The 125,540-nt window shown below is 35.3% G+C and overlaps 2 protein-coding genes and 3 long non-coding RNA genes across 12 annotated transcripts; 4 read left to right on the top strand and 1 right to left on the bottom strand.

The window, feature by feature from the left end:
- Positions 1-15,692: 15,692 nt before the first annotated feature.
- Positions 15,693-24,662, top strand: LOC149778522 (uncharacterized). 4 transcript variants are annotated; one of them, XM_089938492.1, is made up of 11 exons: positions 15,693-15,752; positions 19,588-19,678; positions 20,116-20,226; positions 20,498-20,624; positions 21,370-21,522; positions 21,914-22,038; positions 22,681-22,794; positions 22,967-23,175; positions 23,641-23,775; positions 24,023-24,123; positions 24,552-24,662. In XM_089938492.1, the coding sequence occupies exons 3-6, from the start codon at positions 20,182-20,184 to the stop codon at positions 21,970-21,972; spliced, it is 384 nt and encodes a 127-aa protein (XP_089794618.1). In that variant the 5' UTR covers positions 15,693-15,752; positions 19,588-19,678; positions 20,116-20,181; the 3' UTR covers positions 21,973-22,038; positions 22,681-22,794; positions 22,967-23,175; positions 23,641-23,775; positions 24,023-24,123; positions 24,552-24,662. The 4 variants fall into 4 exon arrangements, with proteins under 4 accessions (XP_089794618.1, XP_089794617.1, XP_089794615.1 ...); XM_089938491.1 differs by having other exon boundaries at positions 23,649-23,775; XM_089938489.1 differs by having other exon boundaries at positions 22,967-23,775.
- A 5,709-nt stretch (positions 24,663-30,371) lies between these two features.
- Positions 30,372-34,507, top strand: LOC149778523 (uncharacterized). The gene is made up of 3 exons (XR_016415514.1): positions 30,372-30,626; positions 32,295-32,375; positions 33,912-34,507. It is a non-coding gene; the product is annotated as an uncharacterized LOC149778523 (long non-coding RNA).
- A 466-nt stretch (positions 34,508-34,973) lies between these two features.
- Positions 34,974-54,913, top strand: LOC149778524 (uncharacterized). Of its 2 annotated transcripts, none has more exons than XR_016415516.1 (4): positions 34,974-35,110; positions 37,611-37,745; positions 38,490-38,548; positions 54,304-54,913. It is a non-coding gene; the product is annotated as an uncharacterized LOC149778524 (long non-coding RNA). The 2 variants fall into 2 exon arrangements; XR_016415517.1 differs by lacking the exon at positions 54,304-54,913 and adding an exon at positions 39,529-40,265.
- Positions 45,582-106,371, bottom strand: LOC149778525 (serine/threonine-protein kinase Kist-like). 2 transcript variants are annotated; one of them, XR_016415515.1, is made up of 12 exons: positions 105,869-106,371; positions 99,290-99,479; positions 95,519-95,621; positions 91,850-91,997; positions 85,780-85,909; positions 76,073-76,282; positions 68,010-68,128; positions 59,468-59,544; positions 54,771-54,872; positions 52,808-52,896; positions 50,109-52,154; positions 45,582-48,136 (listed from the first exon to the last, which is right to left on the bottom strand). XR_016415515.1 is itself a non-coding variant. In XM_089939399.1 (11 exons), exons 2-11 carry the CDS (start codon positions 99,410-99,412, stop codon positions 52,020-52,022), a joined length of 1,236 nt encoding a protein of 411 aa, XP_089795525.1. In that variant the 5' UTR covers positions 99,413-99,479; positions 105,869-106,371; the 3' UTR covers positions 45,582-52,019. The 2 variants fall into 2 exon arrangements, 1 of the variants encoding a protein (XP_089795525.1); XM_089939399.1 differs by having other exon boundaries at positions 45,582-52,154.
- Positions 106,372-106,420: 49 nt separating this feature from the next.
- On the top strand, positions 106,421-119,336 carry LOC149778526 (uncharacterized). 3 transcript variants are annotated; one of them, XR_016415519.1, is made up of 4 exons: positions 106,421-106,491; positions 108,813-108,871; positions 113,207-113,305; positions 115,391-119,336. It is a non-coding gene; the product is annotated as an uncharacterized LOC149778526 (long non-coding RNA). The 3 variants fall into 3 exon arrangements; XR_016415518.1 differs by having other exon boundaries at positions 106,487-106,622; XR_016415520.1 differs by lacking the exon at positions 106,421-106,491 and adding an exon at positions 106,732-106,923.
- Positions 119,337-125,540: the final 6,204 nt, after the last annotated feature.

A 125,540-nucleotide genomic window follows, 5' to 3' on the forward strand; every position in this document is an offset into this window, starting at 1 on the left:
TACTTTTGTCATTTAACGCCATTTTTAACATAAGATAGGCTATACATGACGGCCAGTACAAATGGAGGAGGAAGAACCGGGGAAAACCCCAGAAAGAACTACCGGCCCACGAGAAGCTAATGGCAAGCTTTTCCACGAACCCAATACTCGAACCCATGCAGACAGAGGCGAGATGGCATTGATCCGTAACAGTAAGTATTTAGACCAGTCGGGCCCCATTATGATTGTGAATGTCATTCTTAAAACGGCATAGATATCCATAAAAATAAATACAAACCACTTCCCACGAGTAACGTGGAGAGCTGTTGATGGGTCATAACCTATTTAAAATAAAAGACTTTTGTTTGTTACACAGACTAATTACAATAAAGCCACTTTTATCCTTTAATATATATATATATATATATATATATATATATATATATATATATATATATATATATATATATATATATATATATATGTATATAATTTATGCATGTAGTATACACGTTTTTATCCATATGAAGTGTATTTTTTCTATCGTATGAAGCATACTTCCGTTAACATACTTCAGTTGACTGTATACATATATATATATATATATATATATATATATATATATATATATATATATATATATATATATATATATATATATATATATATATATATATATATGTATATACATTTGACCATGTTTCAATTTGGTCTCCTACCTTCTTAAGCACAATCTGGTAGTTCATGTGTGTAGGGTTTCTCCCGTAAATAATTCCCAACGCTTTTACATGATCTTTAATGAAGTTTGGAGGAAGGAATGGGTGAGTTCCTCGCCAGTTGCCTGTTAGTATCATTTCTGCTTTATCATGGTTAATTGTTGATCAAGGGGCTTTCCCAAATTACATAAATTCATATTGTAGATGTTTAAATGATGAACAATATATGGTACTGTTAGTGCAGTCAACAACGTGTAACAATGTTTTGAAATCGCCTTCTATGTTCGGTATCTTTATCCCAGTATATGACTATTATTATTATTATTATTATTATTATTAAGGGATTCAATTTAAATTACATACAGCAGCATTGACAGATGTCTCACAGTCCTTTGTATTGGAATGTTATCTGTCAATGTCCCGTTTATTCATATTGTTGAGGTTATTTTCTGGTTCATAGCCCTAATCCAATTTATTATATTTATGCCGAAACCACAGGCTTTTAACACCTTTTCAATGAAGCCATGCTGTCTCCAATCAAAGACTTTCTGCTGATCGAACATAAATATGGCTTCCTTTTTCCCCTGATTGTTAAAAGATATATATGATAATGCCAATGGATAAAGCGTGATTTGGTATGCTTCCTCCTTTTCCCCACAGCTATGATTAATATTTATAATAGCATCAATACAATATTTCACCCTGTTTGTGATTACTTTGCTTACAATTTTACATTTTATTGATGACCATATTCTCCAGACTGCTTTCCAATTAACATCCTTTTAATGTACCTTAAAGTGTATTCTGTTCGTAAATTCCTGACATATTCTTTCATATACTACATGGTGCTTTGAACTTGTCCATATATCCTGTTTATCTCTTTATTGTATATATTGTATTTTTCTAGGAGATTGAATTAGTTTTGTCTAATTGGTATTCCTATAAATAAAATTCTTGTGTTTAAGCACATAACCAAACTAATAAATGTATAAAACTAACCACGTATATTTGAGTTTTTCATTTAAGATCCTTATTTATTTAATATTATTCGCTATCTTTTATGTTTTAGGGATGCAATATTCGCTCCCCCTTCATTTTTACTTTTATTCAGGCATTTTCAAGTGCAAAAGTTTCCATTCCATATAAAGTAAACAATCTTCTTATTCAAAGCCTCCAGTTGATCATTGTTAAAATCTATAGTTCGTTAAAGATGGTAGATATTATTGTATGTATAGGTCTTAGCGTTCTGCACTCTTTCCATTAGATTTAATACTGTCAAATTCCATATTTGTATATGTTTCTCTACTGAACCAAGAATCTTGTTGTAGTTAGGTATATTAGCTTTTGGTCTAAAAAAAACCTCCCTAAAGCTTTGACTTTGTCCTTAATTAAATGCTGTGTGAAGCCAGGGTGATTTACCCTCCAGTTTCCTATCAGCAGGATCTCAGTCTTTCTGATTATTTGTTTTTCATCTGAACTTGCAGTTTTCGTCACATTCGTAATGTCTTTTAGTGCTCCCATTGATCAAAAAACATAAAAAGTGTTCATCATTGAAAAACTCAGTCAATATATCTTCCATCATCTTCTTATATTCTCCTTTCCTCTCTTAGTACTTGATTATTTATTTTCCAGCATCCACTTCACCTATTTCTTTCACAATTTATTTCTATATTTGCATCTGTAGCAAAATTCTCTGATCATCACCAAGGTTTTGTTTACACCTGTTATCATGTAATAAGAACACAATGCAAAACGAAAACATATACGTGAGAATCCTGTGGTGAATAGGAAATCAAAAGAATATATTGTTAAGGACCCCTGAACAGATGTTTCAGCTTTTACAGTTACGTTTTAGATACTGTTAGACCACTGGCCCTAATCAAAAGAAGTGGTTTTAATTCATAACTCTTCTCATGGACAAAGTTTTCTTTATTAAGAGATAGCTTTAATTTGCAGGCAAAAATATGAAGATATCTGGCTATACATGTTACACTATCTCGACAATGCTAATTAAATACAACTCGACTACTTTACACACCATCCAGAAAACGAATTGCTTTAACTCTGTCCCAATGACTATATATGAGAGAGATATGAATGTACGTGTTTGTGTGATAATGTGTTTGTAGATTGACACCTATAGATTGATATATTTAAGTGTTGTAATTCATTCCAAAGACGAATTGACCACGTGCCGTGGGTCAAACGTGAGTTTTTCTTTCATGCACTTGTACACTAATTGACATTATCTGTTTGGATATATAAATCCAAGGAAAGGTGCTTACTTCCTGTTTGCTATATAGGCATCGGTTTATAATCATAATTTTAGGAATATATGTTGCGTTTCGAAATAAAAATGCATTGGGATTATGCAATGTGCTAAATTAACTTTGCCTTGAGACTTCGATTCGAGCTTAGATTGAATTATATATGTATACAAAACCCGATTTGCATCCCGTTCCTAATTAGTTATAATTCCGTATCCTGTTCGATTATATGTTAGACAGTAGCATTAAACCAAATGATGATGATAATGACGACGATGATGCGATGATGTCTATATGTCCAGAACATCGATAGTTCCTGTTTGTGATTCTTTTTTGTATTCCAGGTCCACCCTGTTTCCAATCATCAGGGATGTCGTCAGTCTCCAAGGCTTTCTTAAATTCAAAAACATGGTTAGTCAGGTTTTCATCAATTTGTCCGTGATGGCACAGATCACGTCTTTCTTCCCAATTTGTAATTTCTTTGGTGCTGAAACAACTTCGATCATCATTGGTGGGCCATTCTGGCTAGATTGACAGAGTCCTCATGCTTGTGAACTGAGGTGGCTGAACGGCTGCCTTTCAGCCAGAAGTAGTGGTATCTCCATCGCTTTTTTCTTCTGTAACATACAATCAGCCGAATCTTCAACAGGGCTATATGATAATCCAGAAAATGACTGAGATTCCTACAACCAGCAAATGTGTTCCTGTTACAACCTCTGGCTAAGGCCTCCCATACCTCAGGCACTTTGGTATCAGTTAAATTTTGGTCATCGAATGCGAACTTTTTTGATGGATTGTTGAGACTGGAATAGTTGTTGTCATTCTGAAGCCTGGCAGCTCTTCTGGATTAATAAATCAAGTTCTTATTGGAGATATACGTATTCACCGGATTATTTGAAAGTAATGCGAGGTGATTTCGAATTTCGACAACAGAGACTTTCTTAAACTTGGCGCTTACAAGGATGTGATCCATTTTCACGCATATCGATCCGTTATTAGAAATCCATTAATTATGTCTGGTAGCCCGAACCAAGAGCCACAAATTTTCCGGCTGTTCCGCGCTCAAGATTCAAGTAGTCTATGTAGTTTTCCACTCCGAATTGTCGAATCATGTGTCGTAATGGCGTCCGTGTTGTTCTGGAAACTGCATCAAAGACTCCCACCCCAACCAAGCTGGTGACCATGATCAAGAACACTTACAACGGAATGTCCTGCAGTGTCATTCATGTAGGACAGCACACAGACAGCTTCCTAGTGCAAACTGGCGTGAGGCAAGGCTGCTTATTGTCGCCGTTTCTCTTCCTTCTCGCCATCGACTGGATTATGAAGACGTCCACCAATGGGCGGAGAAATGGGATCCAGTGGATATTGTGGAGTCAACTTGAGGACCTGGATTTTGCCGATGACCTAGCACTCTTGTCCCATAGTCGGCAGCAAATGCAGGACAAGACCGACATACTGGCAGCCACATCAGCAGAGATTGGCCTCAACATCCACAAAGACAAGACCAAGATCCTCAAGATCAATTATGCCAGTAACAACCCAGTCACACTGCATGGAAGTCTCCTGGAAAAGGTGGAGTCCTTCACGTACCTGGGCAGCATTATCAACCAGGAGGGTGGCACAGATGCAGATGTCAAGGCAAGGATCGGAAAGGCGAGAGCAGCTTTCATACAGCTCAAGAAAAGCTCGAGCTCCAATGAAATTTCCTTAACTACCAAGATCAGACTGTTCAACTCCAATGTGAAGTCAGTCCTACTGTATGGAGCAGAGACCTGGAGAACCACCAAGTCGACCGTAAAGTGAGTTCAGACCTTCATCAACAGCTGCCTAAGAAGAATTCTTCAGATCCGCTGGCCATACACCATCAGAAACACCAACAAGTGGCAGAGAACCTCCCAGCTTCCGGTAGAGGACGCGATCAAGAAGAGAATGTGGGGTTGGATAGGACACACCCTACGTAAGCCGCCAACCAACATTACCAGACAGGCATTGAAATGGAACCCTCAAGGCAAGCGTAGAAGGGTACGACCAAGAAACACCTGGCGACTCGACCTTGAGGCGGACATCACTAAGATGGGTTACACCTGGAGTCAGCTTGAAGGGAACGCACAGGACAGAAGCCTCTGGCGATCTTTTGTGGGCGGCCTATACCCCGGCGGGGGTGACGGGCGAAACTAACTAATGTGACTTATATAGAAATGCACGAAGAAAATACAGATTATGAAATGAGTTTTGTCCACCTATTTGGCACATAGAGAGAAAAAGGTAATTTATTGAATGTATTTCATGGTAAACAACACAGTTAAGCATGTAAAATTGACGGGTGAAAAATCTGTTGATTAAAATGTCAGCATATTGTTTGCTGGATATTTGCTTAATTTTCATGTTAGAATAAAACTATTGAAATGAGTAGATGTATCTATGCATTACCTAAATACCTTTTTCAAGTATTGCAATGGTCTACATAATTGATCTCCAATTCAGATAAAAGGAAACACCTAAATGAATTGCAACATTGACAACATTTTCTGATCAAAATAGATAACGCTTTCTGAATCGTAATTTCTAAATATCTTAATCAAGAAAAGGTCAAAAATAGACTGGAGAAACAATAATGGGTACGTTAAACGTCTGCCCGGTGATTCATCTGCTGTGTAGGCATAAGTACGACATGCAGGGCTCACAATTAGTGGTAGTCCAATAACCCGAGGCTATTAAAGTTCTTGTCAGACAGATAGTTTTCATCATTTGGATAGTCTGATTTCTAGAAAGGTTTACTTGCCGCCAGTCAGCATTTTTTTTATGTTTAGTGTGAACGACTAGTGAAGATTCAGCAGAACTAGTAATCTTTGCAATCTATTAGGCTTTTTTGCTACAATGACATTTGTATTAACTGTTAGCCCTGACCTGATAACATTTGTATTAACTGTTAGCCCTGACCTGATAACATTTGTATTAACTGTTAGCCCTGACCTGATAATATAGTATTGAACTAAACTTATTTTACAGAAGCCATTATTTCTTTAATAGACTTAACATGAAAATGGCATTTGACCTGTAGACTCTCATAATCTCTTGGTTTTCTTCTTATCCAACGCTGAAGACATCAACACTGTTTGGTCAAGAAACTTACTGCGGAACAAAAGATATTGTGCAAAACATATTCTACTTTAAATCACGATGGCCATGACATATGGTCTTTTGACCCTAAAATCAATGGACATCTTCCTCAACTAAATTGCAAACCCACCTCAAATATTAAGGAATGTTTGTAGTCTTGAACTAAAATTATAATTTAACATGAACACTTGAAGGAACTGATGTTCCACTGGGAAAGGGGAATTTCCAGGATACTAAAATAAAACAGAGCTTATCTCTTTAACTGCCAAGTATTAAAAAATCTCTTATATTCTTTGGATTTTTCATCAATTCAGGTTGGGTAATATAACTAATTAATCTTTACATATAACCTGTAAGCTCAGTACAAAACTCTATATTGGTCTTTGACCTTTAATCTGATGTCAATAATAGAAGACCACTGAACCTATCTCGTACAATGTCAAGATATAACCAAATGCCATGTAAGGATAAACCTTTAAGAACTAAAAATAGGAAGTTACTGCCATCTTGAAAATAGTTTTATTGTTACAGTATAATCCTCATGAAATATAATCATTTCGAGATAGTGTTTTAGCTGAAAAAACTGTTATATCCTCTAATTGGTTATAAATGAAATCGGTGTCCCTTAAACATTCAGTTTGGAATCCACTGTGACCAGCTTAAAAATCTTGTAGCTGCTTCTTCTCATGAATGGATGCTCATACTGACATATGGATGCTTGCTAAATGACTTCTTATGACCTTTGGTTGATTCCTAATTAAAATGATGCTGATCTGATGTCAAGTACAACTAAATGCAACTCCACCCATGTTGAAAAATGCTTAATTCTTCCTGATCACATGAAAATGTGGACATAGGGTTTTCAATAAAAGACTTTTTATGACGTCTAACGTAAACGAAGACGGTGCATTTTGGACATACCTTAATCATTGAATATGGCCAGTGTCCAGTTATAAAATCTTATTATTAAGACTCATCCTTAACAGATAGTAATATCGACATGAAGTTTTCACTGAACAACTTCATTTAGTCATAAATCGAAATGGTAAGAATTTGACATCAAAGATTGCAGCCATGACAGCCATCTTGAAAATAGTTGTATTGCTACTTTTCTGAAAGGATAATTATAATGACATGCGATTTTCTTTACTAGACTTCTTATCATATGCAGTTGTTCCAAAACAAAAAGGGGTCCTCCTGTGGCCATCTTGAAAATATTTGTATCATAACTCCTCCTGAATAGATGCTTAAATATGCATGGGGATCTCCCAGTACGAATTCCTATCATCTCAAGCTGTACTTAAAGGGAAAGGTAATGCCATCCAAATATCCAATATGGCAACCATGGTGCCCATCTTGAAAATATTGTTATTGCTACTCCTCCTGAATGGATTGTGATGGGGTTTCCACTAAAACAAGTATGATATCTCCTTGTAACCAAATGATTTTATCAACATGAGGAATGCATTGTGATGTCTAGCTTGTCTGAAATGAAAATGTTGATAAATCAATGTTCCAGTATCGCCAACATGACAGTCTTCTTAAACATCATGTTAGTGCTAGTCTGCATGAATGTATGGTCACACTGACAAATGGTTTCACTACAATATTTTGCATAATGTCCAGTTGCACATCAATGAATATGTTTCCGATCCGATCATCCAGTATCATGACTATCTGTAAAGTCTTGCTATTTTTACTCCAGATGGTCACCATCACCATGCGGCTGCAGCTAAAATATTTGTTATTCTACAGCTTGTCCGAAAATAAAACTTTGTCCTTAGACATGCGGTCACTGTGTCCAGCGTGAGAATCTTGTTATTGATACTTCTTCGGAATGGTCATAGTCACATCGAGGGTTTACTAAAAGATTCCCAATCAAAATTGTGTCAATTTAACGTCAAATATGGCTACCACGCTGTCCATTTTGAATACTAGACCTCTAGTTTGAACTGTTTGAACTCTGTTTGATTTCTAACCCTCTTGAAGTCTAATCGAAGGGGATTTTCACTAAAATACTTCGCATAAGGTCTATCTAGTTACTTCTAAATGAAAATGGTGGCTTTTGGACATTTTCTTTGACATTCAATATGGCCAACTTGAAAATCTTGTTTAATCTTGAACGGATGGTTGCATTGACATGGTATTTTCATTAAATGAGGTCACATCAGGAAACAAAATGAAAACAGAGTCAATCTGTCATATAATATGACAGGTACATTCATAACTCTTATTGCTACTCCTCCTTCCTGAAGCCATGGTCATTTTTACTTCAGATTTAAACTAAAAGACTTCTTATTGACCTAGCTGGCCCTAAATTAAAATTGTATTGGGCGTTGAATATGGTCACCATGATAGCTGTCTTAAAAATCTTGTAATTATTACCCCTGAATGGATTGTCATGATTGAAAGGGGTTTTCACAATAAGCCTTATGATCTTATGAAATCTTCTCGGTAATAAATGTGAATGATGTCATCACAGACAACCACTCCCACCTTCCCTCATCCGATTCTGACCTGTCAAAAACTTGATCATAAATATGTAACGTAGAATCTTAACACTAACTATGCTGGGCGGAAAACATGCTACTTGTATCTTGTCATGCTACTTTAATCACTACATGCTGACGCTTACTACTTGTATCTCGCTTTGCTTACACTTGCTCCTTGTATCTCGCCATGCTGACGCATGTAGATGCAAAGCCTGAATGATGAATCAGGACTTTAAAAATTCACGTCAATCTGACCCAGTTCTTCACGCGATCAGTTATAGTGCTGAATGCATTATGTAAGTTTCAAACTTTATTATCTGAAATTTTCCGACGGACTCTCATGCGATATCATTGTAAATACACGTATATTGTTGTTTGCTAAAAAAAAACAAACCTGCATGTTCATTTTCACATTTCATCATATGATCGGTTCATTAAATTAAGGCAGTACACTTGAACACAGGAAATAAAGCTGAGCTTATGAATCATTTTTAATTAATGATATCTCGCATGTTGCTGGCTGAAGTAGGTTTCCTCCGGTAGGTATCACGTGTAATTTTCTCCACACTTTCCTTGAGTGATTAGCATCTGAGAATTTGAAATACGCTTGGTTTTTAGTCCTACCATGTAAGGCAATTGCCACCAACAATATCAAATTAAAATAAAATTAGTACATTTCAAATGAAACAGGGAAAGCTCAAATAAAATAACGCGGTCCTGATTTTAAGTCTGCATTCACAGTCTAATGGAGAAACATAAAAATCAGTTCGGATTGGTAGGGCTATTTTGGGAAGCAAAGCGTTTTAATGAATCCGCTTTTTCTTTAAATATGATTCATTATAAGTAGACAAGGATTTAGCCCAAACAGGATCCATAATGTACGAGGGACGTTTAAACAAAGATACCGTTTACGTGCAGAATGAAGGTTCAAAGACACAATCGAATCAATATTCTTTCGTATCGATTCATATTATCGTTTCGTTTTCTTTTTGGTTCCAAATCTATGCACATTTATTTTTAAATAGCACATGACAGTCTTAGTGGTCGAGTTAAAGATTGATTTCGAGATCAAGTGACACTCACGATATTAACAGGGCTAGAGGAACTAAATAAGGCAGTTGCGATGCTATGCAAGCAAGCTTAAACACTAATTCTATACTGATGATAATTGATCAGGGAGGCAACCAACCAATCAATAAATCAAACAATCAGTGAAGCAAACCCACACTAAAACATCAGTCAATCTGTCAATAAATTAGGCAATTACATAATCAGGTTATTAGGTTGAAAATCTTTAATGGTAGCAGTTTCAAAACCAATAGAATTATGGATACATTTCAGAGATAATAAAGGTATGCATTTGAATTATATATCTTGCATTTTTCATTGACATTGACATTGAAATATTTGGCTGAAATTTGTTGGAAAGAATAAGCTGTTTCAATTCATACATACATACATACATACATACGTACGTACGTACGTACGTACATACATACATACATACATACACACATACATACAAAGATACATACATACATAGCATTCATGTTAATATTCATTTATCATCATTGATATACATGTACATACATACATACATACATACGTACATACATACATACATACATACATGTATACGTACATACATGCATACATACATACATACATACATTCATACATACATACGTACATACATTCATACATTCATACATACATACATACATACATACGTACGTACGTACATACATACATACATACGTACGTACATACATACATAAATTCATGCATACATACATACATACATCCATCCATCCACACATACATACATACATACATACATACATACATACATACATGCATACATACACATACATACATACATACATGGTGAGTAATGATAATTACTAATAAAAACAATATCCTTTTCCTCGGCCGAGTGGGTGAGAGCAATTTAAAATTTTATTATGAGATCCCTCTAATATATTTAGGTGAAAAATAACAAATCTTGCATCAAATTAATATAATTTTCAAAATAATGCATCAATCCAAAATTTCATCTAAAATATTTGGTGTGCAATTTTCCTTTTCAACACTGACTGCTAGCTTTGAGCTCATGGCTTTGTGATTGAATACTGTGGTAATCACATCGAACTAGATACTCACTGTATCGGTATATAAGTCAAATGTCGGTGCTCGCTTTTCCTTGAAAAATATTGTTGTTGTTTAGGGTTTAAAGACATTTTTCGGTGTATTATAGTACAAACATGGCAGCTATATGACTGTTGGATGGAGAATCCGAGAAAACCCCTGGTACGAACGAGCGACCTACGAGAAGCTACTGGCAAACTTTCTCACAAACTTGCATTGATCCCACCTGGAGAGAAGTTAGGTGGGAGTTATCAGTCATGGCTATCAATTCAATCCACACGTCCATCTGGAGCCTACAATGTGACACTGATTAAAATACAAAACTATGGAGTAGATAAATAAATGCAATGATTTGCTGAGTATTTATATTCATAGAAGGGAAAAGGCCTTGTATGACTCCAATTACAGCAGTTGATTTAAAAATTGTTGGAATAATGTGTAAATCGTAGAGTCCACATCAGTCTGCAATGGCATATAATACTATTATGTATAGCCACTTCTTTCCATTAGTGTACACCGGCATCATAAAAGAAATGCATCCATTGTAAATACTTACATGTACTACAATGTAAATTTGGTGCAAAGAAACCTCTTTTGCCTGGACAAGACCGCTTACTTCTGAAAGTGATAATTACAAGATATTTAAGAAGGATTTGCAAATGGCGAAAAATTTCTTATGTTAATAGCTTCAAAAGGACGTATTTTTGTATAGGATACATTTAACTGTAAGAACGATTATAATACTTCGGATAAAAAAAATGGGTCTAATTTTGTCATTAATCATTGTCCTGATAAATGTTGTTCTAGTGATCGTAGTAACATATTTCTTTCTCGCTGTAAATGTGTACTAGTATTAGTAACAGTGGTATTGCCATTAATGTTAGTAGACTTATGTAGAATAGTAGATTTCCCCATTAAACAACAAGATCTTGCAATAATCGGCAGAAATTCGTAGCCCTACAGCAAGATGAGTAAACAATAGAGCTTTATGTTGCGTGCTTTAAACGGTTCACCTGACACTCACGTGACTGCCATGCAGCGCTTTAGTTTGAAATGATGATTATTCAAACCTACCGCTGTTGTGAATACTCCACGCTGTTTTTAGAATGTTTGTAAGAATGCAAGAGTTTCATTAATATTTAGTTCTAGACTACATTTGTCCAATTGAATCTCGGACAATGTGGGTATTTGAGAAAGCTAGCTAGTGGTTAGGAGTTTCTTCTCGGTATCTTCCTCCACCAGATATACTGCCCACATGTGTAGCCTATCATGTGCTAATAAATGGCCGTAAATCCCCCCATAATAATAATAATAACAACAACAATTGAATCAATAATTTCATTACAATATTTGATAGAGCTGAATTGTAATTCCTACTTAAATAATATCTACCGAAATGCGTAAAAAGAAATAAAGGGAAAGATGGAAAACGAACGTGCTCACAACACCAAATGTTTATTGCATTACATCGCCACCAAACTGCTTTAAATCCTGAGTTGTTTTCTTCCATGCGATTATAGTAGTCCTACAGTGTTAGACATCGACCATGACATTTATGTTTTGGGGCTCGAGGTCTCACTGTCTAAATAACGGTGCTGTGTAGCGTATTCCGAGGTCGACTAAACGAGAAAATGTGATTCTCAAAGTGCAAACACTGATAATTTCCCTAGGTGATAATTTTGAGAAATATTGTGTACTTAATGGCTTGATGCAATTCAAATTAGTTGTCATCATGGCACTTTTTGAGATATTCTGTCTACCTTGAACCAAGGTGCCTACTGCTGCTATACGTGGCCAGCTGTGCTTCCTCACCGACTGTTGGCATTTCACTGGTTATACACAGTGCAGTGACTACATGAGGTGTACATGTCTCGATCAATTTCAAGAACAACACAAGCCGGAAAGGCCAAATTCACAAATATACCCATTTCTTAAACTATTACACAATCATAGCTCAAAAAGTCGCACCATAGCCAAAAGCTGAGAAATTTGCCCTTGACCAATTTACGAAACTGTCCCTTTCACCTTTCTAACTCGACAACATCTGACAACTCTTTTGCAGATTATGTGCGTAACGGAACACCAGTTTCAATTAACTTACGATCTCTCCTTATAATACCTCTATCCACTTGAATTCGAGCTCGCAACAAAACCACGTTGAGGATATGAGATTACTGGTCCCTGCCTAAAGTGTGGAAAGAAGTATTAATTTAACACGTCATATTTATCACATATTCACGAACGCTGAGAGACTCTTTTACTGGTGCTTTGATACAGTACCTGACAGATCTGACAATTAAACCTGAATCTTAAAGAAATGCGAACAAGCTAATTGTTGGCAAAGCGAATGATCTTTATAGAATAGGATGGTGCTCAGACTATCGATGAAGAAGTTTGGAAACTTCGAGGTACTTTGGCTCAATTGTATTTCACAATGCAAAAATCTGCCTTGAATCGTGAATTATAAACCCAAACGTTTCCTGTATCAATGGACAATGGATATAGAAAACTTCTTATATCTCCTTAATCTTCGAATTATCTCTAAACTAGATTTCAGGTAACATTAATCTATTCCAGATTCTTTGTGGATATTTCAAGATTTGGACCAATTCGGAAGATGACCTAAGAAAGTGTCATAATTAAACGAATAACCAATACATTTAGAGCTAAAATTTAATGAAAAGCATCCATTTATTTGATATTCTAATCTCTATTGGAAAAAAGGAAAATAAAATGGATATATGTGTATTTTGCAAGGAGACCTACACATAAATTGCTACTAAAATTCAGTTTTCTTCCAAGGTATACGCTTCAATATTTATGAGAGAAAATGTATTTTCATCCATATCAAACGTTTAGGGGCATATTTAAATCCAGTTCACAGCTGTTAGGTCTAATTACTAATAATGAACAAGACTTTTTAACAACATTTTCTTGCAAACTGTAGGACAGATCAGTTGAAAGTGATTGGCATAGTACAAAATCTGCAGACCTAACAGGTATAGGAAAAAAGAGAAAATAATATTGACTAGTATTGTACAAGCTTAAAATAATTTTGAAATTCCACCGATGTTGAAACAGTGCATACGTCCGGTAGTACTTACTATTTTCTTTTTAATACCTGGTACATAGAACCTGCATGGTGCTTACTACTTATGTGCACCGTCGTCTCTATTGAATTATCAGGGTAATTGTTGATAAATGATCTATGCTTATACATACCGGCTTTCGCTCCCGAATTACTCAATCTGTGACTTTAATTCAGCAAACTCTTATATATAGGTCTGGACAGTAATATTAAGAATAGTCAGCTTTTTATCAACTTCTTATAGTATCTCTACTTTGAAAAGATTGAAAATAATTGAATTTGTTTTTCTTTATTGTCTTTATGCGTTGTCACAGTAAGTATGTAGGCAGGTTGGTAGTTCATCGGACAGTGAGTATAATATCGGGTTTATAATGCAATTAAAGTCTAATAATCCCAAATCTAACAAGCAATATTCATAATCTCAGTATCAAAATATTAATGTCAGATATCACTCACCATATGCTATTGAAATTTACCATGGAATATTTTTTATAAAGATGTTTGGATCATCCTGTGATTGGTTTGATTCTAAATTTCTTCTAATTAAAGTTAAAATACCAACTGGTGCATGTATTGCCTTTTATGTGAAGACTTTTGATAAGTGTAGATCGTTATTTTTATGGTTTTTATGTACATGCATTAAAAATGTGAGTAACGGGATGCTAGTCTCAAAAGGCTCATTTCTAAACAGTTTTAAAACATCCCATGATGAAGTATCGAGTTCGGAGTAACTAGCAACATATATTATTTTAGGACAATGTGTATTTCCCATTAACTATGGAATAGTATGCCTGGCTGAGACCATTATACGTGTTCCAGCTGGCACGATTGTCACATTCTATCGTTGTAAGACGTTACACTATGTGGTATGAAACCTACTATTGCCTTCTCCCTTGTGACTTGTTCTGCGACCGTGTTGCCCGGTGAGACTTGGCACCCGATCGGACACAGCTTGGGAAACAGTCCATTGAGGTGAAGGCAATACTAAAATATAGGAACTTTGTGCTTCATCTGCCTCCTCGATTACATTATGTTGAGATTTACAGAGATAGGTAAACTCCCGTAAAGTACCAGATGTACAGTGGTCACTTTTGTGCCTTGAAGTAGACCAGTTTTTCCACACATCCCCCCCCCACTAATGTATATGAGGTAGGGTTATATTTACAGACACATGCCACTTTAGTTACAAGATCCATAGTCGTCTTCCTGGATCAAACCATTCCAGTGGATTTACACCTTTCACCATCAGAGGACCTTGAGCTGCGGCAAAATTATTAATTAATATACGTAACAGCAGAGCATCAGGAATCAAAAAAATGATTGTTCACACGGCTAACTATTCTGACATAAAGTTCTGGTAGTCATTATGGATAAATATCAACATTTAATATCAAATGCGTTCAACTGTAACCTATTACCATCACCCAGCTAACACACAACGTTTTCACAACGTTGCTATATGGTTGTGTTTTGGTTACGTGGGAAAATAACGTTTTGGCAACGTTGCTAAAACGTTACACATGAAAATGAAATTAAATAGTCCTCTGATCTAAAAGATATAGTAAATTACAAATGGTATGTATATGCATTGATCCTAATACTATGGACAAGAATTAATATAATTATTCCAAAGAAATTATATAACGTTTTTACAACGTTGTACCAATGTTGTGGTTAACTTTACATTATCATGGAGAACACTCATAGTTTCGTAGTTCATCCATTTTTATTTTCAAAACCAATAACTAAAAGGAGGTTGCAATTTTTGTAGGAAAACATTTTACTCGTCAGCTTTTTTTTATTACAAACATGAGGTACTGCCATTGCCTTAACAATATTTTACGTATTTACGAACCAAAGGCTAGCTCATCCTGTACCGACCGAATCGCAATTGAGGCAGAGACGTATCTCCTGTTTCCCGCTATTTTGAACCACCAAGGTATGAACATTAAATAGTTAAATAGTTAACGTATATTCGCATATTTAGTTGCAGAAAATAACGTTTTTTTCATTGGTCGATGTCTGTTGATGCAATCAAGCACTTGTAAACTGCTACGAGCTAGGCGCGAGGCAATGCCATGGCCTCAATCGCATTTTCAAGCAAAGAAAATGGGATATATCGGCCAAGATGTTCAACTTGTAAAAATGACCTAACTGCTTGGCATATTTCTGTGACTTTTATCCGACTCGTATTAAGTAAATTATATTGTTACACTGGTACATTTTTGGAACGAAAAATATCGAGGATAGGATAGGTTACCATGATAAAATGCCTTCCGTTAGGCTAGCATTTCGAATTACGTGCGCTTAACTCAACAGCGTAAGATTTATCGTTCTTGACCCAAAAAATTTAAAAAAATATCAAGTAATATAAATTGATTTCAATCACAAGTGAAGTTCAAATGAATGTATGTTTAGACATATGTACACATATGCTAATTTACATAAATGTGGAAAAAGACAATGCACATTAAAGATTAAATTTTGATCATTACAGACATGGTTGTAAATAACCTAATACAGGCATGTTTTCAGTGATAAATTATGTACATGATCTTTTTGTGAGTTATAAACACATCACATATGAAAGACATCTGTCATCAGCTATGCAGTATGTTTACTAATTAATAAGATGGAAGAACTTGTTTACATTTGAAGTTGATGGGTCTAGGTTAGTCCTACCTGTAAGACCTCTATGCTGATTTATGTTGTGGGCGTCAAGCACAGAAACATATGTTATGTCTTACATTGTAGGACTAGGTCTGCATGGTCAGTTAAGTGATTGGGGATCCACGTGTTCTAGAGAATCATGCAGAATATTCAACCAAAAATTTGCAAATCATTTTTCAAGCTCTATATTTATTTCTTTACTAAATTCTAAATTGATAGTTGTGTACATGGTCGTGATTATTACTGGATAAAGTTGATGCTGCAATATGATAATTGTGGAGAGCATAATCTTAACAACAGATTTTAAGTAGACTCAAAATCAACCTCCTTTTAATTTTGTTTACAAATATCAAAACATTATGAGGTATGAAAATAAAGAAAAAGAGTTTAGAGATTGAGCATAAGTCAGTTGATCCTACATAATGCATACATTACCAAATCAACAAGTACTATTACTTCGTTTGCATGTGACAGATTGTCAGGAATTGTGATTCCATATCAGGTGCTTAACTTTGATTTTTTGGGAAAATTATTTTGACTCATTTTACTTGAAATAAGAGTATAATTCATGTCACACTGGCAATAAAACAATGCATAAATGACTTTACTATTTGGAGAAAAGGATCATACATTTTAAGCATAATGTGCATGTTTTGATAAGAATTAAATATTTGCCTTGTTACAGAGCATGACTATAATATGCATGGAATCACAAGTATCGTACTTTTATAGAGTCTAGGACTCAATTGTACCTGACAAAGCTTCTTAAAGACTGATGATGAACTTTGGAGATGATTACTATTGTCATTTGAAAGACATTACAGAAGACCGTAGAAGATGAAGCATGATTTACATATTTGATATGTTATTACTTATTACAGAATGAATGATGATATTAAGAGGAAACGTTTACAGTACAGGAGAAAATGGAAATCAGCTGCAAAATCACTTGTGAACATGAGAAGTGACACTGAAAATAATCCAGATATTAATGATTCTAGTCACAGTGTGAGTTTTCAGTCTAATGATGGTGGTGAGGTTCGGACTATGAATGAAGTACCTAATTCATGTTCCACTAACATTGTTGCTGAAGGACGTGACTCTGATGGTGATGATGATAGAGATTTTTGGGACTTAACTGATCATACTGGTAATGCAACGTCTTCTTCAGATTCTGATAGTGAATTAGAAAGTGAAACTGCTTCATGCATTTCACTGACAAATGATTTGGCAGCATGGGCTAATCAGTTTCAGATAAAGCATAATGCGGTAGATCATTTACTCAAGCTGTTACAGAACCATGGACATGTTAACCTGCCAGCAACAGCCAGGACTTTACTTAGGACTGTCAGAAATGTAGCGACAGAAACCAGATCTGGTATGGAATACATTTACTTTGGATTACAAGATGAAATTCTGCAAAATTTTAGAAAATATCCATAAGAAGCTGGAGTAAATGTAAATGTTTCAGATATTTCGCTAAACATTGATGGTCTTCCCTCATTTCGTAGCATAAGTAATTCATTGTGGCCAGTATGTGTGCTATTCAACTTGAACCAAGGAAACTTTTTCCCGTTGCACTAAGATTTGGTAACACAAAACCAACAAATTTATAATTTTTACAAGACACCATTAAAGATATGAACCAACACTTATAGAATGGATTGCAGCGTGATGACAAGGTCATACAGGTCAGGTTAAGGTGTATTGTTTGTGATGCACCGGCAAAAGCCATGGTGAAGAATATAAAACAGTACTCTGGTTATTATGGTTGTGACCGATGCACCCAGAAAGGAGTGTGGTTGGGAAGAATTAACTATCAAGATGTTGAAAGTGTAGTTTTTAGAACAGATCAGTTATTCAGAACCCAAGCTCAGGAAGAGCACCACCATGGAATGTCACCTTTCTGCAATCTTCCAATTGATATGATCAAGCAGTTTCCAATTGACTACATGTACAAGTCATGCCTGGGGGTTATGAAGAGGTTGTTGTTAGTCTGGCTGCGAGGAAAGAAGGAAGTTAAAATGTCCGCAGGCCAGGTTCAAGAGGTTAGCCGGAGATTAGTTGAACTTCGGATATGCATCCCATCTAGCTTTGCCCGAAAACCCAGAAGTCTAGATGAGATTGGTCGATGGAAGGCAACAGAGTACAGACAGTTTCTCCTGTGTTCTGGAAAACTTGTTATGAAAGACATTCTAAGACCAGATATGTTTGAACATTTTCTGACATTCAGTGTGACAGTATCAATTCTTGTTTGCCCAAGACTTGCAAATCGTCACAGAGAATACGCAGATGAATTGTTGAAGTATTTTGTTGTACAAGGGCTTTATTTGTACGGTCAAGAATTTCTTGTTTACAGTGTTCACAGCTTGATTCACCTTGCTTCTGATGTGGAAATGTATGCCAGTCTAGATAAATGTAGTGCTTTCCCGTTTGAAAACTACCTGCATCAGTTGAAGAGAATGGGTCGTTCAGGGAACAATCCACTAGCTCAGATTGTCAAGAGTCTTGGGGAGCTAGATAACTTTGATACCATCCATGGGCAGAGTCATACTACACTTTCAGTTCAGAGGACAGATAATGCTTACATAATCAGCAATTCGTCATGTTGTGAAGTCGTTGCTGTTACAAATGAAGAGGATGATGAACACAACAGAAAGTTGCTTTGCCGAGTTTATGAGAGATCACAACCACTGCTACTGCAGCCATGCGAATCACGCACCACTGGAATATATCAAGTTCATGAAAGACATTCTCACATGAAAATGATATCAGAAAGGTGCTTGGAGAGGAAAGCCATCATGGTGACCAATGAGCATCGCTCAGGAATATTATTCCTGGCAATTCTGCATGAATTTTAGCTAGTAAGTGAATGTTTAGTTCTGTGTTAAACATTATATGAGCAATCCTGTGAGTAAACAGTTTTACAGATAAATGCTAACAAGATTTTTAATTGCATGTTGTGTGCAAACTTAATATATACCTAATTTTTAACATTAGTATTAGCTACTTAAGGCTGTCTGTTGAAGAATGTGTGTCAGGAAAGCCGCATATAGCATATTAGTATCAGTGTTTTACAAAGTATTGCTTTATTTGTTGAACAGGATGAGCTACATAGAATATGCTGTGATAGAATTCCTTGAAGAAAAGGCAGTGGAAGTTGTTCCCAAGTCATGGGTTGAAAATACTGATTAGGTATGGATATTTGCCAGTACTTTTGAATACTGTTACATATATATTATTTATATGTATGTTCCAGATGTAAAAACATACTTTAATGTATTTCAAGCTATTTAAAGCAAAAACAAAACCAATCATTTCAATGAATGTTGGGTCAGTTATCTTATGAAAGAGTGTAACAATTGCATTGTTTTTGTTGATATTAATACTATCTAGACCTTTTAGATGGTTTTAATGTCAATTCTAGTGTATTCTTTTCTATATCATGCTGAGGAACTTGAATTAGCCGTTTCCAAGATCACTGAGAGGGATATGACGTACATGGGCAGGTATCTAACCTGTGATCCTTGTATTACGAGTCCAGTGCTGTACCAATTGAGCAACGGTGGCTCTCTGTACAGTGTAACAAATGATGGGCAAGCTGGCTACTATTTGCTACTATACATTTTCAGGGTTTGTACAGCTATTGGCCCCGGTTTAATGCTGCTCAGCGTGTAAAAAAGGGTGAGCTGCCAGATATGGAAAATGGACAAAATACAAAGTCAGGATCTTTGTCACAACAGGTAGGATTGAAATGAGAAATTTAATTGTGTTTCTTCATAGACAGTAATTTCAGATTTACAAGGTATGTAAGTACTTTGGCATTTACTTTTGCATTTTAAGTTCTCTTATACAAGAATTCGAAAAATTAAACTTCCTGAAAAGTTTTTTTTTCATGTACAAATACGGCAATATTTAAAGACTTATATAGCCTTTCATAGTAGGCACAATATTTATTAAATAAAGCAATGAAGTTGGCACCATGTAAATAACTATAGGACCTTTTCAATTCAGAAGGCATTAATTAAAGCCAAACAAGCAGAAGAGACATCTAATGTTGAATCGGATGAGGAGCACAAACCCAGGCCAAAGAAAAGACCTCAGCGCTACATAAATTGGTATGATGAGGAGAATGGTGAAGGTCAGTGTACGCTGGAGAATTATCTAGCCTTTACTTGCTTCTTTATAATGTGATGCTTGACAATGGTATTGTTTATGGAAAGAATCTTGCAGATGTTAAGGAATCATCAGTCAAATCTGCATTACTGGTCTGTAAATTAAATAAATTTTCTTGTTACTGCAAAAAGACTCATTGCACAAGGCTTAACTACTTTTTATGCATACATCATGGATGGCATCCAATATACTTTTATGATCAGAAAACAAAATCCCATTGTTTTAATAATGGCTGGCTGTGGTTACCGGTTTTATAAATATGTATCAAAGCTTAATATGTGCATTGTATCTATTGGTGGTAAGAGACTAAATCCATGGCTTGATACTTGTGTTTAGCATTAATTGGAAAGCTGAAGATTAGTAATCTTTTGATATACATATCTTGATTCTACCATTTAATTTACAAACTTTAATGTAATTTGCATTGGTCAAATGCGAAGCACAAGAAAAGTAATTATGGAATCATGATTGATCACATATATTTGTTTTGTCTGGAACTCGGCCTCGTTTATTGTACATTTCTGTACACTAATTTGTCTTTAATCCAGGATTATTCACTGCATTCGGGTGCATTTCAAGGTGAACATTCACCAGCTTGATTAAAAAGTGGTGGATATTGTTAGTGATTGTTCTGCATACCCTGTATGTCACAAAGATATAATGTATAAAAGAACTTACACAGTATTTACAAGTTCTCATTAATATTTTAGATGAAGATGAAGACGAAGAGCTGGAAAAAAGACGAAAACCTCAAGTGGAAACAATGTCAAAATTTTCGGCTCTTTCCGACCAGCCATCTCTTCCAAAACCTCCTGAAATGGAAGAGTATTTTGCAGACCCCAAGATTTCCTCTTTCCCAGCTGGTATGTTTCATTTAGTTTATCTGGTCTCTTTTTATCCGTTGCTTTTATACCATGCTACAATTGGGAATGCATTATCAAAATTATATATATATATATATATATATATATATATATATATATATATATATATATATATATATATATATATTTCATCCTTTTATCTGTCTCTTTAATTAGACGTGTTTAGGAGTAATTATTCATGCTGTATATATGAGATTAGATGTTTTCTTTCAAAAAGAATACATTTTGTAATATATTGTATCACTGCCTAATTTACAATGGTCATTGTGACCAGTATGCATTTTAGTTTACATGCAAACAAAATCCATGCTAATTTCTTTGTTTCTTTTTTGTTTACTTCAATGACTAGTGATTATTGTTTTATATTCAGCTGTATCCAGAACGACAACACCATCGCCATCCCCATCCACTCTGGAGCGGAGAATATAACGATTTCTCTCTGCAAGTAGTAAGTATTGAGGATGAGGAAAAATGTACCTGAGAATAATGAAACAAGTAATACAGATGTTGACTAGTATAATCTTATTTCGTTTACTACTCTCTAAATATGAGTAAGTCATTTATACGCCATATTCATGAATTTAATTCTAATTTAAAGTAGTAGAACTGTTTTGTGTTACAAAATGTTGGGTAATTTGTGGCAGTAAAATAAAAACGCGTTTTGCAGCATTTAAGAACCTTTATATTTCAGTGCACATCAGACTCATTGTTGTGTTGTCACTTCATTTGATAATAAGCTTGTCATCTTGTAGATATTATAAATGTTGGTGTTCAATATTAAGGTCATGTACATTGAGTCAGCATCAAACTTTGTTTGGAAATGGAAGATTATGACATGAAAGCACAAGTTTTTGTTGATTAGGACTGGTTGGCCTTCTGTCAGGATAATGTGACTGGGTGGGACATCATGCTACATGTCTGTGGCATGATGCCCCAGTTCTAGACATCACTATAAACTGCCACACTGCAGACATCGTAGCGATATGACTGAAAGAAATTGTTAAAGCTACGTTAAAAATCCAAATCACACACACACACTTAGTTGTACCTATAAACAATATTTACAATGGATTCTTTTTTCATTGATGTGTCTACTCTGTTCATCATTCCATTGGGGTTTTTATTTTCTTTTCTTAGGTACACCATTGTCTTCTCTGACGACAAAACCATCTATATTGAATGAACACCTTACAGACAACAGTATTGAAACAAGGAGGCCAGGGAGTAAAAAATTACAGGATTCCAGTGACAGTAAGTTTTATTTCTTTTCAAATAAATTGTACAAAGAGCAACTATTTCATTTCATTTCAAAACTTTTTTCATTGTTAGACCCATGTTCACTCTACAGATCTTTACAATGAGTTAATAGGAGTAAGTCTGATCTTTCAAAACAGATGTTTATGGTATCATAAATCTCTTACAGATTTCCAGCTCAGCGTTCTAATGAAATTGGATACAATAATTGAAAATCAGCAGAAGCAGCTGGCCCTCCTTAGGAAAGTTATATTTACTACATAAGGCCCAGATACAGAATATACAGACGAAATTATTGCAACTACACCTGATTCAGTGGAGGAACTAGAGGGTCTTTGCCAGAGGTTGGAGGAGAATCCCGAACTCTCCAATAAGATGGTAATTTGGGATCTCATTTTCTCATATCAAACTGTTATCGTGTCTATAACCTTTATTTGCTGTTGTGAAACTCAATATGCATTGTACAAGTGCTGGGGTGCCTGCAGAATTATTTTCGTGGGGGTGGGGTGGATAAGATGTAGTGGTCAGCTATTAAGTTTTATTGATGTAGGTCAATACACGTATAGAGATGAACATATAAACCATCACATATTTTTGGGCTATTTTAATTCAATCTTAGAATGAATGTCATTTATGAAGTTAAATGATTCACGGTGGTTAATTTGTTTTATAATTGCTGTTAGTACATTGTGTTGCATACTTGGTTTTGGCAAATTGTTTCAAGTTAGAGCAAACAAATTTGCATGCAAAATCATGGCAAAAAAAACCCCCAACTATATTTAAGCATATTTTGTCACATAATTATTATTATTATTATTATTATTTTCCGATATACTACTTGAGCTCCTTAGACGGGTGTAATATGATGGATAGTGTCCGCAGGATGATGAAATGGCTAGGAACAAAAAGAGTATAGTCTAAATGGACGTAAAGGGAAAAAAGCATTTCAAGACCTTGTGATATGCCAAGTTTTAATAAGTAAGTATGACTTGATTTCAATTGTCTTTTATTTTTAAAAATGACTCGCCAGAGATTTTTCCATGAATGGATAAGGTACTACATGTTTCTTTACGCATACTACAATTACATCTATATGAAAGAACCTGAGACCACATTTCAAAGACCATATTTTATAAATACTCCATTGATTATTGCTGGCATTTAGAAAACTGCAATGCATTCTTTGTTGTGAAACTTATTTTACAATATTGTGTTACTCTTGCAGAAGCTTGCTTGAAAAATAATGGCAAATCGAAAGAAATTGAAATGACCATATCGGAGACCCTCAAATATGCACCCAACCAAAACAGAGGGATAAAATACAAGGTTAGCCATTTGACTCTTATTTCATCAATGTTGGATTCAGTTTTTTGAAGCATTGTGGATGCATTTCTGAATTGCAAAAAAAAATCACCTTATCATAGTTTCCAGGACTATTAAAGCTTGAGTACAGCTAACTACAATTTTCATCCATCTTGTCTGATATGACAAGTGCTTCCACTTGGAATTTTTATTCACATACAATATTTGGACAAAATAAATTCATCTTTGCGCAAATTGATTTCACCATCCACTTGCCTGAAATGACACATAAGTACAAAGTTATCTTGTAACTTGGCTTAACAATATTAAAGGAAGCACAAGTGCAGTGAAGAAAGTTTCATAAAGTTTAATAATGCTAGTTAATGTGACTTCTGCATATGTAAGCGGTGCTGAGATGACATGTGACTTTTAAATTATTTTTAAATTTGCAGGTGCCTGAGCAGAAGAAGAAAGATTTACTATTTAGAGTGGAGGAGAGACTAATTATGAGTCCTAATCTTAATTAAATCTAGAAAATAAACAAAAAGTGATATTAAAATATATGTTCTATTGTTTCCTTTTTGTCTTTTAAAAACAAATGTTTGAACCTTCAAATTAAGGGGATTCCTTATCAGGCAAAAGCAGTGTGGTTTACCCATCTACTTTTACTTTACTGCCTGCTACCTAAAAGAAATAATTATCCCCATTGGAGTAGATCTCCCCAAACCCCTGACCACTTTGTGAACTCACATGTCCCATTTAAATCTAATGGAAGGCCCTGCTGTAAAGTCTGTTAGGAAAACTACCCAGCAAGAGGATTTCATACAATGAACAGAAAGCAGTGTTTGCATATAAACCGTGTTAGAACACCTGCACTGAAACTGATTGCAAACTTCAGAATGGACGTATGAATTTTTATTAAATTAGTATCATTGCTATTTTATCTAAGATTCTTTTTAAGTGTATGAAATGATTAATACAAATTCTATATTGTGAAGAGTGCATTATTATATGTGCAACTTTGAACTGATTTGTGAGAGTTGTCACGCATCAATGAATGCAGAGTGCTATTCCTATTAGTATTATTATTATGGTCAAATGACTGGTGATGTTTGGTTTGTCATGAATGAAAATGGTGCAGAACGGACACCTAATACTGTCACAATGGCAGTCTTGACATTCCTGCTATCGCAACTCCTAGCTGGATGGTAATGTTGACATTTTTGTAATGTTGTCGATTTTTGGACATTCTTGCCAAAAGTGCGGAATGTGTTTCAGAAACACAAGGCGGTTTCATCAGATTTCCATATAGGATTTGAATGTTGTAGGAAGGTTATTAATAACGTTAGGCGACAACGTTATAGCAACGTTCACACTTGTTCACCAAATCACGTTGCCACAACATTATTTGACAACGTTGCCACAACCTTACCACAAGGTTGCTGCAACGTTGTAGCAACGTGGAATTGTTAGCTGGGCAGCTACAACAGGCATAACTTATGATTTCGCTTTTTGAAGGCGTAAAATGAATTTGAGACTGTATACCCATGTATTCCGAGCGCAACAAAATGAATTAGAGGATGGGAAATTGTCTCTTAAAACTAGAATGCTCCATAACGGTATGCAGGTCCGGGCTGCAAACTACTCATCGACTTGTATGAAAGGCGGCTGAAATAGTTAAGAGAAAGAAACAGCAGACAAGGGTTCACAGAAACATATAAAATGTTAATTTATACTTTTATGGTTGGGTGGGTGGGTTAGGGCTTCTGGATGGTTCGAACTAATGCCAGGACGGGCACTGTTAAGAACACACGGTACTAAATGTATATAAAAGTGGGAACCATTCTAGAAATTGGTGGACAAAAAATAGAGTATATATGGTTTGGCTGGCCAGAATTGGTTAATAATTATAATTTAATTGGTTATTTGTGCCCGTACTTAAATGTACTCAACTATTATGCCTGTATATTTCATACCCACTTCCTACTGTGCATGTATGGAATTTCGGTTGATATTTGTTATCATAGCAATCCTCAGGATCACACGTATCGAGTTTCGGTTATCAGTGTCCCTATATACCTCGTATCAGCCACTTGCGGCTCCACATACAGGTGTCAGACACTCTTCACAACCCTACAAACTCCCCCGAGTATCTCTTCCTGAGGTATTACTATAGAAACAACTCAGGGGCCATTGGCAAGTTTGATGCATTCACAACTTTTCTTTTGACCCCCAATTTGTGTCAGTACTTAAATGTACTCATCTATTATGCCCATATACTTCATATACGCTTCCTACGGTGCATGTATGGAGTATCGGCTGATTTTTGTTATCATAGCAATCCTCAGCATCAGACTTATCGAGTTTCGGTTATCAGTGTCCCTATATACCTCGTATCAGCCACTTGCGGCTCCACATACAGGTGTCGGACACTCTTCACAATCCTACAAACTTCCCCTAGTCTCTCTTCCTGATGTATTCCTATAGAAACAATTCAGAGCTCGGCTGGTGCGGTGTGCTGTGACAGGATTTGCCCCCATTATGCCAAAGAATATTTAAGTTTACAATAAAGTTTATATTGAACCTATGTATTGTGTGTTATTTAAATGTAAGTTACTGTTTAGGAAAAAGAAACTTTTAAGAGCTTACCCTTATTGTAACTAAAAAAAGACATCGTTTGATGGATGGAATTTCAGCCCTTTAAATCTTGAATTTGGAACACTCATTACTGTAATTAGCACCTGACTCTTTGGTTCGGAATTGAAACACATGTTTCAAACACTCGTAAGTCCAGCAAAGGCTGCGGCTCATGTCCTTTTCTCAACACAGAAGTTGACATCCGGATTTCATCTGTACTGATTAATATTGGTTTCAACATGAGCACTCAGAAATTTAAAATTATTGAATTTTTAAGATATTGTGTTTGTATAAGTTTACTATGGGAACTGAATTAGTACCGTGAGTCCTTAAGGCTTACACAAATTTCTGACGTGACAGGGCTAGAACCTCTGAGGTCTACATTACATTAAAAACTGGTTTTTCTCCCTTATAAAAAAAACTCGGCCAATACCGATGTTTTCCGTATCGGCCAAACTATGCTCCCCAAAGCACACACAACTATCGTGTACATGCAGCCTTAAACCCAGTTATCATTATATCAAAACTGCTATTGTTAGTAAACCACCGAATTTTACAAATTGAACACCAAAAATCCCTCCAAACACAAAGATTTATGACAAAGGTAACCAGACTCAGTTGAATTGGAAAGACTTTTTTTACCACTTGAATGAAGGAAAACCAGAACTCCTTCCAAAGGGTATTGATATAGATTTTTAATATCCTGGATTAAGAGAGCAGAATGCAAAAAGTATAATCCATTGTAATATCTTAAAAATGATTTAGAGAAAAACTGATAAAGAAAGGAATATATTTGTAAATGTGTAATTTAATAACAATTATACATACCTAATGTAAGAAATGGGCTTAATTTTGTAAGCATCATTGTCATACGTAGTCTTGGCAAATGTTGTACTAGTAATCGCAGTAATGCAATGGTTTCTCGTTATCAATTTGTACTAACTGTAGTAATAATGGTATTACCATTAGTGTTGGAGGCAATATTAATCTTACTGGCATAGTAAAACGAGGACAAGCGATGAGAGTTGCCCATAAACAAGATTAACCTGCGAAACTCTGCAGAAATTCATATTCCCTACAGCATTACGAGCATACAATCATGCTGTTTGTTTAGTACTCTCAATTGGTCACCAAAAAGTCACGTGACTCTCATGTAGCGCTAGAGTTAAAATGGAGGTCAATAAAACCTACCGCTGGTATGAATATGTCTTGCTAGTTTTATAATGTTTAATTTAGATCTTGACTACATTTTTACAAATAAATCTCAGACGATCTGGGTATGTGAGAAAGCCAGCCAGTAAGGTCGAGTGTGTTGGAGGATCTTCACGGGATCATCTTCCACCAGTTATACTGGCTACATGTATAGCCTATCATTTGCTTAAAATGGAGTTAAACCCACAACAACAATAACTGAATCTATTATTTTATTAAAATGTTTTATACCATTTAAATGTAGTTGCTGCTTAGATAATATCTACTTAAAGGCGTAATAACAAATAAGCAAGAAAAATAACTGAAGAAAAAAAATGTAATCTCAAACCCTGAAAGTATATTCATTTTCATCCCAATCAAACCTTTTCAAAACCTGACTTATTTCCTAGCATGCGATAATGGTACAATTTTCTGATTTTTTTTAGATTGACCTCCCTTTATGTGGGTCAGTCGACGATATGTAAATACATGCGTACTGTCCGACCTGTGAGAGACCCAGATGTTCAATCAGATTTAAATCTGTCAGTGGCTATGTGCATAATAAAGAATATATAATATATCCTTTATAATATTATATTGCATCAATCTTCAAATGTAGATGTGCCCAACGTATTGAATTGGTTGTATTAATAAAAATATGCTTTGTAATTTTATTTTACATCTCATTTATCCCCTAATGCTATATACAACAACGACAAAACATGATGTTTTTTCCCCAGTTTATATTAGATAGCATATAAATCAAAGAAAATGATTTAATTTTTGAAACCCATTGTTTTATTCAAGAATTATCATTAAGTATACGTAGGTATAAAGATCAACATCTAACAATGTCAGTAACCATGTTTGGTTGAATTGGTCAGATTTTAAAGTATTTTTCTCTGATTCATCTATAATGAGAGAGAGAGAGAGAGAGAGAGAGAGAGAGAGAGAGAACGTTATTGTTCATACATTAAATTACCAAAATAGTTGAAACTACCCTTAGAGTCCTGTTTTATTTTATATAATTTAACAATAACATTAAAATACGAGATTCAAATAATAGCCAGACTAAGCGAGCTAACATCTACGTTTCCCTGTCTGTGCACATATTCAGTCGCATCCCTCCTGATGATAACTCATCAGCGCCATTGTCTTCGTCGTTTTCATTATTTTCTTGTTCACCATCTTCACTACTGGTACTTTCATCGTCAGCCCTTCTCTTTATTTCTACTGTCCCTTATTGTCACAATTCACATTCCTCTTATTTAGATATTTTTATCGTCGTTGTCGTTGAAGCATTTGTATTCATTTTTATACTAGTTTTTTTTTATTATTATACTAATACTATTCGGACCGAATATATATATATATATATATATATATATATATATATATATATATATATATATATATATATATATATACTGTTTATTAAAAGTTTAGATACATAATGTCGGCCCGAATATTAGTAGTAGTAGTAGAGAGAGAGGGATATTTGGTGGTAACTATATATGTCATCCGGACCAGTACGGGGACTTATTAATATCTCCTGTGCTTTTGAATTGATATCTTTATTTTGCATGATGCATCTATTATGAAATAAATATCTGCATATCAGTTAACAAATTTTAATTGAAAAACATCCGAAAATTATATAAAATACGAGTAAACAAACAACTAACATTTGCACCGTTACATTAACGTTTCTTTTGAATCCTCAAAGATACTGCTTTAACCGAATCATGTGATATTTACTATAATTTTGAGCTTTATTTTAGAAACTAAACATATGTTTTGTATTGGCATAACAAAATATATAACGTTCAAGTTTGAATGCTGTAAACCAACTAATATGATAGAATCTCGTATACCAGCTACAGGATGACCGCTCCGGTGGCCAAGTGGTTAAAGCGTCCGCCTCGGTTGCGGGATGGTCTTGGGTTCGATCCCTAGCCGAGTCATGCCAGAGACTTACAAAAATGGTACAAACAGCTGCCTCGCTTGGTGCTCAGCATTAAGTGGATAGTGTTAGGACTGGTCGGCCTGGCATCAGGAGAATGTGACCGGGTGGGACATATCTGCGACATGATGCCCCAGTACCAGACATCACTATAAACTGCCACACAGAAGACATCGTAGCGATATGACTGAAAATTGTTAAGGCTACGTTAAAAATCCACATCACACACACAGCTACTGAATAGACTGTCAGGGGAAAGATAAGGATCAAAACATTTACTGGACTGTAAAACACTATCATATTCCACGCTCTGATCGATGCTTCATACTTATGTAAATCTTTGCTCTCCCAAATTACATATAGATGTTAGTGATAGCAGAAGTTGCAATAGTCTAAGCAATGATAGTACCATTAGTATAGGTAGTTTTCATTGTATTCCATGGAGGGTATTCCTTAATTCCACATTTGCGTCACAGACTGACTTCGAACCAACCATACATTGGTGTCTGTCTACTTTACCAGATGTTGCTCATGTCATATATCTCTGTTGATCGGGCAGTGTAACAATCCATCAATTTGATTGATATATTTTCATTTTCATCAGTATCAAAAGTTCAGTAACCAATCACAGCTGGCCAGATGTCACATGGTCACACCATATACAACCCATCTATCCAAGCAGTTTACCTCACTGATAACACGAAGCTGAACTATTGATAGCAGAAGGGAAATCAAGGTAGGTTAACGGATGGTACCATAGTAAGATAAAAACAATTTCACTCTCTGAATGAACAGTTTCTAATACGCATCATTAAGTCCAAGCAATGTTAGTCTCAGTAGTATTTACAGTGATGATTGTCATTGTATTCCATTGAGAGTGTTTATTAATTCTACATTTGCGTCACAGATTTCGAGACCGGTCATGTTTGTCTACTTTACTAGATGTTGCTCATCGCAGACCTGTTTTTGATTGGGCAGTGTACTGATACAATCAGTTTTACTGCTTGTTATATTCTGATTATCATCGGTATCAAAAGTTGAGTAACGAGGTAAAGTTGGCTAGATTGTCACCGTGTATGAAACCCTTCTGCCCGAGAAGTTTACCTCACTGAAACCACAAAGCGGAGCTATTGATAGTTGAAGAGAAATCAAACTATATCTACTAAGGGCACGAAAGGTTGACCTTTTCTTTCACTTTATGCATGTACATATTTCTAATATTTATTTGTATCTTCAACTATGAAACTGCAATTTCACTGTTTTAACCCATGTCTCAGACCAGCATATCTTAAAGTACTTTGCTTTATAACAAATATCCGAAATGTCGAATGTAGTTCCTTTCTAAACTCCAATTTCCGACCAAAAACACAATTAATCTCAGCAAAATCTAGTAAATTCAGGTGAAATGCAAAAGAACAAGCAACCCACCCACCCCTCTTTATCTCAAGGACATGAAATCCGAAATATAACAGTTCAATAAACTAAATATACTGCGTCATTTAAAGCTGCAACATGTTGTAAATTCTGATAAATGCATGTCAACGAAGAATAGTTTATAAATTTCTCAAAAAATATATCAAAGTCATGCATAATGGGGGAATCAGTTGAGGTTTACACACCGGACTGGCAGGGGAGAAAATATGTAAATCAACTATTATGATTTCCATTACGCTCTCGTAACGTGCAAGCAAACAAATTAGTGAATGAGTTGGAAACGAATTTGCAACGGCACACGGCCCAGCCAAACTTTACTGGAGAGTAGACAAAACCAAGCAAAGAACAAAGAACACTGCTTGCCAAAGAAGTTTAGCATTGGTCATGGGTAGATTAAAATCGTGAATCCATGAGATCTGCGTTGTACAAAGGTATTGTAAAGGGCTATGTAGACAATAGTAAAACCCCAAATTTTGGTAATATTGCTCTGTGGTTTACACGTTAGTCAGCGCTCCTGAGAAAACGTTGATCACAAAATACACAACGTTCACACTTTTATCTTGGGGATCAGCCACATCAGATGGGCAATTCGAGCTTTTGCTTCTGCGTAAAAGTTTCCACTCATGAGACTATGACACTAACTAGATGACTATTTGAAAGGGGCACCCATTTACTGCTTTTCTGCCAACACATTCTGATAACTTTAAAATAAAATATAAATATTATTAGAATCCTCACTTGTAATAATGGACTTTGTGGTATAAATAATTTATTTATCAGATAGAAAAAATAATTCAAGTAAAATGAAATGAACAAGAATCAATTGTGAATGTTCCTATGGACTTTCCCAGACTTTCGCTCTGCGTGCATCCTTCGGAGTCATATGAGAGTATGTTTGAACGGAACTAAGTTTTAGAAAGTATATAGTATTATAGAAATAACATTAACCGAAGCCATATTTTTTTCCCAGACAGATATAGAAAAATGAAGAAACTTTTTGCTCTTCTTCTCGCTGTGGCACTGCTTGGTTTAATTTCGGCACAACTACCTGGTAAGTTCTGCACGATGCCATTTCTTTATGCCCGTTCGTCTGTTTGTATATAAATCCGTCTCTCTATTTACAAGCCGTAGTCAGCTTTAGAGATATCCATTTGTTATATTGATGCACGAGTTCAGATTCCCTGACCTTCAGAGAACTTTTTTCTCGTTTTTGCACTGTACGACAATTTCCGGCAATTTGTTAAAGCTAATAGATAATAACTGCCGTCTAGTCATCCACAATATATTAAGTTGTCTTCAGGAGAGAAAATGTCGTTTGCGAGAGATAATTGGCGGTGAGCATGAACAATTTGCAAAGACACAGAACTACAATCTTTTCTCATATATTTGTCACGCAAGGATAACCTACATATGAGACCAGCGAATTAACGGTAAGTAATTATGAATGTCCTATATTTCCGAGATGAATTAACAGGCTAGGGAATATTGCCAGTGGACAAACTACAATGGTTTAAAATATAAAATTATCTTACTATATACATACATCAAAAGGATTCACTGATGGGGAAGAGCAAACCCGACCTGGATTGACATCATTTGACGCCTGTACACAGGATCAACTTAAATATTTTCCTTTTGAACTAATACCGTGCACTGAATATCCTTGCTATTGCTATTATTCCTATCATTTTGCTATCTCTGAAATTTATATTCCACACAAGATTATTGTATTTATTCTATAAAATCATCACTAAATTAAGAAGTTTACCTATGTTATGTTCACAATGAGAAAAAATTAAATTCACCACTGATACTGAGTTTACATACGACTGTGAACAAAACTAACCTTTTGTCTACCAGCATGTATACGTTTGGTTTTTCAAGAGCTGTTCACAGTAAAAAAAAACAAATAAAACAATTAAAAATAAAACAAAACATAATTCAAAGATCAAATAGTCACCTTATGTGAGAACCCTGCCAAATAGTCACCTTATGTGAGAACCCTGCGATGAACAGGAAACTAAAAGAAGACGAGATTGCTGTGCTTTGTGACAAATGATATATATATATATATATATATATATATATATATATATATATATATATATATATATATATATACCCAAACGAATAAGAGTAATAATCCGTTTAAACGTCGAACGAACACTTGATGTGGGTAACGGATACAGTTTTGTAGCATCCATCGGCACCCTAATTTACGTCATCTGTTTGGCTATATGCATACAAGGATATCTGCTTTGGTCTCTGTTCCATATAGAGGCATCAGTTTATAATCATAATTTTAAGTACATGCATTGCATTTCTAAATAGAACTGCATTGGTATTATGCAAACACTGAATCATAAATTGACAATGTCAAAGGTTTGATTCTTACTCAGAACGAATTATATATGTATTCCAAATACGGGTTGAATGATGCTTCGAACGAACGTTTACTCTGTAATATGTAGGATTATGTAAATCCGAAAGTCGTAATTAAAGCAGGTGATGCTGATAATGACGATGATGATGTGATGACCAAATTCTTAGAACGTTGATGGTATGTGATTTTTCAATTGTATTGCAGGTTTACCTGGACCTAAAGGGAATAAAGGTAAAACAGGTGCAGCTGGTGTTAAGGGTAGAAAAGGTGCACTCGGTCCCCCTGGTAGAACTGGTCGTACTGGTCCTCCTGGTATGCCCGGTCCACCTGGCCCTTAGGGAGTTCGCTAATCCCAGACCTGCCTCAACAACTATTCCTTATAGTTCTCAACAACTATTCCGCCTAGTTCTTGACTACGACTATTGTAATTCCTCCTGATACAATTACTGTTCCACTTACTACCCTCATCAGAATAATATAACCGATTGTATTAGATATACATGCATTTAATATTTTTCTTCTTGTGACTAGATTGTCAATCATAATTTTAAAAACTCTTTGTGTATGGTTTATTATGCTTGCGTTGAAAAAAATAGTGTTTTAACCAAACCAGCTTCTACTGGGCCTACTTTGTTTTAATAGCCAATTGATCTGAAGAGACTTCTTCACCTTGATTATGATTGTAGGCTTTCATTAATGCAATAATGTATAGAACAATGCTTATCTCCCTATTGTAGTGTTGTGAACAATGACTAAATTATCTTCATGTTGGAATTAAAAATAAATTTCTGCACCCAAAGCTTACGTTTCTGCGTTTTATCTTTTCATCTGTTTTACGTTTGTTTTCTTATTTTTTCGCGTTCTATTCCACGTATGCCTTGGGCACAGATGACGGTATGCAATACTAAAAGCATTATTCACATTTACAAAGTACCAAAGTCATACTTTAAGGTTTGAAGCCAGATGACTCCTTCTGGAACAGAGCGCTATTAGGAGCTGTGTGCAGCAGCACAAAATGCTCGAGATATCTACAAACAAGCGATATCACTCGTCCCTGCTCTTCTTCGATGAAGTTAAGGATATGTGTAAAATAATCAAACGAATTCAGATATTCACGTATTTAACATAGTTTGGATTGCTAGTTACTATTTGTAGTTAATGCAATGTTTAGCTTATATGTGCAAATAATTGACCTATCGCCAGTTGTCAATCGTTTTGCTCGATTGACCAATCAGCGAGCGCTATTATACACACCTCCAGGCACTGTTTACGTCCGCCATTTTCCTCCGACAAGCTGATTCTGTCGATATCGACTCGGCTATTGTATATATTTACAAATTTCACAACGGTTCGGACAAGTCGCCACACTTCGCCTGGAGAAGTCTCCCCAAGGATCATATATAGTAATTCTGATATAGCCACATGGTTAAGGCTTTATTTATTGTTGTTTTTCTTCAACTAAATAACTTATTAAATTTATACAATTTGCAATTTTTCAACTTTTCCATTTGATCAACTCCGTTTCTGTACTTAACGAAAAATATGTGTTATCTGTCCCTTTTGCTCTGCTTTTCAAATCATTAGATGCATTTTAATATTTGTAGAGATAGTGTTATCAATATTTTTTATTACATTTACATCTAAAAATGAAACATGCGTACTAGATGCAGTATAAGTAAATTTAATCGTCGGTTGAAAATGATTTAGGCGATGGCGATCAATAATTTTTTTCAGTTCTTCAGTTAAATGCTTCCAGATCATAAAAATATCATCTAAAAATATGAACCAAAGAGATGGATTAAACTTTTCGTTTTGAATTAAAAACCCTTTTCTAATTCACCCATGAAAGGGTGGAGTATATAGGAGCCATATTAATACCCATTATCTGTATGTAATTCGTATTATTAAATTGAAAATAATTATTTTCCAAGATAAGTTTTTATTATTTTACAAATATCTTCGCTAGAAAGCGTGCTATTATTAGGTTTGTTATCAAGAAAATATTTGCACGCTTCGATACCATCTGCATGCGGAATGTTGGTATATAGTGATGTTACATCTAATGATACCAGGATTGAAATTATCAGACAGATGTGGAATAGACTTCGACTTTTTAATGAAAGTAGTTGTATCTTTAATGTATGAAGGAAGTGATTTCATTAAAGGTTGTAAAACACTATCAATAAATTTGGATAGGTTTTCAGTATATGAATTACAACCCGATATAATGGGTCGTCCTGGAAAATTTAAAGGTAAATTATGGTCAGGATTTGTACGAGTTTTGGGTAATATGTAGAATTGAGGTGTACGTATGTTAAGAGGGAAATTATCAAATTCCTCATATACGGAATTATTATTTTTGAGGTGTACGTATGTTAAGAGGTAAATTATCAAATTCCTCACATTTGGAATTATTATTTTTAGTGATCTCATTAACGCATGTTGAAATTTTTTATTTAATTTCTAATTGACGTTCAACTTCTTTAACATAATCATGTTGATTCACGATAATAATAGTGTTTGACTTATCATCCTTTTTATCACTATACTGTCGTCAATCATTAGATTATATACAGACTTAATTTCGTCCTTATAAATATTAGTAGGATATTGCTTTAATTTAGTTAATATCTCTTTTCTGATCGCGTATATATAAAAATATAAATATGAATCACGTAAAAGATGACTTATTTCTGTTATAAAAAGGTCATTTGGGTGACAAGTTTTGGGAACCAATTGGGGCAACTTCTTCAACCACTCTGGGGCGACTTCTCCGCATACCGACGTAACTCAGAGAAGTGCAAGCGATGGATAAATGCTCTCGCTTTCTGTCTCTTTCTCAATGTTGTTTCATATGGCAAATATTGCTCACCAATATCGTCTGGTATATCTTTTAATGTTATCACGCCCGCCATTTTCACAGAATGTTTGTCGGAGGTTAAGACATTGTCAAGTCACGTGTTCGGTAGGCGGAGCGATCTACCTTCTGGCGTAAGGTCAATTGAAAAGAAGCATTTGATTTTATACCGGTCCAATGAATAACGATTTTTAAATCAAAATGCCAAATGCGATTTCTCTACATTTCGTTTATCCCTAGTTCTTTCAATGTACCAACTTAACTACCTACTTACGTGTTAACTTTTCCCTCTCTCTCTTGAACATAGTCTTTATGGTATATATGACCTGAATCCTCATTGACCATGAAGAAATTGAAAAAGTGAGACATGTCGAGAACCTAAATCAACTTCTTTGCCGAGGTGTTTGACTGACTGATTTAAAGTTTAGTCAGAGGAAAAGAACGTCACCTAGGTGATTTCATTTGGCCTTGTAAATAAATTGCCACAATAGTTGTTGAATTGAAAAAATCAGGACACTATTGGTCGACATTTGTTTGAAACTATGTAAAAAACACTATACTGGTCTTATATCTGAGGCTTTGTGTTTAATTTGTTATGTAATACAAAATTTGGAAAATGGAGTGCCACACACGATTCAAAAAGGATAAAAAATTTCAAGAAAAGTTCAATTTATGTGAAATATTTCTTCTGGAGATACTTGTCATATAATATTCTCCGAGAAAAGTGAATACCCAAGTTTATGTAACATTGTGTCCTCATAAATCGGACATGCAGACATCAATGTAACTACGTTATAGGAAGCCCTGTTTCTCACAACACTTTAGCACACACACACACACCGAGCTTCCTTTAATGAACCTTTAACACGACGTCTACATGCCTCTGTCTCCTAATAAAGAAGCCGTCTCTACCAATTAAACTGGAAGAACAAGTGGAAGCAGCTCTTCTCCTAAAGTTCAACTCTTTGTTGTTGTTATCTCCCATAATTCGCAGCAATGAGCCCTATTATTTTCTAACTCAACAAGATCAGACGAATCTCTTTCAGGTTATCTACGTTCCGGAGCGCCAGTTTCAATTAACTTACGAGGTCTCCCTTCACTACTCAACTTGAATTCGAGCTCGCTACAAATCCATGTTGAAGATATGAGAATACTGGTCCCTGTCTAAATTGTGGAAAGAGGTGACAGTAATTACCACGTCATATTTATCACATGTTCACAAACTCTTAGAGAGAAACTGTTACTGGTGCTAAGATACAGTACCCAAGAGAGATCTGGCAAATAACCCTGAATCATAAAGAAATATGAACAAGTGATTTGTGCAACTCGATTTATATAGATTGGTGTCCAGACTATCGATGGAGACTTTCGGAAACGTTGTGGTACCTTAGCAAAAACGCATTTCTCAATACAGAAATCTTCGTCTTTGAATAATAAATTAGAATCCAAAAGTTTCTGATGTGAAGAACAAATGGATATATTTAAATTCTTATATCTCCCAAACCTTCGAATTATCCCTAAACTAGAAGATTTCAGGTACCATTTTTCTATGGTAGATTCTTTGGGGATATTTCAAGATTTTGACCAGTTCGGAAGACTATCTAAGGAAGTATCTAAATTGAATGAATAACCAGCATTAGTCCAATAAATTTTGACCTAATTATATTAGGGGACATATCCATTTCCTAGATGCTGTAATCTTTAATGGAAAAATGGGCAAGAAAATAAAGCCGTGTATTTTGCAAGGAAACTGAAACATCAATTGCTACGTAGAAAGTTGCTTTATCCCAAGTGATTTGTTTACATTTTATAGTAGAAATTTATTTTCACTTATGTCAAACATTTAGGATCATTGTTAAATTCCATTCACTGCAGTTCGGCCTAATTACCAACATTGAACAAGTCTTTTTCACATTTTCTTGCAGACTGTAGTAAAGATCAGCTGAGAGTGATTGTCATGGTATAAAATCTGCAGATATAACAGGTATAGAAAAAAATGAGAAAATGTTATTGACTATTCTCTTAAAACCTTAAATTAATTGTAAAATTCCACCGATGTTGAAACTTCGCACAATACCTTTGCGATTTTATCATTTCTAATAAATATCTATTACTTAAGACAGTAAAATGTTCGTAGAACGGAAATGCAAGCAAAGAATGTATCATGATAATATTGCAGAGGTATGCTGAAGAAAAAGGTATGATATACTTACATATAAAGTAATTTTTGATACATATTCTATGCTTGTACATAGCGGCTCTCACTCCCGGCGTATTCAATATGTGACTTTCATCGAGTTAAGTATGGCTGATTTATTATTTTAAATAATGAAAGATTGTTTCTTCCTTTTAATTTGATATTCTTGATTTCTATAATGTGAAACTGCTCAGAAACGTTTAGATACCCAACAATTTCCACACTGACCATCCCGTTACTTACCTCTTGGTCTTGTATTACATTCTTCTTGCTTGGGTCTCATTCTTTCAGGCTGTGCGTTTGGTAGTTCTTCAGTTTAATTTGGACACATGTCAAAATCAAATATTTTTACAATGTCAACAGAACTTATTTAATCTGTAAATTTTCTTTCGTTTTGCATAGTAAATAATCTGTTATTGCTTTCTTGAGAAAATATTGTCTCTGCATGACTTCCATGTTCATTAAACATCAGATTTATTTCTATTGTTAGGGTCTCGTTTTCCTTAGGTACTTCCAGTTGTTGTCTTTGTAAAATAGGAGGTTCCATTGGACAATAGAGCAGTGTATCCTCATCGGTGGGGCCTTCATATATGGTGTCAACAGAAAGGTTAAATGCATCATCTCTTTTGTCCGGTTAATTTAACAGGTTTCAACCAGTTTTGCTTGCTCATTGATTACGCCACTCTTATTAATTACTCCACATTCACGAATGTTTCCTTGTCTTTTAATTTGGGATTGATAAAATACAAAAATGATTCATTTTTCAGAGCTGGACGTGTATAAACTGGGAATGAACATAGTAGGAAACATTTGACTGAAAACAATTGAAAAAACTTGGAGAAACCAATCAATACGAATGAAAACATTGAAGAGGCTAGAGCTGCTAAAACATTTTGGATCATGGCATCCCTGTGAATAATGTTCGCCTATTGTTTCACTTGTCACTTATTCTCTGGTAGATCGGCAAATGGTCAATCCGATGTCTTTTGAGTAGCGTTTGGGTTTATACACAGGCGAAATGTGTCCATGTATCTGTCACATTATATATCATATAATTGTATTCAGATATGATTTGAGAATAATCGGTCATTTGAAGATTATTTATTGGAATTGCAAAGCGCTCATGCATATTTTCAACAAAAACATTACTTTGGGATTATTTGGAATTCAGGTTTTGATGTTACTGGAAGGATGAGTAGTACAACCATTCATGGAAAAAGTTGATGAATCATTTCCTCATTTTGAGAAAATCGCTCAAAATTTAAAATGTAAATAAGAGCATTCTAACGTTTATTAAACATGTACTTATTGCCAAAGCTCGTGAATGTTGCATTTCGACAAAAAGTCCTAAGTATGAGGTTAAGTAATGTCTTAAAGGGATACGAGTTGGTGGCGGAGATGAACATCACATGTACTATGTTTTCATCGCTATTAAAGTTGTCATATTAACAATAACTGTGCTACATTTCATCTCTATTAAAGTTATCAAATTAACATTTCCACACCTCGGTTTTCATCGCTATTATTGCATCCAAATTAACATTACCAGTACTTAGTAATACTGCAACTGATACAGCTACTTCTGTTATTATAATTACTACATGTATTCCAGAACCTGTCCTGTTAGGCCACTCCTTCTGCCCTGAAATGTAATCCCTCAGGAAAGGTGGTCTCTCATGAGAGGTCTAACTTTTTATAATTAAGAAATATGTGCTTTGTGAGCTTGGTCATTTAAGATAGGTGATGTCTCACCAGTGTGGTTTTCAAGACAATACTGTATTACTATTCCCCTCAATCAGAACAGCATTATACATTTCTGGAGGAAGGCGAATAAGTTATTTGTTTCAAAAAGAGACCCAGAGGTAAAATTAGTGTTACTCCCTCAGCTGTCAAGATTGTGGCAGATGAATATTCTGCTAGTTGTGCAAATACTGATCCTCATAAAAAAGATGAAAGTTGAATACAACACTCAATGACGATTCAGGCACCGATGATTTACCGGCACTTTAAGGTTTTAATGTTACTACTGAAATAATGAAATGAAAATAAAAAAAAACAACACAAAAAACAAAAACCAACAAAAGAAACCCCAAAGAAATAAGCAAAAAATCCAATTAAACAAAAAGCAAAATACAAAGAAAATAATCGCTGTTGTTTTAGGGTGTGGTGGGGGTGGGGAGCAATTAGTCTATAATTCCATCAGTTTTAGATCTTTTCACGCTTTGATTGATAAATTGCAATAACCTTAAACCACTGCTTTTATTGTTTTTACTGACAACACACTGAATGAAAGGTGCAACTAGACACATTGATACAAGCTGGATTATCTAACAGTGTTAATTGTGCATTATTGGTTATGTGTGAAGGGGGTTAAGGAGCAAGTAGACTATATTTTAAACTGCCTTTTCTATATATTCTGTATGTTTAAATGGAACAGCCCGAAGATGAGTGGCATGCAGCTAACTTTCTTCAATTATTAGAAAATAGAAGCAAATTCTATTTGTTTGAAAAGTTACTATAATACAAATTTTCCATTGCGAGTCTGACAAAATTTAATCCAATATTTTCAATACAAAGGCTTTTGAAATTTTCGAGTCAAAACATTTCAAATACTGATCTTTAATTTGTATCACTTAACCTGGCTGTAAATATAAATATCTTAAGGTAGGGGATGGTTTCCTTTAAAGATCTGTTTTGCAATTTGTAGACAATGTGAATGTACCATAACAGACAACTTTATAGCCCACCTGGCGGTATTTAAAAAGAATGGAGAAGAAATGATAACGTATTAACATTCTAAGGTACAGACCATCAGATCCAAAATAACAAATATCACATATTATTTGTTTAATTTTATTTATTGTTGCAAATAACAAAAACGGTAGTTCAAAATTCCATTTGCCCTATTTAAGTTATGGCCTAAACGCAGTTCTACTCCGATCATTTGCAATGATATATCTGTCACCTGAATGTTTCAAATGATTTGGTCTAATAGATGAAGACAACCTAAAAATCAATAAGTTTTGAACAAAAATGTATTATTTAAGAAATAAAAATGCATTTGTTATGATGAATTACTGACACTGCTAAACAGATCAGTCACCTGACAGATATTTGCCCGTTAGTTTTGTAAAGCATAATATTTTCATATCCTTCAATTGTTAGTATTCTTGCATTCATTTTATGCTCGCGAAAATGATCAGATTTACAAAAGATATGATTTCTTTCTCCATAATTAGGTAATTGCATGATTAAGGATTGTGAAGATGATGCAGAGAAATAAATTATTAGTATCTCAGAAGAAGAAGAAAAAAAATCACTCGACGATTTATGGGAAAATTCTTTCTCTCCTTCATTTCAATAGTGTTCTCAAACCGCTACAGTTGAGGGAAATAATCAGGAATAACTGTACAAGTCTTAGAATTATCAACTTAAGCTGGCACATCATTTGGACAGATAATCTGCACTTCTCTATGATCTCCCGACTAAACTGGAGAATTGTGGCATCAACTATCATTTAAATGTACTTTTAAGATACATAAACATGATAGCAAATAAATATTCTACATGAAGAAAGAAGTAAAACAAGGAAATTTTCTTTATCTTGGGATGTGTAAAAACTGTTTATGTGACATTTGGGAATCAACATGTGCAACAAGAGAATCTCATCAAAACTCTGACATATTTGGGTTTTATGTGAATTTTTAAAATATAGATTTGGATTTGGAGACTTAAAACAGCCCTGATTTATAAGTTTATAAAGCATTTTATTCTGACCAGGAACATTGAAAGATTTGCATTTGTTTACAAGTTCTTACCTTTTGTTTAATAATTACTTTTGAAAATGCATTTAATTCAGCTAGAAGTAAGACAGTAAGAACTTAAATGATGTTTCTTTAAAAAAAATAGATCCTCTTGTATTTATTACTATTTCAGTACTTAATATATTTTTGTTTTGTTCCTACCGCAAAAAGTAATATTTGTATTCAATTCCTCAGTTATAATGATCCCCTGTAAATTCCGCAACAAATTTTCTAACAAATACGGCTTTGTAATTATGTTCCTTTGCTATGTTTTACTCCTGTAATTTCTCTTTCTTGGCTGCGGTCACAGAATGCCATCAGAAATGATTCCCCACCCCACCCAAAACCAACAATAGTTATTACAAAAGTAAAACGCAAATAAGTTTACAATTTTGTATCCAGTGAAAATAACCTTTAGTGTATTGATTACCTGCTCAATAAAGAGCTCCCTACTGAAATGAAATGAAACTTTTAAGTTGTTAAAAAGTGGTTGCAGGAAGCGTGTAGACTTGGACTTGTGATGTTTAAGTCAAAATAGTAATTTTAGCTCGCTGGCCTTGGCTCCCTGGGCTCAAGAATCAAACGTATTTTGATGTATCTCAACATTATAGTTCAAAAATGGTCTGGTCTGAAATCACTATAATTCCAAATTAATGTTCCAGTCCATGAACATTACAGATGTGCACTTTGTATTTCCAGTGAAGAATAATTTGAATACATAATTCCAATAAATGAAATACTAAACTTAAAAATGAGACTGATTCTGCCTCAGATGTTAAATATAAGAAGTAATTTCGCAAGTAAACAAGATTATATAAATAAAAAAAACTAGGACACAAAGGTAATCCAGGATGAGGGTCAGATGTTCATTTCTAGAAAATTCTGATTTGTCAAGAAGATGAAACCCGTTACTAAAATTATATAAAGAACATGGTAAATACAAAGTACTACCGGTTTATCCATGGGAAATACGATTGTGATAGATCAAATCCGAAATAAGCACGTGTATTTCTACTGCTGATGATTCTAATATTTAATCTATGAAAACACTATATTAAGTAAATTAAACGTTGCTGATTGTATTGTATCAAAGAAAGATCAACTACTGCAGCTTAAGATGAGAATGAAAACAAAGAACTAAATGTACCTTACAAAGAAAGTAAATCAATTACAAATTTATCAAGACAATGCAATATACCGTATTTTCACGTATATAAGATGCATCTTACATAAAATTTTACTTACCTCGCACCCTAAGTGCGTCTTATATTCATGGGCGTCTTATCTAATTATTTTTTTTACACAAACGAAAACTCAGTCAACAATTTTTATAAAAAACATTTACTAAAAATACTGTTTGTCTTGATTTAAAATCAATCTATTCATCTTCATCGTCATCAGTTTCTGCTTCAAATCCATTGAAACTTTCATCGAATTCACTCTCGTCACCGAATACCTCCATAGCCACTGCTAATCGATCCTCACTGGCGTCAGTAGTATTGGATGCAGCCGAGTCATCGTCCAAAGAACTTATATCTGCGTCCGGTTCTGGAATTATCCCACACTTTCTGAAGCCATTGATGATTGTTGCTGTTTTCACTTTCTCCCATGCCCGGAGAACCCAATTACACACCTCTACGTACGTTGCATGACGTTCTCGACCAGCTAGCGTGAAGGTGTGCTTACCGCTGGTCATCCAACAATCCCATTCCTCATGAACAAAAGTCTTAAATGGATGATTGATGGCAACATCCATGGGCTCGAGCTTACAAGCCAGACCACCTGGTATAATGGCTATGTGGGCTCCAGCATTGTTGATGTGTTTCTGCACAGTTGCCTCCTTATGGGCAGCCATCATGTCGAAAATCAGAAGAGATTGCTTCTTGAAAAATCTGCCTCTTCTTGTTCTGAAGCACTTATCCATCCAGGTCTGCATCACCTCTGTATTCATCCAACCCTTTTTATTGCAGACAACAACAACTCCAGCTGGCAGAGTTTCTCTGGGCATGGTTATCCTTTTAAAGATAACCATGGGTTTCAGTTTTCCTCCTGCAGCTGTGCAGGCCAACACAACAGTTAAGTTCGTTCGTTTGTGTCCCATGGTATCAACCGCTACTGTCTTTACTCCTTTCTCTGCCATTGATCTGCTAGCTGGAATATTGAATGACATTGGAACCTCATCCATGCTGATGATGTCATCATCTGCCAACTTCAGTTCAGTTATTTCCTTCTGAACAAAGGTGTTGAAAACATCCAATTTATTCTCCCTATCGTCTGGAAGCTTCTGTCCAGCAGTTGTATGTGCCCGGACTGCAAGGTTGTTCTGTTTCATGAACTTTTATACCCAGTTCGCACTGCCATGAAAGTCCATGATCTTCAGTTCTGTAGCAATAATTCAAGCCTTGAGTTTGATCGATATCGTTGAAACCGCACGGTTACTGTCATGTTGCAAACGTACCCAGCTGGCAAGATTTTCTTCCATGTTCGGCCATCTTGCCTTTCTACCTCTACGAGCTTGTTTCCTTGGATTCATCTTCTTAAGCTCCTCTTCCTCTAACTTCCAATCACGTACATTCTTCTCACTGCAACTAAATTCTCTTCCAACAGCTCTGTTGCCATGCTCCTTGGCAAACTTGATGACGTCTAATTTAAAATCGGCCGTATATGATTTTTGCTTGGTCATTGTGACAATTTTAAAAATTTTATAAATGTTCAAGAGATTGATCAGTCATTTATTTATAACAAGAAACTGATCCCACATATACCTTATATACCGGTATATACTAACCCCAAAGAGGAAGATAAGATCAAATGATAACAGTTGGGCCCTACCTCAAAAATTATTCTTTGAACTCCAGCCAAATGGTCAATGAAGCCTTGTTTACATCAGGTGAGTGATCGAAACATTGGAGATATTTTGCGTTTATGACAAAGGAAAGTACCGGTAGCCACTTTGATACACATGGTTTGACAACGGATGTTTACCGGTACATATTTGAACAAAACAACACACAGAATTATTCAATAGATTTTATTAAACTTTATTGGAACAATAGTGTAATAGTACTTAACAAAATAATATTAGATACAGATCATTACCGTAAGCAACTTATAAGTTTTTAAAAAGTCAACGCTATGTCATCTGCAGTCAATATAGGGTTTGCTCAGTTCAGCAGATGGCGAGGCCGAGTACATCTTATATTCATGGGCGTCTTATTTAAAATATTTTTTAAACAAATCGTCAAAACCTGCGTCTTATATATGGGTGTGTATTATAATTGGGTGCGTCTAATATACGCGAAAATAAGATATGTTACAATCAATGATCTTTCTGAGAAATATTTACTGAGAAATAAATATTCTGCCCCAATTAAGTTGATTACAGAAACTGCAAGCAATCCATTTCATTAGTGAGAATGCGTGTTATAGTCAGGTACCACAGAACAATGATATATTCACTTACATCGATGACAAGAATGAAACAATGATAGTTTTTAAATGTACATGAAAAGTCAAAGAGGGAATGACTGAAAATGGCACCAAGGAAGGTATTAATATCAAATGTTTGAAGTACAGCACAGAAGATTAAATATGATACGAGTGGCAATTACACAGTACCCATCATAAACTACAGGGCCTAATTACAAAGCCATAGCCAGATAATTACAGATAATTATACAACAGATAGCAGCAGCTGATACAGTTCAATGGGATTTGAAACATATCTATATCTATATATATATATATATATATATATATATATATATATATATATATATCCATTTAGCTACATCAAATTGACGACACAAAAGATATGACTATTACTCATATTTGGAAGAGTCTGGCAGTTAGAAATCATTCTCACCTGGACAGTTTTAGTGATGGTGGAAAACAGACTGTACACCGTTTTACATGACTGGGGAAACAGGATGTTAGTTCTTTAAAACTGTTTGGGTCAATTGATGGTTTCTTTAACAGTGGTGTTACAAAAGTTTTAAAAATGGATGGAAATATCTTGAATGAGAGACAATTACAAATGTGTGTGTGATTTGAATTTCTAATGTAGCTTTAACAATTTTTCAGTCATATCGCTACAATGACTGCAATGTGACAGTTTATAGTGATGTCTAGCACTGGGGTATCATGCCGCAGATATGTAGCATCATGTCCCACCCAGTCACGTTATCCTGACACCAGGCTGACCAGTCCTAACACTAACCTATTAATGGTGAGCGCCAAGCAAGGCAGCTGCCAGTACCACCTTTTATGTCTTTAGCATGACTCAGCAAAGGCAGACTCTCTAACCACTTTGGCCACCAGAACGGTTAGAATTACAAATAACATCACTTAATGGAGGCATTATTATCATGACTTTCGTCAATCTTCAACAGGATTATAATACAAAAATCTGTATAGACAACCTTCATATATCTGTTTATGAATAGAAAGACTGGATGAAAGCCAAAGCCTCTCAGCCTTACGGCATTTGCTATTGATACTCTGCACTTGCTTGCTTGGGCATGTGTGTCAAGTAATGAAAGCACTTATCAAGTTCTTCAGTTGCGGGATGTAACAAAGTTGTTTCGTTTTCTTGAATATCATGCATTAGTTCAGTTCAATTTATCATCATGAGGTTCTCTGAGAAGCGAAGATGGAGGATAATGGTCTGATACATCAAGATGAGATAATGCTGATCTGATGTAAGTTCAAGGAACACCAATGAAGACTGAAAAATCTTATCATCACATCTATCAAGAATGCATTCTAAAATTTGACCAAGTTTATCAGTGGGTGGGCTAACTGATTTAGGTTGAAAACATGAATGGAATCTAAGAGATCTGATGCGTACAAGTTTTCAGCACAGTCAAAATGAAAAGTTGAAATCTCCAAAAATAATCAGGTTCCCAGCTACTGAGTTTCCATGCTCCAGGAGGATAGAAAACTATTGCAAAACGAGACTGTCTGCTTGATAGTCTGTGTAGGAAGAGGATAGAGGCAGAAGAAATGGACTGATCATTGTTCCACTGTGAGTGTGGCTTGAACCAGTTCAAACGATGCATGGTTGTAACTGAAGGTTACATTGATTGTAGTTAAGACAGTGGAGTTTTGTGTGATGACAGCGATACCATGTTCATGAAGTGACATTTGAATGACTTCATTGAGTAAATGGTGTTTTTGGTCTCTGCATTTTGGCTCATCAACAAATTTGTGTGTGTGTTGTATCTGTCATTAAAAGGTTGACTTTTCTAGTGTTCCAACTGAATGGCTTTGAATAATGCAATGCATAGTAGTTGCTCATACCTTTCAATTAATGTTTGGAAACTAATAGTCAAGGTTTCAAATCGCTTTGAAGGAAAGGGAGATAATGAGAATGTTTCTTCTTGTTCTGGATTTGAAATGTTTCTTTCCTCACTGCTGTTTGCATTTAAGTGATGATGAACAGAGTCCAAGGTCATTTAGTGCACATTGTTGTATGAAAATGATGTCACTCATCCATCCGATATGACTCCAATAATAAGCATCTTGAAAATGCTGTTATCGTTTCTCCTCCTGAATGGATGTCTAGGTGATCCTAAATGAAAATGGTCATTTTCAGACATCCAGTATAGCCACCACAATGGTCATTTTGAAAATCCTGTTATATCTATTTCTCGTTAATAAATGGTCATATCAACAAGGGGTTGTCACTGAAAGAGTTCATGTGATGTCTACTTGTTCAAAAATAAAAATAGTGTTGGTTTTTTTTAATGCTTGTATGTTATATACATTTGCATTTTGGTCAATTTATTTATTTAAATTATTATTCAGTGTAAATACAAACTGCTCATTAATAATATTCTTGGATTAGAAAATTATTTTTGGAAATGTAGGGAATTGAGACAAGGACAATTTCGGATAATAATATTGTGATACATCGAAAGACTTAGCATATCATCACAATCCAGACCACTGGCACATTAGACACTACAGGCACACCAACACATTCAATATTGGAATTTAATTGGAATACCAGTGGAATTCATTTGGAACTTCATACATTTGGACTTGAGATATAACTTTTAGGACTATTTAAGATTTAATTTACAAAACTGTAAGTTCATTCTAAATTTTCATTTTGGATCCTAGGGAAATAAATTATTTGTGGAATTTTACAAAACTTGATGGTTTTTGCTCTTTTCTGTTTCTTAGTTGAAGACCATGGAGTTGTAACATTGGTCATAGTGACCTTATGCTTTCACTAAAAGACTTCTTATGATCTCTCAGTGATCCCAAATGGAAATGTTACCAATGTGGTCATCACAAAATTATCTTGAAAATCTTGCTCTAGTTAACTTATCCAACAGTGAAAATCACATCAACATGGAGTTTTGACCAGAATACATTATATGGTCTCTTCTTGGTCCTTAATGAAAATGGTGCCCCTCTGACTTCCCTGACCTCCTCCAAAAATTCTAGTTGAAATTCTTACTAACACTGAAGAATATAAGAAATAGATTCAACACCGAGCAGTTGAAAGGTAGAAATGGTTATGTCGGTTGCATCTTGAAATTCTGGAAGTTCTTTTTGGTTTGTACAGTTTCAGTCCCTTCAAATGTTATAGTTAATTCACAAAGCTTCAAGCTCTTCATTTTGCTTAAACTATACAAGGAATATTTGTCTGGTCTTTTAGTAAGCATCTTGAATTGAATTGTCTTGTGAAAGAATGATAACTGCATTTGGTGGTATTTTATTCTGCACCTAAACCATAGGTGAAGTTACAATTTTTAAGGTAATTATTTATAAGTCAAAGTATGTGGATGAATTACAGGTAAGTTAAAGTTACTAAGAAAGTTACAGGCAAGTCAAAGTACTCAGTTTAATTACAGGTAGACCCACATATTTAATTTAATCACACGTTAAACCATTAACTTATCACACATAAGAGTATTTAAGTTAATCACCTTGATTAAATGTAACCTCTTTTCTCCCAACAGGATATTTCAGTATGTTCTACTTGATACTTGCTACTTTTTATCCCACATCATATCGATACAAAGCAAAGGCTTAATCAATATATGCAGCTGAAATTTCGGTACTGTATCAAAGGGATGAATTTTCTCAGCATTTCTCTATCGCTCTTTCTCTCTCTCATGCTTGTTTGCTGATTTGTTTGCTCCCTCTCATTTTTCCACCATGATTGCCTAAATTAGCTCTAAATCCTCTTTCAACATCTAAAATGATTTTTCTGATCACAATTTGTGACTGTATACTGCACACATGTCTGGCCTTAAATAACAATGCAATCTATATGCTTCTACATTTCTGGCTGTCAGAATGTTCTACAACGACATCACACACAACAGCAAGCCATGACTTAATCAAGATATGTAATACTGTCAGTAATTTTGGAAAATCTAACCTTTTATTAATTTTATCATTAAACTTTAGGAATTAATTTACTGTAAATTTTACCGGAGACATCCAATTTTAATCTACACATAATGTTCCACAAAAAGAATGAATAGAAGTTGGGTGGCCAAATGGTCTAAAGTGTTTTCCTTTACCATCACTGCCATCCCACCTCAGTCCATGTGGATCATTCTGGTTCAGCTAATGTGGGTTTGTTAGAACTCTTGCCAGTAGCTCCCTGTGGGTCAGTGGTTCTTCCTCCACCGGTTATACTGGACACCATTACAGCCTATCTTGTACTGAAAAATGGCATTAAACCCCAAACAAAAAAGCATGAAAAACCATAATTTAAATGACTTTCTCCAAATTCATTCTTTAAGTATCTTATAAATGTCATGGGTTCCAATGTTGCTGAGAATATTTCTCTCCATGGAATTTTTACATTTGGATCAAAACAGGACTGTATCAGTTCATTTGAAGAATAATTAAAATCCATTTTTTCTTCACTTAAGTGTCACAGTTGGCTACTGTCAATTAACTTTTCACACACCCAATACTTTGACAAAAGCAGAAGTGCCATACTTTTAGGGTCAGTACAAATGATGTTACATCAAAGATTTTTTTGTGAAGACACCTGGCAACAAATCACTTTCATATTGATATTTTAGTACTTCTAAACCCATAATAAAATTACATGGCAATGAAGTTGTTCTCCATTTCATGTTTGTATATTTAAAAATGAAATATTGTCATTCTCACTGACCCAGTTTCATGTGTGCATGACCTGTGTATAACAGGGTACATTCTTCTTCTTGAATCTATAATGATGAGAATTGGTCATTGTTGCCAGCATTTGGGAAATAAACCTGATGCATTGTGCAATTTGTTGCAAACTCAGTTCTTACTTTTCCTAGTGACGCCACATTTTGATATGGAAATCTTCCATACAGAAAACAAATTAACAGGAAAATATCCTTCTAATAAAGTCATCATCAACAGAGATTTTATTATTTTTACTTTTTTGTCTTCAATTTAGCTACAAAATATTCAAATTCTGAATGGCCAATGCTAGAAGACATTTTTACAAGTTCAAATGGAATTCAGTGAACTTTGAAACAGCAACTAAATTAGATCAAATATGGCATATATTTTTTGTGCTGGATAACTATATGATTTTTCATTAACTTATCTCACACATCTGATATTATACACAGTGATATTAAATTTTTTGTCACAAAACTGAAAGCTTAACATCTGAGAATCTCAATACAACTAAAATTTATACTTGCTCAAATGCAAACAATACAGACCCTGGTCTGCCATTGCATATTGCATGATATAAAGTCATGTTGTTGAATAATTTCAATGGTTTACTTACTCAAGCTTAGTGTTTGGAACTGAATACAATTTACAACTTAATTTGTGCATGTAGTATATTCCCCAAACCAGAGCTATTTTTAAATACCCTGAAGTCCCCAAACCAGGGCTATTTTTAAATATCCTGAAGTTCCAAACCAGAGCTATTTTTAAACACTCCATAGTCCAAAACCCAGGGCTATTTTTAATACCATGAAGTCCAAAATCCAGGGCTATTTTTAAATACCTTGAAGTCCAAACCCTAGGGCTATTTTTAAATATCCTGAAGACCAAAACCCAGGGCTATTTTTAAATACCCTGAAGTCCAAAAACCAGGGCTATTTTTAACAGTTTAAATACCCTGAAGTTCAAACACCAGGGATAATTTTAACTGAATAAGTGCCCAGAAGTCTAAACACCAGCACTAATGGTGTATTTCTGACTTTTGACAAAAATCAATCATAGAAACTGTAATTGATTCATCTGTCATTTTATTAAAACTGTCCAATGCTCAACAAAAGAAGCAGTGTTATCACAAAAGATTGAAATTATTCAACTCATGGCCTATTTTTCCCACAAACTCAAGTCACAAAGATGAAGCTGGTGTATGTATATTTGGATGGCCTGCTACATTCTCCACATTTGAAAGATGGTTGATCTACACAATGACCACAACTGTCAGCAAAGCAGATCCTAACTTAGACACAATCTCATAAGAACGTCTCTTTCTGTATAAGATCAGGGGGGTAATATGTCGTGATGACAGTGTGATCATTTAAAGTGCTCCCATTCAGTTTCTCAAATGCTGTTTGGGAAGATGAACTTTGTTCATAGCACACATATATCTGAAAGAAAAGTAAAATTATACATTTCCAATATATTTTTGGGGGAAATAAATCTGCTTGACAATTTTTTGGGAAGAAAAGATCACACAAACATTCATGCATGAGTCATCTGTTTTTACTGACCAATCAATCAATAATCTATGGTAACCAATGCTATGAAAACATTTACCACAAAGTTACATTGGGACACATGCTATACATCTCTGCCATTCCATGTTTAATATCCACAGCCACAATGTGTAATGGTTAGCACATCATCAAGAGTCAGTGGTTTTATCTGAGTTCTTGAATTTTAAAAGAGAACCATATGCCACTACCTAATAAAAACTATTTTAGAAAGATAACAAATTGTTTTGCAAAAATCTCTTTCATGCAAGGAAAAGAACAGAGATTAATGCACATCTTTATTCAATAAATCCTGATTCAACAGAAAAGAAAAGAAAAAACATACTTGCATCTGAAAATTATTAAGAATTTAACTCTGTAACACTAAGAGGAGTTTGAAGACTTTGAAGACATTCAGTATATGCAATAGAAGCCATTCATTAATTCAAAGCTGTACCTAGATATCTTCCGAGTATGTAATAATAACAGATTGATTTTGCTTTTTTCAGGCTTTTTTCAGTTATAATTTAGTTTATTTGGTTTATTACCTTTCCATATCCTTCTCTGCTCAGTGGAATAAGACACTGAGATATGGGACCATATTTTTCACACTCCTCCACAATTGCCTGCTTCAAATCTGAAATAATACATTTTCTCCATGAAATGTTTTCTTTGGCTTATATTCAGAGTTTGAAGTCTTTGCTAAAATTGGCTGAAATAATTGTAAATGCCTGGATTACAATACATCTTCAAAAGTAAAAATCTATAAATGTATTGTCAGACTGCGATGATGTCAGTGCAGCCCTACAAACACATGATTAAACCCTGTTGGTCTTAACCGGTGACTGTTATACCAAAATATTCATCTATCAATGTGTGACTAATCTAAGATATATAACAAGTCACTACATTTCCCTGACCTTTGATGCCTAGATCGATCATCCCCATGGATGTCATGTACACTGGTGATTCTGGTTAGAAAATCTAATGTCCATCAACAGACCCTTAAGTCCTCCCACCCCCTTAAAAAACGAGAAACTGACCACTGTAACCTTGACGTTTTAAACATCCATAACAGCAGCAATATTTATCTCCCAATGGTAAGCATCTTTTTGGGGGTCAATTTCACCATGGCAAAAAGAGATAGTAAGACTGATTAATATTAATTGTTATCATTGGGCTTCTTATCCATCGGTCTCTAAGGATATTCCCCGACCCAGGCTGTATTTATGTGTCAAGTCCGACAATACTCAAACATTGTAAACAGAAGATATCGCCATTTTAAAAAACCTAACTAGGAGCGTATGCCAGATGGATGGATAGACCTTGTGACATGTATGTTTTACCTTTCCTATAAATCTGTGACAAATTTGTCATGGGTAAAATAACAAACATTACTAAACAAACCATTTTACTATCTCAGAAACTGCTAATATATAAATTTTGGTGTTTAATTTTCACATGTTCATACCAACTTTAAATCTCAGTTGCTACCAAGGAGCACAAGGCTGCTTCTCCTGCAAATACATTATCTTATTACATCAGGATAACTTTCTTTGCTACCTATGAATCCAGCCCTCCCGGTAAGACAGAAAACGTCTTTCTGTCGCTATATGATATATAAAGGGAAGCAACTCTTACAAATTATCTCCTCTTTCTAACCACCAGGTGGCTACCAGCATCTCTGGTTTAAGACCGTGTTTCACCTTTGCCATACATGCTAGGATATTCTTCAGACATGTTAATTCTATCAACTTATATATGTTCATCCACTTTAAAGCGTTTTGTATGGTGTATACTTCTTTGTAAAATCCAGTGAATTTAATGATATTTGTTTAAATTATCATACCATTCATTTTCATCACATCTAACTTCAAAGAGAAACGTATATTTTCACCATTAGAATTTCCCCTGCACTGCCTTTAGGCATTTCTCAAATTACAACCCATTTTTTTTAACGTAGTTGCCATTTATTTCAATTATATATAATTGGCGTATGCACTTGTTTGTTGTATGTACCTTTTTATAGTCTCTTTCATTACAGAAATGGTTCAACAAATGCAAGAGATTCAGAGTAGCAGAAGTTCACGAAACATCCCTTCTTTGAATTGATTGCTCTTTATCACACACACACAACGGTTCTTGTTTAATTTTCTACATGTTCATGCCAATTTTAAATCTCATTCACTCCTATGAAGCATGAGATGGTTTCTCATCAGCATCATGTATCCTGGTATTACAATGAAGATCAGCATCATGTATCCTGGTATTACAATGAAGATCAGCATCATGTATCCTGGTAGTACAATGAAGATCAGCATCATGTATCCTGGTAGTACAATGAAGATCAGCATCATGTATCCTGGTATTACAATGAAGACCTCTTCTGGACCACAAAAGACATGTATCTCAGTATAGTCAAATACACCAGGCCAAACCGTCAGCTTTGCATAAATTCGTTTGAAAACATAATTATTCAATGCAGAGGGTATGAATTTAATATACACTCACCTTCAATATACTCTTGTGAAGCACCAAGGTCCTCCTTATCCAGAGCATTGAGGATTCTAAGGACAGCTGTCGGCAGGAGAAGTAGGTCACAGTAATCTGGAACTGAATTGCAATTAAATCTTTTATGATAGGCCACCCTCATAATAGGCTCTATCAGGATATCCAAATGGAAGGCTCGCAAAAGTTCCTTCTTCATCAGAATAACAATATGAAAACTTTCTTCTTAAAGATTATTGTGTATTTTTCTTTACCTGTACACGATTATAAATATAAAAAATGCCTTTGTTAATGCAGACCATAGATCCAATCAAAGCAAGTTTTAATTAGAATTTGTTACCAATGTTGAAAATGAGGTCAGAAAGAGAAGAATGTAACAAAAGAAGCCTTTCTGCTGGGCACAATAAACATGATTGGGGACCTTTTTTCTGAATGAATGAATGAAACATTTTTTTTATATAACTAAATTTGGATCTGAAATATTTTGTATCAGTACATGAACATGAAGCAGAATATGGTACATTCTGATGATGATTAGGTACTCTTACTTCTCCTAGAGTCCAAAAGGGAAATTTCCATGGCTACCATAAAACCTGCATTAGGCCATCTATCATTTAATATCAAAATATTACCTTCTTTAAATTCCTGTTTTCAGATTTCTGTTTTGAATACTTCAAAATTTCCAAATTGAACATTTACCTCAAATTCAATTTAGTATAGACAAAATTACTATTATTTTCAAACAATAAATAAAAGAAGATTTGAACATTTTTATTTTGATTTGTTCATAAAGTTGTATCTCCCTAAATTTCAGTTTAGTGTCCAGAAAGAATATTAAAACCTAAAGAAAAAAATATACAAAAATACCATGTACCGTATTAACAGCATATGTTGGGACACGAAAAAAATATTTATTTTTTTTGTGTCTCAGAACTTATGGTGAACGCTTTCTTAAACCTACATCATGCATCCCAAGACATGACTTAGGAAATGATATAAATTGTGTTCAATTTACACACACACCCGCCACAAACGGTCATACCGCAAGTTACAATAAAATAGACAAATAACATGCTTATTTATATAAAATGAAAGAAACTAACCTTATACTGTTATCATTTATTCACTGTTTTGGTCGACATTTGCATTTTATTAAAGGAAAAATATATCCACAAATTCCGTATAAGTAGCGCATGCATCCATAGTGTTATCACTTTCGTAAGACAACACAGCACATTGGTCATTGACGTGAATATTGAGAAATGAATCATATTTGGATTTCCTCAAAGGTTTGAATGTCATGAGAATGAAAACTGGATCCTGCAAAATCACATACGAATGAGAGAGAGTGAGAATTATCAACCCCATTGCTCGAAAGCACCTGCCATTCATGCATGACACGGTGTAAGGTACAAAATAACCAAGAGTGTTATCATACCCAGGGTTACAATATGACAATATCTTGCAAACTAAGTCATTATTAGAAATACATTCACTATGAGTACAAATGACAATTTTTTTGATTCTATGGGTTACAAAAAAGTATTATTAAAGCAAGTTAATGCTGTGCATACTTTTTACACTGACGAACTCGAGATCCGTTTGTGTCAATTATGACTACAGCTGGCATATAAATGAAAGCTCAGGTGTTGAATAAACACACCTTGTAACAGCCATAAACTCACTGTTTGAACTTACTGGTGGGAAATCAAATAACAAGGTTATATTATTACAAAGCAAGCCAACCCCAAAAGCAGACTTTGGATTCCTTTTAGTGTGCAGATATTTATAAACTATACATATATATATACAAAGTTAGCCGACATGGGAAAGAAAACTTTGATTTCTTTCTACCTGTTTTCACTGTGATTTTGAAAATAAATAGAAACAATGGAACACTTTGAAACGATACGTTCTCACACATTTACACAAAAAGTGGCTCCTCACATCGTTATTGCACACATAGCATATATAAAGGGGAATAAAAATAAAACAAAATAAACCACATTATAGATCTCTGCTATTATGGACAAGTTTGTAGTGTGATACTCAAGTAGTGAAGAGACCTTGAATTGTGCACGGAAAGAAAATGCGCTGCCTAAAGCTTCACCTAAGAGGACCATAGGTCAACCAAAAAAGCGTGCTAGAGAGGAGGAGTGTGATGTAAAAGAAAATGAATCAGCTGCAAAAGACACAAAATTGGAGACCCCAGTCAAGAGAGAGATGATGCCTATGAAAATGATGATGTCAGGCGAGGGCATTACAAGCATTTTACATTAAAGCAAAAAGAAGAAGTTGTAAATTTCTCATCAAATTCGAGTAGTGGCAAGACATTTCAAAATCCCCAAATCAACCATTGCAACTTCATCAAAAATAGATTTTTCTCAGCAGTTGAATGAATGGGGACATTTAGCAAAGAGCAGGAGAGCAGTATCATATGGCAATGAGTCAGATGGAAAAATTGCAAAGTGGGTTCTCGTCCAACACAATCTGCAGATCCCTGTTAGTGTGGACACTATATGCACTTATGCCAAGGAATTTGTGTATAGTGAACGTCCAGATAATGAGAAGGGGTAACACGATGACAGCAGTTATTCTGGATGGATACACCTCCAAGCTACAGCCACTAGACATCAGTGTAAATAAACCGGTCAAGTCCGACATGAGGAAAAGCTGAACAAATTTTATTTGCAAAGCAGCAGAGGGCCTTTCCAAGGAAAATGACAACATGTCTCATATTAAGAGTGCATATAAACTAACAGTTGTGGACTGGATTGGGAAAGCAGTTCAATAGCTTTGTGACAAGCCAGATCTGATCCAAAACATCATTCAAAGTTTGTGGTATTAACAATAACTTGAATAGATGTGAGGACAATATCATCAGAGATACTGAATGTGATGGCAGCGACATTGAAGAGGATGAATTTGATGGATTTGAGCCTGAGGAGGTTGAGTGGGCAATTAAGAATGTGGACAGATTGAAGGATTAAAATTAAATATATTAGTGGCATTCAAGTTTGTTCAGCAGTACTTGGATTAGGTCAGATATCACCGCTGTGTAAATAAAAGATGTTCTGTTTTGGAATTAGTATGTTTATCAATCACTCTGTTGCATCACTATCTACCGGTATCTCTCACTCCCTCTTTCTTCTCTCTCTCTCTCTGTGAATACATTTTTACGTAATTACAGTGAATAGTTTATACTGTGCTCATAAATAGTTATTTTGCCAAATTAAGTTGTTTAACGAGTATGAACAGCAAATAAACTTTGACATTTAATTTTTTTAAAATTTGTTGAAGCATAAATTAGAACAGCAAAGGTTGAACTCGTTCTCATAGACACAAATGATTCATTCTTACCTGAGCTCTTGTTCTTATCAAATTTGCATCTAGGAAGAAAAACAACACTCACTGCGTTTTCTTTTTTAAAGTTTTCTTCAATAAAATTTACATTTGAGTGCATTTTCCGACATGCAATTTTCAAATGATTTAAAAGGTATCCCACAACTTATGACTAAAAAAAACGATGTGTCCCAAAACATACAGTGCACAAAAAAATGACTTTTAAAATAAATTTATGGTGTCCTAACAAATACAGTGTCCGAACATATATGGTAAATACAGTAACAATTTATTTAACTTGACTTTACTTCTTGGTTGTTGATTAGTCAAGTTTTCTCAAGGACCCTTTGAGACTTGCACTCCTATCGTGACCAAACTAAATAAAAGCATAATTTTGCTAATATATGGATGAAATTACTCATTTGTTAGATATATTTTGGATCTTCAAACCAACCATTTTTATCTCAGGCAACCACTGTTATATCAATTTCTGTTCAAAGTGATAAGCTTTCCTCTTTTAACTTGACTTTCCTTCTTGGTCATTGATTACACTAATTTTCTTAAGGAATCTTGGAGACAAGTACCCCTATTTATCACAGTGCTAACACTGTTACATCAATTTCTATTCAAAGTGATAAGCTTCTTTATATTATTCCTGTGCCATTCAGATGGATGACAATATAACTGTTACTAATGATGACTTCCATCACCTAAATGCATGCCTGCATGCTGCATGAGACTCACTTTAAAAAAGCTGAACTGTATATGAAAAGGCACATCATACAAAATGCCTGCTCACAGTTGTATGCTACAGTAGCCAGCCAGTTTCAAGCAACTCAACCTAATTCTCATATCCAAAAAAAATACAAAACTTATAATTACAATAATCAACAAAAATCGAAATCATTAGGACCTAAATGACATGGGATTAACATTAAGAAATTCCTTCACTTTGAATACAAATGGTCACTACAGTGTCTGCACTGTGATACAAGAGGTGGGTTTAGAAATTTTAAAAATATTTAAAAGTAGTGAACCCTTTTCATTCAATTTTTAGCAATATTTTGCTTTCATTTAGCCTTATCTAGACTGGGACACAAACTTCAATGGAAGCTGGAAACAATAATAACTTGCTTTTCCCCTCAATATAAATATTTTGCTATTTGTCTTATTGACTATTACCACAGTCTTGTTGAAACATATGTCAGTTTAAGGTTCCTTCATTTATAATGCCAGCAACTGTATTGGGTAGCCTTAATTGAAAATTAAATGCAGTTCACTTCTGTAATTCCATTCCACCATATCATGACAGAGCATTGTATATAACAAGGACCAATAGAATGAGCAGGATTGCATACCTATTTCTAATGACAGAAAGGAATGCTCCAACATAGCTGGAATCGTTAACCTTCTATTGGACTGACATTGAAACAACCTGAAAATAGATAAATACATATGTACAGTAACTGTATATACTTGATTTCAAGTCAAAGTCAACTGCAAACAACACATCCTGATCTGCTGTTGCATTATGTGCCTGTAGACCAGGGTCTCTTGTTTCTTCCACTGACTTCTCCTAAAAAAATTGCACAGACTTAGATCTGCCAGCACATTATGCAGTGGAAGTCTGGGTCAATGCAGTTTTGCAGTTGGACTCAACTTATAAATGAGGATAAATGGTAGGTTTTAAATCAAGGTTATAGGGTGGACTGATGTAAAGCAGTTTTAATTATAAGGTGGTTTGATTTCAGGGAACAAGTTTGCCATTTATGAAAAAAAATTGGGGGTAACTAAAAGTGACTGCAAGAAGAATTTATCTTATTTCAGGATGATCTTTACTTCTTATGCATACATACATACATACATAAATACATATATACATCACATATACACACACACACACATACATACATACATACATACACACATTTACATACACACACACACATACATACATACATACACACATACATACATACATACATACATACATACATATACATATACACATACATACATACATACATACATACATACACACATTTACATACACACACACACACATACATGCATACATACATACATACATACATACATACATACAAACATACACACACAAATAAACCTGATTCTGGATAATCATTTCACAGATGTTATTGTGTCATATTTTCTGTCTATTACAATAAAACATTCAATACTGAAATCCATCAGAGGACACACCTGTTCAGATAATTGGCTGTCCAGATAATTGATAACTGCATATAACATGCCTGTGGTCTTCAAAATGCTCTCCAGATTATGTCATTCATGAACAATGCCACTGCCAGCAAAACTTGTTTGACCCCAGGCCCAGTGTAGTTTTGACGTATCAGCTGTTATTTATCACATTTAATGAAAATTGTATTAGATAATTTATACATTTATTAGTGTTTGATCTGGTAGCTTAAGTGGTACAGTTTTTCATATCTTTATATTATCCATAATTTGTTAAAGTTTCTTTTGAAAGCAAGGTTAAATCAAGAAAAGCCTTTGTGAAAGTTTTCAGCAGGGGTGTTGTCTGGCATGTAAAGGAGGTAAACACACTGTGGGAGTAGGTTTGGCTGAAGAGTATGGAGAAGTCGGATCCATCTAAGTCCTACCATGTAATATGTCATGCATGATCAAGGATCAATGTCTTACTGCCTGAAAAATGGTGTTGCATAGGTAAGGAATGCTGAAATCAGCTGAACTTAAGGTTAACTTTCTTTAATAACATGTACACAACTATTAATACAGACCAAAATGTATATTCATTTTGTGTTTTTTTTAAAGTAAGTTAACTGACTTTGTCATCTTTTGGCGACCATTGATATGGCTGTCATCAGATTTTGAAAAATTCAAACATCTGATCATTCAGTAAGGAAAAGACATCAGAGTAAATACAGAACAAATAAAGCAAGCTGATTCTAATCTGTGCAACACTGACAATGTGGGCTGTAAACTATGTGAGAAATTCTTACAAATCTTTCCTCTAGTTCTGAGGTCAATGTTTAATATTGTAGGACTACAATTCATATAATCCACATTTTACTATAGTACTTAATGGGCTGTAACCATGGCCCTATTAAAAAATAACCATGTAAACTGCACAGCCTTTCTATGTCCTAATTTACCATGAGATCATGTAAATTGCACAGCCTTTCCATGGCCCTTCTATACAGTTAGAATACTTAAGCATGTCCATGTAAAGCGCACAGCCTCTCTATGGCCCTTATTTACCATGAGACCATGTAACCTGCATAACATTTCTATGTCCCTTATGTACTGTGCAACCATGAAACTTGTAAATATGACCATGTAAATTGCCCAGCCTTTCTCCTGCCCTTCTTAATGGCAAGAATACTTAAGCATGGCAAGGTAAATTTCACAGCCTTTCTAAGTCCCTTATTTACAGAGAGAATACTTAAGCTTGGCAAGGTAAATTTCACAGCCTTTCTAAGTCCCTTATTTACAGCAAGAATACTTAAGCTTGGCAAGGTAAATTTCACAGCCTTTCTAAGTCCCTTATTTACAGCAAGAATACTTAAGCTTGGCAAGGTAAATTTCACAGCCTTTCTAAGTCCCTTATTTACAGCGAGAATACTTCATCAAAGAATGCAGAATTCAGAAGAAATAAAAGAGTAAGATGACAAATTTCATGCAATACAAAATTCATACATTAAAATATAATGTCAATATTCACCAAGAAATTACTATTCCATGTAAACACAGCGACACTTCCTTTGCAAAGGCAAAATAAACGTGTTACTGTATGCATCTGATTCTCTTGATGCTACAGAATAATTTCAAGTTCCAGAGTCAAAACACCAACATGCAACCACTGATCAGATGCTATATTTTTCAATTAATTGTATGATGAAGCTGTTTTTGAGCTAAACACCAACTCAATTTTTTTTTATATAAATGAACAGAAAGAAACTGGTGGTGATTCAAGTTTTGTTAATCAAACAGGTAAATTTTTTATTTTTCTGAATAAGTGAAATAAATAAAAATTAAAATTTACATCTGCATGCTACCGTACAATCGGTAGGCTGCTGACAAAAGTATACCAAAGGATTGAAAGGGGATATTTTACTTTGTTTAAAATTGTTAAATCTGAATAGGGACACTGATAGTTTTGAAAATTTCAGCCGAAGGGCACTCAGTACAGAATCTATAATGGCTCTCAACATGTAAAATGATATAATTTTAGCCAAATGAGTTGTGTTCATGTGCGTGTGTGTGTGTGATATGGTCTCCCATAGCAGTGGTCTTTGAAAACAAGATTTGCTCTATTCAATTTTCAGACTTATTGGGGAGCAAAACAAGACTCAAATAATCTGTTTCCAAGGGCCTCATCAACCAGATGTCATTTTTTTACAGCTCAAGATGTGCAACTTTTTGGTCTATTTTAAAATAATTCATTTTAATAAAGGGGTTATACTTTCACCATATTACTTCTGAAGTCTATTAAAAAATATTGCAAGTCATCAATAGAGCTGCTGAGGAAAATATAAAATCTGAAAGAGTTTCATCCCTTGTACAGTTAACAATCATAGCACTAATGAACCACTCAGAAGGGAAAAACACGGTTGGAAGGTATCTATCCCCCTCTGATTTTGCACCTCTCTGTGTGTGTGTGTGTGATTTGGATTTTTAACATAGCTTTAACAATTTTAGTCACATCACTATGATATTTGAAGTGTTGCAGCTTACAGTGATGACTAGCACTGGAGCATCATGTCGCAAACATTTAGCATCATGTCCCACCCAGTCCCATTATCCTGACACCAGGCCAACCAATCCAAGCAGGGCAGCTGCTAGTACCATCTTTATGTCTTTCATATGACTCCAATTTTGCAACACAGTGACCCGAACTCAATTTATTGTCAATGATTGGAAGGTAAGAGATTGTGATTAGAATTAAGTTTTATATTGCTTATTATATGAGGCCCATGTTAAGCATCAACTTGAACACTATTCAACTCAGAATTTTAAAAACAACAGCTGATGTTAAAAAGGTATTCTAAGATACTTCAAAAGCATTTCCTGCAAAACCAACCTAATTTAATCAGGTGTTTAACGGAGGACCAATATTGGTTTATTACCAGACAGTACATATTTTGCAGCTGTGCAGATCTCCAATACAGACTACTTTCTTACCATACTATGTCAAAATGACCTTCATTCAAGAACAGATAATTATACTGTGTATGAGTTACCTCTCCCTCTATGGTGATTATCATCATGGGGGGGGGGATGAGATCAAATGAGTTGAAGATCTAACTCAGTAAAATTACAATATCAAATAGGTAATATCTAATAACATGCAAAGCTTGCTGGATTTCATTTGCATGTGTTCCAATATGGCAATGTCACGTATTGTCATGTGTACCTCTCTTTTGCCTCTGTCAAACAATCTATCTCATTTGAAAATATCAAATCATACAGAATCTATTCAACAAACATGATGTGGGAGTTTTGACCTAAAAACAATATGAAATATAAGAAAAGCTTGCCAGACAAATGTGTACTGACTGATATTACTTTATGTCATAGAAATATCATACATCAAGCCTTGTGCACATTATTTGTTTTAAGAAATATTTATGAGTTTCACAAAATATGTACTGGTATTGTCTCAGAGAGAGAGAGAGTGAGAGAACAAATCTACTGAATTCCATCCAGTATCATTTGGCATATTTTGATACATTTTTTCACAAATTGTTTTTAAATAAACATTTTCTTCTGAAATTTTGTATGATCTTGTTTATGGTATTTGTAACAATATTTGGATTTTTGTGAGAGATTCATATAATACAAGGGTCAAACCTTAGTAGTGAGGATTTAAAACTAGAACTTTGGGGATAACAGCCTTGTATCTGAGAATCAGATGACCACAATTAGGGGATAAAAGCTTGAGGACTACTTGTTGATGTTATTATGGGGTTTAACGCCATTTTTCATCACAAAATAGGCTATACATGGCAGCCATTATAACTGGTGGAGGAAGAACCCTGGAAAAACACCGAAGAACCATCGACCCACAAGAAGCTACTGGCAAGCTTTCTTAGGTACCAATATTAGCTGAGCCTGAGACTCAAACCATGCAGACAGAGGTGATATGGCAGTGACTGGTAAAGGCAACCACTCTGCCACCCAAGGCCCAACAGCAGACTTGTAGCTAGCTGAAGATTTGAGGACTACAATGTAGGTGATAAAAGCATTGTATTTAAAATTTTAAGACTACAGCTTACAACAGAATTGTATTGAGGGTTTAAGGAGTACAACTTAGGGGATAACAGTCTTGTATCTGAGTATTTGCAAACCATAAATAAGGTGACAACACTTTACAAATGAGGAAATAAGGACTACAACTTTGGGGACAACAGTATTGTATCCGAGTATTTGAGGACCACAACTAAGGTGACAAGACTTTACAAATGAGGCCCTAAGGACTACAACTTAGGGGATAACAGTTTTGTATCTGAGTATTTGAGGACCACAACTAAGGTGACAACACTTTACAAATGAGGCCCTAAGGACTACAACTTAGGGGATAACAGTCTTGTATCTGAGTATTTGAGGACCACAACTAAGGTGACAACACTTTACAAATGAGGCCCTAAGGACTACAACTTAGGGAATAAGTCATGTATCTGAGGACCTGAATGATTGTTTTACCTTTAAACAATTGAGTTTCAATGGTGACATATTAGTGGAGCTGGTAAGATGGATATTTGAAACAGGAAAACCACCATTACCATCCTGTAATGCTCAAATCCCATGCTGTTATCATATAAATATTTAATTCTCTGTGGATCCAAGTAACATTAAGTCATAATATTACAATAGCATCCAAATTTCTGATAGCATCCAATGATGATGTTCAACCTATAAATAACCATATTACATACTGTATTATCACCAATTTTCATGGGCTTTAAACTTTTGTGGATTTGGTTGTCACCCTTAAACACAAAATTAAAGATGCAAAGGAAAATTAGCCATATTTGATTAAGGACACACCATGCACAGTGTTCTCAGTGAACCACAATTATCCATTCATCATGATCAGCTTGACTGATAAAGTTTCGACTAAAGTCAAGTGATTTTAAAGTCATTCACACATGAGGCAGGCTCAAACAAAGGTGTATTTACATTGTTGTTCAATTTGGATAGCAGTTTAGTTATCAACTTCAACACTGATGGGTTCTGCACGTATCAAATTTTAACACTGCTTGCTAACTAATTGGATCACATGTGTAATGAGACAGTGCCCAAATCAACTGGAATCTAAGATGAAGTTTAACACTCTAAAGTCAAAATGTGTTAATGTCATGATCGTCAGAAAGTAATTATTGATGTAACTTTATGGACAGAGTTTTAAGAGATCATATATATGTACTTTAATGTCTAACTAATGTACTCTTGTTCCTTGTATCAGTTCCATCTGATACTGAGTATAAGTGACTGATCTTGACAGGTGTTTAATTTGTACTCATGCAGGTAGTGGTATTGTTTTAACCATTCCTTGAAGCATGTACCATTTCTTGTTGGCATTGTTTTGTTCTTTCTTGTTCTTTATTTGGGATATGTGTAGAGATTAATCCATGAAATTAAATAACTACAAATATGCAAAACCACAAATTCAAGTACCCACATATCCTTTTTTAAAATACAAAACCATGCAAATTGAGATCCACAACAATAAATAATACTACAATGCAGATTAATTTTAAAACTGTACAATGAGAATTCCTTTTAATGCTTGAAATATATGTTAATGAATTCGTTAAATATGATGAAATCTTAATTTTTCATCAGAAATAAAATGAAACTATTTTAAAAAAATGCAGGACACTAAGACTATATTTGAATCCTTGATGCCTGGTTAAAGTTCAGCAGGAAAATAAAGGTTAAAAAACCAAGCATAAGATCAATATTGAAAAACATCAATTTGAGGACGTAAATTTAAGGCTTTTAGTAAAACTGGTGTCTGATTCATACAACTCCACAATGATGATCGCCATGACTGCAGAAGCTAATTGTAATTCCCTAAAATTATAAATTTACACTTACAAGTTTGAAAACATATGCCAACTTTCTTCTACTGGCAACTTTGAAAAGAAGTACTGAGGTTCTAATAGTTGTTGTTGTTGTGGGGTTTAACGTCATTTTTCAGCACACGATAGGCTATACATGGCGGCCAGTATTAATGGTGGAGGAAGAACCCAGGAAAATCCCGGAAAGAACCACCAACCCACGAGAAGCTACTGGCAAGCTTTCTCACATACCCACATTGGCTGAATCCGAGACTTGAACCACCGCAGACAGAGGTGAGATGGCAGTGATCCGTAACGAAGAGCGCTTTAGACCACTCGGCCACTCGGGGCCCCGAGGTTCTTATAGAGAAATACTATGCAACAGAGAGTGATTTCAAATCTAGAAAATTCACATAATTTTATTTTGTTTGGCAAAGTATGAAAATGTTTTATATTTATATCATACTCTTTAGCTGTCATTTGTTCTGGATTAACACTAGTTTTGTAAAATTAAAGAATTATTGAGCCCATGTGGGGTTTATCTGATACAATGGACACTGAAGGGTAAGATTTATTTATTAAATGCTTCCAACCAGAACAATTAGTTTATTGGTTTTAAAAGTTATACAATTCTCCATTTTTGTGAGTAGATACTTCTTTCATTCTATTTATTAAACCTTTGAATACTGTCAACTCAAATAGGATCTTTTAGTCTAGAAGATGGATCGATATAAGGGTATGTGAAAATTCTTTAGTCAAAAATGGCTGTCAAGAAGGAAAATATTCTTGCCGTACAAGATATCCAAGGTCTGAAAGAAAAATTAAGCAATAAAGAAAAAATAATCAAAGGCAATTTTTGTAAACAAGTTCAGGATTGCAATTATAAGACTTCAAAGTTATGCATTCTGCATTTATTGTGGTATAAAAGGTCAGCTGCTGAAACAATGGACTCACATAATTTCCTTTGAATGTTATTTGCCATTTGATTTGGCAAATAACTTGTAACAGTTACTCTTAATTGTTGCTGTTGTCCCTGTGTAATCTGCCAAAATATGGCAAGGCATCCAGATGGTCAATACCAATCTGCACCAATAAAATAGAAATAATAATAACTACAACTTTATTTATAAAGGATGACATGATTGTCTGTTAGATCTCTCACTTGTGCATTTTTCTTAGCTAAAGAGAAAGCATACTTCCAGTAAAATGCAAGACGTACAGCTTTGTAGTGCATGGTGATAAGTAAAATATAATCATACTGACTACATTTGTTAGTAACCATCATATTTAATGCACATGTATAAGACAGTGTTAAAACCAAGTTAATTACAACATTATTTATACAATATAGTTAGGCAACATGAATGCAGGTGTTGGTATGTACAAAGTCACATCCTAACCAGGACATTTGACACTTCATCCAATTTCTTATATACCAGAATTATATTTATTGTTGAACATTCAGTTATTTTGCTTTGAGTACAATTCCAAATCAGTGAACCTGTTATCTGAACAGCTCTTTATTTGATTTTAGAACAGGAAAATGGTTGGCTTAAGAAAGACCTTAATTTCTTTTTTTGTCTGGCTCTCTAACTTGAAATAACTACTACTGAGACATTGGAACTGTGTCATGTATTTATAATTTTGAGGAAGTATGATAAAAATTATGGAAGACAACTATTTCCAAGGGGGAAGGTATATCACGAACCCATGTTAATGTCTTCCTTGCCATTGTGCCAAATCCTTGAACTTCTCATGAACCTCTGTGTTAATGTCTTTCTTACCAGTTTACCAAATCTCTGAATTTCTCATGAACCTGTGTAAATATCTTTCTTACCATTTTACCAAATCTTTGAATTTCTCATGAACATGTATGTTAATGTCTTCCTCCCAAAAAGATGTCAGTTGCTGCTGAACCCTTACTTCATACTGACACCTTTCCACTGATCCAGACACCTTAGAAAACAAATACAGTAATGTTAGCAAGTTCATTGATAATTACTATTACTTACTTATGAGTGCCACATTGCCTTAGCCCCTGTATTCATGAACTTGATTAAGCATATAAATTAATCTTAGACTAATGATGCCAAAATTGAAAAATATACCGAAAACCTCATGATATTATAGAATCTATGTATCATCATTTAACAGCACCTCAGCACAATGATGACAATAGTTCTAAATGTGTAAAATTGAAAAATTGGACAAAAACTTTACAACTCTCATGGCAATCAGGCACAGACGAAAATACAAACAAATAATAAGATAACCCCCACAGTCTGTATTTCCATGTTCATTGGGATTAACATGTTAAAAATTTTAACTCATGTCCACTTTCATTTCTAATCCTGTACAAAACTATATCAAACAGCCTGAGTCACCATCAAGATATAATAAAATTACTATATACATATTGTTGATTCCATAATTTCACTAGTCCATATTCAGTAAGAAATACCCATAAAAAAGTTCAGTTATCTGGAATTAAAAAAGCCTCTACAACGTAACTGGTACAAGATAACAATAAGAATACGTGAAATTTTTGGCTTCATGCTGCAATTATTTGCCAAATGCCAATCAATCTAGTCTTAATACAGATATCCTATGGGACTCTTCGTAATTCTTAAAATAATTTTATAAAACTAAATATGAAATGCCTCAATCCAGTAGATTGATCAAAAAGATAGAACAAATGCAGTATCTGCTAAGTAAGGCACCCACTATTATTTTTGTCTATCAATCAGAATGTACCAATTTAGTATATGAAAAGTAGTGACAAAACATCAAACACTGATATACCTAATTAATAAATGTACCAGAAAATGGTTCATGTTTGGTTCACTATTGAAGTGGGCTAGGAAATGCATCACCTTTCTTGCACATTTTATGAAGTAAAGTTATTGCCATCACTTGCTGGCAATGATGCATGCTATTTCTCTACCAATTTAGCAATTCATTACTATGTATATTAGCCTACAAGTAGAATCCAACATAGGCCTAATCTGCTGGTACATCATGAGATGGTAGATTAGGGTCATTGTTTGTTCTACAGATTACTTCTAACAAATTGCATTGACCCAAATCTGCCTCTGTATTATGCAACAACATATCTGGGTTTGTGCAGTTTGCAGTGGGACTAAATGTATAAGCAGGTGTAAATGAAAATTTAATAGAATTCATTCTGTTGTTACACACCTGGAGATGGTAAATAAATAATAAATTCATAGTAGCAAGTCTAGAATACGTGAGTTAGTTTAGGATCTTAATTCCCAATATAAATATTGCAAAGTGAAACAATGGTCACCACACCATCCTCTTTTCAAAGCAATCAATCATCATCACACCATCCTCTTTTCAAAGCAATCAATCATCATCACACCATCCTCTTTTCAAAGCAATCAATCATCATCACACCATCCTCTTTTCAAAGCAATCAATCATCATCAGATGTGTATATTTATCTCGGGCATTAAACCAACTTTAAAATCAAGCATTCATAGAAGTATAAAATGGGAACACAAACTAAGGATTGATTCAGTCTTCCTTTTGGTACTGGGTATCTACTTAAACCCAAACTGTATTTATTTATTTATTTTTTTAAATTTCAGATGAATTATTTAATGCTGATACACATACATATTGTCCAGAAAGCCTGGTGATCTTATTGAGCATTTTACTTTAAAAAGATGGTCTCAGATCCTATGACTCTGCGCTGGAAAATATTACCATTTTTAAAAACTGACTTTTTTATTTTCTGCCTCCTTTAAATGCCTACTTTTTATGATTGTTTTCAACACAAGGCAGGCTATACATGGCAGCCAGTATTAATGGTGGAGGAAGAACCTGGGAAAATCTTGGAAAGAACCACTGGCCCACGAGAAGCTATTGGCAAGCTGTCTAACATACCCACAAGGCTGAACCAGAGACTCGAACCCATGCAGACAGAGGTGAGATGGCAGTGATTTGTAACAGGGAGTGCTTTAGACCACTCGGGGCCCCCACTTTTTATGGTAATGTATATATTAAATCTTGCCATCAATGTTGATGAACTTGACATCATTAACACCATTATTTATACAACCATGGCTTGCTCACTATAGGTCATTTCCATCTAGACCAGGAAATGAAGCAGTCTGCCTAATACCACAGGGGAGAAATTAGATATGGACACATTTAAACCCTGATATTTCCATAACTACAGTGAGCCTGGGTCTACCCATTTGCAGCACATCCTGTGATATGGTCTTGGAAGATACCATTTTTCTGGGGTAATCACACTGAGTATCAACATCCAATTTTCAAGGTATAATAATTTTATCCCCAAGTATTAATGTTGTTATGAAACTACTTCTGAATCGAAACCAAAAAATTGCTTTAGAAGCATTTAAAAGATTAATGAGAAAATTAATGAATACTATGCAAGATAGAGGAAACTAGAAACCAATTTTTCCTAGCAAAATATGTTTCTTTGCAAATACTTAACCAATCATAATACCTTATAAGCAGTACTACTACCTCGCAAATCCAGCCCTCCCAGACACTACTTTTAGCTAAAACTAAAATATTACTTATCTCAACACGGCAAAGAAGGACAAATCTTGATAGTGATGAACTATGTCTGACATGGAAGGATACAAATCTGCAAATAGTCTGTCATGATAGGCTACTTGGTGTTCTGGTAGATAATAACCTATCATGGACTGAACATATCAAACATACCAGTAAAAAAGTCAATTCAAGTTTATGGCTTCTCAGTAGGATAAGACATTTTCTCCCTGAAAGGCACAGGAAACTATTTTATAACAGTTACATACAACCCTATTTGGACTACTGTAGTACAGTATGGGGTAATTCAAATGATAAAAACATAGCAAAGCTGGCACATCTTCAAAAAAGAGCATTTGGGCTAATATCAATCCAGAAAGAAAGCAAGGAAAGTTTAGCTGGTAGGTTAAAAATATTACCTATTAAAGACCGAATCTGTTTGAGAAAAGCCAAATTAATGTACAGGATATCTCAGAATAGTGCTCCTGAATATTTACAATCACTATTCCAGTATAGGCTACCTGGTAATACTCCCCACCTGCGATCCATGTCTACCAAACAGTATAAAATTCCCAAACCAAATAAGGAGTTATTTAAAAAAAGTTTCCAATACTCTGGAACTCTGCTCTGGAATAGTATTCCAGCCAATATTAGAAATGCCCACTCTATTTCCTTCTTCCAAACCCAATATATCCAGTGGCTTCAGAGATGCAGCTTAAATAAATAAATTCCTTTGTATGAGGGCCTCAAGGTAGATTAGTTTTTAGCTAATTGTGTTACCCTCTTTAAATAAGGTCATTATTATTATTATTATTATAGCTAAAGGGGGATAAAAGTTGTCTGCCAACCCATGTGGTGGCATGGAGGAGTGATATCCCCTTAGATATAAGGATTAGCAGCAAATCCCATGAACCTGTCAGTTACTACTTGACTGTAAAGCATGCTCTCTACGGATGCAACTGCAGTAAGGCTGTGAGGGTGTATGTGTATTATGTGGTTGGGTAAGTATTCTCAAAGAAACATATTTAACTAGGAAAAATTGGTTTCTTCTTTACATACTTTACCCAATCATAATACCTCAGGAGAATAGGTAAGAGGTGGGGGGGAGGTAGATATATTAGGGGACTGGAGATGGTATCTCTGGGGTAAAGGGATGTACCTCCTCCCACCTCTTACCTATTATCCTAAGGTATTATGATTGGGTAACTCTGACTCTGATCTCCATCCCATGGCCTGAACGATGTTGGTTAGAGAACAGTTCCACTCCAATGTAATGCAGGTGGCAACTGCCCATACGTCATGAGCTGAAATGCATAATAAGTTCATTTGAGCTGGGGTTAATTCTTGACACACAGAGCAAATAACCCACTTTATCCAGGATAAGATAGATTGTGTTGATATATCCTCCTATTCCTTGTAAAAATAAGTGTGATCTCCCTCAGTGCAGCAGCTCTGTTCTAGTAAGGTACCTCTTCAAAGCCCGAACAAGGTTTTGTAGGTGGCCTTCAACTGAAGTGTCCAGACTAGGCAGAGGTTTCATGACAAAAGTCTGATTACCCAAAGAAGGAAGCCTGTTCTTGACGATAAAAGAGGATGCCATCAGAAGTAAGACTGACCCATCTTGTTGGAACTGCATGTAATTCAGGCCTGCTGATAGGGCAAGTATTTCACTAATTATGCCCACATTCACTAACACTATGAGGAACCAGGTCTTGTATGACAGGCGTGACAGAAATCCCTTTGAAAGTGGTTCAAAGGTGTCTTGTTTAGTCAGGTTATAGTACCTAAGATAAGTTCCACTTTGGGCACAGGGCTAACATTTTTGGCCATGTACACTCATATTTGGATAGAGAGATAAGTTCATGTTATGTCCAATATCCTCTCTTCCGTAATGAAGAAAGGTGTCAGCAATCATGGAGTGGTAACCTTTTATTATACTCAGTGCTAACTTTTTCTCCTCGAAGAGTCAGACAAAGTATTTAGCTATTTCCAGTATAGATCCCTGGAGAGATAGGATGTGATTGTTTGTGCATCACTGAGTGAAAATGAGCCATTTGCCTTCGTATGCTTTCAAGGTGGAGGGCCTTTGTGGCTGAGTGATTCTCTCATGGCTGGTTATGAGAATTGTTTATTTCTGAAGCCAGTTTAATATGATCTTCATGTGCAGGTTTAATAGCTATGGGTAGGGATGAAACAACTGCCATCAAGGTTGTTTGAGTAGATAAAGGAAAATCTTCATTTTCCGAGGAGTTTCTGATGAGAGATTGATGAGATCGTAGATGTGGGTGGTGAAATGAGAATCAGGCGACAGTCTGATTCTCTTGCTTTCTTTATCATTTTGGAATTAGAGCTGATGGAGGGTAGGTTTATGTGTAAATAAGCCATTCCAGTCTATTGACAGAGTGGTGACTGCCAGGCTTTTGGACCCAGACTGGAGTGACAATGGTTTGGAGTCTGGTATTCCACCTTGTTACAAACAGATCCACCAATGGTCGGAGAGTGTTGACTGCCCAGGATTTGGACCCAGGACTGGAGAGACAAAGTTTTGGAGTTTGGTATTCCACCTTATCGCAAACAGGTCCATCAATGGTCGGTCCCATCGGGTACATATCTAAGTGAATTTTATCTGCATTAATTCATTGTTTCAGGACAAAGAATCAGCTAGTATGTTTAGGCATCTCGGGATATAACAAACTTGTATATGGATTTGTTGCTGACAACACCAGCTTAGAAAGTGCCTCACCAGTATTCAACGGTCTGGGGACTTGGTTCCTCCTTGTCATTTGAGATAAGTTACAACTATAGAGTTGTCAGACAGAATGAGGACTCCCTTGCCATTTAAATATTCCTGCCATCAGTGACCGACTTTAACAATGGCCATTATCTCCAGAATATTGATATGCAGATGTTGTTCCTGGCTTTCTGAAAGAATGGTAGTACGTTGACTCTCCAGCCTTCCATACTTGTATTTTTACAGATTGCAAATTGCAATCTGGGGCAGTTGTACTTGCAGAGGTATACCCGCCTTGAGCCAAGTTAGGTTGCCCCAAGTCCACAGATGGTGCATCAATTCTACTCAGATGGTGAGGGGTTGGCTCAATGGGCAAACTTTGGACCTCCACTGGGACAGAAGAATCATTTGCAATGGGTGCATAAAAAGCACACCTCAGAAAAGGAGGTCCACTGCCATGTTGAGCAAGCCCAGACGCAAAGGAATTTCTGTGTGGATCAAGTTTTCCTCAAAAGAAACCACCATGGTTCAGATTTTCAATGTCCAATCCTGTGGGTGGATCATGTTTGCCCATGTAATAAACTCCATACCTGGGTAAACAAATTGCTGAGATGGTCCATGATTGGATTTTTCCTTGTTGATGATAAAGCCCAGATTGGTTAGCAGTGTAACAAGGGTTATGATGTCGAGTTTTAAAATACAACTCACTTGATTTTTCTGCCTACAGTAAATTAATGTTGCCACCATAGAAATGGTCCACACATGCACCATTACTTGATTCATGAGATGAGTGAAGACACCAGGGCTGAGGTTGAGTTAAAATGGGAGTGCCCTGAATTGGTATACGATGTCGTTGTATGCGAATTGCAGAAACTTCCTGGAAGCCTTGTGAACAGGGACATGAAGGTATATGTCTTTCACGTCCATACTGTTGACAAAGTCTCCCTCTTGGATGGCATTCAAAATGTGTATCATTCAGGTGGTAGAGAACCAGTCTAGAGTAAGTAAGGTTCCAGGTTCAAGTTCTGCTTTATATACTCATTTTCGTCTGCTAGCATCAAAATGACTACACATGTACATACCTTTCAACATGCATATTAACATTATTTTATATGGGTTTTTCCCTAGTTTTCAAGTAATAGTCATATCGTACAATTCATATGGGCAGAACCAATTATAGCAGGAAAAAATAAATGATTCAAATTAGTCAAACCACTGTGCTATGTTAATGGCCCTCACTCTTGCAGAAAATGAGATTTTGATAGTGTGCATGCCCATAACATGATGTACCTTCGGCACTTGTATAAGGGACATTTTTTCTACAAGATCTGACCACCATCTCATTTGGAATTTCCTCCCATGCATTATACACTCACTGAGACACTAACTCAAAACCCCTGGATAGTTCACATTTCCTGCCTTTGTAAATTATTTGCACCCGTCAACAATCTACTTGTGCCACTGTTTATGCCTATTTGCATTGAACATCTTGTTTAGGCAAACATTCAATGGTTGCAGTACCAACATGGTGCTGCCAGGATCACAGCTTGGTGATTTTGATGTCACTATAAATTCTGTTTTTCATGGACTGCATCAAATGTGCATGAACCACACTCCCCTAGAACCCACTCTTTCCAGCTAAACTCCCAATCGGCATAAGAGCTTTCCTTTATACAAACTTTCTTCATATGTCTGACACTATCAACAAAAACAAACTTTTTCTTGCACCAGTCATGCACCTGTTTCTTGAGCAAATCAAATTCACATTCTGCAGCACTATTGTTGTTTTTCTTGCAAAGTCTATAACCTTTAACTTAGATGTTCCATTCTACACCTGACGTTTTCTTTTCACCGTATGGTGAAAGTACCTATGTTTAGCAATTCACAATGTATGACATCTGAGTGACAAACTACACTTTAATTGACAGAACACTGACTATTCATAAACTTGGGAGTATTCTTTATGTAGAGGTTGATTTTTGGGGGGTGTAAGAGACACTTTTGATAAAAGTCTTTGAAATCACATCAAAAGATTGCTACAACTGAACAGGTGTCAGTTGTGGGTTATAAACAAAGGGACTCAACATGGCACTGAACTAATATCCTAATTCACGGCACACTAGTTATAGACTTTCAAGAGAAAAATTACAACAGTGCTGCCAATCATCCCCTGAGCAAAATAAATCAGTGCTGGTTAGATATGCAAAAGAACTAAGGTCGTATTTTGCCTTTACAAGCTAAGGGAGTAAGGTCATATTTAAATTTTTTATAGCTCATTTACAAGATGACCCATACTCTGCATTAGTTAATTTTTTAGTAATAATGGTTGACTTATAAGTGAGTATAGACAGTATGTGCATCAGGTCCAATAGCCTGAATGGTCAGACTGCCATCTGGAATTAGAGCGATTCTGACAATCAGGTCCTGTGGATGTGTTTGATTAAGATCCAATGAGACAGCAGAGTTGGGACTCGAACCTGAAATTTCTAAATTTTAGACAAATGCCCTGTGACATGAGCTGACATTCTGATGTAAACAACCTTGTTTCTGTGACTAACACAGAAATATATCTTAATGACTGTATACTTTGTAACAAAAGTATGCCCCTCTTGAGATATTACCTTGCAATTTTCACAATATCCACTGAGTCCATGAACTGGATCATTCCAAAGTTCTGCAACCTTCTGGCCAGTCAAAACCCACATTAGGAGACAACCTAAGCTCCACAAATCAATAGCTGCTGTCAAGGCTGGCTGCTTGAAAGGGGAGCTAATTTTTTCCACCACTTCTGGGGCACGATAATTCTTACTCTGTACTTCTCCTATGTCCCTCTTTAAGAAAAAAAAATTAAGTGCTTTATACTTGTCAAAAGATGCAATCATCAGATGAATTTTAAATACCCAAACAGTGAATGTATATGCATCAAACAACTCAAAATTTCACTTCCTAATAAAACACATGTACATACAACTAAATCCCAGACTAACACAATAGTAGCATTACTAAAAGTAGTCAGTGGTTGCATAACTCTAAATGTTTGGTTTCACTTCCTTTAATTTTCACTGAAAAATAAGTAATTCAGTGAACTTTAATAACAATCATTTTAGCCATTTACTATTCAAAATTCTTCGTTTTAGACAAATAACTTAATTATGATTGAGCACAGCTTTCATACTATAAATCTGTGTAAAAACCATATTTCTTGCCTAATAAGTACTTGCATCAAAGTTTAATGGTTTTAATTTAAAAGAACACTTAAAATACAGTAGCTAGATCATTTTGGTCATTACTGTGAGTATACATCATTCAGTCTGGAGTAGCATTGTCATAAACAAGAAAACATATTGGTGGTATGGTTGGATTGCAAACTATTAAATACAGATAAAAGTGACCTAGTTTTCACTAATTGCTATAGTACTCTTCATAAAATATTTGCATACCATGTGAGTGTACAGCAAATCATTGAACAGACAGACTTCTGGACAGATATAATCAATCCATAAGCCTGAAATGATTTGTAATCCAGCCAAACAAACTAAACTTATTGCTTATTTTCATCTGGGATCAACACACAGATATAAGACTGAACCCAAGATAAAATCTCACAGAATATTTCTCTAGATCTGATAAACTGATGTTTCGAAAATATCATCCCCATGCATTATAAATTTTGAGGAAAATCTTCCTTTTGTGGCACAAGGAATATGGGGTGCTGATCCAGTTTTGTTTTTGAGCTAAGCATCTAATTAATGTATATGATATGAAAGAATGTGATTATTAATTATCACATCTTCTATTTTTAAAAATGTCTGCATTGTTTGATTGTTACAGTGAGTCCAATGCTCTACATGCCATAAAGAAATTCCATGAGTCTAAGATAATTCTTTTTGTTTATTCTTTTTAAATGCAGTGTATTGAAATAATTCCTGATTTTCTTGAGATACTCTTACATACCAAATTTGGTAAAAAAAAGTAATTTTCTTACAGGTGTGAGTTTTTAACACATCTTCTTTGTCCATTTTGTATACTTGCAAACAGGATAGATTTAAAACTCTTTTCATATGTGTTGGCATTACCATACTCACAAGCCAGTAAAGAAAAAAATCTGAGTCAAGAATTTAGACCTTAAAAAATCAATTTCAGGATACTGATTAGCAATATTTTCATTGGAATGCAATCATATATGAAGCGTGGTCAAAATTCACTTCTATATTAGTACAATTTACTCTGCTTACAAGCTCAGTGACGTACAAAAGTGCAAGCAATGGCCAAGAACTTGACTCCAAGATCCAGTTTTCAAAAACCCCTTCACAAAGGTGCAGATAAGTTGATGGTCAGATGTGCACCATTTTCATTCAGAACCAACTGAATATTGTAAGGAGTGTTTTAGTGAAAACTCCATGTCAATGCCATTATTTGCTCAAGAGGAACAGGTGCTAACAAGCTGTTCAAGATAGCCATTATGGTATCATGTTGGAGATCAAATCATTATTTTCATACAGAACCAGCTATATTTTGCTGTAATTGTGTTTCATTGAAAATCCAATGTGACTATAACCATCTCTTCAGGAGAAATAGGCATATAATTTTATCATAAGTCTTCTATTGAAAACCCCATGTCAATCTGTGCATGAAACTTGCCAAAAAATCTTCCAAGCCCACAAGACCAGTAACCTGAAAATGGTACTGGTACAGTCCTTAACCTGACCGGTCCTACATTTTATGATGCAAGGAGACAAAATTGTGGCCAATGACTCAATCGTAAATGCAAGTGTACATGAACAGCAGCCTGTATTAAGGCTATCTATGCAATAAAACAACAAAATAGTAATGAAAAATTCAAAGTAACAAATATTTATATCATATATCAAATTTATAAATTTTTACTAAATTCAGTATAAAATGGCAAACGTTTACTGACCAGGAAAACGCTGCTAACCGTCTAGCTGGTCCAGATCCATACAAACTCAGTGAGGGGTTGGCCATAAGAAAGCAAATTTTTTAGAATTACGTTTCTCTGATATACTTACCTGATCATATTACATTAGGATAACTTTCTTTGCTGCCTCTGAATTCAGCCATTCCATAAAGATAAAGAACCTATGTATGCATGCATGTTATGTATGTATGTATGTATGTATGTATATATATACTTAATGTAACCCTGCTATAACACAGTGGTTGGGGTCCATAGAACTGTGTTATTGACCGAACCATGTTATAACCAATAATAATAAAAATATGTGCTTTTGATCTAATGAAGACAAACTAGTCTGAAAAACACTTGTATATTGACAACTTACATTTGTTTAGCACAATACTTAATTCATTAACCCTGTGCTTCCCATATAAAAATTTAACCCTGTTACCTGTGCCTCCCATATGATGTTCACAACATTACAGCCTGGTTCCCAATAACAAAAATCCCTATAAACCATAAGGCAACATCAGCATGAGGAAATTATATTCTTGCAATGCTGGAGGAGCCTCAAAATGAACTAATTTCCACCAAAAGTTAGCATTTGTTATCATTGCCGGATTTCCACAAGTGATTATTTGTGATTATTTGTCAACATTATGTGATGAAAATATACTTTTGAAGCACAAATTGCTATGTTTTAAACAAAGAAACTTGTGCTTCGAAACTTAAAACATCAATATGTACATACCAATATGTATTCAATGAGCATACTTAGTGAAAGCATTCTTTAAAATATTTAAGTGAAAATTTTCACTGCTGTGCTTGCGTTATATTCTTCATAATATCAGTCTGAAGCCAAAAGTGAATCGGTTAACCAGTAGATAGGTAATAATGGCAGACATCACACTATCTAGGCATTACCTCTTTATTAGACTGGCCATATTTATAATTCATTTGGCACATACATCAAGGATAATACTGAATTTCTTAGAAACGTAATGTAAACCTTCTGTTATTGAATATTCAGCTATTTACAAAAATTATGGTCATAAAATAAACTGCACAATGTGAAGTTGAGAATTCAATATGCTATTGCTATATAATGTCAAGGTTATTTTCTTACATAACTTATTTTGTGATAATAAAAAAACGCAAATCATGTCTAACCAAGCAGCAATATTACAAGTACATACTAGTTATTAAAACCTATAATTTGCAATCATTTTTTGTAACAAAATTAAAATGTGTGCAGTCATATTAAAAAAATCCCTGTTTCTAAAAATAAATGCACCCACATGGCATGCGTGGTGCCATTTCACTCTCGGTCGTAGTGTCATTTATTGGAAATGGAGATCTATTTCATTCAGGGACCAACTTTAATGCTTCAATTCATTGTCAAAGAATAGCTAAGGTAATGTTTTGTCAACAACAATGAAATCAAACATCAAAGTTTTGAGTTTATAGAATATCTGCAGCCTGAAAATATTTGTACCTCAAGTGTTACTAATTACAGATTCTTCACATGCAATTAAACTGCTTTCACAAAAACAAATTTTCTCAAGTTGTTCATTCACTTGGCCCGTTTTCCATACTTGGGCATGTTAAAGGTTATTACAAACATTTTAAAGTGTGTTCTTGTAATTTGTTATTAGTGATGTGGTTACAGATAGGTAAATCTAACTAGTCATAGATGTGTATACATGTATAAGAAAAAAAATGCCTAATGATGTTCATGTCATTGAAGACCTGATCTCGAATATAATATCAACTATTTAGGAAATCTCTTGTCTTCAGACTTGTGTTGAGGAAAAATACCCAAACATGACAATAACAAAAACTTTCTACAACTGTATTGCAGCACATCATAGTTACTCCTCTGCAATGAACATGCTTTGATGAAAGAGTCTGTGACATTCTAAGCTGTAGAGATGGAAGTTCCAAATGACAAAGCCAAATTTGGTTTCTTTTCGTCTCTTTTCTCCATGCTTGGTGCAGTATTTGACAGATCACCATGCCTAGAAAGGCAGACATCTCAGGCACACTGGTGTCTGTCCAGTTTGGGTCATTGGTTTCATGATCCGACTGTCGTTCAGCTGCAAATTTATTTGTTTCAGTTACGATCTTGAAAACCATTCCAACTGGAAAATATAAATGGAAATGGTATAGGTCTAGATCTGTCTCATGTAAATTATGTGATGGTCCTGACTGCTGGACTTCATTATCATTATCTTGCACATCTGCAAATCAATCATCATCAGTGACACTCAAGTCTGATAACTTTTCAATGTAGATATAGGATGAAAAAATTTCAGATCCATCATCTTAAATGGCATCATTATTTGTCAAATCTGGTATTTCGTCAGAACTGAATCCAGAAAAATTGTTTTCACTTCCAGACAAATCACCGTAATCAAATGACGAGGATGAAATCGCCATTACAAAATCAGGGAATTCCCTTTGCAAATACAGAGGTTTACTTCTGGTATCGTATGTGATATGATTGGATTGAAACTTTGCATATGGAAATGAAAGGAAGAAATTGACAACACATATTCTTAATTTTGTATTTTTATTTTATATGCCCCATAATTACATCCAATTTTGTGTTTTAAACTCCTTAAAGCTGTTATACATAATGTATAGAAGAAGACTGTGTTATTTGCCGCGCAATTAAAAAAATGTGATTTTTAACATTAAAAACATTACGGCATTCTGAATTGATATTATTAATGTAAACTTCAGCATCATATTTGGAAAACATAAACACTTATAAGTAACTTACATATGTGAAAAGGCTATAACAGTTCCATCGAACTGAGGTAATACCATCGGCTAACATTGCCACTTTTGATGTGACCTCGGAAAACTGCTCTACGTATAATTTGTTGGTTAAATTTAGATTCATATGGTCTAATATATGTCATTAAAACCGGATGTTATTAAAGATGATTTATTAGTTTTTAACTGTGTTTGGTTAATATTTGGTGATTCAACATTTAACTGGAAGATATTACCTATTCATAGAATACACTGTGTAAAGCGTAGAAATGCATAGATGGGGGACAAAGGTAAGTGTGTGTGTGTGATTTGGATTTTTAACGTAGCTTTAAAACAATTTCAGTCATATCGCTACGATGTCTGCAGTGTGACAGTTTATAGTGATGTCTAGCACTGGGGCATCAAGTCACAGACATGTAGCATGATGTCCCACCCAGTCACATTATCCTGAAACCAGGCCTACCAGTCCTAACACTAACCTCTTATTGCTGAGCACCAAGCGAGGCAGCAGTTAATACCATTTCTGTAAGTATTTGGTATGACTCGGCCAGGAATCAAACCTACGACCTCCCACATCCGAGGCACAGGCTCTAACCACTAGGCCACCGGCAAGGGGACAAAGGTAAAAGCGTACTTATGCATAGATGGGGGGCAAAGGTAAAGGCACAGAAATGTGTACCTGGGGAGTAAAGGGTTAAATAATGTATATGTATATAATAAATCCATGAATTCAAATACAGACTAAGCAAGACAGCCTATCTTCAATTAACTTGCGAGACAGATACCTATGGTTTCAAAAGATTGGAAATTTAATCTGCATTTTATGCCACCATTAGTAACAACCATAAGCATACATTTTTTCCTGCAAAATAAAACTTTCATGGCACAATAAACATATTCCAGTCACTTTGTTAATTGCAACAATCCATCAGATTCCACTGCTTTTATTTAACTTTGATGCTGACTTCCTTTGATGAAGAATCATTGTTTTATTTAAGATTAGTCTGCTTTCTTTGCTGATGAGTGCAGGTGTTATTGAAGTTATTGCTAAAGGACAGTTTTGGAGAACCAAACTGATGTCAGTATCTTATTGCAGTGGCAACATCAAATAATTGTAAAACACTGACTGAGACTGAATTTTTTTTCATTTTCGTTGTATTTATACAGAACTATCAGTGCTCCAAGGGTAACCAGTTTCTTTGAAGTTGCTGCAAATTATTTTTTTCTTCTACATTTAAAAAAGAAAAGGATTTATCGTTGTTTGGTTGATTGTAGCAGTTACTATTCCTGCTTTCAAATGTTAGTCAATTGTAAATAGCCTGGCAGCATGGTAATTGGATAGACTCAAGCAGATCTCCATTTTTTTATGGTGTTTTCTTTGTTTCTTTGTTGTTGTTTTTTATATTTCTCATAGTGGAGTGATGCTGCATTCCATGCATGTATCAGAAATGTTTTTAAAAAACGGTTAACAGACAATGAATGTATGGGTGTTCTATTCTGAAAGGTATCACTACAGAAAATGTGAGGGTTCTGAAGAATTTAATTCTATGAGTGAAAAGAAAAGAAATTTTATTTGCCACACACAATATTCAGACACTACAAAAGATCCATGAGATAGTGCCTTGTCTGGTTCATCTCCACTACAAGAAACATAAAAAAAAGAATTTATGACATCTCACAGTATACAGTACTCAGACCAGATGTCAGAGTGAGCAGATTATGATATAACAATGCACTGTTCCGAAGAATTTGTTTATCTAATAATATATAAATTCCAGTGCATTTTATATCAAGTTTGCAGCATCCTTTCATGGTGCCTCTGAATTTCTTCACTCCAAACCCAAGGTTGTATATAAAAGTATAAACAGCTAACAATGTCACACACACAAAAAATCGCAAGATAGTACATTCTGTCACCTGTAAGGAAAAAAAACCACAATTTGCAATACTGGCATAGCCCAGCATGATCCCTGAATGAACTTTTTACATGTTATTATTCATACTTTAAGAAAAAACGTTTTTTGTGTATGAAAAAGATACATGTATATGAAACTGTGGGAGCCATGCCACGATGGTCTTATATTAGAATTCATATACAATCTCTTCCCCAAAATGATAATAAACTTTTTACATGTTACATTTCACACTTTTAAGGAAGAAAAAAAAAATTATTGAATGAGAAAAATACATATGAAATTTTGGGAACCATACCACAATCCTGTTATATCCAAATTTGTGTTATAAAGGAGTGTGCTATAGGGGGATCATACTATCTATCTATCCATCTATATATATATATATATATATATATATATATATATATATATATATATATATATATATATATATATATAGAGAGAGAGAGAGAGAGAGAGAGAGAGAGAGATACACACACACACACACACACACACACACACACATATATAGAGAGAGAGAGAGAGCGTGTGTGTGTGTGATTTGGATTTCTAACGTAGCTTTAACAATTTTTCAGTCATATCTCAACGATGTCTGCAGTGTGGCAGTTTAGTGATGTCTAGCACTGGGGCATCATGCCACCGACATGTAGCATGTCACACCCAGTCACATTATCCAGACACCAGGCCGACCAGTCCTAAAACTAACCTCTTAATGCTGAGCAATAAGCGAGGCAACTGTTAGTACCATTTTTGTAAGTCTTTTTATGACCTGGCCAGTAACAAACCCACAACCTCCCGCATCTGAGGTGAATGCTCTAACCATTAAGCCACTGGAGTGGTCCAGTTAACTGTCATTTCCATCCACTACCCATTAATCTTCTGGTGCTATATGTTACTGAAAATCCAGAGTCTGTCTATCTGATTCATAGTATGTCTATCTGATTCATAGTCTGTCTCTATCTGATTCAGACTTTGTGTCCATCGGATTCAGTCTGTGTCTATCTGATTCAGAGTCTATGTCTATCTGATTCAGAGTCCATCTCTATCTCATTCAGTCTGTGTCTATTTGATTCAGAGTCTGCGTCTATCTGATTCAGAGTCTGTCTATCTGATTCAGAGCCTGTGCCTAACTGATTCTGAATCCATCTATATCTGATTCAGTATGTGTCTATTTGATTCAGAGTCTCTATCATGTGATTCTGAGTCTATGTCTATCTGATTCAGAGTATGTGTCAATCTGATTCAGAGTGTGTCAATCTGATGCAGAGTCTGTGTCTATCTGATTCAGAGTCAATCTCCTTTTTTTACACAGTCTGTGTCTATTTGATTCAGAGTGTGTCAATCTGATTCAGAGTCCATCTCTATCTGATTCAGAGTCTGTGGCTATCTCATTCAGAGTCTGTGTCAATCTGATTCAGAGTCTGTGTGAATCTGATTCAGTCTGTGTCTATCTGATTCAGAGTCAGTGTCAATCTGATTCAGAGTCTATCTGATTCTGATTCCATCTCTATCTGATTCAGTCTGTGTCTATTTGATTCAGAGTCTGTGTCATCTGATTCAGAGTCTATGTCTATCTGATTCAGAGTCTGTGTCAATCTGATTCAGAGTCTATCTGATTCACAGTCTGTGTAAATCTGATTCAGAGTATGTATATCTGATTCAGAGCCTGTGTCTATCTGATTCAGAGTCTGTCTATCTGATTCAGAGTACGTCTATCTAATTCAGAGTCTGTGTCTATCTGATTCAGAGTCCATCTCTATCTGATTCAGTCTGTGTCTATTTGATTCAGTCTGTGTTTACATGATTCAGTCTGTGTCTATCTGATTCAGTCTGTGTCAATCTGATTCATAGTCTGTGTCTATCTGATTCAGAGCCTGTGTCTATCTGATTCAGAGTCCATCTCAATCTGATTCAGTCTGTGTCTATTTGATTCAGAGTATGTGTCTATCTGATTCAGAGTCTATCTCCATCTGATTCAGTCTGTGTCTATTTGATTCAGAGTCTGTGTTTACATGATTCAAAGTCTGTGTCAATCTGATTCAGAGTCTGTCTTTCTGATTCAGAGTCTGTGTCTATCTGATTCAGAGTCTGTCTCAATCTGATTTAGTCTGTCTGTTTGATTCAGAGTCTGTGTCAATCTGATTCAGAGTTTGTCTATCTAATTCAGTCTGTGCCTATCTGATTCAGAGTCCATCTCTATCTGATTCAAAGTCCATCTCTATCTAATTCAGTCTGTCTATTTGATTCAGAGTATATCATATTCAGAGTCTGTGTCAATCTGATTCAGAGTCTATCTGATTCAGAGTGTGTCTATTTGATTCAGAGTCTGTGTCTATCTGATTCAGAGTGTGTCTATTTGATTCAGAGTCTGTGTCTATCTGATTCAGAGTGTGTCAATCTGATTCAGAGTCCATCTCTGATTCAGTCTCTGTCTGTTTGATTCAGAGTCTGTGTCTATCTGATTCAGAGTCTGTGTCAATCTGATTCAGAGTATGTGTCTATCTGATTCATAGTCTGTGTCTATCTGACTATATACTATATAAAAATAAAAAGAGGTCAATTAAAAGCTACAACTTAAACATAAGAAAGCCATACAATTAGAAATTTTGCAATAATGAGCTACAAAAGGCACCCCCCCACACACACACACACATACTTTAAATGAATTCTCACTTTTAATCATAACACACAGGAACAGTAAGTTTACACAAACCTCTTTACTCAGATGAAAACTGAGTCCAAAATCAATAAGTTTAAGACAGGAATCCTGGGAGCTCCACATGATGTTGGATGGCTTCAGGTCAGCATGGACATATCCATGTCCATGTAAAACTGATAGTGCTCTGTTCAGAGATTGAGAAAAATCATTTTGATTAAATATTTTGTCATTTCCATGCAAGTGAAACTTAAAAGTAATATTTGCAAGTTACTTTAAAAGAAGAATTTGTGAAGAAATATCTTTTTTACACAATCTGTATTACTACTGAGTGCATTGTATGATGAATTATGGATTATATTGAATCTATTTATATTGGATAACACAGTTCTTTCTGCAGTACATGAAACATTCCAGTAAAATGAAAATCAAACATAATAATACTGTAACAACACTTTTGAAAAGTGTTAGTTTGTTTTCTAAATGGCAAAAAGCATTAGTAAGAAGGGAAAAAAAGGGGCATATAAAGTTAACTAATTTCTTAACTAATTTCTCGCCATAATACACTGAATGTTTCCTAGCACTGTAGCACACAGCAGAATATACAAGACATAACAAGAGTTTCTCACTCAACATTTATATTCAAGAAAAATCTTGGAAATCAAAGTAGTCCTAGATGTTATTTGTAAATGTGTTACTTAAATTTGATATTATAGAAATAATTTTTTTTATTTATAAGTTATTGGATGCACACCTTATTTAGCATATCAGTAAAAAAAAGTATCAATTAAAAAGAAACAAGTTCTGTAATGTACATTGGAAAGCCAACTTTTATAGTAAAATGTTTCTTCGAGAATACTTACCCAATCATAATACCTTACAACTACTACTACCTTGCAAATCCAGCTCTCCAAGGCAAAAACATTTTAGCAAAAGGCTAAAAATTAACTGTTCACCTAGTTATAGTGATCACCCCTTGATACAATGACTGGTGCCGAATCCCATGAATAGTTCAGTTTCTACTCGAGTGGAAGGCATGCTCTCTATATAGCAGTAACTGCAGGGAGACAAAGAGGGTGAATGTGTGTTATGACTGGGTAAGTAGTATTGAAGAAACATGTTTTGCTAGACAAATTAGTTTCTTCTTCAAATACATCACCTGATCATAATACCTGAGAAGAATAGGTAAGAGGAAGGAGGTAGAGGGAATTACATCCTCTTCAACCAGAGAGATCATCTCCAGTCCCCTATGATGTGTGAGACAGATTCTAGATAAACTGACTGGAGAATAGACTCCATATATCTGGGAATGATTTGAAAGGGAAACTTTTTCCCTCCCACAAATTCACAGTAGGTTGATGAATTAGCAAATAACCTACTGTAATAGCTGACAACGTTGCATCAAGAACTGCAATTTGGCATGCAGCAGTAAAAAATAATCTGCAAAGTTGTCATCTCAATGATTATGTTGAGCAAGTTTATACAGCCATCTCCTTGGAGATATTAAAGGCAATCTTGCTGATCTCATTTGCTTTTCTTAGGGACTTTTTTTATTTTGCATATCAAATTCAGCAACTGCCTTCATGCAGTCAACTTTAACTGAGACAAGCTCAGAGGTCTTTGCTTCCAATTTTGTAATTTCTAATTTTCAGAGATGATGTCAGTGAGTCTATTTCAAAATTCTTAAGGTATCAATGCTTTTTTTCTGCTTAAAGATATAAAGTGCCAAACATGTGACAGATGTTGTATACAGTAGTCCCCCTCTTATAAGGCCACCCCTAATGCAGCAGGGAAGTGGCCTTATAATGCGGGTGGCCTTTCTAGAGGGGGATGACAAATGCGAATAGTAAATACATATGAAAAAAGTCACAAGTACATTTAATTTTAAATATTTAATATTTTAACTAAAAAATCACATGCATGATGTGAAATAAATGTAAAACAAACTTTGTCATCATTTTCAAAAGAATGCTATGAATAACCATTGATATAGTTTTAAAACTGTCTTTATAATTATGTTACAGTTCACATCATCTGTCACTTTGTTGGTAACAGTCTAAAAAACAAACCAGTCTCGTCACATTAATAATATCCTTGCTGTCATATCCCCTGCATATATCGTTTAGTCTTTTGTTCCAATCTTCGACAACTTCATTATTAACATCAGCTGATTCACCGCTAATGACAGAACACTTGATATTGTGTCAAACTTGAAATATGTGCAACCATCCGTTACTTCATACTTGCGGTAAAGTCGTCATATCCCAATTCAACTAACAAACTTTTTGCTTTTTCTTGTCTTTCAAATCAGGATACAAATGTCTCCTGGCTCAAACAATCTTCCTTTCTTCGTCCATTTCACCTTTCCACTTCTGCAGAATTGTTTCATTATCTTTCATGATATTGTTTATCTTAGTCTTCCCGACCTTAGTTTTGTGCAAGGATCCTCGACGACCTCCCCCCCCCACGTCAGTTGAATTACTTTCACGTTCTCTTCTAAACTGAGAATTTTTATTTTCCTCGATGACATGTTGATCTTTTTGCAGTAAGTTATTCATGTTGCCAACTACAATACTGATGAAACAATTTTGTATGCATCTAAACAAATTGCCGTGTGTTTTTAAAGGAAGTGATCTTGTCACGTGATTCGTTAGTCGCAGTCTGGTACCCTATTGTTTTTATACATTTCTTGAAACTAAGTGAGAGAAGCCAAAACGGCTTCGATATGTACCATTAACATCACGTAGATTTGACCTCGCGGCTGCTAGGATTCGTAATTTTGACAATTATTGTCAGTAGTAATAGCCACTGATTACCAAAGTGAACAAGCTCAACATCTTACTAAGGGAAGCCATAAAGGCTATTAAACCATTTTCCTGCTGACTTGGGTATTGTACATTGATACTGCCACTTCTCAGCTGTTATTACTCTTCGATAATTGTAATCTTAACAATTATCAGAGTGACTAAACCGGACATCTTATGATAACATAGCAGTAAGGCTAATTGGATTACATGTACGTACCCTTTTGTATGGATTAAAATTTGAGTCTTTCTCGGTTTTTATGGAATAAATTTGGCTTCTCGTGAGGCGTAAATGATATAGTATTAACCTTGGTGGTAAATGTACTTTATTCAACACTTCTTTCAGTAAAGAAAACCTGACATCGGGAAACAGAAATCGGATTACTTAAGACACGTTATGAATAAAATACTGGTTCTAGATACATATTCATATAAAATGCGGCAACTTGTGAGGGGTAAATTTTATAATTTTGCACTAATATGCTGGCCGCTGGTCGCGTTAGCTGGGTGGCCTTTCGCGAGGGGTACTTTTGAACACAACCTCGTCGGTGCCAACGGATTCTGGCCGTAAGGAGCGGGTGGCCGCTGGTCAGGGGGGGCGTTCAAGAGGGGGACTACTGTACCTTTCAAAATGGTTGATAAATCTAAATTTTGGATCTCTTTAATGAATGGTCATGAAAATCACTTAGAGAAAAAAGTTTGTATGACTTTTAAAATGATTTTTGAATGTTGAATTAAAATTAAACATGCTTATGCCAAACAGGTAAAGAGGGTGTGGCTGTTCAAGAGGTATTCCTGTCATGAGCCAAATTTGACTGTGCCACTGGTCCAGGAATGATGCTATCTCACTCATTACAATGATCCTGTAATTAAGTAGCATGGAAGAGGGACACCCTTGAGATAGCAAAGCCATCTGCAAAGGGCATAGGTGTTCAAGATGGGAGACAGTGTGAAACTGATAACAATTGCCTCAATATGTCAACTGCAGTAATTTCTATAAGCCTTAGAAAGATGGATGAGAATGTGGAAACAATATGTGTCAGATCAAAACAGCTTGCAAATTTATTCAGACAGATGGTGAAGTGGACTGATCTTGCCATCTCCATCCTGAATGCTCTTGGCCATCCTAATCAGAAAAGGCTTGGAGGAAAACTCCAGAGATTGTGTATGACTTTGGTCGACAATGTGCAAGTCTGACATGTAAGTAGACTGGCAACCAGAGCAAGATAAACTTGTAGAGTGGTTGTCAGTCCCATCTTTCAGATATAACTAAACTTACACTTTGTCTTGTCCATGGTATAAATCTGTAAGACAAAATAAAGCAGACAATATACACAGGTGCAGCCCAGCATGTGTCCTGCTTTATGATCTCAAAGAGTGAACATGCAGAGCTACACACTGAAATTTACCTGTAAAAGGGGGTGTGTGTGTGCATGTAATTTGGATTTTTAACATAGCCTTAACAATTTTTCAGTCATTTCGCTACGATGTCCGAAGTGTGACAGTTTATAGGCATCATGCCAGACATGTAGCATGACGTCCCACCCAGTCACATTATCCTGACACCAGGCCAACCAGTCCTAACACTAACCTCTTAATGCTGAGTGCCAAGCGAGGCAGCTGTTAGTACCATTGTTGTAAGTCTTTGGTATGACTCCACTGGGGATCAAACCCACGACCACCTGCATCTGAGGCAGATGCTCTAACCGCTAGGCCACCGGAGCGGTCACCTGTAAAAGGGTGCAATTGGCAAGAAATACAAAAGAGAATATTGGAGTGTCACTAGAAATATATATGAAATGATAGTAAAATATCAATTTTGATAACATTAATTGCAGGAAATGTCAATTTAAAGTCTATTCAGGTAAATTCAGCAAAGCATTTTTTATAGCATCTATGATTTGAATGCTAAGACTAAACATTATACCAGGACTTATCCAACTATTAGACAGTAATATAATTGAGCATTCTGTATCACACACCGACCCTGTACCTATTTAAATACAGTAAGAGGACGCAGTAGTAATCCATGTAGGTACATACCAAGGGTATCTAAGCGTGTGATGATGGCAAAGTGATGATCCTGAAAATACAGAACTTTGTTATCGAAGCTAGAAATAAAAGTTGGAAATCACTGATGGAGTATACTTCCTTTTGAAAAGGACACTCCTCCAACTTGCTTAAAGGTAGAAACTTCCTGAATACATGTATGTGGATTGTAAAGCCTCTCTGGCTGTTGAAAGCATGCTACTTGGCATGAGGGGAAGTAATAACTTAAGTATTCATAGGATAAGGTGCCAAACACTGTATCAAGGGGAGATCACTCATTCTAATGCCACCTGGGTAGGCAGATAACAACGTTTTTCAGATAAAAAGCTTTAGCCTGCGAAGGCTGGATTTGCGGGTAGCAATATTTCTCCTAAGGTATTATAGATGGGTAGAAGAAACTTCTTAAATATCAGTTTTGGTACTAAATTCTCAGAAGTTAAAACTTTTAAACAAAAACAGAATTCTGGCTGAATAGATGCATGAACATGCATACAGAGGAGTCAGGAAGAATAAACTGCATGGCTCTCTGGTTGCATAATATAATGAGAAAACAGCAAATGGCAATATGGAAAGAGAGCAAAACCTTATGAAAATCATTGAACAAAAATATATGCCACTGTAAGATAATTTGCCCTTAAAAGTATAGGAGTTTTAATGAAATAACAATATGCCATGTAACAATTCATTGCAAGATCAAATACTTGTTAGGCAATACAACTAGCTGGAACATGAAATATATCGATCACAATGACCTATATTCATCTATTTGTGTAGTACCAATGACACTCCTGACATTTTTAATAAAGTCACAAGGTCTTAGAGGGGTGGCCGAGTGGTCTAAAGTGCTCAACATTCCAGATCACTGCCATCTCACCTCAGTCTGTGTGGGTTCAACTTCAAGGCTCGGCTAGCGTGGGTATGTGGGAAAGCCTGCCAGTAGCTTCTCGTGGGTCGGTGGTTCTTCCCTGGGTTTTCCAGGATTCTTCCTCCACCAGTTATACTGGCCGCCATGTATAACCTATCTTGTGTTGAAAAATGGTATTAAACCCTAGAACAACAACAACAAGGTCTTACAGGATAAAGTTTGCTAAAAAAATATTTTACTAAAATGTTGAAGCTGGTAAGACAGACAAAGGAAACAACAGACATAGGAAACATTAGACAGATATCAATCCATAGAATGAAGCTGCTTGCAATCTGGCCAAATATCTATGGTGCAGGGGTCTAGCTGGAAAAATAAAATGAACAGTTTACCACAAACTCAATAAAATTACCTTGCAAGGTCTGAAGCAAATTTGTGAAGATGATAGAGTGACATCCCCTGATTGTCTGCCATCATCTGAATGTGGTTCAGACATAGGTCCAATAACTCTTGCAGGACTACAGACCTTCCATCTACAGTCAAATAGTCCAACACCGCAGCTGGAAAACAAAATGAACAAACATCAAGTGGGAATAAATCAACTTGATTGAAATTAAATGCTTACATTGTGTGGAGATCTGTCAGGCACATACTAAGGGTTACAAGTTGATAACCTTATTATTGGCCAATCAAACTGAAGCTTTCAAGATTATTAAAATCAAAGTGGCATATATTGCCACTACACATAATTATCTGAGAATACCAAATAAAAAACTCAGAAGCCGTTTCAGTGGGCCTGTCTATTCAGTCAGTAAAATTGTACATAATAGCAATTACAGAGGTCATCAGCACATGACCCCTGACCCTTGACTGATGCTATCCAGATCTCCATGTAACAAAATCCATTGAAGTTGTGAATTTTTCAGATTGTGGGGATAATGCTAAATCATATTTAGAATTCCAAAGATTAATCATGTCATAGCATTTTCTTCTTAATATAATTCAAGCACATTTAAAAAAGAGTGCTTTATCTGACTTACATACCATATACACTCACTTCTAAGTCAAGTCCAACTGCAAACTGAACAGACCCAGATCTGCTGTTGCATAATGTGTCAGGATTTCTGGGCCTATACAGTTTGGAGTAATTAGTAGAATGAACAACACAGACTCTGATATGATGGAACAATGAGCAATGGCAGATATGGGACTATGATGTTTGCAGATGGCCTCAACTTAAAAAAGAGAATGTATTTATACATTAAATAATATAAAACACACTGTAGTCACAATATTCATGCATAGCTGCCAACCCCTGAATACAAAAATACTGACTTCTTGTGACAAAAACACTGACTTTCAAAATTTTAATGCATATGTAACTATTTACAACATATACAACCATCAGTAAAGTACAGGAACAAATACTGATTTTTAAAATTTAATGCATATATAACTATTTACAACATATACAACCATCAGTAAAGTAGGACAGTGCTTTACATAATTATTTAATGTCAAATATGCATGTGTTGTACTATATTCCATTCGGGTGCCCATTCAGAAAGTGCATGAGTGCAACACACTCAGACACAGGCTGTTTATAGTAGCCTTTTACACACTTATTTTTTTCCATTATTCCATTTTTTTCATTATCAATTTGAATGTATCAACTTTCATTGATGATCTTAATTCTGTGGGATTTTCTTATTGAACTGTTTTCGTTCTAGCATATAAGTAATCCTTGGCGATTTTACTGTCTGGAAAACGTGTGTGAAATAAATCACCAGCAACACTAGTAACTGAAAGAGGAAGGTTAATTTCCAAAAGAAATTTAATAAACCGAATTTCGATCAAATTATATCAAGGTTTTCTCCTTTACTAGATGGTTTCACAAATCTAAACAAGATGGCACAATTGTCCTTCTAGTTCTGTTTCTTGTCTTTCCTGGAGCAAATTCTGAATATTCTGCTTTCCTATTCAACATGATTAGAAGTTGAATATTACGAAAATGAGATACAGTGACAGTGGTAAGTGTTTGCCAAATCCAATATGGTGGATAAAAAAGGCATTGTAGCCTCGATTTTGAATGAACCAATTATATTGTAGAACTGTATTCCTATATACATGCAATACATTTCTATTAGAATGGAACCGAGTGCCAGTTCTAAACTGAAATTTGCAAGGAATTTTTTTAATATTTTTTTAGAAATAAAAAACATGTTTTGCCAAAAAAAACGTCCACCTGTATTCAGGTCCAAAATACGGGACAAATATGGAAAAAACGGGACACTTAGCAGCTATGTGATTCATGTAATAATATGACAAGTCTACCACTGACTTTTTTCAATGGCTTTTTCTAATGTTTGCATATGTAAGTGTTTATAAAAGTTTTGCTAATACATTTAGTAGGTGCTGAACTAGATGCCACAGAAGAATAGCACTTATTTATCTGTGTGATTAATGTGTACATTAATATGGTATTCCATCTCAAAGTCGTTCGTTTCCTCTGGGTTTCTTGACATCCCCCATCTCAAAGTCCCTGAATCGACTGAGGATACAGCAGTTTAAACTTGCTGCACAGTTATCACAAAATTGATAAATCTAGAATCAGGAGAAAGTGAGTAGTCTATACAATATTTGGGAAAACTGAGAGGTTACATCAATAATGCTGCATTTGGCCAAAAAATAACCAGATAAATTTGGCATCATATATATTTTTATTTATGAAGCAAAACAATTCATGCCACAAATGCAAAAGTAAATATTAAAATTGTGAAATTTTCAAATTTCATATATTTTAAAAATTTACATATATGCAGTGACTGATTTGCTAAAAGGTCAAAATGCAATACTGCAGGTCAATTAAGGGAAAGACAAGTGCCAAAGTAACTGCACCCGTTAAGTCTATAACTTTTAACTTGTATCATTTCTTGTATTTGCCATAAACAAAGGTTTCAGCAGTGGTACCTAACTTTGACAAAGGAAATTAGCTTCACTTATGTGTGATGAATACAATTTTCTTGGACTACAATGATAAGATAAATTGCATGCAGAATGAATTTGGCAAATTTATTTACCAACAATTTTTTCCCTGAATTACATGAAAATCTTGATGCATGACAATTTCAATTATTATTTTACAATATTTAAAATTACCAATACAATGAAATGATATAAAATTATTACAAAATTAATAATTATAAAATTATTGCCTTCTTGAGGGGGAAATTCTGAACTAGAGGGAGGGCTTTCCTAAAGTCCAAAATTAGCAAATATTGATTGATGGATAGACAATGGAAGGACAATATACAATGGACAATAATGCAGAATCAGTTCTAAAAACCTCACTTTACATTTCAGACAGGCTGGTTTTGCCTTTCAGACAGGCTGCTTTCAGATGAGCTGGCTTTACCTTTCTGACAGACTGGCTTTACCTTTCAGACAGGCTGGCTTTGCCTTTCAGACAGGCTGCCATTACCTTTCAGACAGGCTGCTTTCAGATGAGCTGGCTTTACCTTTCAGACCAGCTGGCTAACAAGAATACTAAATAATGTTTTTTCTCATCAGTTCAATCATAAAATAATCCAAAAATATTAAATGTTGTCAGAGAGAGAGAAAAGTAGGTTATTGTGGCATACTTTTGCCTGTAGTGAGAAGTACCATCATTGATAGAGCAACCCATGAGGTTTCATGGATGTATAAACAAGTGTCAGAGAAAATGAGCAAAATTTAAAAATGTAATTGTTGATGCCAAGACTAACAACGACAATGTAGCCAATACTGTCAGAAAAAGCAACTGCTATGTCTTGCCTGTCCTTCTGAGAAATGATTAAAATGACAAACATGACAATGCTGTCAGAAAAGCAACCACTATGTCTTGCCTGTGCTTCTGAGAAATGATTCAAAAGGACAATGATGCTAATACTGTCAGAAAAGTAACTGCTATGTCTTGCCTTGCTTCTGAGAAATGATTAAAATGACAATGAAGCCAATGCTGTCAGAAAAGCAGCCACTATGTCTTGCCTGTCCTTCTGACATATGACTGTTATTGATGTCCTATCAAAGTTAAGATACTCACTGAAATGTTTGCAGTCTCCAGCAGACTGCCTGATTGTCTTTAGGAGATTCAGCTCTCGTTTACACACAAACGCAAACTCTGCTCTGTAAACTCGAGCAGCTGCCTGGAAAATCAATAAATAAGGAATTTAAAGTTAGACTCAATCAAAAGAGCCTTTAATTGTGTGTTTGTGTTGTTTGGTGTTTTCACATAACTTTAACAAATGACTGCAGTATGGCAGTTTACAGTGATGTCTAGCACTGGGGCATCATGCTGCAGATATGTGGCATCATGTCCCACCCAGTCACATTATCCTGACATCAGGCCAACCAATCTTAACACTAACCTCTTAATACTAAACACTAAGTGAGACAGCTGCTAGTACCACTTTAACAAGTCTTTGGTATTACTCTGCCCGTGACCTCCCACATCCAAGGCGGATATTCTAACCACTTAGACCACTGGAGCAGTCTCCCTTTATTTGCATTCAACAGTTCTGTCAAAATTCATTTAAGTATTTATGTACATACAATAGTAGATTGTTCTAAGGAACAATTAACCACTCAACAGTGGGTAACACTATCAAAAAGTAACCATCATACAGCAGAGATTTCAAAGGACCAGCAATAAAAATGACTGAAACCTAGTGATGAATCAATGTTTTATAAGATGGGTGAATGAAAGTTTGACCACCTGAGTATGCCTATCTGCGTCTGCCAACTTGCTTGGAATTTATTATATAACATGTATGATTTTAAAACCTATTATTTTTTAATTCCAGTTTTCACTAAAGGTTTACAATACTTTTTTTTATCAGTTAAGGGGGAATTTTCATAAAAAGTCCAAGAGAAGAGATCCCTTTCTGCTGGTAATAAAACTTCTATACTGAGGATACAACAACTCTTGTGTTAAATAAACAAATATGTTAATGTGTAGACAGTGCATTTTCAGTTTTATGAAGGTGGCAATTTTGGGTTGACAGGACTGTTTAATTATAATTACAAAGGGTTATGTTCAGGGTTTATTGGTACTGCTTGAGAAGATAACTGTGCATCAAGTCTACCAATGCTTTAAAACTTCATTTGCACGTGAATGTCGAAAGACAATCACAGGTCAAAGTGGATGACATCAGTTCATCCAACCATTAATTTTGTACCAAAAGAATAAAAACATGTATATTCAAAATAAAGCATATTTCCAAATGAAATCATGTGCAAATCAAAACATCACGAAATAAAATACAAGGATTCTAGAATAATCAACTCATCACTTTCAGTCTGTGACTTGACATCATCTCTTGTAACAATGAGGATATTAAGGGGCAGTGAAATTCAGCATTCATCCTATATGAACAAACCACTTATTAGATGTAGTCACTTTTCTTTTAAATGTCTGGCTTCAATTAATTCAACTGGGCATTAGGTGCTGCGTACCATATGTACTCACTTATTAGTCTAATCCAACTACAAACTGCACAGACCCATAATGCAACAGTAGATCTGTCAATTATGTCATCACCATATAATTGGTATACAGAATTTGAGCTGCAACCATTAGCAGCATTTGAACAAGTCTCTATGGATTTTGTAGGTACAATCCTGATGAAGAGCGCACCAAAGTCATGTGAACTTGATCCAATTCCAACATCACTGCTGCTTGAGTGCTTAGATCCAGTATTGCCATCACTAACTGATGTTATTAATACCTCTCTCTCATCTGGGGAATTCCCATCATTTTTCAAAACTGCCATTGTAAAGCCTCTGCTGAAGAAGCCAACACTAGACCATAACAATTTAAAGAACTGCCACCCAGTTTCTTATCTCCCATTCATATAAAAAATCTTAGAAAAGGCTGTTCTATCCCAGCTTGTATCTCATCTGAATTCAAACAGTTTTTTACGCAATGTACAATCTGCATATCGCCCTTGCCACAGTACTGAAACTACTCTTCTAAAAGTAGTTAAAGACATTCTCTCTGCTTTGGATAGCGTAAAGATTACAGTCCTCACCCTCCTCGATTTGTCTGCAGCATTTGACACAATATACCATGATATATTACTTCACCGTCTCCAGCATGTATTTGACATTCATGATACAGCCTTACTGTGGTTCATGTCCTACTTGGTTAACAGGACAGAAATTGTGTCTGTAAATGGAATACACTCCAGCCCAGTTAATCTATGTTGTGGTGTTCCACATGGGTCTGTTATTGGACCTGTTCTCTTCATTCTATACACTAAGCCTCTCTCAAGTGTCATAGATCTTCATCCAGTGTCTCACCAATTGTACACTGATGACACCCAAATATACAAATCTAGCCACCCAACTGAAGTTGATGCTACCATCCAAGCTGTAGAGAGGTGCATTCCTGATGTGAAATCATGGATGACATGTAACAAGCTGCAGATGAATGATGATAAAACTGAGGCCATTCTGATCACAATACAAAGACTTTCTCATTCACATTCTTTACCTCAAACAATAAATATCATCAACATCAATATTAAATTCACACAATTAGTACGAAACCTAGGTGTTACTCTGGACAGTACTCTCATATTGCACCAACATGTCATGAACATATGCAAGGCTGCATATCTTGACCTGAGACGCATCAGCTCCATTCACAAATATCTTTCAGTTGATGCCACTAAAACACTTGTGTGTTCATTAGTACTTTCAAGACTGGACTATTGTAACTCAATTCTGTCTGGTTCATCTCAATATCTACTCCAAAAACTTCAAAAAGTTCAAAACACAGCTGCTGATCAGAGCACACCTCCCCGCTGATCTGTACCCTACACTGGTTATCCATTTGATCCAGAATCAAACACAAAATTTGTTCTCTGTGCTACGTTTCACTGACAGACTCTAGTCCAACATACCTATCTGACCTCACCCATGTGTACACACCAGCAAGATACTTACGCTCCTCTTCTGACAATCGTATACTCATTATTCCCACTATGAAAACAAAGTCATATGGACAGCGTTCTTTTGCATACCAGGGCCCAGCAACATGGAATGAATTGCCCACTGAACTTAGACACTAAGAAGCAGTGATCACATTCAAGAGTGCTCTCAAAACTCACTTATTTCGACTGCAAGAACAAACTTAAAGACCTAATAATGTTACCTACCTTAAATATTCTCAGCATGTTATTTCTGTTTTCTAATTTCATGGTGTTTGTGTTTGCAATCATATCATTATATGTTTTTTATCTTATAAGTGTTGTCTAATGTTGTAAAGCGCTTAGAGCTTCCAAAGATTAGGCAGTATACAAAGTCCTCATTATTATTATTATTATTATAAACTGAATAGAACCAGATCTACCAGTGCAATATGTGACAGCAAATCAGAGCCTATGCAGTCGGCTATAAGTGAGCAGATACAGTACTTGTTGGGTATAAATACACTCAGACCCCGAATGCTATTAACGAACCTAGGAAAATGTTCTTGTTATATATAAAAAATGTCCATACAATTTTATATTAAAGAAACACATAAAACACAAGCCCAATTCATTATTCCCTGCTATTCTCCAACAAATGAGAGAAAATATTGAAGTGAGAAAAGGTTTTGATTGTTTGCTGGTTTTAATGGCACTTTTAACAAATTACTATCTATGTCATGCAGATGAAATCAGAGCTAAGTGCCTTTCCCAAGGCTGGTATGGGTGGCCTGTGAAACCATGACTCTCAAATTACAAGTCCAACAATGTGCCAACTTTGTTACTCTGACTCACTGTACAAAACGATGTGTACTGTCTAATAAATTGCATGACAGTGATACCTGTATATGCTCATCAAGTGTTTGTACTTTGTACACTTCGCAGCATCTCCCTTCTCCCAGCTTCTGCTGAATTCTCCATTGTTCCCCATGACTCCCTTTGATAATTGATCCAAGTTTCAGCATAAAAATACTTGGATCTAAGCTCACTGGATAAGTCTAGGTTAGTACTAGTTCTTGGAGTTATCTGAAACTACAATAAAAAGATTGACATTAGCAACACTAGAGTAGGTTAGAAAACTGTATATAGAACATATTTCACACATGCCTTCCTTACACATTTGCAATATATATAGAAAAAATATTTAAAAAATGGTACAAAAATAAATACCTAACATTGGAGAAAATAATGAAGTGCAGGAAGAGAATCCATTCATCAAAGTTTTTCAGTCTTTGACTATATCACACTTGAACTGTACTATTTGAACATCTGGTGTATTTGATACTATACCTGCACAAGCTATGAGTATTTTCAAAGTTTCCATTCTAGCTATGGTTTTCACATCTGTGTATGGCAAGTATAGTTAAGTCAAGGTGACCTTTTATAATTCCCATACCTTTAAGTCAAGGTGACCTTTTATAATTCCCATACCTTTAAGTCAAGGTGACCTTTTATAATTCCCATACCTTTAAGTCAAGGTGACCTTTTATAATTCCCATACTTTTAAAAGAAAAGCTGATGAGTTGGGATACTTTTGCATACATATAAGAATAATAGGGGTGGTAGATTCTGATAGATGCAGTTAGATTCTGCCAATTAACTGACCATTGAAATAGTGTCCCGTACCATAGCTAACTGTTCAACTCATCATGGAAACGAAATATCTACTTGTCACTAATTCCTGACCTGAGGTATGAAGTATACCCATGTGAACAGATCATTCTTCAGGAACCCGTCTAATTAGAAAAAAGATTCAGATGCCATTTTTGATCAGAAAAAAACACTGTCAGTAACAGAAGACATCAATTCATCCATCTAATTCCCTTCAATCAAGTTGACAAACTCTGCCCACTACTCCTGCCATTAGGCAGTTCATTTGCCTCACATGGAACAATGGCAACCCAAATAACATGTTCCACTGTACTAATTATGGGCCTAGACCACGTTATAAGTATCTGCATGTAAGACAACATACAAGGGTAAAACATGATAGCTAGGTTTTTTCACAATGCACTGAACATAAACATCAATATCTGTTTTTGCCTTGATCTTAACAGATTTTAGTTTTGAATTAAATTCTGAACCACAACTACAACTATCGCAGTGACAATTACTACTACTACTACAACAACATAAAACTGTAATCAATTCAACAAATCTCTATGAAGGTTGAGGTCGTTCACATTTTTGGTTTATCCAGAAAGGAGAATTGAGAAGTGACCTCCCCTTGTTTGTGTGATCCAAGATGGTCTCTTGAGTTCAACCTGATGGATGCTTTTCTGATAAAATGATTTACCTCAGTAAAAGCTTATTTTCATTGTGAAGGCACTTGCCACAAAATTCAAGAAATTATCCAAAACACTTTCATTTTTATAGAAACATCTTTTGTTATGGCATTTATCCTTTTCAGGAGAATGGTATGTGAATCCATAAAACTCAAACCTTGTGTCACTAGGAATTTCTTCTATTTAAATTTTTAGCAGCAAAAAGTTTTTCCCCAGGTAACAAAACCATACTATAGGTAGCACAATTGCTTCTTGCTACCAGTGTATGAAATCTGGTTGTAAAAAAAGTAGGCTTAAAGCAAATGTAAACTGTAGGAGCTGTATGGCCCCATCATAAAAATAACAAAATCTACACATTTTACATGTTTTTTAAATAAACAGTCAAAATTTTAATTGTAAAAAAGGTGTTGTATCAAGCATTTTCAATGGCAGCATATACCCCATTTCAATGACTTTTCAATTAGCAGTCAACCCCAACTACAACATAAGAACACACTAATGACTTTTTAGAATTAACTGATGTTTCAATTTTCACTTTGGACAGGAATGCAAATTTAAGTTCTTATGTGGTCCAGCACCAAACAGAAAATCAGATTCATTAAAAAAAAAAAGGACAAGAAAGTATATTTTTAATTTACATGTTTACACTTTTGTACAAATACACTACATTTATTTTAGTTTAAATACTGTGTTTAAACAAGAGATACTTAAAATGTTCAATATGCATACATTTAATTTTTAGCATCAGCTGCAACATGACCATGTTATAGTTTCCACCACTGTTTGCTTATATATATTTACAATCATTTAAATCCATAATTAAAATTAAAAAAATTACTTAAATAAATCCATAAACAATTATGTAATTGCTGTATGTCTTCAATTTTTGTTGTTGTTGTTGTTGTTGTTGTAAGGTTTAACACCATTTTTCAGCACACGATAGGCTATACATGGCGGCCAGTATTAATGGTGGAAGAAGAACCCGGGAAATCCCCGGAAAGAACCACCAACCCTTGAGAAGCTACTGGCAAGCTTTCTCACATACCCACATTGGCCGAATCCGAGACCTGAACCCAAGCAGACAGAGGTGAGATGGCAGTGATCTGTAACAGAGAGCACTTTAGACCTCTTGGCCACTTGGGGCCCCCTTCAAATTTTGACTCAAAAGGCAGAAAGATAATATCACTGCATCTGTATGAGTTGTTTTCTCTTTCAGTTACTGACTTCCTGTCCAATATTAAATGTACTTTAGAATTAGTGCAATTGGAAATGTAAATATACTGACTGAAAAATGGTGTTAAACCCAACAACAACAACACACCATTAGTAAAAAATGTGCTGCTCACAATAAGATTTTGTAATATCTGAGAAACATCTTTTCAAGTGTACTTTTTAACAACCATTTCAAAACCTCCTTGGTTCTCATGATTTGGCGATAGAAGATCTGTAAGCAACACCCATAGAAAACTTTATATCTTTTATCTGTCTTCAAAATAGTTCTGTCATAGCTTCATCTGCCAAGTCTGACACTTTTGTGAATATAGTAACAAAAGTGCTGCTTCTTGCCACTTTTTAAACATCCCACTTCAGATTCAAATTTCAATCCTGATAAGCTTTTATTCTTTTTTTCATCATGATTAATGCTTCTTGTCTATATTTAAAATCAGTGGGGAAAATGATGGTGCTGTCTTTCCTATTATCTTATTATATATTACACACTCAATATGTGGAGATTTACCATAGCAAACTTATCTGATTGGCTGATATGTTACTAAGAACAGACAATTAACAAACTTGGTTAGGTAATTTGCTTGCTTTACTGATTTTTGCTTTCCTATTTATGCGTTATTTTACACTGAAACAAAAGATTTCTAGAAAAATGTTTCTTTGATCATACTTACCCAATCATAAATCAAAATACTTTAGGAAAACAACTATCACCTCACAAATCCAGCCCTCCCAGATTGAAACTTGTTAGCTAAAAAGTTAAATTATCTGCCCATCTAGGTGACAGAGTGATCACCCCTTGATACTGGGTGAGGTGCCAAATCCAGAGTAATTGTCTGCTACTACTGGATGTAACTGCAGTGAGTCTGTGAGGGTATATGTGTATCATGAGTTTTCTAAAGTACACACCATACCTGCATATAAAAAGGCACTGAAGCATCATTTGATATTTACGAAGTCAATGCTAATGCAAACACTGTGAGACAATATTAAATGTAGGAAAGGCCCAGTGATGTTCTAGACAGGTAAAATCAGTAAAGCATCATGTATACAAGAATGAAGTGAATGCTAAAAAAGTTGTATACAACCATGAAGTGGATCCTAAGACAATATAGAAAACATGCTTGTATGTATCCGTACTGCAAATTAGTGCAATAAAGCAATATTAAATGAGTTCTCTATATCATGCACCAAACCTGAACTTATTAATATGGTTTTAGCAATGAAAGGGGATGCCATCGCAACCCATGCAGGTATGTACCAAGGGGTCCTAAGTGTGTGAAGTTGGAATATACAAATTAGCACTGAAAAATTATAAACTTTACCACTAATACTAGAAACAGGAGAAAAGTTGGAAACTATAAGTTATAGATGGAGTATATTTCCCTTCAGAGGTGAAACTCCTCCAAAAAAATTTAAGGAACAAGACTTCCAAACTGCCTGATTTTGCGAGGCCACAATATCTGCTACTCTGCACAAGCATAAGTAGTAACTGACAATTTCTCAGGATTTGGTACCAATCTCTGTATCAAGGGGAGATTACTCTATATAACTACCACATAGGTGGGAAGATAACTTAACTTTTAACTAAATATTTTAATCTGGGAGGGTTGGATTTGCAAGGAGGTAGTATTTCTCATAAGCTGTTATGTTCAGGTAATATATTTGAAGAAACAAAGCTACATTCATTTATTGTTATAGAAATGCTAAAAATGTAAAGTGTGCATTCTGCTTATTGTCTGACACTGAATAGTAGTACAGAGGAAATACTTCTGCGGCAATGTATACCTGAATCTGCTTTTACTGGTGTAAGTGCAAAACTGGGATTATGGGGCAATTATAACCAATGTTCAATTCAGTTTAACAAATGCTATATAATAATTTGCCATTTGAAGTTTGTTTTGTGAGAAAAGGAGTCTGAAATTATTAGGTTTTACACTTTTGAGTTAATATAAGGAGAAAAAAGATTTACATTCATAACTACAAACGCCCAACATCAGTGTTTTAATCATGTTATTACCATCAATCATTTCCGAAACATGGATTCCTGAGGCCATTGGTCAGAAGGATCAAAGGTTTGCTAAATGTATGAATTCTGTTATAAATTCAACAACATGGGAGTAACAGTAGACTGTAATTTTGAATATTGCTTGCCAACAATGTATCTTCAACCCTGCATGACAAAAAACCCTGTTTATTGCTGAGCATGGTACAAAGTGAACCAATACACCCTTTTATTTTTGATTTTATTCAATCATATGGGAACGGTCATTCTTGCAAAACATCATAGCAAACTGTATTACACTTCCTCAATTGGTGTAGATGGGGTTAAGATTTCCTAGGAGACAGATGGATGCATGCATGCATGGACACATTAACTTGACTGATCACAATATCTCATTCTATATATGCATGGTTAACCGATTCAGCCCCGATCCCGTCTGTAGGCGTGATGAGGCTGTACCCTACTTCAAAGCCCTGCAGCATCGAGGCCATTTAAGATAGACCAACGTGGGTGGTATTAAAAAAAAGCAGACAGATATAGCTCTAAAATGGTATCAAATAATCTGGAAGCTCTAGTTGCACTACAAAATACAGAGAGAAAAAGCTCATTTTTTGGACCTGGTTTTTTTTCACCCAAAATTCGCTCGAGATCGGAATACGATTTTGTGTCCGGATTTTAGACCTTTTGGCCTCAGATCTAAGGCATACTGGTCTTAACTGAACACAGACAGGTGAACCTTTGCAAAAACTAGGATAAGGTGGGCATTTGGAATAAATTGCGGTCTCATACGAAAATGATGGGTCTATTAAGCAAAAAAAAAAAAAAAAAAGAACTCCAACTTTTACCCTTCTGCTCATGCGCAAGCAAAATAACCAATGGAAATTGATATTTCTAATAGAACTAGGCATTATTCTCATGGATAATCTGTTGAAAACCACTGTATTACGATGTGTTCAGAAATAGCACCCCAAATCTCGTTCCTACGCACATTTCAGACAAAAATGACAAAAACCTCTGGGGCCGCATGAGTAGTCTTTCAGTAATTGTGCACTGGCTGAGAGAGGTGTTATAGAACAAATCAAATGGGTCATGTATGCGCATTTACTCAATTTAAATTAGATTAAAAATTGTTCTTTTAAAATTTAACACTCATTTTCATTAAACAAAGTCTATTCAATCCTGATTTTATAATGTTCTGCACCTTACATCTCACCAAGAAACTTCTAGAAGAAAATTATCTATCACTTTGGACTTTTGTAATGGTTGCCATGTACTAAACTTGGGTCAAGATAAGAGTGCATCGAGTGGAAGCGTCACAATTGTGGGTAGTACGAATTGTTTACCAATATGCATAGCTTTCAATGTGACATCACAGCATGTGACATTAAATCCGGATTGCACAGGATCACATATTTAGGTTGATTTTGTCCAAAAATGGCAATGTACTTAAACCTCTTGCGCATCTAAATAATGACCTTCCAAAGGAATATGGATGTATACAAATCCAAATGAAGTGAATACTTGCCACTTAAAGGTATGTATACTCAAATTCTAAAAATGACACCCTTACTGAAATAGTCGGTGTTGAATGCCTACATGACCCATGTGACTTGTACTATAATTGAGATGGGTTCTTAAATTTGTAACATTGTAACAAGTTAATGAACCCTTCAAAATTCCAGAAAGGTACTTTCTTGTCCTGGGCAATACAATTTATGTAAAGGGTATGGGGCAGGGGTTAATGTCAACTACAAATATTATAATAATACATAATTATTTAATGTATCAACAACTGGAGCATGAAAGAGCTTAATTCAATGTATTACTTTAGAAAACAGTTACTAAATTTGTTGACGTTATGTAACATTTCTCAACAAAAAAAATCAACTTTTATGCCATGGTACCGATGGTTCTGCCTTTCCAACCTGCCTCAGCAATAGCACGTTCTCTTTATTGAAACTCCTGTCAAAGGTGACCTCGAAACATCCAGCACTTTTGGCGGAATTGTTGATCAGACACGAAACTCATTCACCGTAACCAGTGAGTGCCTCACACGTTGATTACCGATGGTATTCAACAGAAATGCAAAAGTATGAAAACGATAATGACAACTTTTTGGGTCATGTTTTCTAATTAGTAATGCGTACCGCAGGACTAACGGTAACAGGACAAGCCGTACTATACTAAAACCCCATTCATAATATAAAATATAGTACACTATAACATAACAAGCCGATTTTCCAGTCTGGTTATAAAAATGGATAACATGCTTTCTAAAAAATTATTGATTTGTGAAACTGTCATAAAAGTTGATGTTCAGAAGTTGTCTACTGTATAAATATACAATGCTATACAAGAACAAAAATCCCTTCGGTACAACATTATTGTGAGAAGACCTCGACTTCTACCGGAAGTCTATGGGAGACAACCTCAATTGTCGGTAACTGGTCATTCCGTACCCAAGTCGTTTCGTAGCCATATGAATCGTTCCGTACCCAAAGCAAGTTTTGCGGAGACACATGCATTGGTACATGATGGAGACAAGTGGAGGGAACTGGTCAGATGTTCTAGCAATGATAGCATTCACAAAACGGCCATCAGCCTTGGTTATCAGCCTTGCTTAATTAAACTCAAAACATCCATTGAATACGACAACTAGTATGTAAAAATTGATGTAAATACGTCACATAAAAGGATTAACGATAAAAATAATTTTTTAAATTAAATGTAAAAGCTATTTATCAAATTTATTATCAGGTTCTCCAGCTAGGGGCCAGTCATTGTAATGTCATGTTTTGTAAGCGTCTATCGACTATGATCAATCGTAGAATTTAAATGTATTACCGAATAAGATAGATAGTAACTTACCAGATAAATATTGTTACTTGCTGGGGCTTAGACGACGACAAGGGAAGACATTCGAATTTAACCAAATAGAGCGCATATTTAGGAGAATGGTGTATGAACGTATTGTATTTTGAACCAATAATTGATAGGCTGAGTTCAAATCCTAGCTTTGACCCGAGTTTCAACTTAAAATGGTTCGTGCTGCTGGAATAGTCGAGAACTCACCTTGGGATTACTCGCCCCATGAATAGTCCTACAATATAAGACACTGCGCAAGTTGGTTTTGTTTTAGTGCTAGTCCTGACTCCCAAAACATAAATATCAGCGTCATGGTCTTACATGTAGGACTAGCTCCATGGAGAACCTGTCCCTTGGAGAAATCATCATTCCAAGTGTCAGGAAAAGTCGCCCCGAAGATCATAGATACTAATTTAGAGGTATCGCCCAATGATGGATACCGCGTTATATGATCGCCTCTTGAATTGTTCAGTTACCGACTAACCGAGATACATCATGCTACATGTCTGAGGCAGATGCTTTAGTGCTAGATATCACTATAAACTGCCACATGCAGACATATCATATACACATACATACATCATTTAGGACTTAATCACACTTAAATTCAGATATGCCCCCCCCCCACACACACACACACACCTGTTCATTTATATAGCAAGTGTTTACTTATGCCCTGTGTATGTTGGATTATTATTGCCAGTCATTGCAGAATAACTTTTTGCTGTTGTTGATTTTGTTTATTTAGTACAAGTCACATAGGACATGTAGGCATTCAGCACCAACTATTTCAGTAATTGGTGCAATTTTTTATACTTTGATTCTACATACCTTTGAGTAGCAAGTATTCACTTCATTTAGATTCCTATACATCCATATTCCTTTGGAAGGACATTATTTCGATGCCCCAAGAGGTCCCAGCAGCAAAATCAATATTAAAGTATGTATATATTTTGACAAAATGAACCTAAAGGTGTGATCCAGTATAATCTAGATTGAATGGTGCGCACTGTGATGTCACAATGAAAGCTGCACATATTGATAAACAAATTCGTACTAACCTCGATTGTGACGATTACACTGGACATGCTCTTACTTTGACCCAAGTTCAGTACATGGCCACCATTGTAAAAGTCCATAGCAATAGATATTTGTCTGGAAGATTCATGGAGACAGTTAAGGTGCAGAGCATTCAGTAATTAGGATTGAATAGACTTTGGTTAAATAAAATTAGTGTTAAATTTTAAAAGAATTTATATTTAATTAAAAATGAGTAAATGCACATACATGACCCATGTGACTTGTACTATAGTAATGTCACCATTGTGTGGTGTTATATCATTATATCAGACTTGCTTGTTTGAAACTTACCAAAAACAAGATAACATAATATTCTTTGTGGTATCCTAGATAGTAAAAACTTAAATGCAGCCTCATTTATTTCAGCATATATCTGATAATTTACCTCATAAGCTTTGTCTCCATCCCAAAAAAACATTGTAACTGTCTATTTAACTATTTATTTTAAATGATCCCAATTATTTTCATTGGAATTTAATATTTGCCTCATACTTTTAGTAATAACGAAATTATATCACCAAATATCCTTTTTTATAGAAACAAACCTGGCTTAGAGTAACTTAAATATGAGTATCTGAAGGCTTCACTCCATCTGTTTGTCCACTAACTTCACAGATGTGCATCAGCAGCCCTACTCCCTCAGCCAACTATGTAAGATGCTGTTGAGGTGTAAAATCCAGAGCTTTTTTATTTCTACATGCAATGTTACCTACGTTTTAAGCTTCACCTGCTGGAGCTTATGTATCTGGTACATGAAGCAAATTGTTGATAACTATGCCAGTATTTATTGACAATTTCATCTTCTTTGAGAATTGATATTATTAATGATAACTAATCAGTATACAAGTAAGATCTCTCACTTCTCCAGAGAAGCTCTCTAACTCTATCTCTCTCTCTCTTCAGTCATCCTGGAGTGAATTCACCAACCAACCTAGGGCTAGTTTTCCCTAAGTTCTCCATTGGTAAGTTCTCCATTCGCCAAATACATGCCACATGACATAAGATGCGACATTTAGTCCAGGGTATATAAATGGATCATTTTTGATGCCCCTGTATTATTAATATTTGCATCTTTAATATATTTTATTTCTTTCAAACACATATTATCTGCAATAATACACTTATAAGTAATAATTACAAAAATTATCCCCAAAAAATTACAATACAATACTTAGGGAAGTTTTTTAAAGATTTTTTTAATGTTACAATAGAGTTATTTTCCCCTTAGATTAAAATATTTAAATGAAAGATTTCATTATGTATGGTTTTCAATTAGATTAATTATTCCTAAACTATTTGCATATCCGCCCATATGTAGAGATGTCAAAATTTTGGGAAATTTCTACCAGGTACCTGTCAGTCCTAACAATCAGTTACCTGGGTACCCAATCAAATGAAAATTGTATTAAATGTTAACCTGAACTGCTTTGTTGTAGGTTCACATGTGCTAACCCCCTATAAAGGTATAAGCATAATTATTATTAATATAAGCAGCAAAAAAGCATAATCTGAGCATAAAAGAGCAATATACACCATTCCCTTGATAACTCGTGCACTATGGGTCCAAAAACAGACTGCGCTGTAGGCAAGGGTGTAATTTATCGAGGGACCTCCATAACTATATGAAATGATGCCATCCTTGCTTGACACTGTGAAAGCCTCTAAGTGGGGTAGGGCTAGCTGGTCTGTTTAATGGCTGAATACTCATTTTAAAATCTCATTGGCAATAACTGTCAGTAAAGTGCTTTGTCTAATTAAGTTATTTGCTTTTATGTAAAAATGACCTTTATAGTCAAGATGCCGAACCACTGAGAGATCGTTAACAATTCCAACAGGTTTCAATTACCAACTTTGATCACGATTTCCTCTGTTCAACAAATACAGGTCAGAGTTTTGGTACTTTCTAGTAAAATAAAATGGGCTCTACACTGACCCCATGTTATAAGAGGGTCTGCTACTTACCTGGATCAGCGGTTAAAAGTTTCATCTCAAATCGTCTAAATTCATTTGGATTAGTAATTACACTGTATTTACAGTTTGTTTTTGGACACCGTGGGGGGGGGGGGGCAAATATAAAATTTATATGCTTTGTAATTTTCAGATCTTGCTCCACTATAATTTTTTCTACATCTTATGCTAACAGCTGCCTCACTTGGTGCTCAGCATTAAGAGGTTAGTGTTAGGACTGGTCAGCCTGGTGTCAGGATAATGTGACTGGTTGGGACATCATGCTACCTGTCATCGGCATGATGCCCCTTTGCTAGACATTGCTATTAAACTGTCACACTGCAGACATCGTAACGATATGACTTAATTTTTTTAAAGCTACATTAAAAATCCAAATCACACACACACACACACACCTGTTTTTCATTCATTATCCTTTCCATGGTATTGGACAAAATACTTATTTTTCTTTATGGCAGCATGTCATCATGTGAGCTAACGGTAATTTCATTATGGATGGGGGGGCCCACAAATTTATCTTCCCCTGTATGTTTTCAGACACCTAATTAAAGAATTTAATGTCTTTGGACAACAAAAAAAAGTAATTATTTGTTGCCGTCTGAAAACATACTGTAAATACCATAGTACAATAGTAGAGACAAAAGAAATTGATAGATTATTTATGCGTAACACTCACTTTAAGTAGTCTACATGCCTACAGTAACTTTCGTGAATAGTTGTAAAGTCCAAATGATGATTGTTGTATTATACTCGACCTGCCATTGTTCATCCCTCAACGGCAGTCCAGTTCAACATGTTTTTAAGTTTAACAAAATCCCTTTCCTAACATTTTTCAGTCATATAACATCCATCAGTCACATCTATTCATCCCAGTTTGGGGGGGTTATTTTATTGCCACTAAAACACTTGTGTGTTCGTTAGTACTTTCAAGACTGGACTATTGTAACTCAATTCTGTCTGGTTCATCTCAATATCTACTCCAGAAACTTGAAAAATATAAAAAATTCACAAAAGTTTGTCATTTCATTCAATGTTTTATAATTTCTAACCTGATTGACACCAAGGAGTCCCTAACACTGTCCAATTATTGGTATTTCAATGCAAACAGGAGCTTCTGATGTAAACAAACAGACTGCTCGGTGTCCATTTCTTATTTCTAGAATAGTCTGTTTCAGCCAAAACCGTGTCTATATCCAATATTTGCAATTTCTAGTTTTAATATTTCTAACACAAATTGAACACATAAATCTGAAGAACTCTTGTATACATTTGTTCAAAGAGATGTAAATCCAAAATTTATGGAATTATTTGATTTCAAAGAGGATGAACTACATCACAGACATTGCTTGTGAACATTGACTGGCCTAAGGAGATATCATAACCATGTTGCTAGAGATTCAAAATCAAAATGCGTGTGATTTGGATTTTTAACGTAGCTTTAACAATTTTTCAGTCATATCGCTACGATGTCTGCAGTGTGACAGTTTATAGTGATGTCTAGCACTGGGGCATCATGCTGCAGACATGTAGCATGATATCCCACCCAGTCACATTATCCTGACACCAGGCCGACCAGTCCTAACACTAACCTCTTAATGCTGAGCACCAAGCGAGGCAACTGTTAGTACCATTTTTTAAGTCTTTGGTGTGACTCGGCTGGGAATCGAACCCACAACCTCCTGCATCCGAGGCGGATGCTATAACCACTAGGCCACCAGAGCGGTGATTGAAAATGCCAGTAAGTTGACTGTTTGGGAACCCCTAGTGACAATCAGATTAAAAATTATAAATCAATGAATGAAATGACTACGTTCAGTGCATTTTTTATATTCTTGATGCCTTTTAATATTAAAAGGTGGTAGAAACAAATGGGATGGTGCAAGAATAGTATAACATGGTATAAAAAGTGTATATTATAGTAACCAAGTTTTGGTTTGCCTTTGCCTTCAAAACAATATCTGTCATGGCTTTCCTAAAATAAAAAGATAAAGAAAACCAACACAACCATATGCCCTGACTTAAACAGCCAACACTCGCTCCAGAGCAAATATGGCATTAGTTAAACTGAACATTTCCATTTTGTTTTCTATTATTGTAATCGTGGTACATATTTATATTTTATTTTGTCAGATATTTCTTAATCAGCACTTACTATCAGTATTAAAAAAAAAGAAGGTGTTGATTCAGTTGGTGACATAATGATTTTGAAACAGGGATGTAAGGTTGCGAGAGACATGGGTAGCAAATCAAGGACTGGTGCAAAGTTAAGACAGTTGATGATAATGTGCAGATGTACACAAAACACTGCAGGAAATAAACAGTAAACAGGTGACATTATGTAAGAAATCCACTTTCAAACTTCTAATACAGTTTTTTTGCCAACTAGTTTGAACATAACATAAAAAGATTTGTTTGTTTTGAGTGAAGAACAGAAAAAGATCATCGATTGGATTTGTTACCCATTATATTTACTCAATATCTATTTTAAAATGTCTGTTTTTGGAGGAGATAAAGGACTGTAACATTGTGCAAGTTTTAACAACAGTGACCTGCAGAAACCTGAAGGACTAACATGCTTAAGCAATTAAGCCGGTTTCATGATCATCCAGATGTAGTGGGCAAAAGCTAAGATAGGACCGAATTTAGCATTTAGTATTTGGATAATCACATTACTTAAATAATCATGCTAAAAAACTACTTATTAAGCCTGCTTTTTTTCATTAGCAAGGTGTAACAGCATTGTCTTACCAGAGGTCTCTGTTCTATCAAATCAGTTGGCCATTTTAATGCATGTTTTTTTTTTACACATGTTAATTATAGATATGATAATCATGTTTCCTGTTAAACTTCAAAGTGTGTGTCCTGCATTATTACTGTACGTCTTTGTGCAAACATTTAGAGATAGAAACAGAACTCTTGGATATTATGATTATAAAAAGGGATTTCTCAGATAAGGAAAAGTGTTGTTGTAAAATGTAATCATTTGCAACAATTAGTATATTTCGCAGTTCAGGTATGTGGTAGCCATACAGATAGCTTTACATAAATTATATACTTGGTGGCCAGTTCAATAGACTTTCTAAATGAGGCGTTAATTGTCTTTTCCAATTAAATTGAAAAGGAACTATTGAATAGCCTTGGTGAATAAACATAAATATATATAATAAAACAATATTAGTTCTACATTCCTTTGTCAACCTATCCAGATATCAGTCATGGCTTCAATATTGTGGCCATACATTGATTTAACTATAAGATGGACAATGTATGTATCTTTTTTCTCCATTAATGATCAAGATGTTCATGTATTACAATTTGTTTTTATTTAGCTGAACACTGGCAGTTTGTTTTGGGAGAATATCCCCTGGGCTGACATAGTCCACCATTGTGCTGAATCTGCAAGTGGATTTAAAGTTCTGTCATGGCAGGTTAGTGAAAAACCTATCAACAACAATTTTATTTTAATGCTGATGGATCTCACTTTATTAAAATGATAGTTTTATTTCCTTTTCTTATTCTTTTTAAAAACATTGAATATACCATATTTACAGTATACATTGGGATAGCTTAAGTTAATTTTTAAAATAATGTTTTGGTGAACTGTTTGTTTTTATGAGTTTTAGGTTGTGGGACAACTTTTAGATCATTCAAAAAGTACATGTTAGTGAACGCACTCAATTTTAAAATGTATTAAAGTGTGTTCTTGAGATAAAACACTTTTATCCACCGCAGCATCTTCTCATCAACCCAACCATTCTCCTGTACAAATTCGATCCATGCTTTCAATGCATGAATGTTTTTTAGCTTCCTCATGCTGTTAAAATTACCACTGGTGACAACTCATCTCCTGAAGTGGAAACTGCAAAGACTAAAGTAAGACATTTTGTCTGCGCAATTCATGAAAATTTTCACTTTTAGGACTGGCCTGATTGCTGCAAAACTGACAGATTTCTTGTCATTGTTCTTGAATTAAATATGTTGAGAATTATATGTTCTTTCTGTATCTGTCTTTCTTTTAATATTATTTAATAGTTGTACAACAACATTAAAAAGAAGTTTGTTGTTGATATCAGATGATTATTGGACTTTTGATATCATTGTTGGAGTTGTGAAGTCAAGACAAATGGCTGAATTCATCTGACTAGTAACACAAATGGCAAGTACCGGGTCATGTTTCATCTATGATGTAGTTTTGTCTATTCTGTCAGCGGATTAAAGACATAATGATTATAATACTTGCCATATTTGCCATTTTTGAGAAAATAAATCATTTTCCTATCGATTATATAACATAGTTTAAATTTGCTATGCCTACTGGTAAGTGACTACCATATGCCGCTACCACACAGTGGCAGCAAATTCCTATATTTTTTTATGCATTTGCTCGGACCTCACACCTGAACCTAGAAAACCAAATGTAAAAAGTAGGATTTGTATATTCATAGGAAATTCGGATTAGAAAACGGACTGCTTTTCATTTTAAGCCAAATTTTGTTGTCCAAAATTTTGAATTGCTTAGCTGAACTTTGGTGTGAAACTATTACACAGTGACATGTAGCTTGAAGCATTGGTTTCAGATCTTAAATAGAACACAGGAAAAATGGGAAATTGTCATCCCTTTTATTATATATTCAAAAACAAAACGAGCCCCTGTATCAGTACAGGTTTGGGGACTGGTTTATCAGTTACAAGAAGACAATTTGATTTTAAAGAAATTCAGTGGTTTATGCAGCAGTTATCATTTTGAAGGCTTTTTTTTCAAAATTTAAATCAACCCTTTTTGTAAATGTTTTTAAATGATTGATGTTAAACTAGATCATCTTAATGAGTTTAGGTCGTTTGAAAAATTTTGTTTGGGTTTTTGGCACAGGTAAATTTAAAGTTAAACTGTTTTCTTTTCAAGAAAAGATTCTAATACTTAGCTTTTATTTTATTTTCCTACTGTGATAGGAAATGTTTACATTGTATAACATGCATATGTTCATTATGTTGTTTCCACATAACAACATAGTACAGGTCAACATGGTAAAATTAGAATTTGTATTCTGTACATTGAAATGACTTTACATGCCAATTTATATGAGTATAGTCAAACTTGTTTTGTGTGATACATTTCATGGTTTTGCACATGCTCATCTTTTCTGACTATTTTGGAGTCTTGAATGATAAACAGCTTTAGATTTAGAAAATGCATGTTTTATAATCCAAAATGTTCTTTAATTCCATTCAGTAATGGTCATGTGTGAATCTTGAACAAAGTAATTTCATCCTGGAAATGACCTGAACATTTATCTTTTGAAAAGCATGGGAACCATGTTTGTAACCACTGCTTTTACAGTTGACCAGTGAAGGTAAAATCTGATATTTAGATTTGATCAATTTTTCCATCACTATGCTAGAACTATTATAAATAATAAGCTATTATATTTTTTTTAAATGCAGCATTGGTAACATGTATATACTTTTCCTTTTGCAGTAACATTATAACTGTTGAAACTGTTCTTTCATTGTAGGTATTCTGCTGTCCTGGTTGTCCTGTGAAATTCACTAACGAAGACTTTATTTTGAACCATTAATTGTGCAGACATGTTCCTTATAGAATGAAAATGGAGATGATTTGTATGTTTCTTGAAGCATTTATTGCAAAATCTGAAATAACTGCAGACCTGTTTACCCGTCCATATTTTACCTTTTTTGTACAGACTAAAGTCCCTCGGTATGGTCATTGATCGGAAAATACGATTTGAGGATGCATTTATTATTAATATTTTTGAATTAATTTGTAAGTGGTTTTTATTCCATTTTGTTTTGTTGTATCATCTCTTCAATCCGCGTCCATGTCTGCAGTCTGTGCCACATCATTGATTTTAACATTCTCCGCATCCGGTTGTTTAAACAAAGAAAATTGTCATGATAAGAAAGTTTTAGCATGAAAATAGAAAGTCTAAAAATAGAAAGCAGCATTTTCTACCAGTCTATAATACTCTGTGGCCATGCCTTAAACCATCGTCTGAAAGAGAACTTAGACTTTTCCTGTGCACATGGTGGATGGAATGACTGTTCACGGCATCTGGAATCAGAAAATCATGCAAAATTGGAATCATTAGTGAAGGGAAATATAAATGTTTTGTCAATGATGAAGGGAAAGAAAGTCAGAGATCAACACATATTTCAAAAGCAAATAACACGGGCTGAGGCGATTCTCTGTGAGTTGATCATAAATATGAATTTGTCATTGAGCACAGCTGACAAGTTAACAGAAGCAATGACAAATATGTTCCCAGATTCCAAAATTGCACAGGGTATTTAGAAGCAATCCACTACTGTAAATGAAAACAAAGCTGATATCAGATTTTACGAAATAAATAAGATTGCCTTCACATATCTAGATGAACTTATTATTTTCTGAGAGGATGGGTGGTGGTAACAATTGATGTCATAATGTTTTGTATTAAGTCTTCCTTTACCATGTAAAATGTAGAGATTTGGCTTTATTTTAAATGTTACGGATATGTATGAAGCTGAGAAAACAGATTTTCTAGAGAAAGTAACAGAGGTAAATAACAGCATGAATTTGGGTGTGTGGAGGTATTCCTTTGTGGGTTTTTATCACTGTAATATAAACATGTTTAAGTCAATGGTCAATATCTGCAGATTTTGCTTAGAACACAGAGGTGCCTGAATATCAATGTCTTTACAAACTAGGAGTTGTTTACAGAATAGTGTGGGGCGCCGAGTGGTCTAAAGCACTGTCCGTTACGGATCACTGCCATCTCACCTGTGTCTGCATGGGTTTGAGTCTCGGATTCAGCCAATTTGTGCATGTGAGAAGGCTTGCCAATAGCTTCTCGTGGGTCGGTGGTTCTTTCCTGGGTTTTCCAGGGTTCTTCCTCCACCATATATACTGGCCACCATGTGTAGCCTATCGTGTGCTGAAAAATGGCATTAAACCCTACAACAACAGCAACAAAATAGTGTATCATCAGTATGTTGTGCGATACTACATAATGGTAATTATAGTGTATTTATAGTGTCTACAGTTTGTGCCCTGTTTCATAGGTGATATGTGCTAAGATGCTAGAAACACTGAATGAAATTACTGACAGACACTGCTTAAAATACTGACAAGAAAATGTACGGGTAAACAAGTCTGTAACTGGTAAAAATTAGCCCAATTAATTTGCTTCTTCTGGGCACCATACATGCATTAGAATTTTATTGTATTATATATTTGGTGTTTTCTGTGATACAAAGTTTTATTGGTTGCATTTTTGAGTATAAGTACAAAAGTATTTTGTTTTCTTAAAGAACTAATCAGCTCTTTGTTTACTCCATATTAACGTTTTTGAATAGAATGTGAAAATGTGAATTATTGATTTTGAAACAATACAATATCAATGTATTATGTATTATATATATATTTATGTTACATAAAAATGTGAACTAAAAGTATTTATTTTGGGTCCTTGGGTTATGGCTGTCATCACCAGTTTTGAATGAGGAAAACTTGTCATACTTCACTGTTTTCCTATTTTTACTGAAAACCCTACTTAACTAATTCAGTTGTGCATTTTTTTAATTAATTAAACAGATTCTTGTAAAACTCAGTTTGGCTCACAATGTATTTATTGATCACTCAATCTAAAAATCACCCACAACATCTTTATCAGATTTGACTTTTTCACTGAAACATTTTAATTGAAATGTATTGTGCTTTGCACTTTTTGATTTGTAAACAGTGCATCTTTCCTTGTGATAACCTGTCCTGCAAACAATCCACTGGTTTTTGTTGGTATCAGGACCATCTCTTACATGCATTACAAGCTGCAATTGTTTGATCTTTGTTGGCATCGTGCCACAGAAACTTCTGCAGCCAAGAATCTTTGAAGTTCCATTTCTTTATTTATCATATTCCATGTTAAAGTCAGGTTTAGTTTTAAGCCTTTTTTTAATATAACATTTTATTCAACTTTTCTTCATCTTGCACAGGCTTTATAAGAAAACAATCCATCCAGATGCATTCTGTGGAAAAGCCATTATAGTCGCACATAAAATGGTTTCAAGGAATCATTTGACTGGTTCAAAACAGCAGATTCCTTGGGGGAAACCCTATCCTTCAGTCAGTGAAATTTGTTCTTGTGTAAAACAGCACTGTCTTCTTCCGTTGTTTGTATCTACAAAACATGTGGCTGCTTTCAGCCCTAATCAATACATTTCAGTAAATAGACAATGCACTGGTATTGTACATGCTGGTAAGAATGAATGACATGTGACCAAGTCATATCAGAGACTTATAAAAATGGTACTAGCAGCTGCCTCACTTGGCGCTTAGTATTAAGAGGTTAGTGTTAGGACTGATCGGCCTGGTGACAGGATAATGTGACTGGGTGGGGCATGATGCTACATATCTGCGGCATCATGCCCCAGTGCTTGATATCACTACAAAATGTCACCCTGCAGATATTATAGCGATATGACTGAAAAATTGTTAATGATGTGCTAAAAATCTAAAACACTTACACTTAATGTCTTTTTTTCATTTATTTTCATGATTGTTAACTGACACAACAGTTGTGGGGCCCCGAGTGGCTGAGTGATCTAACGTGCTCTCCGTTACGGATCACTGCCATCTCATCTCTGTCTGCGTGGGTTCGAGTCTCGGATTCAGCCAGTGTGGGTATGTGAGAAAGCTTGCCAGTAGCTTCTCGTGGGTCGGTGGTTCTTTCCAGGGTTTTCCCAGGTTCTTCCTCCACCATTAATACTGGCCGCCATGTGTAGCCTATCATGTGCTGAAAAATGGCGTTAAACTCTACAACAACAACAACACAACGGTTGTGGTATTAATCAACAAAAACTTAATAGAGAGTCGGAAATCTATTCATTTCTTTGATGTAATAGATTTGGTAGCTGTTCCAGTTCAGAATATTTCCGTATATTGGACAGTTTGTTTTCCTTTTATTTATTGTCTTCCAGTACTAATTCTAGAGTGACTGCATGTCAGTTCCTACTGGACATGATGACATAGTTAATGGATCTCACTGCTCGGCTCCTTAAACTGCAGGTAATCTACACAGTATTAGGTTTTTTCCCCTCCTTTCATCATGGTGTATAGTAATTCTTTTGTTAACCCAAACTTTTATGTACATTTCAATCACATCAATGAATGGGTCTTGATTTTGCTCTGTTATATGATGTCCACGTGAAATTGACCAGAGCTATTTGCCCTTAAAATATTGACCCACTGTTTCTTTTTCATGTTATCAGCTGTCATCTGTTGTATCGGTTTTTAGTGAAATTCATCAAACATCTTCATGAGATGAAAATTTGTAAAACTTTATTTTCAATATTTGTATTTGAACCGCTTTATTGATGTTACCATTGTTGAAAACTATTAATGTTTTATAAATTCTTTTATGTTGTTCTTGTGGTTGGGAATACATAATAAAAGTTTCAAACAGCTATTATTTGATTTTCTCACCCATGCAACAGAAAAATATTGTTGTTTTGCTAACCTTACTTTTCTTATCTCAGAACAGTCATCTCGGTCAAGGTGTCCATGCGCACAGAACTACTTCAAAAAAAAGAAACCCTTGTTGTCATCTGCTGTGCCTGACATAGTTCTTTTAAAATCAATCAACAACGAATATATAACAAAAAACATAGTAACTTATGTCAATCCATCTTTTAGAACATACCATACAAAACCATTTTGAGAGAGACAGAGATACACATGCATATGATGTCGAGCTTTTTGATATTATGCTAGTTTGTTCCACGCATTGCTCGGTACATTTTCAGATCAGCGTCATTAAATGTAGCTAAAGCTACCTAACTAGTTTTAGATACTTCGTGTGAAAAATATACTGTTTGCAACAATTATGATGCTGACCTGAAAATTTACTGTGCTACAGATAGGACAAAATTCTCAATGCTGCATGAAATGAACTATGACAGAAAACATTGATCTATGCACACAGACTATAGACCTATACACTTCATAGCCTCCCAAATCTCTTAACAACTACGGAAAACTTAGTAACAGACACAAATGTGTTGTCAAACATGCTTTATTCTAATTTTGTTAAGCATATCCGTTGTGCCCCAGTTGAATAAAAAATAAATTTGCAATATTTATTGACAAATATTGCACTTACCCGTCAGAAGGAATCATTTATCCGTCGACACATCCATAAGCAAATTTCACTATAGCACTTGCTATATTTCCAAGGCAGAAAAGTAAATTTTCAAAGAATCCATGAACTTGAAAGTTTAGCACATGATTATCCGCTTGGGTCCGTATTTGGAGGGTGTTTTATACACAGGTAATTTTACAATCAATATTAAGGACAACACAAGTATGTCACAAACAGTTTCACCACCTCCAAAGAAAAGAAGAGTTATATACCATAGTGACACAGATGACTAATTACCCATGAATAACCCAAGCATGAACACATGCTACATGTTACTTTTCGTTATAATAATAGCCTCTACTGCTACAACAGAGGTGTGGGCTCAGTATCGTTCCATTATTTACAATGAAATTTCCTAAATCGGATCTGATGAAAATGAAACATTCTCTTATAATAAATATTAACCATTTCTTGTTAATTTCATATAACATCCATATGTTAAATGTAATAATACCTCAATACTATGCAACGTTTTATGTTGTTATTATTTTTGGGGGGCTCAGGCATAACTACTGTGTACTTCGGATGACACGGTCACGCCACAGTCCTCATAAACATGTTTGCACTAATGGACCGTATGTAAATATTTGTGCGTAAACTATATTGTGAAAGTGAAAGTTGTTTTTTACTTTAAAGGAAATTATTGGGTGAGAAAAAGAATCTACGTTGGGATTATGGACTGAGACAAGGACATCCCAATCAAGGGGTTAACTTATATTGTCTCCCCCTTGGCAAGCCTCGTGGGGAGACAAATAATATAACCCCTTGACTAGGATTTCCTTGTCTCGGTCCAAACCCCAACATAGATTCTATATGTCTTTTTCTCACTCTGTATCCATATGTATGTCTCGTGTTCTCTCTATATCTATTTTGCTCATTATGTCGTGCTCTGTCTCTTGTTCAATCCCTTTCTTCCTCTTGCTCTGTCCCACTTGCTCTTTCTGTCCATCTTTTCCCTGTATCACTTTGTCTCATGCTTTCTCTGCCTTTCTCTCGTTCTGTCTCGCTTGCTCTCACTTTCTGTCTCTCGTGCTCTGCGTCTCGCTTGCTCGTTCTCTGCACCTGTCTCACGCTCACTGTCTTTCACTCGCTCTCTTGCTGTCTCAAGCTTTCTTTCGCTCTGTCTCTCGCTCTCTCTTGTGCTGTCTCTCTCAAACACATTGTCTCTCGCTCGCTCTGTATCTCACACTGTCTCTCTCTGCTCTTCTGTTATCTACATTTTGAGCGTCTGTGTACTGTATGTGTGTCCTGTTAGTTCTAGTGTATGTGCACATTGGTTTTGGTTTTTTCTTTATCCGTATGACCCAGAAAAACATATTTGACACCAATTATTCACTAATTGCGTTGCACCTAGGTAAATACCAGTTCACGCCTTAACTGGGGTGCTGTATTACAAACGTTTAAATACTGACAGAATCAAAGCTTTCATACATATATTCGATTATTTAAATAATTAAATCAGTTTTAAAACAGAAGTAAGTATTTATGAAATGCTGTCCCAAGTTAAATTATCCCACCATCCACTCTCTCTCTCTCTCTCTCTCTCTCTCTCTCTCTCTCTCTCTCTCTCGGCTGCGCGATTATTTATGTGCATTATATTTAGGAGGATAACAAAATAAAACAGATTATGCCAAACAATGAAAACAAGTTTGAACTTGCCATGAAAAAATATTAATATTTATACTTAGTTGAAAATAGAGAATTTCAATTATGCCACTAACTTGTTAGTTTCTTGTGATCGGTGAAAGTTTCCAAAACTTTGCACAAGTATGCTAATGCGGCCGGCAGTGAACCCAAAAATGGCTTGGCGGTCCGTATAGTATACCACGTTCAACACCTTTAAACTCACGCGATAAAAAGTGAAATTAACACCAGCATTGGTCCTTGGAGAAGAGAAACTTAATTAAGCAACACTGTTTTATCTGCATTCCGCCCCGTTTAAAAAAGATCGCAGAATTTCTAGTTGCTTTGATATGAAAAACATTTGCACCGATGGGTGCAGCCAAACCTTTCTGCAGATTTATGCAGGCTTTAAGAAAAAAGAATGGACTTATTACGTTAATTAAACCTGGCCAACGTTATCTTTTTCTTTTTAATGGCAATGTGAATTTTTGTTAATTCTTTATAGCACATAGATGCTATTATACAGTGAAAACAATACAATTACTGTAATTATTTGCGTTGGGTTAATTTTTTATCCGAATATGCTTTGCTCATGCAATTTTTAAGGTAGGAAAAAGATTAGTCCTAGAGAGGGAGCGGAAAATATGACATTACTGTATATTTGAATAGCGGAGAACTCTCCCCATGGAGAACTCGCCCTGGGAGAACTCATCCCAGGTGTCAGGAGAAGTCGTCCCATGCAGTGGCGTCAATCGGGTTGGTGTCACCCAGTGCGGTAGCTCATGGTGTCACCCCCATGGTCCTCCTTCCGTAACAGACCATACAGAATCCTTAGTAATGTCATTTTGGTGTCACCCCCTCTGATGGTGTCACCCGGTGCAGTCCGCACCCCCCGCATCCCCCTAGCGACGCCACTGCTGTGCCTGCTAGTCATGCATTTAACTATGATCGGTTATCCGCTTATGAAATCCGACTAGACCGAGCAGTGTGTGCTCTGTAAAATTTGCAATTTTTCATTTTGGTGTCAGTCCTCTGAGATGGTGTCACCCGGTGTGGTCCGCACCCCCCTAGCGACGCCACTGGTCCCATGGTGGTCGGAGACGTCGCCCCGATTCGCCTGGAGAATTCGCCCAAATGATCATATATAGTAATTCTGAGATGTCGCCACATGATTGTTAAGGCTTTATTATTGTATTTTTCTTCGACTTAATAACTTATTATATCTATAAAATTTGCAATTCTTCAACTTTTTCATTTGATCAACTCCGCCTCTGTACTTAACGAAAAATAAGTGTTATCTGTCCCTTTTGCTCTGCTCTTCAAATCATTAGATGCCTTTTATTTGGAAAAATAGAAAGGGTGTAAGCATGATGTGATGTCTGCAGTTTTATGTATGAAAGGGTTCCAACCTAATAACCTAAGTCATCCTGAGATGACTTTATGGCATGGACCTCTATAACCCGAAATCGACTGATATTGGCGATGACCGTCAACAAGCCAAAAGGTTATACTATCATCTCTCTAACTGAAAAATTTAATCCGATTGTTCATTGAGATTTGAGTAGTGAATGGGGTCACCCTAGGGACAATGGGAATTACCATTAAAAACACCCTTGGGTCACTCTGGGGACTATGTAAATTTAACATTAACCACCGTGGGTCACTCTAGGGACAATGGAAATTTAACATGGGCAAAAAACCCTGGGTCACTCTGGGGACAAGGGAATTTAACATATGGAAATTGAACATGGTGAGTCTGTATAGCGTCAAGGGGAATTGAACATGGTGGGACTGTCTAGGGACAATGATGGTAGAGGGTCAAACACACTAGTACAAGCGTGAGATTTATATATAAAGCATTACCAAGACCTGAAATCTTGCTGGGGTGTTCAAAAATTTGCATATTTGTAATGATGCTATAAATAGCTATAATCAAGGAAATGTTCAACGACAAAATGGATGTGACTAAAAGTAACGCTAAAATGACGAAATTGTCCCAGAATTTAAAGGAAAATAAACATATCCCCGAAAATTAAGTTACAATGGTTTAGACTAAAATGGATAAAATTAGTAACTACTTACAATATCAACTTGTGTGACGATCGTGGATAAACACCCATGTATCTATTTATAGCTATAATCAGCTAAAATTCATATGAAATCCCACTATCTATTTATACTACAACTTGTGGGTTATTCCTTTGGAAAATCCCACTATCTTTTTATAGCCTCAGCTTGAGTGACGTTCCTGTTTATGAACTCTAGTACATATGTATAGCTACAACCTATGGAAATCCCCAAGTCCATATTTATAGTCTCGAAATTTCCAGCGTCAGTGACGTCACTGTACCGAACACTAGGGGATAAATGTCAACAGTGTTGCAAGTGGCTGACCTGAATACACGCTACTGCAGGTAGGTAGGTAGAGTGTATCTGATAGGGATAAAGTGAGTTTTTATAGGGACAAACAGAGACCAATACACACACACCCACACACACACAACGTACGCGCGCAGACATACGCACACACACACACACACACACACACATACACACACACACACACATACACACAGAGGGAAGAGGAAAAAACAAACCACAAATATACTATCAACACAGAAGGGAGATAATACAAACCCCAAATAAACTATCCACACAAACGTACGCGAACGCATACAAACCCCAAATATACTATCCACACAACGTCGCTAACGCATACAAACCCCAAATATGCTATCCACACTCGGGAGGAAGAAGAAAAAAACAACCAAATATACGATCTACACAAACGTACGCGAACACACACACACACACACACACACACACACACACACGCACACAGAGGGAAGAGGAAAAAACAAACCCCAAATATACTATCAACACAGAAGGGAGATAATACAAACCCCAAATAAACTATCCACACAAACGTACGCGAACGCATACAAACCCCAAATATACTATCAACACAGAAGGGAGATAACACAAACCCCAAATAAACTATCCACACAAACGTACGCGAACGCATACAAACCCCAAATAAACTATCCACACAAACGTACGCGAACGCATACAAACCCCAAATATACTATCAATACAGAGTGAAGAAGAAAAAGTTTTTTGAAAGCACCTAAGCCCTCACCTGCAATGACCAACTCTGCCAAACACCTACACCCCACCCACCACTCCCAAACTACACAACCCATTTAACCCGTTATTTTATGGCATCAGTGTGTGATTTAGGAAACATCAAGACACAAAATGATGGATGAATAGACTGACTATTGTTTACCGACTTGCATGCCTAAAGAGCGTGCGTGAAGGAAAACATCCTTCCATTTCAATTCTAACTAAAACATGATCCAGAGGGATAGAGAGAGGTGAAAGAGCACAATTTCATAAAGTGTGAGTAAAAACAAAACACGCCATCCTTATTATACAATGTCAAGACCAAGAGACACTTACGTTTTCTTTCTGGTCTATTCTCTTTTAGAAGGTAGTATGAAATTTCACATCAGGACCAACGCATCGGCTCACATTGTCAATTTTTCCATTTCCATGTCTTTATTGGAACAAGTTCTTCATCATCTTCAATTTCTTCTTCTTCTGAATCCCTCTTCTCTGTTTCGTCTTGTTTTTGTTTCTTCTCTTTCTCGTAGGGCACTCTGAATTCCAGTGTCCTTTCTCCTGACAACGATATTAGGTATCTTGACTTTTGTCTCTCTTTCTTAGACGAAGCAGGTATTCTGGAGACAAATACCCATTTACCTTTGCAGATATAGCAAACTTCATTAGCACTTACACACTTTCGTATGACTCTCATCAAATCAACGACCAAAAGAGCAAGTTT

Source organism: Sinohyriopsis cumingii, chromosome 17 (genome assembly GCF_028554795.1).
Source record: "Sinohyriopsis cumingii isolate HCF-2022 chromosome 17, ASM2855479v2, whole genome shotgun sequence".
Classification (NCBI taxonomy): Eukaryota; Metazoa; Mollusca; class Bivalvia; order Unionida; family Unionidae; genus Sinohyriopsis; species Sinohyriopsis cumingii.

Coding starts and splice junctions, on each gene's coding strand:
- LOC149778522 (XM_089938489.1), top strand. CDS start 20,182: ATGGAAAATGGACAAAATACAAAGTCAGGATCTTTGTCACAACAG. Junction 20,227..20,497: donor CAGGATCTTTGTCACAACAG/GTAGGATTGAAA, acceptor TTTTCAATTCAG/AAGGCATTAATTAAAGCCAA. Junction 20,625..21,369: donor TGATGAGGAGAATGGTGAAG/GTCAGTGTACGC, acceptor TTAATATTTTAG/ATGAAGATGAAGACGAAGAG.
- LOC149778525 (XM_089939399.1), bottom strand. CDS start 99,412: ATGCTGAAACTTGGATCAATTATCAAAGGGAGTCATGGGGAACAATGG. Junction 91,998..95,518: donor TGGAGACTGCAAACATTTCA/GTGAGTATCTTA, acceptor TTTGTTTTCCAG/CTGCGGTGTTGGACTATTTG. Junction 52,897..54,770: donor TTCACAAGAGTATATTGAAG/GTGAGTGTATAT, acceptor GTATTATTTCAG/ATTTGAAGCAGGCAATTGTG.